Source organism: Canis lupus, chromosome 3 (genome assembly GCF_048164855.1).
Source record: "Canis lupus baileyi chromosome 3, mCanLup2.hap1, whole genome shotgun sequence".
NCBI classification, from domain to species: Eukaryota; Metazoa; Chordata; class Mammalia; order Carnivora; family Canidae; genus Canis; species Canis lupus.
Genome location: NC_132840.1, coordinates 49,774,869 through 49,914,365, shown reverse-complemented (window position 1 = coordinate 49,914,365; position 139,497 = coordinate 49,774,869). Strand labels below are relative to the sequence as shown.

At 42.1% G+C, this 139,497-nt stretch overlaps 3 protein-coding genes across 20 annotated transcripts; 1 reads left to right on the top strand and 2 right to left on the bottom strand.

The window, feature by feature from the left end:
- Positions 1-5,608: 5,608 nt before the first annotated feature.
- TRIM16 (tripartite motif containing 16) lies at positions 5,609-26,872 on the bottom strand. Its single transcript, XM_072821043.1, has 6 exons — positions 26,164-26,872; positions 19,635-19,730; positions 15,620-15,853; positions 13,266-13,431; positions 12,723-12,818; positions 5,609-8,337 (listed from the first exon to the last, which is right to left on the bottom strand). The coding sequence occupies exons 1-6, from the start codon at positions 26,785-26,787 to the stop codon at positions 7,754-7,756; spliced, it is 1,800 nt and encodes a 599-aa protein (XP_072677144.1). The 5' UTR covers positions 26,788-26,872; the 3' UTR covers positions 5,609-7,753.
- A 30,799-nt stretch (positions 26,873-57,671) lies between these two features.
- Positions 57,672-136,308, top strand: ZNF286A (zinc finger protein 286A). 9 transcript variants are annotated; one of them, XM_072821034.1, is made up of 8 exons: positions 57,672-57,826; positions 76,268-76,414; positions 90,031-90,271; positions 91,228-91,316; positions 95,181-95,295; positions 96,466-96,558; positions 104,187-105,441; positions 106,352-108,591. In XM_072821034.1, the coding sequence occupies exons 3-7, from the start codon at positions 90,232-90,234 to the stop codon at positions 105,416-105,418; spliced, it is 1,569 nt and encodes a 522-aa protein (XP_072677135.1). In that variant the 5' UTR covers positions 57,672-57,826; positions 76,268-76,414; positions 90,031-90,231; the 3' UTR covers positions 105,419-105,441; positions 106,352-108,591. The 9 variants fall into 9 exon arrangements, with proteins under 9 accessions (XP_072677135.1, XP_072677136.1, XP_072677139.1 ...); XM_072821035.1 differs by lacking the exon at positions 76,268-76,414 and having other exon boundaries at positions 57,708-57,826; XM_072821038.1 differs by lacking the exons at positions 57,672-57,826; positions 76,268-76,414; positions 106,352-108,591 and adding exons at positions 77,824-78,334; positions 135,939-136,308.
- On the bottom strand, positions 61,066-73,617 carry LOC140630571 (uncharacterized). 10 transcript variants are annotated; one of them, XM_072821025.1, is made up of 7 exons: positions 73,449-73,576; positions 72,257-72,496; positions 72,077-72,182; positions 69,864-69,955; positions 67,436-67,568; positions 66,843-66,938; positions 61,066-64,494 (listed from the first exon to the last, which is right to left on the bottom strand). In XM_072821025.1, exons 4-7 carry the CDS (start codon positions 69,894-69,896, stop codon positions 62,861-62,863), a joined length of 1,896 nt encoding a protein of 631 aa, XP_072677126.1. In that variant the 5' UTR covers positions 69,897-69,955; positions 72,077-72,182; positions 72,257-72,496; positions 73,449-73,576; the 3' UTR covers positions 61,066-62,860. The 10 variants fall into 10 exon arrangements, with proteins under 10 accessions (XP_072677126.1, XP_072677124.1, XP_072677127.1 ...); XM_072821023.1 differs by having other exon boundaries at positions 72,077-72,169; XM_072821026.1 differs by having other exon boundaries at positions 72,077-72,166.
- Positions 136,309-139,497: the final 3,189 nt, after the last annotated feature.

Sequence of the window (139,497 nt, the reverse complement as noted above, 5' to 3'; positions counted from 1 at the left end):
CCCCAGACCTGCTACAAACTGGAAGTAGCTTGGTTTTAAAGATCCAACTATATTAGGATTTTAATCTGTGAGGCTGATGAACATCGAGGACGTTTTAGGGGCACCTAGGTGGCTGAGGTTGAGCATCCACTTTCAGCTCAGGTTGTGATCCCAGGGTCCTGGGATTGAGCCCCACATTAAGCTCCCTGCCCAGTGGGAAATCTGCTTTTTCCTCTCCCTCTGCCTGCTGCTCCCCCGCTCGTTCTCTCTCTCTCTCTCTCTCTCATAAATAAATAAAATCTTTTTTTTTTAATCCACCCAACTCAGTGTTTATTCCATGCTGAAGGCCATCTGTGGCCCAGTGGCAGAGCACAAACCTGGGAGTCAGAAGGGACTGGCTGGAACCCCACAGCTGTTCCTTACTAGCTGTGTGATCTTGAACAAGCAACTCAAGCCTCTCTGAGTCCCCATTTTCTTATCTGCAGAAGACACATAATCCCCACCCTTGCAGGGTGTTGTTCTATGAGGACTAGATTAATTGAAGTAGGTAAGCATGGAAGTTACTTCTGCTGCCTCTCCATTCCACTCACCACCCTGACACAGATACACACACATACACACAAATGCACACACAGCATCTTACCTGGCGCACGCAGGGAAGATGAAGCCATTTAGGATCTGGTGTTCCTTTAGAAAGTGCTCTCGGTGGAGGGCAGGACAGGGTGACCAGATGGGATAAGCCAATGGTGGGGAACTGGTGCCAGTGTACCCAAAAAGGGAAGGCAGACAAGTAGGTCTCATCAGAGTTAAGACCCAAGAGAGGAAAACATTTCTCAATGGAAGTCTTTGGGGCTGAGAAGTACACCTGGAGATTTCTCGAATATCCAGGCTACCAACAGCCTGGAGCTTTCATGCTTTTTTTTTTTTTTAATGTTTATTTATTTATTTATTTGTGAGAGACACACTGAGAGAGAGGCAGAGACACAGGCAGAGGGAGAAACAGGCTCCATGCAGGGAGTCCGATGTGGGACTCGATCCCCAGACCCCAGGATCATGCCCTGGGCTGAAGGCAGCACTAAACCACTGAGCCACCCAGGTGTCCCAAGCCTGAAGGTTTGATGCCAGTCCCCTGGCTGTCCTTTCTGCCCTGTGTTATTCTGTTTTGTTCCCAATTCTGATTAAATCGTCTTCCCATACGGCCCCAATCTCTACTTCTTTTTTCCCACCCTCTCGTTCGGTTTGGAGAACCCCAGAAAGCACGGCTGCCCAGCTCCACCCAGCTCTGCTGCCCGTCTCTAACTTTGCACCTGAGGTTCTACTGTTCGTGTGCACAGCCACCTGCCCTGGCTCAGCCAGCAGGAAGTCAGGAAAGCCCTCAGGTGCCCAAGTAGTAGGCTGTGTGTGGGATGAAACCAGGCTGGGCTACAGCCAGTTACATGCCTCTGAACGATTCACTTGCCACTCTCGGCCTGCTCTTCCTCTGTAAAATGGAGATCATACCTCTGTCTGGCTCACAGTGAGTGTCAGGGTCAGATGAATGGATGTATTTGAAGGGCCCCGTATGGGGCACCTGGGTGGCTCAGTGGTTGAGCATCTGCCTTCCGCTCAGGTTGTGATCCAGGGGTCCTCCCTGCAGGGAGCCTACTTCTCCCTCTGCCTGTGTCTCTGCCTCTCTCTGTGTGTCTCTCATGAATAAATAAAAACTTTAATTTAAAAAAAAAAAAAACTGCTTATACTAAAGCTCACAGACACTTGTTACCAGTAGTTGAAGAGTGGAAAGGGTTAAGGAGAAGCGATAGATGTAAACCAGTTGTTCTCAAACATACTTGTGCTCCAGAATCCCCTTGAGGCCTTATTAAAACAGATTGCTAGGCCCAGCCCCCAGAATTCCGGATTCCTAAACCCAGCCTGGGAGCCCAGGAATTTACATTTCTATTAACCTTCTGGATGGTGCTGAGGCTGTTGGTGGGAAAACCACATTTTAGAAGCACCAATATAAGCTATGCTTGTGTTTCAAAATCTGTGAACAGAACTTCATTTTAAAAATAAACACAGGGGGATCCCCAGGTGGCTCAGCAGTTTAGAACCTGCCTTTGGCCCGGGGTATGATCCTGGGGTCAAGTCCCACGTCGAGCTCCCTGCATGGAGCCTGCATCTCCCTCTGCCTGTGTTTCTGCCTCTCTCTCTCTCTCTCTCTCTCTCTCTCTCATAAATAAATAAAATATTTTTAAAAATAATCTAAGCTTTTTGTGGCTCAATGGTTGAGCATCTGCCTTTGGCTCAGGTCATGATCCCGGGGTCCTGGGATGGAGTCCCACATCGGGCTCCCCGCAGGGAGTCTGCTTCTCCCTCTGCCTGTGTCTCTGCCTCTCTCTGTGCATCTCTGATGATAGATGATAGATAGATAGATAGATAGATAGATAGATAGATTCTTTTTAAAATAAAAATAAACTATGCTATAGTAGTTTTGCAATCTTTTTAAAAAGATTTATTTGTAAGTAATCTCTACATCCAATGTGGGGCTCGAACTCACAACCCAGACATCAAGAGTCCCTTGTTCTACCGACTGAGCCAGTCAGGCGACCCCGGTTTATAGTCTTTTAATGGGTTCTAGCTATACATTTGTCTTTGATGAACACATGATATGTTGGTTAAGGGTACCAAAGTGATCACTGGTGTTTTATGAATAAAGAAGGGCCAGGTTTTAGGGCTGGCTGCACTCTGAAAGACTCGTGGAGAGTCCGATGTTTTACAGATGGAGAAAACGAGGCCCCAGATGGTTGAGACAGCTAAATATCACTGGTAGAATGCCCAAGTTGAAGAAGAGAGTGACCAGTAATACATTCCAGTGGACAGAGGACGTAGTGGTCTGGGGCAATGGTGAACACTGACTTCCCTGAACTGGGACCAAGAAACCCTACAGTCCTAGTGGCTCATTCGAGGAACAGATCAAGGACAGCAGACATGGAGACAAAATGAGAAAAAGAATAAAAAGAGTCATCTCCATCTGACAGCCTTGCTCCTTACCCTGCCCACTGCAAGGATCCTGGCCCTGACCAGCACTGGCTGTGGCTACTGAGATCAGCACAGAGTTTGCTTGGCAAAAAGCAAAAAGAAAGCTGAATTGAAGAATTGGTGAGAACCATCAAATGGACAATACTGTCAAATGGAAACATGTGGCTGTTTAAGAGTAAGAAAAATTTCTAACAAGCAGACTCCATACCTTTTGGGTTATTGTTCCATTAAAGCAACTCATAGTACAGATAAGTTGGTCGCACAGACCAGGCCTCTTAGTCTTCCCCGAGAGAGCTGGACAAAACAGACCAGGAGCCCACCTGTGAGCAGAGTTCTGCTCCCAGGACTCTGGGCTGCTGGACACTTTGCCACAGCACCTGCTCACCCTCCCGACTGGCCCGGGGTCCTACCCATACTTCCAGCAGCCACAGCCAGAGCCCCAAGGTAGAGGCTAGCAACCAGACACGCGAAACCCATCACCCTGCCTTAACATCACTGCATAAAGCCTGGAGCATCCTGTGGGAAAATAAACATCAAACATCAACCTTGAAACTGCCTGAATGGAAGATGGGGCCAGGATGCAGGGAAGACGGCATGGGAGATATGGCTAGAACAGAAGAAAGGATGACAAGGGTTTTTACAGAAACTTCTGGAAGCACGTTATCATTTGAAAAGGCTGAGAACACTGAATCGTGATAGCTCAAAGCATCTCAGATAGATCAAGGGGTTCATTGAAGTTTGTAGTAGTTTAGTAGGATCTTTGGAAAATTATTTTTATATGAGTTTTTTATATATAAACACACACACTTTTCCTCCCAAGGAATCAGGGTCACTACATTAATTAATCTGGGGGGAAAGTCATTAATTTAGGGGAAAGGACTTTGACCTCAAATGCCTGATCACAGCTATCCTGACCCTCAGTCTTTGTTAGATGACCTGTTTGCCCTCTTCTTTTCCAGTACCTGGCCTCCCCTCTCCAGGGAGACTGGATTTACTCAAGTCTGTAGAATAAGCCAGAAATGAAGATAAAGACGAAGCATGTCCCAACAAAGACTGGACGACCAGTCACTCTACCATAGTGTGTGTCCTGCATGTATACATCAGATGTACATGACATAGTAGCCCCCCCTGCAAGGCCACCTACCCTACCACCAACGCATCGCATCGCGGATGCAGAGAGAGGGGAGTCGTGCTCAAATATGATGGATTTAGAAGCAAAAAATGTGCACACTACCATTTCTTCCATTTATATCTTTGGCTAATGGGGCTGGAGTTGTGAATCTTAAAATGAGGGCAGTTGGCTGTAAAGATTGAGAGCCATCAGATAGATGGTCAGTCAACAACACAATACAAAATTCAAGACAGCCCCCAAAAACGTTAAAGACAGTACATTAGACATGGAACTGAGGGATGTATTCCATACTGCCTTGTCTGATATTATCTTGAATAGATTTCTTTTTTTTAGCCTAAGATTTTTTTTTCTAAGATTTTATTTTTAAGTAATCTCTACACCCAACGTGGGGTTAAACTCACAACCCTGAGATCAAGTCATTTGCTCTACTGACTGAGCCAACCAGGTGCCCCTGGTTGGGATAAGAATAGTAGATTCCTATTTAGCTCTTCAGTTTCAATCATTTTCACTTCAACTTAAATCAAATTATTGGGGGGCACCTGGGTGGCTTAGTGCTTGAGCATCTGCCTTTGGCTCAGGTCATGATCCCAGGGTCCTGGGATCAAGTCCCACATCAGGCCCCCCAAAGGGAGCCTGCTTCTCCCTCTTCCAATGTCTCTGCCTCTCTCTGTGTGTCTCTCATGAATAAATAAATAAAATCTTTTTAAAATTTAAATAAATAAATAAATAAATACATAAACTAACTTCTTGGGGCGCCTGGGTGTCTCCATCGGATAAGCGTCCAAGTCTTGACTTCAGCTCAGGTCTTGATCTCATATGGTTGGTTGTAGGACGAAACCCTGCATCCAGCTCTGTGCTCAGCAGGAAGTTTGCTCCAGATTCTCTCTCTTCCTCTCCATCTACCCCTCCCACCCACTCTATGTCTCTCTCCCTCTCTAATTAATTAAAAAATAAATCAACTTCTTATGATCAAAAGATACAGCTAGTTATGTTTTGAGTCACTATATCTTAGTGCTTAGCATAATGGTTTGCCTGTTATAAAAGCCACGTATGTTGAGTCAATTTGATTTGAGGACAGTCACTCCAAAAACATGCTGAACCGGGTTAGAGAAATAAGGGCTACACACCTGAGCCAAAATTCATATCTCATCATTTCATCCCAAATCTTAGGAGAACATGGGAATTTACTCAGATTCCAAGACATTCCTGGAAAAGAATGCCATATGCATTTGAATTTCAAAAAGTTGAGACAAGAACGATTACGTAATGGCTAAAATTATATTCTGACTCTACAATCAAATGGTCTAGTAATGGAACAAAACAACCATGCACCAAAAGGAGTTCCTGATGAGTTCAGATTTGTTTTTTTTTCCAAACGCGTCTACACAATTGAAGAGGAAATAAATGTAGGTAAACACAGAAGGGTGACGCGTGCACACACACACACAGAGTTTGGGGGAAATGGCAGAGTATAAAATAGGCCTTGTTCTCATGTTTTATTCTTCTTTTAAATTTGTTCATTTTAGGCAATTCCAGTTTGGGGACCAAAAATAAGAAAAAAAGAAAAATGACCCTCAGTTGAAGCCATAACAGAAAGAAAGTAGATGTTTCTCTCAATTTTGCTTTGATCTTTTATATCAAGAAGGGAGGTGCTGACACTGAAACTGAACAAAAAGAGCTGGCAGAGAAATGAAGTTCAAGTCAGTTGAGGAGACACCCTAAAGTTTCCTTTCTAAGAGCTCAGGCACTCTGACCTAAATAAATTACATCTCACAACATGGACACTGTTTACCAATGTGACCAAAAGCTAGGCAGTAATAATATGCAAGAAATTAGGGGAAAAAAAAGAAATTAGGAAAAGTGGTAGAGGTTGGAGGACACATAAAACTCTTGGCTTTTAAAAACAAAAATAAGGTAGATTATGGAAATGACAGACTCATCAACTCGATGTTAACTCACAGCAGAATCTTAAAATGGTTTAATCAAGCAGTTGGCAAGCATTTAGAAAATAAAGCAGCCAGCACCAATAACCCACAGAGGCTCAATAAATACAAGGCAGGCCATATGATCTCATTTTCTCTTTTGAGAGCATTGTGAGACAAGTGGAGCAAGGAAACCCAGACGTGTCTTGATTACTGCCTTTGGAAAAAGTCCTTCCTGGTGTCTGGTGGATAAAGGGCTAAAAGTGAGTTTTAAAACTGGGCTGTATTAGTGTTTTACCAAAGTATAACTTACTGAATAACTAAACCCAAAATGTATGAACTGGGGGCTGCCAGATTCCATATCTGGCCCTACCCTGATCAATATGTATCAGCAAGAGGAACACTTCAGAAGAAATGTTTACCAACTCTGTAGGTGATACCAGGATAGGAAGGAGTGTTCATCTATTAGGCACAGCATCATGAATCAAAAGTGTCTCAGCAAGCAGCAGTGATGCAATGAAATTTTAAATTCAAGTAAAAAAAGATTAACTCAATAAAATTCAAATTTAAAAAAATACGATAAAAAATTCAAATCCTATAGTGTATAAATCCTTGGATATAAATACAGGATGGGGTCTCTGGAAACAAGACAAGTGACACAAAGAAATGTACTCTTGAAAAAGGACTATCAGACGGTTGAAGAGGAAGAGACTTGCTTTGATACACTTCATAGGAAAAGATCCAGAAGTTATGAAGGAAAGTGGGAAATGTAGTGTGAAAACAAGACTACTTCCCTGGAGGATATGATATGCATGAGAATTGTCTTCAAATATTTGAAGGACTGGCCTCTGAATGAGAGATCAGACAAGTCCACATCTCGAGGTGAGACTCTCCCCAGAGGTCACAGGGATGAAGACTTGGACTCTGTTAAGATATTTCTTATCATCTTCACTATCCAAGACTAGGATGAGCTGTTGTGTGAGGTAGTGAGGTCCCTGCTGCATGGCCCAGCCAGAAAGAGTGCGTACAAAGATGCCGAGTGTTTAAGATGCTTGATGTCCCCACCAAGGAGTTCTTCGTGTAGCTTATTTCCTTACACACAATACCCATGATCTAATAAGGAGGGCAGTAAGGTGTAGTGGTTAAAATCTCCACGTCAGCTTGCTCAGGTTCGAATCCCAGCTGTGCCAATTACTCACCGTGTGAGCACAATGACTGTGAGCAAGTTAACTAACCCCCCTCCCCGGACCACAGGGGCCCCCTCTGCAAAATGAGGATGATACGAGCCTCCTCCCCAAGGGGAGGCTGTGAAGGTGGAATCAATGGCCATGCAGCATCCAGAATAGTGTCTGTGGCGTAGGAAATGCAAAATAGAGTTTGCAACGGATTATGCATGATTGCTCTGCAATCTTTTTGATCATCTGAGGATTCCTGGTCACTGAGTCCAGGCACAGTGTGACATTCACCGGACCGAACAGGAGAATTTCACTAGAAGATGAGAAACAGGGTGTAGGTACCTAGGGAGTGCTATACAATAGGGAACAGCACAGCAGGGAGCAAAAGGGAAAAGCCAGGGACCTCCCTCCTGGTGCAGGGACTCCCGTGATTCCTAAAGCCAGCTACCACTGGCAGATGTTTCCATCTCCAAGTCACCCTTAAGATGCAAGCTGCCACCCCATCTTGGTGGTCAGCAAGAGTCGGGGGTCTAGGGAGCAGCCTCGACGGAAGTTGGCATGGGCTTCTCGGGCTCCTCCCCCAGATCCATGATCCGGATGGCATTTTCCTTCTTGGAAAGCCAGAAGGCAGGGTAGACTGGCTCTGAAAACCGGCACTCGAACTTGTGAATCAGAGTCATGGCATCAGGCTCCACACCATAGAAGGAGAGGATCCCTCCTGGAAAGTCGACATAGACCCCCAGCCTCCGGAAAGGGCTGGCTTTGAGCGGTGTTTCCGTGTCACTGTGCCAGGCTGTGAACTCCTTTCCGTTCCAGTGGAGGCTCCACGAGAAGTTGTTTCCAGAAATGCAACTGTTGCGTTCCTCCCCTTTCCGATCAATGCCTTTGCAGGTCAGGCCAACGTAGGTGCCCGCCCCGGAGATCTCTACCTCAAAATAGTACCTGCGTAGGTACAGGCTCTGTTGGGACAGCACCTGTCGCCAGTGCACAAACCTGCTGGGGAGGTCCGGGTAGGGATGCTCCCAGGGCGTGGTGTTGGTGACCTTGCGATTGTCCTCCTGCAGCCGCAGATACCTGTGTGCCGTGTCCGGGTCAAAGGAGATGTCACATGCATCTGAGGGGATGAAGAAGGGCAGGCAGGCAGGTCAGGAACTGGCCACTGCTTGGGACAGAACACTTCCAACCCAGCCCACCTCCCAAGTATGAATCAACATCCCTCTCCTCTTCTCTGTTTGCACAGGTCGATGCTCCCCGCAAAAAAGAGGTGGGCAAAAACCAGAGAACAGAGACCACAAGTCACTCTACCTCCTTCCTTCTGAAAGTTCAGATTGCTTGGCATTTACTGTGTTATCTGTGGAACTGAATCAAGAAATAAAATCTGGGACGCCTGGGTGGCTCAGTGGTTGAGCGTCTGCCTTTGGCTCAGATCATGATCCCAGGGTCTTGGGATCGAGTTCTGCATCGGGCTTCCTTCATGGAGCCTGCTTCTCCCTCTGCCTGTGTCTCTGCCTCAGAGTGTGTGTGTGTGTGTCTCTCTCATGAATAAATAAATAAAATCTTTTTTAAAAAAAGAAAGAAAAAAGAAAATCTGCTGGTCTAGTCATTTGTTCATTCAACGAGTATGTATTGAAAGCCATGCACTATTCACTATTCTCAGTGTCAGCAAGGGCTTGTGAAAACAGGCACTCACACATCCACACTTGAGTCTTTTTTTTTTTTTTTAATTTGACCAACATTTAGCTGGGTAAACTCTCAAACGTTCCCTGAAACATATTCTCTTCCTGATTCCAGAGAAAAAAAAAAGTAAAGGCACCTCCATGCACCCCGTTGCTCAAGTCACACTAAAGTTATTTTTGAAATTTCTTTCCCGTCATCCTCACCACCCGCTTCCCCCACACAGACAGCATCAACTCTGTAGATTCCTCTTCTGTCCAAACTACTGCTTCACCCCCAACCTAGTCCAGAATAGACTAGATTGCTGACCATGCTGCTCTGTCTTGAACCTCTTCCAGCACTTCTCTGCCACAAGGCCACGGAGCATGTTTCAGGGTGTAGGCTTAGGTATTTCATGTCATCCCAGCTTCAAGACCCCGATTGGTGCCTCTTGCCCATGGAATAAAGCAGTGATCCCTCCTCCCAGCCTGCACAGCCGTGCATGACTGGCCCTTGCCTGTGTCCCCAGCTTTGTCTCCTGCCCACTAGCCCTGGATTGCCATGCTCCAGGCACCCTGATCTCAGAAGCATGCAACCCTGAGCCCACTTCAGGGGTTTAGCACAGACCATTCCCTCTATGACATGATCATCGCCCTCACCTGGGCCTAGGTGATTCCTACAGATCCTTTCAAATTGTAGCTAAGGGTTCGTGTCCTCAAAGAGGCTCTCTGCGACTTTCCACCACTTTCTCTCAGAGCACTCTCGTTTCTCAAGCTTCATGGTACTCAACACAATGTGTATACTCCATTTATTTATGTGTTTTTTTCATGCTTATCTTCCTCCTAATCTCTACACTCCACATTTCACATAGGACTCTATCCCGGTGTTCTAGCTCAGAGAAGATGTTCAGAATATATTTTCCAAATGAACTAGCGCATTTGAGTCTATTTGAAATCTATTAATATAAAAAATTATTTGGATTAACGCAGAGTTTTCCAAATTCCTTTGTGTCTAGGTAAAGAAATTCTTTTTTTTTTTTTAATCTAAGAAGTTAAAAGGAAAAATGAAGGGGTGCCTGGGTGGCTCAGTTGGTTGAGTGTCCAACTCTTGATTTCGGCTCAGGTCATGATATCAGGGTTGTGAGATCAAGCCCTGTGTCATGATCTATGCTCAGCGTGGAGACTGCTTGAGATTCATTCTCTCTCTCTCTCTCTCTCCCTCTGCCTCTCCTCCAGTTCTCTCTCCCTCTCTCTTAAAAATAAATTTTAAAAAATTTTAAAAAGGAACAAGGAATGTGAACTGAGGACCTAGATTTATAGGTGCTCACTTTGGCAGCATATATATAAAATGGGAATGATACAGAAATTAGCAATGTCCAGGTGACATGCAAATTCATGAAGTGTTCCTTATTTTTGAAGACAGTCAAAGGTACAAAGTTCTAGTTAAATAAGTCCAGGGGATGTCATGTACAGCATGGTGACTATACTTAAAAATACCATATTGCATATTTGCAAGTTGCTAAGAGAGTAGATCTCAAAAGTCCTCATCATAAGAAAAAAGAAGTCGGTAACTACGTGAGGTGATGATTTTTTTTAAAGATTTTATGTATTTATTCATGAGAGACACAGAGGGAGAGAGGCAGAGACATAGGCAGAGAGATAAGCAGGCTCCCTGTGGTGAGCCCAGTGTGGGACTTGATCCCAGAACCCCAGGATCAGACCCTGAGCCAAAGGCAGATGCTCAACTGCTGAGCCACCCAGGAGTCCCCATGTGATAGATGCTAACCAAACTTATTGTGGTGATCATTTCACAATATATGCATATGTCAAATTATTATATTGTACACCTAAAACTAATAAAAGTCGTATGTCAATAATATCTCAAAAATGTGTTTTAAAAAGGCATCTTTTTTCAAAGATTTATTTATTTTAGAAAGAGAGAGAGTGAGCATGAGTGAGGGGAGGAGCAGAGGCAGAGAAATAGAAGCAGACTCCCTGCCGATTGGAGGACCCAATGTGGGGCTTAATCTCACAATCCTGAGAGATTATGACCTGAGCCAAAACCAAGAGTCAGACAGACACCCAACCAACTGAGCCACCCAGGCACCTGAAAAAAGGCATATTTTTTAAACTACCTGCAGCTCTGTGTTCCTAAAATAGCACCAGTAGCTCTGGTTCCCAATAGCACCAGCAGCAGACTTTTACTGACCAACTCCTTTGGCAATCCTTAACATCCAGGTATCGAACGATAACATTCTTCTCATCTAAGGACATCCAGAACTTCGTGGCAAGTAGGTGACTCAATGTCTTGGGACAAGAAAGTCAGAATGGGTCTGGAATATTCTGTTAGTGCCAGAAAGCAACGATACTTTTCAGGATTTCAAGGGCGGAATGCCAATACCTAAAGGAGAAAGAGTGGCAGGGCGCCTGGGTGGCTCCATCGGTTCTGAGCAGCTGACACTTGGTTTCAGCTCTAGTCATGATCTCAGGGTCCTGGGACAGGCCACACATAGGGCTCTACACTCAGCAAGGAGGCTGCTTGAGATTCTCTCTTTCCCTCTCCTTCAGCCCCTCATCTCACTCTAAAATAATCTCTCTCTAAAATAAATAAGTCTACTTAAAAAAAAAACAAAACAAAACGGTTGAAAGGAGAAAGAGTGGCTCCCACTTATCAAGTTGGCAGTTTGAGCCACACGACTTTGACAGGTTGAACAATCTGAGTCTATAAAAGGCTCAAAGTTCATAATGATACCCAAAGAGGAAAAGTTAATATTAGGTGTGAAAAAAAGACTTCTGTAATGGCAAAGAAGATAGGTTATAATAGGATACACTTCATATTTATCTTCATGTTAAGAATAAGGGCTGTTTGGTTTCTTTTTTGTTTGTTTGTTTGGTTTCTTGTACTAATTACATCTGTGTATAAAAATACAGATGTGCTTCTGTTGGGAAGCAGGAGAGAATAAATAAAGGAAACTGTGTAAGTAAAGAGGTCCTGAGAAAACGCAGAAGCTGTGGGCAAAAACAGAGACAGTCCTCGGAACCCAAGGCTCCATGTGATAACTGGAAAAAAAGGGGGTCTAACAGTCAACCAGTGGTCACCCCCAGGAAACAAGCAGTAGCAGGGTTCAACGGCATGTTTCAAAAAGATTAATTCACCAAATGTCATAAAAATGAGTCTCAACATTTTGAGTCTCAACAGTCCTGCCTCTCCTGGGACTTGCTAAGTACCGACCAGAAATACAGTGTTTTAAAAAATGCTAACAACAACAGCAACAAAAAACATGGGAACAGACCAGGTCAACACCACATCATGACAGGACAATGGGTTATGCAATTCCAGCTGAGCCAGACTTCAAAGGGAGTCATTTGGTAACTAGCCAGGATCTTCCAAAGTGCCAAGCTCACAAAAGACAAAGTAAAGGACAGGACCCAGACTGGGGGAGTCTAAGGAGGCAGGAAAACGTCTGTGACCCTAGATCGGACTATGGGTCAGAAAAAGGACATTAGTTGGAACGCCTGGTGAAACACTTGAATAATTCTACAGATTAGATAATAGCAGTGTAACAACATTCATTTCCTGGTTTTGGTCAATGCACTGCAGTTATACAGAGTGTTAATGTTTGGAGAAACTGGATGAAAGGTATGCAAGAATTCTTTGTCCTGTTTTTGTAAATCTGAAATTCCCTCCAAGATGAAAAGTAAAAATAAAAAGTTTTTTAATGTTCCATTTAGGAGTAGACCTGAGGTTGCAAGAATCTGAAACTTTCATGAAGGCCGATGCTCTTGCTCCAACAGAGCAAAACACTAACATCAAATAAGTGGTTAAGGGAAGCTGTTTGCAACTTACATTGGAGGAACTGTTGCCTGGTGCTGGGTTCAGGTTTTGAGGTCCAATACTTGCGCTCGATAACAGCAGACACGTGAGTGCTGATATTATATTCCTCTAGGAAATCAGAGAGTTATGAATGCACACCTGTCCAGGTGGTGAGAACCTAAGAAGCAGGACATCCCAGCCACTCTTCCCTTGGCTCCCCGGGAGAAAACAAAGAGCTGCACTCTAGTCGTGTCAGAGACAATCATGCTCAGTGGGTGATTTCTCTCATGGGTGTGAAGCAAAATATGCTGGAAAATGATCTCAGAATGGCTTAGATTTCACTTAAAAGTATAGGTGTTAGCAACCTCTGAAACTAGTCATAGAAATTTCACCCAGTTGCGGGATGTAACTAACTCAGCTTCTCTGGATCTCAATAATAAAATAAAACCATCATGGTAAGTGTCCATTAGCAACCCATCTGGCCAAAGGATGGCTTTGAAAATTCCCTGATTTGCCCTCCCTCACATTCTGAGGAAAACACATACCACAGCCCAGGACTCAGACAGCTTTCCTCACCTTCCTTGGAGAAATCCTGGAGCTTCTCCTTGTAGTTCTGCAGCAACTGGATTAAATGCACCGTGGAGTCTGTGATGACCCTGCGGATGCCCGAGAGCTTATCTTTGAGTCCTATGTAAACACTGGGGAAAGCACTGTCCTCCGTGTTCGTAAACTTGCAGTACTCCTGCAGGAAGGGGAACGTGGCAAACTTGCCTTCATTTCTGTATTTCTGAAACTGGTCTGCTCTCATTACATCACCTCCTGCATCTGCAAAATGGGTTGATGGTAATGTGCCCTTCACAAAGCAAGCATGCACAACATGTCTGGCTCAGGACCCAACAGCATAGCAAGCTATTTACGGTTTTTGGGGGGTTTTGGGGTTTTTTTGGGGGGGGAGATTGTGGTTGTTTTTCTTTAACTAGGAAATGGGCTTTTAAAAACCAAGAGAGACACACACAAAAAGAAAAAGAAAAAAAATAAGAATCAAGAGAGCTAGCTGCCTGGGAACAGCTCCAATGCACCTCCCAGACTACAGACCAAGAACAAAAACAAGGTGTGTGCCAACAGCCCAAATAGCAACAGTAGCATTCCTGCCTGCTACATTCATTCCTGAAGGACTTTTTTTCTTTCTTTTTTTAGAAAAATTTTTAGAGGTTTTATTTCTTTATTTGAGAAAGAGCGACAGAGAGAGAGAGAGAGAAAGACCGAGCTCAGGGGGAGGGGCAGAGGGAGAGGGAGAAGCAAGCCCCACCCCAGGGGCCCCACCCCCACCCCACCCCCACCCCACCCACATGGGGCTTGATCCCAGGACCCCAGGTTCCTGACTTGAGCCCAAGGCAGACACTTACCAGACTGAGCCACCCAAGCACCCCTGTTTTTCAGAATTTAAACACCAGCCATGGCTTATGGGAGGGGTGAGTGGAGGAGCAGGTGCAGCACTTGGAAGATCCAGGACCAAGTCCTCAGACAGGAATGCTGCCTCTGCCTTGTCCGTTCAATCCCATACACAGGCTCTCTCTAATTTTTGCACTGTGCTTTAGAATTTGAACAGTGCTTTCAGGTACATATTCATATTAAATTGCCTAAGCTTCAAATCAACTGGGTGATCAGGAAAGGCTGCTTTCAGATGCAACACAGTATCAAAATCCAAACTCAGCTGGAGCATTGCAGGCCCACTGGCTATAGCAGAAAACTTAGCAATAGAAACAGCTGCTTCTGTTGAGCCCCAGTGGCTCAGGGGTTTAGCGCTGCCTTCAGTGTGATCCTGGAGACCCAGGATCGAGTCCCCCATGGGGCTCCCTGCATGGAGCCTGCTTCTCCCTCTGCTTGTGTCTCTGCCTCTCTCTGTGTGTGTCTCTCATGAATAAGTAAAATCTTAAAAAAGAAAGAAAGAAAAAACAATTGTACCAAAATGGTTAGGTAGAGAAAGAGAAGAAAAAGGCCAACCCACAGGATAGATAGAAAGGTAAGCATTTTGGGGCACCTGGGTGGCTCAGTCGGTGAAGTGTCTGCCTTCGGCTCAAGGCTGTAATCCCAGGGTCCTGGGATTGAGCCCCAGGTCAGAGTCCTGGGATCGGGCCCTGGGTTAGGGTACTGGCTCGGGGCTGGGGGGCCTCCTTCTCCCACCCACACCTCTGGCTCATGCTCTCTCTTTCCCTCAAATAAATAATCTTTTAAAAAAATAATAAAGGAGGAAAGTTATTGACTCTGGCCTGATTGTCTGACAAATGAGGCATTTGAGACCTAGAGAGGTTAAGTGACTTAGTTAATAACCACGCAGCTATCTAGTGACACATCTGGGATGATGGAATTTATACCCAATCTCTGCAAGATTACGCGTCCTTCAGATGTGGCCCTAATGGCACGAGGCTTAGTGTATAAGGAATCGCCCTGTAATAAACGTCCCATCTCTGCTGAGCCTTACTAGCTCAACCAGCACATGCAGCCCTCTCTGAAGGGCAAGAGGTCTCCAGCCTCACCCCTGCCAGGTACACTGATCTCAGCTCATCACTTCCCCGCTGAAATCCTCCACCGGCGTAGGTGACTTGGAGCAGAGGAACAAAGTTCTCTCACAGCCAGATGCCTGCCTGGCCAGGCCAGCCTCACCTCCATCCCTAAGTGCTCAGCAACCCACGCCCCAGCCTTAGGAAAGCGCTTTATTCCCCCCAAATCAGCTGCGCTTTCTTAAACCCCTTTACCTGTGCATAGGCCGTTCTCTCCCCGCAGCTCCCCGTGCACCCCACTATCAAAGAGCAGTTCCATTCCCACATTCCCCACATCTGCCACAGGCCTAGCAGAGTAAGGGTGCTCCCCGGCACTGGCGGCCCGATGCCTCTGCCTCCGCCCCCCTCGCCTCCCCCCTGCCCTCGTACCTCCAGAAACAGGACAGTGTTGCTGATGGCAGCGATCCTCTCCAGCTCCTGCTGCCTCTTCTCCATCTGTGCGCCCCTGTGCTCCAGGTGAGTCTTGATGCCGTTGGCCTGGCTCAGAGCCGCTTGCTCCTTCTCCTCCAAGAAGAGCATCACGTCGGCCTGGGCCTTCCTCATGGCAGCAAGCAGTTCCCCAAACTGTTCCTCGGCCACCACCTTCACCTCTGACACGGACATCTGGGGAGGGAGGGGCAGTGAAGAACATGCTAGCAAGGCGTTCACTCTTCTTGAAGCTCAGCACACAGGGCCCTAAACCCGAGAAACCCGTAAGGTAGGGAGTGATTTTCTATTGTAAAAGGAAGGTTTTATTCGCCTATGAACCCTGGGGTGCTGGAAAAAGCGGATTTGCCCTCCAGGGTAATTCGCCATCATCAACCTTGTCTCTCAGACTTCTTCTTTATTTTTAAAGATTTTGTTTATTTATTCAGGAGAGACGCAGAGACACAGGCAGAGGGAGAAGCAGGTTCCCTGTGGGGAGCCCGATGTGGGACTGGAGCCCAGGTCCCCTGGATCACGACCTGAGCCGAAGGCAGATACTCAACCCCTGAGCCACCCAGGTGTCCCATCATCTCTCAGTCATTCGATGATCTCTGAGAACCCTGCCAGCTCTGACAGTCTGGGGTTACCATTCAAGTATCCAAAATCATTTCTCCTACCAGGGCAATGCATGTATTCAGTATACTTGATGGTTATATTTCTTGAAGGGAAATTGATCATTTAGCTTCTCTGAACAAATCAGGAGCATGAATTCGCTTTCTCTGCGTTTCATGGCATCATGAGTCCATCGAACTGAATACACATGGAAGCTCACGGTTTCTGTACCAGGCACAAAATGTTTAGGGTGTGGGTAGGTGGCCTTGGCACCTGAGCACGGCAATACGAGCATACCCCGGGCAGGAGGAAGGGGGTGTCCAAATAAAATACAAAGCGACCGTGTGATAAACACTAAGGGTTTGCATGATGGCATGTAGGCATGTGCATGTGTACTTTCTACCCTTTCACAGGATGAACATCCTTTAGAAATGCCTTCAGTCATCATCATATTTATAACATCAGGCCAAGTGTAAATGCTTTCCTCTGTCCTTTGCTAGTTCTTAAGGACCGGTGCTAACAGCTCCCTCGGATACTGTCCAGTTTAAACTTCATCCAACTGTCTTAGACACACTTTCCTTTGCTCATATTCTCCTCACCTCATTCCACAGCCCACAGTGTGTTCTCTACCTGCCTCAATCTACCCGCACCATCATCCCCACCCACACCAATCCCATCTGAGGGCAATCAGAGCAACCCCTCCAGGGCTGTTTTTCTGTTCCCCCTCCTGAGAGTAAGGGCCATCCCTGGTTTTGGGAGCCCAAACAACAGATAGCTCGCAGGCTGAGGCTGCTAGGGCAGCTCTGTCCCCTGGCAGGAAGGATGGGGAGGGGAAGAGGAGAATTAGAAGGGCCTGGAAAGGGAAGGACTCAGAAAGGTTGGCACTCTGGGCCCAAGGGCATGTGGAAGCCTCAAGGTCTGGAGGGAGATGGGAAGAAATGATGCCACCAGGCAGGAGGAGCTCTGCTTGGCTGGGGACTCTGCTTGGCCAGGACTCAGGAATACAAGCCCACAAGTGAGCCTAGGGGTGGCCCAGTCTTTGATCTGCTGGGAAAGGAAGGAAGGGGAAGGGAAGCAAGGGCATCTCTACTGGGGGCAGGGAGATGGGTAGAGCCTCTCTACATTGTGATTTTCATGCCAACTGCCCCATCACTTCGTGGTTTCCTCAAGGCTGGGGCAGCTGAACAGAATTAGAAACAAATGAGCCTGTAATAGGGACTAAGTAGGAAGGCAGATGGGAGATCTTCTCCAAATTCCTCAAGCCCAGACATAGAAGAGCTTGTAGAGAAGAGCAGCTGTCGTGTATGTGCCCAACGTTAAATTTCTCATCCCTGAAGCACCAATTTCAAAAGGCATCCATCTGGAATAAACATATTGCCAGCTGTGGGACACAGCTAAGAGCAGCACAACCAGATAAGGAATCGGGCCACCCCCACCCATGAAGCTTCCTCTTTCAGAAAGCCCTGAAATCTAGACAACTGACCCCTTGAGTGACCCTGCTTCTTCCCAAGCCTGAATTCCTGCTCTTATGCTTTAAATAAGCCAACTAAGAGTGAACCCATGAAACCCTCGACACCCGCCTTCAACTCCAGGAAAGGCAGATCCCAGGTCTGTACCTCTCCCTCCCTCTCTTTTCCTGTGACCTTGAAGTAGGGCAGTGTGGCCCTCAGGCAGCGTTCTGTGCCTTCCAGGACCTTTGAGTAATAAACTTTGTTCTCCAAATCGCCCTGACAGTTTCTTGCTGACATGAGTCTGGCAATCACAAATTTCTCATGGAAGCACCACACCATGAAGCTGAGAAGTATGAATCTTAAAGAATCCACATCCCTCTCCTCCACCAAGGCCCTCCTGAGGAAGAAAGCTTGGACTGAAGTTGGAGGATTGACTCTTCTGCTGTCAAATGTGACCTCTCCTTCCTAAACCATTTTACGGAGAAATACTTCTTCCTTGCATGTAAATGGAATGTGCAAAGGATTCTATTTACCACCAAAATAATGACAAGTAAAGACCAAAGAGAGGAGGGGCCACAAGCATATCAAAGTATCGAAGTTTATGGTTTAGAGAGATGGAGGTTGGTACACGTGCCTCTAAATGTCCTGAGTTTCTTAGGTTGAGGGAACAACAATTCCAGGTTCCTGTTCCATCAATCTGGGGGCCCCAGACCAGTCTTGTTACCTCTTGGTGCATACATGTCCCTTGTACATGTTGGCCATTGTGATAACTACCTCCCCAAGTTACCACACAATTATGGGAAGAGCTGAGTAGGAATGGAAGTGTCTGAAAAATAAAGGGCTAGAAAAAAAAGGCAAGATGCTCATGTGGTTCTCTAGATTATCTTGAGCCTGGAAATCAACAATATCTGAAGATTTATAAGACTTTAAAGGGACAATTCTTTTTCTTATTTTCATAAGATGATGTGAGTGCAAAAGAGGTATTGATCTTTCACAGCCAGTTAGTTGTAAACACCGAGAAGGAGAAAATTAAATTAAAATGGATACATGCATCAGACGTGGATGGATGGATGGAAGGATGGATGGATAGTTGGATCGAATCATTCATGGAATGCAAAGATGCTGCTACTGAGTCACTACGATAGCTTAGGTGTTTTGCATTCTTTTCTGAGTGATGGTTTGGCTTTCCACTAATGAGAAGTATTTGTGGAACTGTTTGGGTGTACTTAGAGTTTATATGGAAACTGGCCATAAACCAGAGAGACTAAAAGCAAGCAGCCTGGCACACAATTGGCCTTATTAAGTTACCATCCACTAAGCAAGCAGTTCTCCACACCTTTTTCTGGTTTCCAGCACACAGGACTGGTGACACTGCCATGCAAAACACCCTCCTATCATAGGAGAAGCCCTGAGTCTGTCTGATTCTCAGACTTCTAGCTAGATATCCTCTCCACTCCCCGACACACACCTTTTTACTCATCAAAAAAGGATAAGCAAGTGTAAAAACAAGAATGCTGTTATAATAGGATTAATCTTGCTCCTACAATGTTTTTTTTTTTTTAACATTTAATTTCTTTGCGAGAGACGCAGAGAGAGAGGCAGAGACACAGGCAGAGGGAGAAGCAGGCTCCCTGCGGGGATCCTGATATGGGACTCCATTCCAGGACCCCAGGATCATGACCTGAGCCAAAGGCAGACTCTCAACTGCTAAGCCACCCAGGTGTCCCTCCTACGCTGTATCTGTAAACAGAAATCACTTGCCAATTTTGAACCTTAAACTAATTTCATAGCAAAAGCCCATGGACCAGGAGGGTAGGCCTGCAACCCCGTGTCCCAAAAGGCCAGATGGGCCTGACTGAGCCTACAGCAGCAGCCAGGTGTGCTGACACATGGCAGGTGACCCAGAACAGCCTTACCAAAACAGATTTGTGATTTGCTTGGAGCCTGGCGATGGCATTCTCATTCAACCTGAGTTTCCGTTCCAGTTCTAACTGGGTCTCCCGGAGCTCAGCCTAAGAAGAGAGAAAAACGGTGTTGAGGAGTGTACATAGAATGTCCCTAGGAGCCATGGGGCTATCCACCCTTCTTGCATGGTAAGGAGAATAAGGAGTATTTGACCTTGGGAGCTGCCTCAGAAGCCAGCCTGGGGGGCCTCAAAGGGACATGAAAGGTCAGCTGTGTGGGGATCCCTGGGTGGCTGAGTGGTTTAGTGCCTGCCTTTGGCCCAGGTGTGATCCTGGAGTCCCGGGATCGAGTCTCACGTCGGGCTCCCTGCGTGGAGCCTGCTCCTCCCTCTGCCTGTATCTCTGCCTCTCTCTCTCTCTCATGAATAAATAAATAAAATCTTTAAAAAAAAAAAAAAAAAGGTCAGCTGTGTGCAGCGCCTCCTGGGGCTGAACTCAACACGAATAGGCCAAAAATGCCTCGAGCACATACATTGTGCTGCGCTGGTCTGATGACTTCCAGAATTTAGCTGGATGACCTCCTATTACCCTGACCACACCCCCATTAGCTAAGTACCACTGACCCCATTTCACAGATGATAACAACCAGCGTCACACGGTTCATCAGTAGAGTCCAGCCCAGCCCCTCTGCCCCCAGAATAACCTAACAAGGAGTATGAGCCGGAGCCAAGGGTGGGGACCCTACCTTTTGTTTTCTTTTTTTTTTTTTAAAGATTTTATTTGTTTATTCATGAGAGACACAGAGAGAGAGGCAGAGACACAGGCAGAGGGAGAAGCAGGCTCCCTGCGAGGAGCCTTATGCCAGACTCGATCCCTGGACCCTGGGATCATGCCCTGAGCTAAAGTCAGACACTCAACCTCAGAGCCACCCAGGCATCCCGACCCCAGCTTTTCTACGTAGCAGCTGATCCTCTGGAAAAATCTTCTTAACATCTCCAGACATCCATTTCTTCACCTGCGAAATGGGGATAACTAAATTGGGATAACTCCCAACACATGGGGGTTTTGTAAAGACTTAGTGAGATAGCATGTGTTAATGCGAATGTGTTCTAGCAGCTGGCACGCTGTATGTGCTCCCCAAATGCCATCATGGGTGCACTTCTTCTTGACCATTGCTACCATGGCCACTTTCCATCACACACTCATCACTCCTGAAGGGGGGCAGAGCCAGCCCTCCTGGCCTAGGCCAGTGCCTGCCTGAGAACCTCGGGTCTGCCTCTCTGACCCCACTGCCTGCTTCATTCTCCCCTCCCAAGACTCCCTAAGCACTTTCTGCCAAGAAGTGTGCCAAGGCATGATACCCAAACCTTTGCAGCCTTCGAAGGCCTTACAAGGGCGAGTCAGCAAAAAAAGAAAAGAATAGCTTTAAAGGCTTTCAATAGGTTATGTCAGCACTGGAAGCTGTGCCATTTGCACCCTAAGGAAACTCAGAAGGCAAAATGGGTCTCTGCTTTTTCCCACCGAAGCCTGGCAGAAGTGCCCCGCCCCCAACTCTCCACCATCCAGAGGCCTCCCCTCACTCTGCAGAAGGCAGATAACTTCCTTATTTTGTTTTGCTGGGGATCTGGGATGCTGACTTGGAGCTGGGGGAGCTTTGTGACCCCTCACCCCTGCCCCCGACACCTGTTTAGGTATGGGGGAAGGGTCTGGCCTATTTGGTGGTAGTCTTTATTACACAGTGACCTGTTCCAGGGAAGGGGGAAACACAAAGTGCTTGTTTAACGGTAGTGAGCACACTCTGAACACAACCAAACAATGGGCGTCGGCAGCCCCAGCATGATCCAGAGCCACAGGGAGACTCCCAGAGAGGAACCAGGGAGAGGGCTCTCTCCCCTGCCTGCAGATTGCCATAAAAGGAGAAAAGGACTCCTAAGTCCCTATAGGGGACCTCTCTAAGTGAGTCACCCCAAGCAAGGGAAGGCACTCGGGATTGCCACAAAGGTGGAGTCACTTTGGGAGACCTGTATCTCCAGTTATTCCTGTTCTGAGAAAAGGACAGGCTGCCTCGGGCTCTGGCTTTAGGGTTTACCAAGATGTCAGCCATCCACCCACTCTGGGGCCAGGGTGGACCTTACGCAGAAGTTGGATGGTGGTGCCCATGAGTGCAGACAGCCCTATATTGATGAGCATGGGGGTCCTGTCTACTTCTTTTTTTTTTTTTTTAAGATTTTATTTATTTATTCATGAGAGAGAGAGAGAGAGAGAGAAAGAGAGGCAGAGACACAGGCAGAGGGAGAACCAGGGTCCACACAGGGAGCCCGATGTGGGACTCGATCCCAGGTCTCCAGGATCACAACCTGGGCTGAACGCAGCGCTAAACCGCTAAGCCACCTGGGCTGCCCCGGGTCCTACCTACTTCAATGAGGTAATGACAAATGTGGTGTAAAAGGTATAGTATTTGGGGTGTGAAGGCCTATCAGATCTCTGTCAAATCATTTCTCTTCTCCTCTGGTGCAGGGCCACGGGAATGGGTTAACAGAGTTGTTCTTGCTTCTACCTACAGGGGAAAGTAGCACCCAGAGCTTGGGGGTCAGACATGGGATTAGAGATGCAGAGAGGACTAACGGAAGAATAAGAAGAGGAAATTGCAGCTGGTCCAGGTTCCTCTGTATTTCCAGCCACACGAGCAGGCGGCCCTGCTGGACAGTTTGTGTGTAGGTAGCACCAGAGCTCCACCTGGCCTGGTTCCATTCCTCAGACAATTGGCCAGAACCTACCATATGCCAGTCCAGTCAAGTAGGACACCCTCCCTGCTCCTGAAAGGCATACAGCCTGGTAGAATGTTTAAGGAAAAAAAAAAAAAAAAAAAAAAAGTTATGTAACACTGAGCCCAAGGCATCCCTCAGAATTTCTAGAAGAAATTCTTTTCCTGAGTGCCCTCCACCCTGTGTGTGTTTTGGCTGCCATCAAACAGGCTATTTATGATGCTGGTTAACTGCTCCCCCGAGAAGCATGACTACTTGTACCTTACAGAAACTTGCCTCCTGCTCTACATGGAGTCACTTCCAGTTCCTGAACTTTCTGGAACCAATGCTGAGGCGCAATGTGATGTGGCCTGTCCCTAGTAGACCCATGATCTGAGGCAGATCTTCCCACCTCCAAGAACCCAGTCCTGACCTCACTCCCGCTGACAACTCCATCTTGGAAAATGGAGCGGTTCTGTGGCCTCAGCCCTTTGGTACTTGAGAGGAGCCACAGAACATGCCTTGGCTTCCTCATTAGAGTCCAAGCTCTAATGGACAGACAGTGCAGCCTGTCGATGGGAAGCAATCCATGATGCTTGATAAGCTTGAGGAAGAATAGGAAAGACCCACATACATTTCCTGAGTCAGAACAGGAACATGGCCAAAGGATCCAAGTTTTAATAGGCACGCATGCATGAATGCACGTACACAGCAAGGCCGGCTGAACTTGAAAGCAAAGGGGCCTTAGGAAGCTGGCCTGGAGCGGCCATCAGTCCCATTCAGGAAGACTTGAGGTGTGGGGGGTATTTCTGGAAGCCCAGCAGGATAGAAGATCAAAGATCAAAGAACAAAGAATACCCACCTCCAAAATCCAGAATTTTTGCCCATTGGCATAGTTAGAGACCAGGGGAGCTTCAGCAGGGGCTCACTTGGTTCACCTGCAGATCTGGCCATGCAGGTTCTCAGCTACTTTTGTCCTCGTGGCTGACCCTGCCATTTATACTTTCCTACAAAAACACGCCTGCTTGAATAATTAGCCCTTAACACCATCCAAAGTGACCTTCTGCAAGCTGCTCCAGCAGGCTGGGCCTAGCTGAAGGGGATACGAGGCTTCTGGAGCCTTCATTATGTCTCTAGTAAAGCTTTCAAAATAATCCTGGTGGCATTTGCAGTCTCATCAAGCCACTGTGTCTTCGGGGCTGGTCTCTTGGCCTCCTTACAAGAAATCTTTTGGTTCCTAAGACTTGGCAGAGCCATCTAGAGTGTGGCTGTACTTATGAAGTAAACTTGCTCTCTGAGCCGAAAACAAGGACACAAGATAGAAAAGACGAGAGCTCTTATGCAGACCAGAAAGGTAGAGGTTTTGAACTGGGGTCCTCACCAAAAATCTGGGGTATGAGGCTATTGGGTTGTACATGTAGCCGTGATGGCTTTTCAACACCAAAAATTGCCCTGGAGCCCTTTACCCAGTTCTTATTTTACCTTACACAGCCCTCCCCTAGGTTGCCTGAATTTGGGATTCTGTATATGCTCTACTGCACTCTTCCCTAACTCTGTGATGCACCAGTTGGTTGACACTGTGTTTAAAATTCATATTGCATCTCTACTGGTTCAGACACAAAATTTCTGAAAGGAAACAGAAGAAAGCAGAGATAGTAGTGTTTGCCTGAGGAAGGAGGTAGGGGGGGATCCAGGATGAGAGGGAGACCTTTTCCTGATATAATCTATTACAACGCTTGGTGGAGATGGCCTTTCAACATGTATATGCATCACTTCTTCCAGTTAAATATAGTAACATTCAGATATTATACCCAAAAAGAACAGCAGTTTACTTTGTCTTAATATCTCTGCTCTGTGTGTGGCAGAATTTTGGTACAAAAAAAAAAAAAAAAAAAAAAAGCAAGGTTATAATATTGTGATCTTGGGGTCTTCTACTCATGTTCCCATGTAGGGTGGCTTTCCAAAAGCATCCTCTCCTCACTCCATGACTTAGTTATCTGTATGCGTTTGACAAAATGTGAAGATAAAAAGAATTGCCACCCTGTAGAGTTATCTGAGGACTGAATGAGAAAATCCACCTTTGGCACACAGCAATGCTCCATGAAGCCCATTTTGCTCAACCATCTGTTGATACAGAGCATCTCCGTGGTTAAAGAAAAGCATTACACAGAACCTCGTCCTGGTTATGAGAGGCAGTGTACTGCTTTCCTGACAGGACATTCCCTGACTCCAGAAAAAATGAAAGCAATTGGCAAGTGGCTTCCTGAGCTGGGAATGGTGACTCACTGGCATCTGGAGCTTTCCAGAACAATTCCCACTAACACCAGATAAAATTCTATGCCTGAGAAAAGACATGGAGGAGGGGCCCTGGCAAGTAAAGTGCCCTTCCCAGAAAGCCCTTCCCCTTGCTGCCCAGGAACATTGGACCAAGGAGTTGTCCGGGGTCTCCCGCCCTGTGCTGTGCAAACAGGGAGCTGCCAGCGGTATGAATGTAAGGAATGTGGGAGAAAAGTCAACTACACTACTCCCACTAAGAAAGAAAATAAAGTACTCATGGAAACTCCAAGTATGGGGATCCCTGGGGGGCTCAGCCGTTTAGCACCTGCCTTTGGCCCAGGCTGTGATCCTGGAGTCCTGGGATCGGGTCCCATATCGGGCTCCCGGCATGCAGCCTGCTTCTCCCTCTGCCTCTCTCTCTCTCTCTCTCTCTCTCATGAATAAATAAATAAAATCTTTTTTTAATAAAAAAAAAAAAAAGGAAAGTCCAAGTATGAGAAACAAGGAATACAAAGTAGCTAAATTGGGGCACCTGGGTGGCTCCCCTAGTTAAGCATCTGCTTTCTGCTGGGGTTATGATCCCCAGGTCCTGGGATCGAGCCTGGCATTGGGCTCCCTGCTCTGTGAGGACCCTGCTTCTCCCTCGCCCTCTGGCTGTTGCTCTGCCTGCTTGTTCGTTTTCTCTCTCTCTCTCTATCTCTCTGTCAAATAAATAAGTAAAATCTTAAAAAAAAAAAAAAAAAAAAGGTAGCTAAATCCATTCCCAAGAACTTCTCCATGTTTTCAGCTTTAGGGTAAAGAAAAACTGGTTGTTCTAGAAAACATCCTATCTGATGGGAATTAAATTACAGGCTGTGAGCATGGTGTTTCTTGGTCCCTCCTGGTACCTCTATCTGATGAGGAATTTCTATTTTCCCTAAGTTAAGCCCTCCTTGACATGGTACTTGGGGGTAAGTTTCCAATTCTATGCTACCTTAGTGGTTTTCAAGCTCTCAGATTTCACACCAGGTTATCTCTAGAGGAGCACTTTCTACTGGTCTCCCATTTAGGGTAAAGGGGAAAAGAAAAGAGATATTAAAAGTTAAAAAAAAAAAAAGACTTTTTTTTCTCTTGAATTTCTGCCAAGGTTTCGTTTCACAATTGCCACACAGATCCAGCCAGAAGGAGACGTCACTGCCCTAAGCCCCACAAGTCCTGCACCCCACACCCAAACACACATCCGTCACCGAAGGCTGAGTGAGAGACAGGTAAGCAGCAAGCATGAGGGAGAGAGAGACACACACACAGAGACAGTCCAGGAGCAGCAGGTCGGAGATGGGAGTAGAGTGACCTACTTCAGTTTCCAAAGTCAAGTGCAATAGATATTTACCCTGGAGGAACAGCCAAGCGCTAGGGCTGGAGCCCTTGTCAGGACCCAGGAGCACAGAAGCCAAGCCGGCAGCCCCGGGGGCGGTGGCCCAGCCTCTCCCTGCGCCCACCACCTCCCCACCACCCCCTCCTGGATGGACCCCAGCACTCGCCTCCTTGTCCCTGCGGGCGGCATCCAAGGAGACCCAGGCGTGGCCCTTGTGCTCCTCCTGGCCACACTCCTGGCAGATGCACTGCGCATCGGGGCGGCAGAAGGCCACCAGTGGGCTGCGGTGGGCAGGGCAGGTGCGCAGGTCCCGGTCCTTCACGGGCTCGGTCAGCTGGTGGCTGTGCAGCTTGCTGTTCTCCTGGTGAGGCCGCAGGTGCTCCTCGCAATAATTCACCATGCAGGTCAGGCAGGACTTGACGGCCTTCACCCTGCCCGTCCCCAGGCAGAAGTCACACAGGACCTCCACCTCCCCTTCGCTGGCAGGACTCCCCTCTGTCTCCCCCTGGGGGCTCCCCGGGGAGCCCAGGTCCTCTTCTTCTGCCGGGCTGCCCGACCCAGAGTCTGAGCTGACGGTGGCCAGAGAGTGAGCGGTGATCCCGGGCAGTGGCCCTGGAGCCATCAGCTCCAGCTCAGCCATTTGGAAGACTCTGGCGCTGAAACTGCCCTTCCTCTGCCCCTCGGCCCTGGGTCTTGTACAGCCCAAGTCCACCGAGAAAACCACGCCTATAGGATTGCAGCTGTCACTGGAGTTTAACTGTTTCCGCCCTCCCGGAGGAAGCTCAGTCATCACTTTGCCCGAGGCTTGGACGGCCGCCAGCTGCAGTGATGACGAGGCAGCTAGGTTGTTCAGGCTGAGGACGGCAGCTCAGAAGTCTCTCCATGGGCTCCGGCCCCTCCTAGGCCTAGCCCCGAAACTTCTCTTCTTGTGTGAATCATTTGCTCCCCATAGGCTCAGCCACAGACCACATGTGTCTATGGTCGCTCTGGAAAGAATTAGAGATTCCTGAGCTCTGCTGTGAAAAGCCTACATTGCTTTATGAGACTGGCCAGGCAAAATTTTTGTTTGTATTTTTTCAAGTGATCTAAAGTGTCAGGACTTCAACGATAGGACAGCCCTTTATCCCGTCCCATCTCATAGAACTGGACATGAGGCACCTAAGAAAGGAATGTAGGTCCCTGACCCTGACCTTGCCCATACTGCCTTCTCGCAAATGGGTATTCGGGGAGTCAGGGAAGAATGTGTCTCCTTCCACAAAAAGCTCCATTCAGACAGCTCTCCCAGCTACATGTCCCACCCCAAGGTTCCTAGAAAGAGGAATGTAGCAAGAAACAGTCCCTTTGTCCACCTAATAAGATGTTCCTGGGCATGGTGTATGAGTTTCCTTATGCTGCCATCATGAAACACCACAGACTGGTTTATAGAAACAACAGAAGGGGCACTTGGGTGGCTCAGAGGTTGAACATCTGCCTTAGGCTCAGGGCATGATCCCACAGTCCTGGGATAAAGTCCTGCATCAGGCTCCCCTGCAGGGAGCCTGCTTTTCCCTTTGCTATCTCTCTGTGTCTCTAACGAATAAATAAATAAAATATTTAAATAAATAAATAAATAAATACCCTGTCTCCAAATACAATCATATTATGAGGTCCTGGGGTTTAGGAGTTCAACATATGAATTTGGGAGAGAAAGACAGAATTCAGCCCATAACACATGGCCAAAGGATGAGACAGGAAGCATCCAGCTCCTTAAAAGAAAGGAGCTCCCAGGGATCACCACTGGATAGGGATACACAGTGTACTTAGTATCTGCCACATGGGCACCAAGGCACCCAGGATGATTCCAGGGTGCCTGGACCCCAACATCTGTATCTTGGAGGAGAGGTTCTACAGCTTCCCCCCCAAAAAAATTTCTTTAGATATACTCAAGGGGATTTGGAAAGCTTATGAAACAGGGAAAGAATGGGGAAGGGGACTCTGGTGCAGTCCATCCCTGGGATCTGGGGTTGAGGTGGCTCCATGGCTCTCCACCCCCAGGGTGAGCTCTGTAGGATCTCGGTTAAACCAGACAAACCAAGGAACATTTCTTGTCACTGACCAGGATGTGCCAAAAATTCAAGAAATCCAGAGGCTGCTTGGAGTTGGAAGGCATTAAGGTTGCAAAAATCTATGGAGGTTCCTCAGAAAGTTAAAAATAGAACTACCCTATGACCCAGCAATTGCCCTACTAGGTATTTACCAAAGGATACAAACACAGTGATTCAAAGGGGCGCCTGCACCCCCAATGTTTATAGCAGCAATGCCCACAATAGCCAAACTATGGAAAGAGCCCATCTGTCAATGGACAGATGAATGGATAAAGAAGATGTGGTGTATATATACATATATATACATGTATATATAACAGAATACTACTAAGCCATCAAAAAAATAAAATCTTACCATTTGCAACAACGTGAATGGAACTAGAGGGTATTACGCTAAGCAAAATAAGTCAATCAGAGACAAATATATGATTTCACTCATATGTGGAATTTGAGAAACAAAACAAAGGATCATAGGGGAAGGGAGGGAAAAACAAAATAGGATGAAATCAGAGAGGGAGACAAGCCATAAAAGAGTCTCAACTGTAGGAAACAAACTGAGGGTCACTGGAGGGGAAGGGGATAGGGGGATCGGGTAACTGAGTGATGGGCATGAAGGAGGGCACGTGATGTAATGAGCACCGGGTGTTACATAAGACTGATGAATCACTAAACTCTACCTTTGAAACTAACAGTAGATTCTATGAGAATTAATTGATTTTAAATAAATTTTTTTAAAGTGGGGGAAAAAAGATTGTAAAAATCTGTTTCAGCTGTAGCCCTGAATATATTTTCAGCATGCATAGGATATTCATATCATAATTGCCTAAAAGCAGTCCTTTCCAGCAATGTAAAGTTCCTAAGTGTCCCTGTCCTGACCACTGTTGTCCACTGGTGAAGATCCCACCAGAAGAGGTTTCCCTGATTTAATTTCATCGTTCTCAGATCTCCACCCAGGAGGGAAAGGAGCTGACTTCTGCAGGCCGTCACTGCTCTCAGGGCTTTCTCCAATTATAGCAGACGGGGCTGCTTCTCTTTCCACCTGTTTGTTGGAATGACCTGCTGCTGAAGCAGAGCTGGTCCACCCACAGGCACAGAGCCTGTGATCTCTCTAGGGAGGAGGAAGAAAAGTGGCTGCTCTGCTCTACAGGCCCCAGAGCCTCAGCGGCTGATGAGCGGCTGTTGAAGCAGCCTGGTGTCCACCTGGCCTCTCTCATTCATTCCTTCATCTCATTCCCACTCTCCTTTCACAAATTATTTCCCTGCCTGCCCCTCCTCTATTGCCAGTCCTATAGGGCAGCTTGGGGGCATATTCAGACCTTCTCTGGGTCTGCACTGGGGAGCCTAAGCTAGTAGGTGGTCTGCAGCAGCAGCAGCAGCAGCAGCAGCATGGAAAATAGGAAATCTGGATTTCAGTCCCCGCCTGGCCTGAGAAAATCTCTTGTCCCCATAAAACCTGAGTTTCCTCACCCATAAAATGAGCATGTCAGGGGGCACCTTGGGGGCTCAGTGGTTGAGCGTCTGCCTTTGGCTTAGGGTGTGATCCCGGGGTCCTGGGATCGAGTCCCACATCGGGCTCCCCGCAGGAAGCCAGCTTCTCCCTCTGCCTGTGTCTCTGCCTCTCTCTCTCTCTCTCTCTCTCTCTCTCTCTCTGTGTGTGTGTGTGTGTGTGTGTGTCATGAATAAATAAATAAAACCTTAAAAAAAAATCAGCCTGAGTCAGGGCTGGCAAATAAATTCCTGGCTTGGCTCTCTGGAGCATTGTGCTATCTCTGACTTCACATCTGAGCTTACTGGGAGAGTGGAGATTGTCTGGAGGCCCACATCTAGCCCTCTGGGGACCACAGAATTCATCACAGCTTCTAAATTCTTCCACTGCCAGGTCTTGAAGCAGAGCCTTCCAGGTGATGACTTCCAGGAGAGCCCTGAGCTCTGACCCTGCTTCCAGGGAATGTAATGCATCTCATCGGGCCAAGTGGTAGTTTGGTATTCCTTTCCAGAATTAAGGGAGGTGTCCCTACCCAGAATTTTGAGGGCTCGAATTCTAAGAATCCACGTGGCATGTGATTTGTAGGTAAGCGGGTAATTATTAATCAATCATCCAAGTGACCTTGTGACAATCCCACAAACTGGCAAATTCCCTAAAAAGTATATAAACAATAAATGCCAGCAGATTCCCTCTGATGTGAGGAACAAAGGCAGAAGGAAATGTAGATAAAATGAAATATCCTTATAACCTGCAGCCCATTGACAAATACTTGAGGCAGAGGGAGTGTAATGTTCCTCCAGGAAACTCCCTGCCATCTTAGTATTAATGCCTTGCTAGAGGGAAAAGCAACTTTAGCTTGATAACAGTCAGGCCTCCAGGATCCTGAGTCTTCCTTAGCATATAAAAGTCCTTTTGGAAACCTCCCTTTGTCCTTCTGTCCCTCAGCTCCAAAGTATACAATCCGCCACCCCTCACAGCCCCAGTGCAGCTTTTTCTGTCCACAGGTCCTGTTCTCATGTTTTAATAAAACCACCTTTTCGCACTAAGGACTTCTCAAGAATTCTTTCCTAGCCGTAGTTCCCAAACCCCAACACTCCAAACCACATCACCTCGTTTGTGGGTTCGAAGTCATCATCTCCAAGAATCTGGAACAATTCAAGAGGTTTCTTAACCTAAAGACTCTATATGGCAGTTTCTGGCTAAAGAAACTCCTCAAGCTTTTCTAAGCAAACAGCCTCATCCCGTCTGTCTCTTCAAAAATTTCACCAGATTTTTTTCATTTGTGTCTCTGCTGAGCCACGCAAGAGCTGTGATTCACAAATGTAGGTAATATCTGTCTGTGAGCCTGCAGAAATTAAGAAAAATCAGCCCATCAGACTGAGAAAATGAGAATAATATAATAAAATTGCTACAAATCTGAATTTGATTGATTTTAAGGGATAATACTTTATTGAGACTGTGTCCTGTGCCCTTTTCTGGAAGTCAACATCTCATCTTTTATGAAACTGGGGATAATAGTGGGGGTAGAAATTATCACTTTGCCGTTTTTCTGCCAAAATCCCAGAGTCTGAGAATCATGGAACTGGAAGCATAGATTGTTCTTCCAGAAACCAGCCTAGACTTTTCCTGGTTCACCTGGGGTTGTGGGCTTAATGGAATTTCTGGCTTGGGATCGTTCTCAGCAAAGAGGTCCCCATTTCTCCTTTTCTCCTAAGATCAGAAGACAGTCTCTTGGGTTGTTTTGGTGGTGAGTTACTGCTGGCAAAACAGGAGAACAAACAGAAGGGGAAAACAGAGCTTAGGGACTAGAAGGATCATTGCACTTAGTTTCAGAGCATGATGGTTGTAAGCAGCCCCCACCTCGGCACTCCCAGCCTCCTATCTCTTTGTGAGGGGGTAGTGACTGGTCCCGCTCCCCGCCCCCCACTCCAGGAAGGAGGGGGTACCTCAAGCCTTCCCTTCACAAACAGCCTGAAGGGCTCTTGCTGTTGGCAGGAGAAAACCGGCCCAGCGTCAGCTTCAACTTAACTTTAGCTACAGACATCCTCCAATTGTTGAGGAGCATGAATTTCCTCTGCCCTTTGAGGCTCTCTAGCCAGGCTAAGACTCAAATTGACATGAGACCGACTAACAGGAGAAGATCAAATTTACTTTTGTACAAACAGGGAATCTACGCAGACTTGGAAATTCCAAAGACAGGCAAAATGAGGTCTCTGTGTCGTTCTGAACTAAGGAGAAGGGGGTAGGCGACTCTGGCTTCAAAGGGCAAAAATGTAAATCACAAGACAATGAACAACAGTTAGTTAATATTTGGTAAATAAATGTTTGCTGGATCACTGGGGAACAATGGGACATAGAGGACTTTGGTCACACAAGCCTTCTTAGGATCCTGCCTGTCCATGGTACCTAGTTCACACCATCCTGTAGCTCTCCAGGGTGATAGTTCTCCTTCTGGAGCAGGTCCTCTGTCTGAATTCTTTTAGGCAGTTGTGGGGGAGGTAAAGAGCTTTTCCTGAATCTGCTAGTGTTTTATTGCTGTTGAACTCAAAACAATTTCCATGCCAAAGTGGCTGTTCTTGAGGAGGCCTGCCCTGGCCCCCTCCACGGTGAAGGAAGTGCAGTAAGGTTATTTCCTCCCTAAGCCGCAGAAGGGCTAATACTGGGTTGCTCCCAGGCTCCCTCTTGTTTGCCAGTGAGGTGTGGCTGTGATACACCTTGACCATCTCTTCTCAAACAACCCAGGCTTTCAAGGCCAGGGTCAGCAGCTGGTTTACCCAGAGACCACATCTTAGGGAATCTTCAGCACTCTGGAAATGGAGAGCTGAGGAATTTGACCACACTCTCCAGTTTTGTTTGATTGCTGTTTGTTTTATTTTTTTATTTAATTTTATTTATTTATTCATGAGAGACACAGAGAGAGAGGCAGAGACACTGGCAGAGGGAGAAGCAGGCTCCCCACAGGGAGCCCAACGTGAGACCCGATCCCAGGACCCCGGGACCATGACCTGAGCCAAAGGCAGATGCCCAACCACTAAGCCACCCAGGAGTCCCTGTTTTGTTTTGTTTGAGAGAGAGTGTGTGTGTATGCACACGTGCTGGCAGAAAGGAGAGGGAATGAGGGCACACAGGCAGAGAGAATTTTAAGCTGGCTCCACCATCAGGGCAGAGTTCAATCCCATGACCCTGAGATCATGACCTGAGCCAAAATCAAGACTCAGATGCTTAACCTACTGAGCCACCCAGGCTCCCCTCTCCAGCTCTTAATAGATTACAGAGCCTTATGTGGTACATAGTTAGCATATTTGTTCAACCACATTCTATTGAATCTCCATATCAACCTCCATAAAAACAAACCTAAAGCACTTACACAAATTAAATTCTTGTTATCTTTATGTGTTAGATCTAAAAATGGCAAAATAACCTACAGGTAACAAATGAGATAAATCTTTTAAAACAGGTAACAAACATTCTCCCTTCCCCTGGGGATGGAATAGGGGTTCCCAGTTTGGCTCATGCCAGAGGCCCTGAAGTCAGTTGTTGTTTTTGGTTACTGCTTGCTTTCTGGAAGTTAGACAGCTGTCCAGGCCTGAGTCAAAATGGGCTATTTGCTGGGATGCCACACATTCCAGGAAGCCATATTTACCTTCATAAAATTATCTTGGGCCAGCCTAGGCTGGCCAGGGTGTGATCACCACCAGCGTGCTGAGAGAAGCAGCAGCTCAATAAAGCTAATGGGCAGGGCAGGTGGGCGGGCAGGCAGGGAGCAGCCAGGAGATGTGCAGCTTGCAGGGCCAGGGTCAGGGACCTTTTCAGTTTACTAGCAAGGTGGAGACCTTCTGAGTTGGAAGGAACCTTAGAGAATCATCCCCTCCATGCTCCTCCTTCCTAACATTTATGAATAAGGAGACTCATATCCAGAGAGAACATGAGGGTTTGATGTCAGATAAGCAGAAAGGATGGAAGGATGGTAATGTAGGAGCCTCAGCATCCTGACTAGATACATGATGACCATGAAGCAGAGTGAGGAGTGGGCTGCACAGGCCGCTGTTGTGATGGGAAGCGATTGTAAGATGTGGGAAAGAAGCCAAAGCATTGCTCACAGCCTGTGAGGGTATGCTTGTCGGTGTGTATAGTTCTGGACGTGCTGGTTCTGATCAAAGCAGAACTTGAAGATTACCAAAACCCAGAAACTTCCAGGGAACTGGCCAGTCAGCCCAAAGGTGGATGCATACTTGCCAAGAGATGAGAAGAACAAAAGTGAGCATATGGGGGTGCATGGGTGGTACAATCAATTGGGCATCCAACTCTTGGTTTCGACTCAGGTCGTGATCTCAGGATCCTGAGATTAAGTTAAGCTCCACATGGGGCTCCCTATTCAGTGGGGAGCCTGCTTGGGATTCTCTCTCCCTCTCACTCAGCTCTTTCCCCTTGTGCTCTCTCTATCTCTCTGTCTCTCTGTCTCTCTGTCTCTCTGTTTCTCTCTCTCTCTCAAATATTTTGAATATTTATCCATGAGAGACACAGAGAGAGAGAGATGGAGACAGGCAGAGGGAGAAGCAGGCTCCCTGAGAGGAGCCTGATGCGGGACACGATCCCAGGACCCTGGGATCAGGATCTGACCAAAGGCAGATGCTCACCCACTGAGTCACCCAGGTGCCCTAAAATAAATAAATCTTAAAAAAAAAAAAAAAAGTGATTATCTGGGCTGCCAAGAGTCCGGGACTTGGTGGAAGCCACTGTGTAGTAAAGGGAAGGAAACATTCTCCCTCTACCCTCAAGGTCTTCCGGCTGGACCAGGCATTACATTTACATGAGACGGAGTAATAGAGGAAAAATATCAAAGTTTTATCATATGCACAGAGAGACCCAATAAAGAAATTGAGACATAAAGAAATTGATGAGGGAGTAGAAGGCAAGCTGAGGACAAAGCACCAACTGACACCCCACAACTCCTGCCCCCATCCCCCAGGTAAGATGTGAGTAACATCTCTAGGTACCCCTGGCTGCCCTAAAGCTAAGGGAAGGAAAAACAAATGGTTAGTTTATAGAGATCACAGTTCTCTAAGACTTGAGTCTCCCTCAGTTTACAAATGCCTCAGTGATTTTCAAGGAAAAAACATTCTTATCATAATCTAAACTTCCAGAAGGAAATGTAGATAAAATTAAATGCCCTTATAACTTGCAGCCCATTGACAGACTCCCTAGGCAGGCAGAGGATATAATGCAAGGTTCCTCCAGGAAGCTCCCAACTGTCTTGGTTAATGCTTTACTAGAGGGGGAAACTACCTTAATTTGACAATGGCAAGGCCTCCAGACTTTATGAGTCTTCTTTAGCTTATGAGAGTTCTTTTGAAAACCTCCTTTTTTCCTTACCCCCAACTCCCAAGTGTATAATCAGCCACCCCTTTCACAACCCTGGGGCAGCAGCTCTTTCTGCCCACAGGTCCAGTCCCTGTGTTTTAATAAAATCACCTTTTTGCACTAAAGATGTCTCGAGAATTCTTTCTTGGTCATCTATCTGCTCTGGACCCCACCTACATTTCAAAACTACATCAAAATGACTGAGGTGGGCAGTTTTTATATTTTTTAGACACAGACAATAAATCTGTGAGGAGGGACACCTGTGTGGCTCAGCAGTTGAGGATCTGCCTTTCTGCTCAGGGAGTGATCCTGTGGTCCCTGGATGGAGTCCCACATCATTGGGATCCCCGCAGGGAGCCTGCTTCTCCCTCTGCCTGAGTCTCTGCCTCTCTCTGTGTCTCTCATGAATAAATACATAAAATCTTTAAAAATAAATAAATAAATCTGTGAGGAAGTGACAGGACCAAGAAAAACTTAACTTTGGGAGCTTCAATGAGTGAGGAATTTTAAACAGAATTTGGGCTGGAGCGGTCCAATCAGTACAAAGTAACAAAGGTTGTTTCTATGGCCTTTCCAGCCCTAAAGCTCCCACCTAAGGGGATGAGGATGTCTCTTTACCTCCTGGTACAGGGAGGGCACCTTTCACACAGGAGATGTATTCCTACTTTCAGGGGGACAGGGGAGGGTCTGAGATTCCTTCTTATATAGGGTGTCTCTTCGGTAACTTTCACTTCAAATAATCAATATGTCAAAGTGGCAATTTTGAGGGGCAGCCTGCCCTTGGCCCCTACATTTGTCTATGGAGAGAACCAGGCCTTGTGTCATGGGGAAGCACTGCCAGGCCAGACACAGACAGGGAAGAAGGGGTTTCCCAAGCAGAATGGGAGAAATGGGGACTCTGCAAGAAGCCTGAGCTGCCAAAAGCTCCAGAACCTTCCTTCATCAGCTCAAGCAGAGAGTCTTAAAGTGAACCATGAGTGGGCATGGGCAACGCAAATAGGACATTCAAAGCAATTCAGAAAATGTACAGCCCTGAGCTGGCTGATGCATCTCTGCATGTGGGCTTTGATGAAGCTCAAAGGCATATACTATTGATAACACTCATATTAATATCAGTGCTAAGGGCTTGACATACAAAATATGGGCTAATCTTCACAATGACTCACAGGGAGAGATGCTATTACTATTTTTATTTAGTAGATAAGGAAACTAACCAATACATTTAAGCTAATTGGGCTTAAGTCACTTGCCCAAAGAGCTGGGTTCTGAACCAGCTGGGATTTGAACCCAATGGGCTGACTCAGAGCCTGTGATGCTAAGGGAACACATCTACAATTTATCTGAGAATGTGCATTTTGTTAACTCTCCCCCAGCAATCCTAGAATCAGCTCCTTTTATTTATCTATTATTATTATTATTTTAAATAAGAAGTAAGGACTACTAAAAAAAAAAAAAAAAAAAAAAGAAGTAAGTACTACTGACCTACATCCCTGAACAAAGAAAGGAAAAAAAAAAAAAAAAACATTTTTCTTTTCTAGGGCCAAAACCTGCCCCTCCCTCCAAAGATCTTTGTGGCCAGGGTCAGAGGACAATGGTTTGGTTTCTCTTTTAAACAATATGCACACTGGGGATGCCTGGGTGGTTCAGTAGTTGAGCATCTGCCTTTGGCTCAGGTCGTGATCCCCGGGGGTCCTGGGATTGAGTCCCGCATCGAGCTCCCTGCAGGGAACCTGCTTCTCCCTCTGTGTGCATCTCTGCCTCTCTCTCAGTGTCTCTCATGAATAAGTAAATAAAATCTTAAAAAAAAAAATATCAGAGCTGTTACCTCTGTAAGAGTAAAACAATCACTGTCTTGCCAAGAATATTTTAGTAGGAAGGAAACAAGCTTATTAAATGGAAGACTTGAGTGTTTTTGTTATGGGAGGAATCCAGATAGAGTCTGACAGAGAATCTGGAGTTAGAAGTGGCAGATGGTAAGTCTCTATCACTCTGGCCTAGCACTGACCAGCTCTGACCCTAACCTCTCTGAGCCTGTTTCCTCATCCATCAAACGCAGATGCAGTATCTGCTCCTACTCACTTACATTTTGTGAAGAAATTATAAGAGAAGCCATCATATAAAGGCAAGTAGATTAGTAAACTAATAATATGTGGTCACAAATACACACCAGGTATGTGATGAGCTGAAGACTTCTTCAAAGGTGTTTTCTCAAGCTCTGAGACAAGAAACAGGCCAAGGATGACCTTCTGTAGACAGAGAGGGTTAGGGATCCCTGGAAAAAGGAAGATGAAATATAGCTTTCTTAACATTTTAGGCCGCCAGCCATTTTGTGATCCATGCCTGACTAGCACTACTGGCTCAAACACATTTTCTGTGGAACTTCCTGGAAAATGCTAAAATTTGAGAAAAATAGGCCTCAGTAGTTAATGATTTTAAGGGAATAGAAAAGTGTGAGAACAAACAGACACTACCGGGCCAGGAAATAGTCTAACCATATCAGAGATAATTAATTGGTGGTAAGACCCAACCCCAGTTCTGTTTCAAAAGTAAAGATTTGGGCAGCCCAGGTAGCTCAGCGGTTTAGTGCTGCCTTCAGCCCAGGGCATGATCTTGAAGACCCAAGATCGAGTCCCATGTCAAGCTCCCTGCATGGAGCCTGCTTCTCCCTCTACCTGTGTCTCTGCCTCATTCTCTCTCTCTCTCTCTCTCTCTGTTTCTCATGAATAAATAAAGAAAATCTTTAAAAAAAAAAAAAAAAAAGTAAAGACTCCCCTGAAGCACATTCTTCAATCATTTTGCAGGATTTAAACTCTCCTGAGCTCTCAAACACACTAACTGGAGCCAAAGAATTGATGGTGCCCGCCCTTGCTGGCAGTCTACTAGAACCTGGACTCTGTCAACTCAGGATGCCTTTTGCCCGAATTCTAGATTGAACTCTCCTCTGCCAAAGGCCCCCTCCACCCTCCATGAATATCCATGCACCCTTAGCTTAAAACTCCCTAGTTTTGTTATAGTGGGAGACACTGCTTTGGGAAACATCCTGGTATTCCCCTTCTTGTTACAAGTAAAACCCTTCCTTTTCATGCCCTTTGACTTGGTTGTGTCTTTTGGCTCCACTCTCACCAAAATGTGAGTCTAGCTTCAGGTTACAAAATTTGGCAACCCAGATGGGATCTCCCACCTAACCCATGGAGAGTCCCCAGCTCCTATGAGGGGATGCAGTGGGCAGCGGGAGGTTACTGGGCCAACTGGTCTGTGTTGCTGGGGAGCCTGGGAGAAGGGCATTAAGAGAATCCCTCTTGGTACCTGATGCATTGGTTGATACAACTGAATGCATTCAGCGACTGCTTAGGACATTGGAATCAGAGAATTTTTTCAGAAAGGTCAGTGGCAATTACCCCACAAATCACTTTCTGGCTTTGCCCCTATTTCAAGGGGGGGACAAAAGGAGGCGCTTGAGATCTGGTCTGGATGGGAAGCCTGAAGGATCCTAAGACATCTCTGTGTTCCTGAGTCCCGGGTCTCATCAGGGATACTTGATCCTGGATACCTGATCCTGGAGGCCTCAATGAGATAAATCTCAGGTTTCTGGAGATGATAGAGAGGCACAAGTGTGGTGCATCCAGAAAACAGTGAGTGTGTACTTTTAAATATTCAGTCTTAAGAGTTTACTTACCAATTCTCCAGAGAAGGGAATTTTCAGTTGGCTAAGAATAGCCAAATCAATGGATCCACCAACACTTATTAGAGACCTCTTGGCAGATGATGGCAAATCCTTAACAGATACCCAAGGTCAGGGGAAAGGTTTTCTAAAAAGGAAGAAAGGTCCCTTTGGTAAATGGTCTGGTGGACTGAAGGCTCTTTGGAGTTGAGCCTACAAATCCCCAGTGGAAGGAGGGGACAGTGTCCTGGATCACCGGAAGCATGCACCCTGTACAGGTTCATGTGATCTGGGATAATCCCTGGTAAATTAAAGTTTGTTTGTTGGCTTAATTAAAATAGGTGTGTCTTTTGGAGTTATCAACACATCAAACATAATTTAGGTAATCAACCTTTTTTCTTCCTGAATAAAATTCATGTTGTATCTGTTGCATTTTGTCACCAAAAATGACTTAAAATAATGGCTGATTTTGTCTGTCTTATGAAGTTTCCACAGGTAATGGTGTGGGAAACAAAGAAAAAAGATAAATTAAATTTCCTTACTACTTACAGCCCATTGACAAGTCCCTGAAACAGGCAAATTGACCTTCCTTTACAAACTCAACTGCTTCAAGGTTAATACTTTGCTGAGGGCAAAGGGCACTCTTAGCTTAACATTATCCCAATCCCACAGGATCCTGTAAGTCTACTTTAACATATAAAAATTCCTTTGGTGGGGTGCCTGGGTGGCTCAGCCTGTTAAGCATCTGACTTTGGCTCAGGTAATGATCTCGGAGTCCTGGGATCGAGCCCCTCATCAGCCTCCTTGCTCAGGGTAGAGTCTGCATCTCTCTCTCTCTTTTTCCCTCTGCCCCTTCCCCTAGTTGTGCTCTTTCTCTCTCTCTCTCTCTCTCTCTCTCTACATCTCAAATAAATAAGTAAAATTCTTTAAAAATTTCTTTTGAAACTTACTTTTTCTCTGCCCCCCAAGATGTATGTTGGCAATCATCCCTCAAGCATATGGCCCACTAACATACATCTAAAGGGTCTCATGACTATTTACTAGACAGTAATAAATGACCTTTTCCTAACAATAACTAGCTCTCTCCTCAAGGTCCTGGAAATTTTGCGTCCAAAATTCCTTAGAGGGATCCCTGGGTGGCGCAGCGGTTTGGCGCCTGCCTTTGGCCCAGGGCGCGATCCTGGAGACCCAGGATCGAATCCCACGTCAGGCTCCCGGTGCATGGAGCCTGCTTCTCCCTCTGCCTGTGTCTCTGCCTCTCTCTCTCTCTCTCTCTGTGACTATCCTAAATAAATAAATAAAATATTTAAAAAAAAAAAAAAATTCCTTAGAGACTTATGTTTCCCTAACTCCCTCCAAACTTGAAAGTATATAAGTAGTCACCCATGACAACCCCAGTGTAGCTCTTTCTACCCATGGGTCCTGTCCCCAGGCTTTAATAAAATCACCTTTTTGCACTGAAGATATCTCAGTGATGTCACCTGGGGAAGATTGCCAGGTACACTTTACAGTTTTGCTCATCCTCAAGGATGTAAATACCTCCCAGCTTTCATAGATATTTTCACTGCAGGGATAGAAGTTTTTTCCTGAAGAGGTGAAAAAGCAAATGAAGTCATCAAAGGGTTCCTTAACGAGGTGATTCTTACTTTGGGTCTTCCCTTAACAAAACAAAATGATAATGGGCCAGGATTTTTTTTTTTTAAATAAGCATGGGATATGGCCCAGGCTCTATGGATAAAATGGAAGCTACATGCTTCCTGGAGGCCACATCATTCCCAAGAGGCTGGAAGATATAATAGAACTTTAAAGAAAACTTTAAACTTTCAAAAAACTCAGGAAAACTGGTTGAGGCTGTTACCCATGGCTTTAACCAGTATCAGGGCAGCCCCGAAGAGAAGGCTTGCACTATACCTATTTGAACTGACATGTGGAAAACCTTTTCCAGACACGTCAGGGAACCAGAACTTGCCCAGATATTGAGACTAACAAAAGTTAGCCACTTTTGTGCCTGCCCTCAACAAATATGCAAATATGAGACTCCCTTCGTCAAGTGAAATTAAACCCCATCCCTATGACCCAGGTGACTGGGTTTACTTGCAGACCTAGAAATTAAGATCAGCTGAGGCTCAGCTTCAGCCCTCTGGGCAGGACCCCACTTGGTGCTATTAACCACTCACTTTTCTCTCAAGCGACAAGATGTGGCTCCCTGGATTCATCACGCTCAGGTAAAGAGTTCTGCAAAACCAGACATTCTTAAAGCGTATTCATGTGAGGCATTAATGAACCTGTAGTTCTTGTTTAAGAGGCAGTAATCGTCATATAAGTACAACTTTGCTCAGATGTTCGGATGTGTGCTGTCAAGCTGTGAAAGTACTGGAGATAATCTTTTTGTTGCCAACGGTACCACCTATAACCTTCCTCTGTCTCCTGGGGACCAATATACTCTGTCTATACATTAACCTGCTAGTTAATGTCTCTGCTAGGTTGTAACAGCTCCACATAAATCACATAATCCAACAGGGATGTAAAAAGTTGCAGGCAAAACCTTCTGACCCCATAACTTACCAACGCAGCCGCAAGAGAGTCTCACTCCTCTAACCAACAACACTGTCTCCTGACAGCAGGAAGTAGCTACAGAAGAATGACCTCCGCCCATGACCCCTCAAAAATGAGGAGTCATATATCTCAAGGGGGTGGGGAGTTGTAGGCAGATAGGGTTTGGGGATTCCCAGAAAAAGGAAGACAAGACATGGCTTTCTTAAGCCTAAGAGAATAACATTGCTCCCACTGACCTCTCGAGAATGTATTCCCACTCCCACTCCGGACTTATCTATGCAGCTCCTGGATCTGTGTCAGGTTTGAAACCTTACCCTGCCTGGTACCCATCCTGACATTCATACTGACCTGTTGGTTTTGTTTCCCTCATTTGAGAGTAGGATCATTTGTAACTTCATCTTTGAAATATAGTATGGCTTCATCTAGGGGATCCAGGAAGGAGAGTGCCCCATAGACTAGAAAGACATGCCTGGGGAGTGGGCTTACAAACCTGGGTAAGGTCACATCTGGTTGAGCCATGCAACACATACCCTCCAGGATTATATGAGTGCACTGAGGATTACAAATCCGAGTCATGGAGACTTTAGTTCCTCTACCACTATTCATTCCCCAAAGGGAACTCATGTTTTGACTTCAATGACCAGTATATAAAGAAGCATAGGGATGCCTGGGTGGCTCAGTGCTTGAGCACCTGTCTTGGATGCAGGTCATGATCCCAGGGTCTTGGAATCGAATCCTGCATTGGGCTCCCCACAAGGAGCCTGCTTCTCCCTCAGCCTCTGTCTCTGCCTCTCTCTCTCATAAATAAATAAATAAATAAATAAATAAATAAATAAATAAATAAATAAATAAAATCTTAAAAAAAAAAAAAAGAGGCATAGGTAGTTGGGTAGTATTCTAAGTCATCTACCCAACATGGCTTGTTTGCTTCTGGCAAGTTGTTCTGTTTGCTCTCCTAAGATTCTGCCAAAAAAATTCACTCAAAGCCAGTTTTTCATTATGAAATGGCACGAGGAAAGGATCACAGTATATTATGTCTCTAGAGGAAGATTATAAAATGGACTGTACACCATAAGCCTAATTATGTCTGGAAGAATAACCTTGAAGTGCGTGTGCGTATAAGCAGGTGTACAGCAGGAAGTGAGCTTTATGAAATTACTGCCAGCAGTGACCTTTTCATGCTTTCTCATATTTTCCAAATTTCAAACTAACAACTCATCATTGACATAAAAATGATACCTTTAAAAAAAAACATAAATCTGTCTGTTGGCATGTCTCCCATGGCAATTCAGTGATCATGTTCACAGGCAGAGCCGCCTGGGATTTGAGAGTCAGAAGACGGGTTTGCATTCCTGCACAGCCCTCAATTAGTCACTGACATGTCATTTGCCTTATCAGCCCCAAGTCTCTTCACCTATAAAAGTAGCAGTACTTGCTTTGTGTAACTTTCAGGGTTACTATAAGAGGCTAGATTCTAGAACAAGATAATGCATCAGAAAACTAGATCATGAATGGATAATTTTTGAAGGACATCAAGTTCTCTGGGTTGCCTTCATTCCTGTGGACATTACTTTTCAGTCTGCTTATTTTGCTCCGCTCCTATTACCTGGCTACTAACGTGAGAAGTCCTTGGAGGTCTTAACCCAAGATCTCCTTCTTTTCACAACCTCTTTACTCTCCCTAGATGATTCATCTCTAAGACTTCAGGTTCCACTGGTAAAAATGACTCACAAGTTGGTGTGTCCAGCCCAGACTTAAAATAGGAGATCTTATATGAAATTTGAGAACTTGACTTTCTTATAGCCACCTCGAACCTGACGCATCCAAAATTCAACTTATGACCTTTCCAGATCCCACCACAACAAAGTTGGCCCTCTTGCTGGTTCTTTTCTCTGAGATTTCTACCAGCACACAACCAGATGTACAAACAGAAACCTGGGTAACATCCCTAACTCTTCCCTTTCCCTCACCCCCCCATAACCGCTTCATCACCATTCTACATCCCAAATATCTCAAGAACTTTTACCCTTCACATTTTGCACTGCCATCACTGTAGTCCAAACTGACATTGTCTCCAACTTCATTATGACGAGCCTCCAAACTAGGATTCCTGTATCTATTTGTTCTTCTATCTAGTCCATTCTCCACACTGAACCCAGAGAAAGATTTTTAAAAAATCAACTGCATTGGGGTACCTGGGTGACTCAGTCCCTTAATCTGATTTTTAACCTCATTTTTAAAAATTACTATAGATTAGTTTTACTTGTTCTAGAATTCCATATAAATGAAAATATATAGTAGGTATTCCTTCGTGTCTAGCTTATTATTCATTCAGCAAAACAATAAGATTTATCCATGTTCTGGTGCGTCAGTAGCTTGTTCACTTTTATTGCTGGGTACTATGTCATTCTATGACTATAGACTACAGTGTGTCTCAGGCTGATGAGCATTTAGGTTGTTTCCAGGTTTTGGCTTTTTGGTATTATCTTTTTCCTATCCTTTTAACAACCTACCTAGGTCTTAATATTTAAAATGAATCTCTAGGGGCACCTGGCTGGCTCAATTGGTGGAAAATGCAACTCTTGATCTTGGGGTTGTATGTTTGAGCCCCATGTTGGGTGTAGAGATTACTTAAAAATAAAATCTTGGGGGTGCCTGGGTGGCTCAGTCGGTTAAGTGTCTGTCTTTGGCTCAAGTCATGATCCCAGGATCCTGGGATAGAGCCCCATGTTGGGCTTCCTGCGCAGCAGGGAGTTTGCTTCTCCCCCTCTCTCTGCTCCTCCCATCCACCCCCCCCAACATGCTCTTTCTCTCTAATAAATAAAATCTTTAATAAAATAAAATCTTAAAATAAATAAATATAAAATGCACCCCTTGTTAGGCATTACATAAGTGAGTATTATTTTTTAATCCAATTAAATGATCTCTGCCTTTGGGCAATGAGGAGGAGGGAGGTGAGGTGAGGCAAGCAGTGGAGAAGAAAGCTAATGGATTTCATTAATGGGATAAGTATAACAAGCATAAAGTATTTGTAAGGACTTGCCTTCATCTTCCAAAAACTGGATGCCTGCCATGAACCCAGTGGTTCTAAAAGTATGGTCTAGACACCTGGGTCCAGGGAGACCTTTTCAAGAAGTGTGGGAGGTCAATATTATTTTCATTTTGGGGCACCTGAGTGTTCAATTAGCTAAGCATCTGACTCTTGATTTTGGGTCAGGTCATGATTTCAGGGTCATAGGGTCAAGCCCTGCAGTAGACTCCTAGCTCAGCCAGTTGTCTGCACCTCCCTCTCCCTTGGCCCTTCCCCCTGCTCATGGTTTCTCTCTCTCTCTCTCAAATAAATGAATAAATCTTTTAAAAAAATATTTTCATGTTATTACTAGGATGTTATTTGCATTTTTCATTGTGTTGACATTTGCAATGATGGTGCAGAAGCAACAGTGTACTAGCAGTCACTGTACTCTTCCTGGCGACGCACACAGAAATTTAAGAAAATCAGTTCGTTTGAGTATATCTGATGAAACTGCGAAAATTAATTTTATTAAAATCTTAACCCTTGAGTACTCGGCTTTATAATATCCTCTAAGTGACAAAATGGAAACTATGCATAAGGCACTTCTGATGGTTTTCTAGGAAAAATGTAGTCATGTAATTGCATGAAATGCAGAAGTAGATTCTCTTTTTTTAAGACTTTATTCATGAGAGACAGAGAGAGGGGGGCAGAGACACAGGCAGAGGGAGAAGCAGGCTTCCCGCAGGGAGCCTGATGGAGGACTCGATCCCAGGACCCCAAGATCACAACCTGAGCCAAAGGCAGATGCTCAACCACTGAGCCACCCAGGTGCCCCGGAAGTAGGTTCTTTTTGAGGGAGCCTAGATGGCTCAGGCGGTTAAGCATCTGGTTTCAGCTCAGGTTATGATCTCAGGATCCTGGGACGAAGCCCTGCATCAGTGTCCATGCTCAGCCAGCAATCCGCTGGAGATTCTCTCTCTCCCTCCCTCTCCCTCTCCCTGCTGCTCGTGTTCTCTCTTTCAAATAAATAAATAAATAAAATATCATAATTAGACTAGGGTTATGGGGTTTTGGAAGGAAAATCACAGAGGTAAAGTGCCATTCTCGCTGCATCATATCAACAGCACATACAATCAACAGGACTTATCCTGTTGTCAATCTTGATTACCTAGTTGGAATGGTGTTGGACAGGTTTCTCCACAACACCATTTGTTGAATGGTCTCCTTCTTAACTGAAATGTTTAGTCCATTTACATTTAATGTATTATTAATATGGTTGAGTTAAACTCTACCTTCTTACTATTTGTTTTTCCTTTGTCCCTTCTACTTTTTCTTGTTTCTACTTTTCTGCCATTCTTTGAACTAATTCAATATTTTTTAGCATTCAATCTTGTTTACTCTCTTCGCTTCTTAGTTACATTTCTTGTTATTATATTTTTAGTAGTTGCTGTAGGGTTAACAATATGCATCCTTAATAGATCACGGTCTCTTTAGAACCTCTTTCCTCTTCATGCTTGACGCTCCATGTAAAATATTCCACATTTCCTACTTCATTTCACACTCTACACACTTCACACCTGACTCTTCACATTTCACAAATGTATAATGCAGCAAATATTTCATTTACTCCTACTTTGTCATTTGTGCAATTGTTGTTATATCTCTTACCTCTACATTTGTGATAAACCCCTACCTCACAGTGTTACCATTTATAAACAGTTTTTTAAAGAAAATGGTCTTTTATATTTACCCACTTGTTTTTATCATTTCTTCCTGTAGTTCCACTTGGTATCATCTCTCACAAGGCCAAAGAATATCTATTATTTTTCATTGTATAGTTTGTTTAGCAACAAATTCTCTCAGCTTTTATCTGAAAATATATTTATTTTATCCTTATTTCAAAGAATATTATGTTTAAGTAGGTTCTATGCCCAAAATGGAGCTCAAACTCACAACGCAGAGATCAAGAGTCATATGCTCCATTGACTGAACCAGCCAAGCACCCCCTTAAAGAGTATTTTTATTGGATATAGAATTCTAGAGTGGCATTGCTTTTCCAGAACTTTAAAATATTTTACTATTTTCCTCTGGCCTCCATAACCTCTGGTGAGAAGGGAATGGGTCTTTCTTTCCCTTGTTCCTGAATATATTTTTTCCTCTGGCTACTACAAAGGTATTTTTCTTTATCTTTGGTTTTCAGAGGTTTGATTATAATGTACTGAGGGATAGATAGATAGATAGATAGATAGATAGATAGATAGATAGATAGATCTTACTGGCTTTACTGAGCTTCTTTGACCTGTAAGTTGGTGTTTTTCAGCAAATTTGGGGAGTTTTCAGTCATTATTTCTTCAAAAGCTTTTTTCTGTCCCAATTTCACTTTCTTCTCCTCCTAGGACTTCAAGTACACGTATATTAGATCATTTGACATTGTTCTCCATGTCTCTGAGGCCCTGTTCAATGTTAATCCATTTTCTATGCTTTCTCAAATTAATTGGTCTCTGAGGTTACTGGTTCTTTTGTCATCTCTAATCTGCTGCTAAGCTCTTCCACTACATTTTAAATTTTCCATTATTTTTCTTTTCAATTCTAAAGTTTTTGTCTGATTCTTTTTAATAGTGTTTATTTCTCAGCCAAGGTTCTCCCCATGCTTACTTACTAAGGTCATATTTTTCTTTAACTTTCAAACACATTCTTTAATTGTAAGACATATTTGCAATAGTTGCTTCAAATGGCTCATCTGCTAAGCCCAATATCTGGACAACCTCAGGTCTGGTTTTCTTATTTATTTCATAAGTTATGTCTAGTTTTCTATTGATTTCTTTTCACAATTTCTTTGTCTATTAATTTGTTTTAATTAAACACTAGATCTTATGAATAGTTTGGTGTAAAAAGGTAATTCTGTTACCTTCCTCTGAAGAGTTTCCAAGTTCTCTTTACTAAAACATAAGTAAGTCTCTAAACACTGGCCTCCCTTGTCATGGTTTGTTTTCAGGCTTTGATAGGGGGAGTCCAAAGAAGGTTTTGTTTTAGTGTATGGTTCTTACTCCTAAGGTGTGGCCTTTCTGCTGAGATAGTTGGATGCCAGGGGTGTTAATAAGGAGTTAACTTCCACTCTGCTCTGTTAGAGCCAGAATTCTAATGTCCAAGTGAGTAAGGGACAGGCAGGGCTAGGTAGGGAGAGATAGGTAGGGAGCCATGGAATTAGGCTCACAAAACAAAGTTCCAAAAAATGCTGAGATGTAAGGAAACCAGGGATAAGGAAACAAACCAGACCACCTTGCCGTAGGTGTGGATGGAAACGATATTTTTTATGACAGTCGCCTGTGATCAAAAAAGAATAACCAGACCCAAAAGGAAAAGGAAGCCATTAAAGATGGTATCACCAGTCCTTACTCAAACCAGGACATCACAAAAATAAGGCCATGAGCTTCCTGGTCAGTTTTAAATACAAGACTATTGGTGGGGGCCTACGCTGGCAATCCTGTCAGGACCCCTCTCACTCCTGAGAGCTTTCTCTGTATCCTCACTTAACGAACTCCTATCACTTTATTCACTCTCCTTTGTCTGTGAAATTCATTTTTCGACTCCATGAGACAAGAACCTAGCTCTCCTGCTTTACAAGAACTATAGTATTATTTGACTTCTAGTATCTCTGTTCCATCCTCAACTCCATAGTAGCTCCAATCTTGTAAACCTTGTATGATCCCACCCAGTTCATGTCAGCTTACCTCCCAGCCTCAGAGTTGCAGGGGATCTGTCTATGTACTGCTGCAGCCCTCTCTTTACACATCTCCCTCCTCTCTGTACCTCACCTCCCCCACCCTGTTCTTAGCTGCTTCAGATGCTCTGGATCCTGATTTCTGCCTCCTCAGCTTAGTAGGACCACTGTGCTCTGCTTGACTCCAACTCTCTTTGTCATAGTTGGAAAATTGTTCCTACACAGAAAAATCAGGTGATCATGGGGTTCACCTTATGAGTTTTTCCTTCTGTCATGTATTAGTAGTTTATTGCTGCCTGTCATACATTGCCTAAAAATACTTATCTCTTATGTTTTGTCAAGTTTTATAGATGTTTATGCTGGGCATGGCAGGCTTGTCTGGTACTGGTTAGCCCATTGTGGCTGGAAACAGAAGTTCAAAAGTTTTATAAAATATAATTCTGATTGTGTTATTCCTGTGGTAAAAATTCTTCCATAGCTCGACCACTCTGAAGATAAAGATCCAAATTTTCAAATGGTTTGCTGGATCTTGTATGATCTGAGCCCCACCTGCACTCCAGTGTCATCCCTCCTTCTTCCTTACCTTCATTTCTTCTTTAGCTTCTGGCTTTCTTCCAATCTCTTGCCATGTTTTCTCCTACCATTCAGTTTTTGTACCTCATAGTATACTGCCTAACATTTCCCCATCCTCTTCATTAGCTATAAAACTATAATAAATAAAACACTGTGAAATTGGCACAAGATTCACTAGAACAGAATCCAAAGACATACCCAAGTGTGTATGCATTTTAATACACTGAGAAAAGAAGCAGATTATATACTAATGGTTATTAGTTTGATTGGCTATTTGAGAAAATACAGTTTTCTCCCTAACTCATCCCTTGATTAAAGACAAACTTCAGATAAAGCATTAATAAGCAAAATGTATAAAATGCTACTTCAAACTGATAAGAAGAATACAACCCAATATAAAAATGAGAAAAGGAAATGAGTGGGCAATTCATGGACTGATAAACATGAAAATATAGATAAGTATATGAAATGATGACTCACTAAGAATGCAGTATAATAAAATATAAGTTAAAGTAATAAAATATTGATAGTATCCAATGTAGGAAAGAGTATGGGGAAATAGGTATTCCCTTACACTATGAGAATACAGATTAGTACTGCCAATTCATCAAGATTCTAAATGTACATACACTGACCCAGCTCTCACATTTCCAGGAATCTATCTTACAGAAATAACAGCAAGACCACAAAATTGCTTGTGTCAGCAAAAAATTGGAAAGAACCCAAATGCCCATCCATAAGAATATATATAAATAAATTACAGTACATAAATTACCAGAACAGTATACATCCATTAAAAAAATGAGATAGCTCTAGATTATTTATGTCCACAGTAGAATGCTGAGAATTAAAAGTGAGTTGCAAAACAAAAGTAATAGTACAATACTAGTTATACGTGTGTGTATATACACACGTACATAAGAATCTGGTGATGTCTGCATCAAATTTAGTTCTAAAGGGTAGGAATTGAAGGGGAACAGAAGAACCTCATTTTTTTAGTTTATATACTTCTATATTATTGTCCTATATTATTTGGATCTATTGTGAAAAAATTACTTTTGTAATTTAAAGACAATTTGTGTGTGTGTGTGTGTGTGTGTGTGTGTGTGTGTCAATGCACATTGAGATTACATAGACTATTCCAATGGACTATGCTCCGGGTGAACTCTAAAATCTCAGCAGCAGGCATCATGACTGCCACCTGGTGGTCACACAAGCCATGATAAGTTGCCTATCAGCGTTCTTCAACATCAGCACTATTGACATTTGGGGTCAGAAAAATGGGGGTGGGGTGGGTTAGGGTAGGAGGCTGTCCTGGATATTGTAGGATGTTTAGTAGCACCCTTTGCCTTTATCTTCTAGAGGCAAGTGACACCGTCTCCCCAAGTTGTGACAACTGAAGTTCTCCAGATTGGTAATTCTCCTCCCAGGGGACTGAGCAAAAATCACTCTGGTTGAGAACCCCTGATCTAAGAGAATGGGAGTCTTGTGAATGCACCGTAAACATACAAAATGTGCTCATTCATTCATGCACAAAAATATCACAGTGGACAAGGTATCTTTACAAGATAGGTTTCTAATGTCAGTTGGAACTAGTGATCTCTTACCCATAGTTGCTCTCACACAGAATTCCTTTCACAGCTCTGCGATATTCTGAGGCTTAAATTCACTAGCAAGAAAAGCTATTCTTATCCAGTGAATCCCTAACTGCCTCAGGCAAATGCTGGCACATGTGTCCCAAGCCCCACTCTCAGTGCTTGCTTCGGCAGCACGTATACCAAGCCCCACTCTCAGACATAGGGCAGAAATTCACAGCACCCTATGTTGTGGCTTTGGCACAGTGCTCGTCAGGAAGTGCCACAAAACAGTAAGCCAGTCCCCTCCTGTCCCTCACTCAGCCCACTGGTTTACCCCCTGTGATAATACCCCTGTGCCCACTGCAGCCACAGTATCACTGCCCTTTAGTCTACAGGTCACTAAGAAATATTACAGGGCTTAAAAAAAAATTAAAAGTCTGTGGAAATTCAGCTCTGCTCTCCCCCACCTTCAAATAACCCTCCAGAAACAAAAACATAAAACAAATAGGGCCTGGGCATATTATTTAATCTCTCCAGATTTCTATCTCCTTATTTATGAAACAAAAGGCCTACACCAGATATTTTAAGTTCCCTTTCAGTTCTAAAATCTATGATTAGGGATGCCTGGGTGGCTCAGGGGTTGAGCTTCTGCCTTTGGCTCACGGTGTGATCCTGGAGTCCTGGGATCAAGTACTATATCGGGCTCCCTACATGGAGCCTGTTTCTCTCTCTTCCTGTGTCTCTGCCTCTCTCTGTGTCTCTCATGAATAAATAAAATCTTTTTAAAAAATAACTATTTGGCAATTAACCAAAAATATTTTTTAAAAATAATAAAATAAAATAAAATCTATGATTAGAAACGACTGGAAACGATCCACCAAAGGCTTTGCTGTTCCTGTTGCAACATAAGTATTTTCTCCAGTAAAGATTATTCTGTGTAAAATTAAGCTGGTGTTACTGGGAGTTTTTTTATTTAAATTCCAGGGTCCTATAAGAACTGTAATTGCTGAATAAGCATAGAGTTCCAAGCCACAGCGCCACAATATGTTTATTGCATTTCTAGGGCTTTGTTGTTTTCTCCACTGTACATTATATGGTATCAATAATATATGAATTGTATTCCCACTTTCCTAATATTTATATATTCATATTTATTACATGCATAATATGTACACGATCTGATGCTGGTTAAGATTAACCAAAACAGAAGGCTTTGCTGTATTTATATGTACTCTCTAGGGTTAATCTGCATATGTAGAGTAAAAACTCAGTGAGGACAGGTCCCCTCAAATTTACAGCAGTCATAAGGTCTCGTTTCAGTGTGAATTGTCAGATGAAGAGTAAGGATGAAGGTAAGACCGGAGGCTTTGGCACATCTGCTGTGTTCACATTCTTCTCTCTGGTGTGTGTTGGAGTGTGTGTAGGAGTGAGGAGTAAGATGTGTGTCACCATCAAGGGTCTTCCACTTTTAAGATATTCAGAGAGTTTCACTCAAGTATGGATTATTTCATATCAAATTAGTTTCCAGTGATTACTGAAGGCTCTTCCATACTTGTTGCATTATATATGGCTTCTTTCTAGCAGAAGTTTTTTGTTTCTGAGGGTTTTTTTTTTTAAGATTTTATGTATTTATCCATGAGAGACACATAGAGAGAGAGGCAGAGACATAGGTACAGGGAGAGGCAGGCTCCCAGTAGGGAGCCTGATGCGGGTCTCGATCCCAAGACTTCGGGATCATAATCTGAGCCCAAGGCAGACGTTCAATCACTGAGCCACCCAGGTACCTGTTTTGTTGTTTTGTTTTGTTTTGTTTTGTTTTGTTTTGTTTTAGAGAGAGAAAAGAGAGAGCAGGAGCAGGGGTAGGAGGGCAGAAGGAGAGAGAGAAATTTAAGCAGGCTGCACATGCAGCTCAGAGCCTGATTCCGGGCTTAATCTCACAACCCCAAGATCATGGCCTGACCTGAAATCAAGGCTTAACTGAGTGAATCATCCAGGTGCGCCCCTAATGTCATTTTATTTTAAGTTCTACTATAGTTAACATACAGTGTTATATTAGTTTCAGGTGTTTGCAGTCTTTTTCAAACATGGACATTCTATTTTTAATTTTTTTAACATATTTTTAAAGGTTTTATTTATTTATTCATGAGAGAGACACAGAGAGAGAGAGAGGCAGAGACACAGGCAGAGGCAGAAGCAGGCTCCATGCAGGGAGCCCGACGTGGGACTCGATCCTGGGACCCCAGGATCATGTCCTGGGCCGAAGGCAGGCGCTAAACCGCCGAGCCACCCAGGGATCCCTCAAACATGGACATTCTCCAGAAGAGACACTCCCCAGAAATCTTTCCACTACTATTTTGAGGCTGTCCTCTATGTAACTCCAAGGGGTACTAATCACATAGACTCTGGTGCTAATGTCACTTGGAATCCTTGAAAAGTGGTTCTGCTAACAGGATCGGTTGAAAGTTAGAGAACAGGGGCAGCCCGGTGGCTCAGCGGTTTAGCGCCACCTTCAGCCCAGGGCATGATCCTGGAGACTCAGGAACGAGTCTCACGTCGGGCTCCCTGCATGGAGCCTGCTTCTCCCTCTGCCTGTGTCTCTGCCTCTCTCTCTCTCTCTCTCTGTGTGTCTCTATGAATGAATAAATAAAATCTTAAAAAAAAGAAAGAAAGAAAGAAAGAAAGAAAGAAAGAAAGAAAGAAAGAAAGAAAGAAAGAAAGAAAGAAAGTTAGAGAACAGAAGATGGAGACGCCTGGGTGGCCTAGCAGTTGAGCATCTGCCTTTGGCTCAGGGTGTGATCCTGAGATCAAGTCCCACATCAGGCTGTGTCTCTCATTAATAAATAAATAAAATATTTTATAAAAAATTAAAAAAAAAAGAAAACAGAAGATCTTTGAGAGTTTGGGTTATGGAGACACTCAGGAAAATTTCAAGGTATTCGAAATGCCTATGAAACGTTACCCTTGTTTTCCTCATTGTAAGTAAATGGAATTGACAGAATGTGACTAACACCTATTTTTCTGATAAAATAGAAAAACCTCCCTATTGGTGTGTTGGAGTCCTCCTGTACCAAACACAAGAACCAATCATGCCCATTTCTTCCCAACTCAGTGCTGTTGGTAGCCTGAAATTCGGCATGATGGGATTATTTACACCACAGAAAATGGCTAATACTACAAATCAGGTCTCTTCCTTCTCCTCCTCCCGAAAACTAGTTGTTGAAAATTTACCAGCATACCACTGGGTGCACCAAGTTCCACATGTGCCTCTCCATGAGAGAGGCTGCATCTCTGCAATGAAGAATGTGTAAAATCAAGTTTCCCCGGCTTATATGTGGAATCTAATAAAACAAAACAAACAAGAAATCAGAAAAAGACTCACAGATACGGAGAACAGTCTGGTAGTTACCAGAGGGTAGGGGGATAGAAGGATGGGCAAAATAGACAAAGAAAATTACTTTCAGTTATAAAATAAATAAGTCAGGGAAATGAAAAGTACATCTTTGGGAATACAGTCAATAGTATTATAATAGTATGGTGACAAATGGTAACTACACTTACCATGGTGAGCATTCCATAATATATATAATTACCCAATCACTATGTTGTATACCTGACACTAATATGTTAACTATCTTCCAATTTTATTATAAGAATAAATTTTTTAAAAATATTTTATTCTCTAACAGAGAAAGAGCACGAGCAGGAGAGTGGCAGAGGCAGAGGGAAAAGCAGACTCCCTGCTGGGCAGGAAGCCCAATGTGAGACTTGATCCCAGGACCCTGGGATCATGACCTGAGCTGAAGGCAGACACTTAACTGAGCCACCCAGGTGCCCCCAAAAATTTTTTTAGAGATTCCCTACCTTAAAATCCTCTTTTTAAATGGGAATTACACTTGATTTGTTATTTTCCTAAAAATTATCAGGAAGTTTGAGCCCCAGTGTCTAAATAAGGTGAAAGAAAATTGTCATTGATATTATCTTAGCTTGCAATTTCTGTCCTCTGTGAACAGTAAGAAATGAAAACACTCTTCCCCTCAGCCTAGCCCCGACCCTCATAGTTGCCTGGCCTACCCACTGAGATTCTCTTGTCACAAGCAGGTATTCAATTTTATGTTCACACGACCAAGGGAGCAACACAAGCCTTGGGGGAAGGTATCGGTGACTTTTAGTTGGGGCGGGGGGGGGGGGGGAGACGACTTAACAATATGTGTTTAAAATATGGGTATCATTTGACCAAGAAATTCCACTTCTGGAGCATGTGGGTGGCTCAGTCAGTTAAGTACTTGACTCTTGATTTCAGTTCAGGTCATGATCTTGGTTCAAGTCATGATCTCAGAGTCATAAGGTAGAGCTCCATACTCAGTGCAGAATCTGCTTGGGATCTTCTCTCTCCCTCTCCTTCTGCCCTTCAGCCCATTCTCATGCTCTCTCTCTAAATAAATAAAATCTTAAAAAAAAAAAAAGATACAACCAGACATATTGCAAAGGTGTACAAAGGTGCCAGTTAATACTCCAAAAGCAGGGATGCATGGGTTGCTCAGTGGTTAAGCATCTGCCTTCAGCTCAGGATATGATCCCAGGGTCCCAGGATGGAATCCCACATCAGGCTTCCTGCAGGGGGCCTGCTTCTCCCTTTACCTAGGTCTCTGCCTCTCTCTCTCTGTTTCTCATGAATAAATAAAATCTTTTTTAAAAAATACTCCAAAAACAAACCTCAACCAATGAGGAATGGAAGTTGGTGAATAAATACCCAGATTCCTGGACTCTTCTTAGGGAGCCTGAGATGTAATCTATACAGTCTCTCAGGGGGTCCACAGAAGCACTGAGCCTCAGTGGTCACTTGCTCATTAACTGCCCTTTATTGACTTTCCCTCCTCCCTGTTTCACTTCCCTATTCCCTCACCATGCTTCTTAGGATCGCCTCCAAATCAACTACTTGCCTCCCAACTTTTGTGTGAGTCAACTTTGGGAGAAGTCCATGCTAATACTGTGTGAGTTTAAACCCAAACCGCTAAGTTATTCATGGATCCTCATGTTGACTTATCCTTCTCCTTACCGCACACACAGGAAAAAAAATAAGGAAACAAAATGAGGGCCATTTTTAAAAAATATTTATTTATTTATTTTAAAGAGAGAGCGTGTGCACAGGAAAGGAGGAGCAGAGGGAGAGAATCCTTCCAGCAGACTCCCCTGCTGAGCACATAGCCCCATGTGGGGCTCCATTGATGATCCATGAGATCATGACCTGAGCCAAAACCCAAGAGTCAGTTGCTCAACCGGCTGAGCCACCCACAGCCCCAGAGGGCCACTTTTTAAAACAATAATTAACAGTCACTGTTAATTGCAAACTGTTCTGTAAAGTTACTTCCTCAACTGCCAAGCGTTTTTCTGAAGTTAGACATTTAATAATTAGTCTTGTAGTTCTAGTTCGTGGTGAGCACTTTTCCTTTTTTTTTTTTTTAATGATAGTCACACAGAGAGAGAGGCAGAGACACAGCCAGAGGGAGAAGCAGGCTCCATGCACCAGGAGCCCGATGTGGGACTCGATTCCGGGTCTCCAGGATTGCGCCCTAGGCCAAAGGCAGGCGCTAAATCGCTGCGCCACGCAGGGATCCCCCACTTTTCCTTTTAAAACTGATTCCTTAAGTCTACTTCAAGGTTTCTACTAGAAAATTCATAGTGGTCATTTCATAATAATTCATAATAAGTCATTTCATGTCTTTCAAGTGTTGTGCCCGAGATTGTGAATCCGAGAAACCACCAAAGAGCCGACACCGATGCAAACACGAGGGTTTATTTACGGGCTCGAGCCTGGGTCCAAGTATACGCGACACAGCGGAGCAGGGACTTGGACCCCGAGACTAAGAGGCTTAGCAACTTTATAGGGGCCAGTGGCCAATGGGATATGCAGAAAGTTGCACAGTCATGCTGGTCCACTCGCAGGTGGCGGGTTGAATTACATTTTACCCTAAAGCATCCATTTGAACTGGCCTATCACTGAGCCGATTTCCGATTAGGGTGTGCCCTGGGCTTGACTACAGTGGGGCAGTGCCCTAAGCAGGTCGGCACAAGGCGGGTACAGCACAAAATGGAGTCAGTCCTGCTCTGCTTGTCCAGGGGGTAGGGGATTTTTGTTAAATTTCCTGGATCCCACACAAGGAGAAATAGGATTGTGAGGGAAGCTCCAAAATAAAAACTTGGAGACGTCAATTCACATTAAAGATTAAAACACTTGAAAATTATTTTGCACACCGAAAATATCTGAAAACGTTGTCCTGCCCTACTATGTAATATTCTTATTGTCATGGCCAACATGCACATGAGAAAATGCTCTGCATCACTTGCCATCAGGGAAATACAAATCAAAACCACAATGAGATCCCACCTCACACCAGTGAGAATGGGGAAAATTAACAAGGCAGGAAACCACAAATGTTGGGGAGGATGCGGATTCTGCACTGTTGGTGGGAATGTGAACTGGTGCAGCCACTCTGGAAAACTGAGTGGAGGTTCCTCAAAGAGTCAAAAAAAGACCTGCCCTACGACCCAGCAATTGCACTGCTGGGGATTTACCCCAAAGATACAGATGCCATGAAACGCCGGGACACCTGCACCTCGATGTTTCTAGCAGCAATGTCCACAATAGCCAAACTGTGGAAGGAGCCTCGGTGTCCATCGAAAGATGAGTGGATAAAGAAGATGTGGTTTATGTGTACAATGGAATATTCCTCAGCCATTAGAAACGACAAATACCCCCCATTTGCTTCAACGTGGATGGAACTGGAGGGTATTATGCTGAGTGAAGTAAGTCAATCGGAGAAGGACAAACATTGTATGTTCTCATTCATTTGGGGAATATAAATAATAGTGAAAGGGAATAGAGGGGAAGGGAGAAGAAATGGGTGGGAAATATCAGAAAGGGAGACAGAACAGAAAGACTCCTAACTCTGGGAAATGAACTAGGGGTGGTGGAAGGGGAGGAGGGCGGGGGGTGGGGGTGACTGGGTGACGGGCACTGAGGGGGGCACTTGACGGGATGAGCACTGGGTATTATTCTGTATGTTGGCAAATTGAACACCAATAAAAAATAAATTTATTATTAAAAAATATTTTTATTGTCATTAAAAGAATCAGCCTAAATATTTCTCCCCAAAAGGGGGGGGGGACAAAAAAAGTTACCATCTTTATTCTTTGAGAAGTTAAATGCCTTGGTGAGAGGGATGAAATAAAATCTTTGCACTTCGCACTACGGCAAGGTTGGAGAAGTGCATCCACATGGGGGGGGGGGGGGTCGCTGCGCCGCGGTCCGAGCCCCCAGGCCGGCACCCGCCCGGCCGCGCAGCCTCTCCCGGAGCGACCCCGCTGAGCGCGTGGCTGGACCGGCTTGCCCCGCTGGGGGGCTCTGGACGTGGCGGCAGAGGCAGGACGCGGGGCCACGCGGGAATCGGTTCTGCCCCAGGGTCGATGACGGGGGCCCACCCTGGGGTTCGCGGAGCAAGTGCCTGCAAAGATCCAAACGCACACGCGGGAACAAACGGCTCCACACCCCTTGGCCAGGAAAGCAATGCGCCTGCGCAGATGGGACTCTTTCAGTGCGCGACGTGTCTCCCTAGCCAATCAGCAGCTGTGACGCTCCCTCGCCCCGCCCCTACCCGCCGAGTCCGCGTCTGGTCTCCATGACAACCCTGAGTGTCCCCGGCCTCCCAAGCTTAAGCCGGCCTCAAAGAGCAGCTGCCGAAAGACCGAAGGCAGGAGGAACGTGACTGACTAGCTTCTGTGTCTTTATCATCGAAGCAGGTAGGGCTGTCGGAAGGGGAAAAAGCTTTCCCGTCCCCACCTTATTCATGAACAAGAGATCACAGGGAGGAAGGCTGGGCTCCGGGAGCAGGAACAGGATCCCGGTGAACTAAGTGAATGTGAGCATCCCCTAGAAGAAAAGCCAGAGGACACACTGCAAAAGTGAAAAATATGGGAGCCCAGGACGCCTGGGTGGTTTAATGGTTGAGTGTCTGCCTTCGGCTCAGGGTGTGATCCTGGGGTCTGGGGATCGAGTCCCCCATGGGGCTCCCGGCGAGGAGCCGCCTCCTCCCTCTGTGTGTCTGCCTTCGCTGTGTCTCTCGTGAATAAATAAATAACATTTAAAAAAAAAGAAAAGAAAAAGAAAAGAAAAGAAAAGAAAAGAAAAGAAAAGAAAAGAAATATGGGCACCTGGCTGGCTCCATCGGAAGAGCGTGGGACTCTTGGTCAGCGTGAGTTTGAGCCCCACTTTGGGTGGGAGATTAGAAAAATAAATAGCCTTTAAAAATATGTTTAAAAAATTTTAAAGGTGAAAAATAACCAGTGGCACCTCTTTTGGAGCCCGAGAGGAAAGTGACTGCCCTCTACATGGATCATCTTCGCAGGAAGATTCCCTAGACTCTTCTGTGATTTTCAAGCCTCCTCTATTGGAGACCTTTCCTCTCATCGTAAGCAGGTGGTAATAACATAAATCCACACAACAGTGGGTTAGGAATAATTTTGAAGTATCACAGGAGTCACGTGCCACACCCTTAAAATGACAAGAAAAAAAAGGACACAAGTCTCAGGAATTTTCTCTTTCTTTTCCTAATTTCCTCAGACTCCTTTATAGCCTCTTGAATTTACCCCCACAGAGAAGCCTCTGAATCCCTTCTCATGGGTGCTTATTCCTATGTCAGTCATCAAGTACAAAGGAAGGGGAGAGGGCATGACTTTGCCCTCTTCAGGAAGAACAGTCAGCCACTGTCCTCTGCTCCTACAAGAGTGGGCTTGTCACAGTCATGAATCTTAATTACCACATAGGAGCTGTCAAAAACAACAGACTCTCTAAAAGGGACTGGTAAGGGCAGCCCAGGTAGCTCAGCGGTTTAGCACCGCCTTCAGCCCAGGGCCTGATCCTCGAGACAGGGGATTGAGTCCCACATCTCGGGTTCCGTGCATGGAGCCTGCTTCTCCCTCTGCCTGTGTCTCTGCCTCCCTCTCTCTCTCCCTCTCCCGCTCCGTGTGTGTGTGTGTGTGTGTGTGTGTGTGTCTCATGAATAAATAAGATCTTTTAAAAAAAAATAAAAGGGACTGGTAAATAAATTTGGGCTGTCCTATCCAAGGAAAACCACTCTGACTTTCCTGTAAGCCATTTAGTACCTTCTTACACTTACAGCAGTTGCTATGTAGGCACCATAATCTGGATTATATTCGAGAAGGCACCTGTGTTTTGTGATAGACATAGAGAGAGAGAGGCAGAGACACAGGCAGAGGGAGAAGCAGGCTCCATGCAGGGAGCCCGACGTGGGACTCAATCGCAGGACTCCAGCATCGCGCCCTGGGCCAAAGGCAGGCGCTAAACCGCTGCGCCACCCAGGGATCCGAGAAAGCACCTGTTAATTCAGAACTCTTTCCTTTGGAGCCTACACAGGAACAAATCTCAGATAATACTGTCCCATCCAATGAGGCTCCCTTTGGATGGTGTCTTTTTTTTAATGATGAAGTTTTTTTTTTTTAAGATTTTATTTATTTATGAGAGAGAGAGAGAAGCAGAGACACAGGCAGAGGGAGAAGCAGGCCCATGCAGAGAGCCTGGCGTGGGACTCGATCCCGGGTCTCCAAGATCACGCCCTGGGCTGAAGGCGGCGCTAAACTGCTGAGCCACCAGGGCTGCCCTGGATGGTGTCTTAATGGAAGAGTGCTCTAACTCAGAGCTCTGCCTCTCAGCCAATACAGAAGCCATCTACTCTTGCCATATTGTCTTCCCCAAGGATGCCAGAGTGTATAACACAGAGAAAAGCAAGTTCTGACACCTGTAGTTCCGTCAGTCACTGGCTTCCACCATCCCTAGCAAGTGGTTCCAACATGCCCTGGTGATTGGCATGCTCAGCAACCTTCCTCAACACTTAGCTCAGGGCCACACATACATACGCACATGTGCAGAGAGGCAGTATAACAAAGAGGTTAAGAACAAGCACTCTTGAGCTGGACTACCAGACTTTAAATCTCAGCTCAACACTGTTTCCAGGTTGGCCAGTCACTTTGCCTTTCTGAGTCATCACTGCTTCCTCTATACAAGTGGGGTAAGAGGAACCTATCTAAGAGATTGGTTCTGGAAATCAGTTCCCTGAGACTGTTGGGAGAAATGAATGAACTGATGCATACAAAGGTGGCTGAACAGGGTCTAGCACGTAATAAATCTTTACTACAAGTATTAGCTGGTATTGTCTGGGAGATCTTCTTAAAGGGGCTTGGGGAGAGCTAAAATACAAGTAAAGGAAAAACAAATGGCACTTTGTACACTGAATCTGTCTTGACTTATGCTTATAAAAGGAAAAGAATATCAATGTCATGCCTACCTCTTGAGTTCCATTTCTAGGAGGACAGAAACCAGGTAGCTTTCTTTTCTTACATTTACTAAAGAAGAGAATTAAACTAGGTCTGCCTTACAAGCTGAGGCAACAGATTCCTAAGATTACCAGATTCCTAAGGCCAGTTTTATTTTGGGAAATGGATTTTTATTTTTTTTTTTTACCTAGATTAACCAGAGGTGTTTCTCAGTTCTCCATGTTGCTGTATCATAGCAACCTTTCTACTAGGGTGGATTGGCTTATCTTCTGATATAATCGTCTCTGGCCAATTGAGGAAAACCATTTGTGGAGAGGGATAGAGTAGTACATGAATGTATTGGCTGTGCCTCTCAATTCCTTAGAGTCACAAAATTACCTTCTGTAGTGAGGCCATAAGGTAAAAATAGAGTATTATCAATATTGTGCTTATAAATCTCTGCATTGCTCATAAGATGCAGTTATGTAGCTTTGTGTAAAACTCTGACAACACATGCTATTATGTGTTCATATGCATAAATGTATAAACAACAGAATGTTATACATATATGTAAAATATGATTTTACAGTATTTCTAATTTCACTAATTTACTTACCTGTTGGGCTTTTTTGGAGGAGGGTCTTGGTGCATATGGTTGAATTCTTATTAAGTAAAATGTAAGTATGATGTGATTTTTTTCCCAAAAATGCTTATCTCAAGCTGCTATATTTTCTATGTATGACTTTGGCAAAACATCCAGAAATCATCTAATGTACAATGTGTATCAAAGGTACCACAGGGATGGCTTTTCGTGGAAAACACCCATATGAATTTTTAAAACTGTGTGTAAGTATTATTTTGTTTAAAATCAACAAGGGGCACCTGAATGGCTCAGTGGTTAAGCATCTGCCTTTGGCTCAGGTCGTGATCCTGGGGTCCTGGGATTGAGTCCCACACTGGGTTCCCTTTGGGGAGCCTGCTTCTCCCTCTGCCTCTCTCTGTGTGTCTCTCATGAATAAATAAAATCTTTTTAAAAAATCAAATCAACAACAAAAGACCGAACAAGATAGTTACATTTCTCATGGTGAGAATTGTTAAAGTTGGAGATAAAGCCAGACATTAAGATTGAACTAAAAATGTTTTATAGGCACATATGAGGAATATAATGAGTGCCCAAGGTTTTCAGAGAAGGAGATTATTTCCAACTGTGGTTACCAGGGAGAAGGTGAGACTTTAAGTTGGGTCCTAAAGGAGATTAACTTGCAAATTGAAAAGATAATGTGACAATTACACATTATTGATTTTAAAAAACACTAAAAAGTATTAATACCCCCTCAGAAAAGGCAGAAAGCCCTGCTTTAATCAACAAAGATCTCTTCCCACTATCCTGAAATCAAGCCTGAGATCACCATATAATGTGCTCAGCACAATAGTGAAAATTATCCAAGCATCTTGGAGGAAGTTGAGATGTAACATGTATATTAATTTTCCCTTCACTCAACACAAGTAAGTCAATCACTTTTAACCACATAAATTAGTTTTAGCCATAATAAATTTGTTCTATATTGGGTTATCATAAATGAGACCTCTGAAGGAGGGGGCAAATGTTTTTCCACAACCCAAACTAGCTGGCTCCAGGAAAGAAAAGTTTTCAGAAGGACCTGGCTATGCCTAAGATGTTAACAAACATTATCTGAAGAGCTCTGATTCTAATAGCAGTCACTGTTATGGAGGACTCTTTTTTTATTCTTGCCTTCAATTTCTAAAAGTTACTAAAATGTTCATGTATTTCAATAATTATTTCCAGATGTCACCATTTCTTCAGGATATTTTGTCTTAAAATTTTCAGAACAAAATTTTTTTTCTCTATCTTCAGTTGTGCTCTTCAGCTCTGAAACTCAAGCCCTGTTGAACATCAAGCTGTAGCTAACACTGTGTAAGCACTTTAAATAGAAGAGACAGATAGGAAAGTCAGTAGGAAGGGAGAGTTCAAAGTAGCCCTTTTAGTGAGGATAGTATTGCTAGGGGGTAGGAATGATTATATATTAAGGCAAAGATTTATAGAAAGGTGGTATTCGAATATATGACCAACCATGAGTCTATTAACTTGGATAGGGCAGTATTCCAATCAGTACGAGGAGGGGAAGTGAGCTCAATTTTGAACAACTGGAATTGCTTTGCATGTTGGAACAGCCTATTCCTGAGGTCAGGAAAAAAAAAATCACTTCATGGTGACATTAGTCATTTTAGGGTACAGCGGAAAAATATATATATACACACACAGAGAGAAAGATTGATGGTTGGTCTCTTGGGCTGTTCCAGCTTTCAGATCAGTATTTCTTCACATGTATTTATGGTAATCTGGCAGCTACTTCTTTGCAGAAAACAGGAGGAGAGCATTCTCAGCCCTCCAAAAAAAAAAAAAAAAAGATCACAATTATAATAACCCATGAAAATAGGATTCTTTGGTATTTAACAAAGTAAAGAGTCTAAATGACCACACATTCAGAGTGATTCTCCCCCGTGGAGTCTCTGATGCCTAATGAGGGCTGAACTACACCGGAAAGCTCTGCCACACTCATTACACTCACAGGGTTTCTCTCCAGTGTGAATCCTCTGATGCTGAGTAAGATGGGCGCTTCTACTGAAGGCTTTCCCACACTGGTGGCAATCAAACGGTTTCTCCCCAGTATGAATCTTCTGATGTTGCGTCAGGGATGAACTCTGGCTGAATGCTTTCCCGCAATCTTTACAGGTGTAAGGTTTCTCTCCAGTGTGGATTTTTGTGTGTTTTATGAGAGTTGAGCTCTGGCTGAAAGCTTTACCACATTCTCTACACTTGTAAGGTTTTTCCCCAGTATGAGTTCTCTGATGTCGAATAAGGGCTGATCGATCACTAAAGGCTTTCCCACAGTTGTTACAGGTATAAGGTTTCTCTCCAGTGTGAGTTCTCTGATGTTGATAGAGATGTGAGCTCTGACTAAAGACCTTGCCACATTCACTGCATTCATAGGGTTTCTCTCCAGTGTGAATAAATTGATGGACAATAAGAGAAGAGTTGTGACTGAAGGCTTTCCCACATTCACTGCATTCGTAGGGCTTCTCTCCAGTGTGAATAAACTGATGTTCAATACGGGATGAATTGTGACTGAAGGCTTTACCACATTCATTACATTCATAAGGTTTCTCACCAGTATGAATTCGCTGATGTTGAATAAAGTGTGTTATCTGAATAAAAGCCTTCCCACACTCATTACATTCATGGGGTTTCTCTCCAGTATGGATTCTCTGGTGTTGACTAAGAGAGACATTATGATTAAAGGCTTTCCCACATTCCTTGCATTCATATGGTTTCTCTCCAGTATGAATTCTCTGATGTACTATTAGGGCTGAATAATTACCAAAAGTTTTTCTACATTCACTGCATTCATAAGGTTTCTCTCCATGTTGGGTTCTCTGATGTTGAATAAATGGTGCATTCTGAATTAAGGCTCTTTCATGCACATTATATTCCTTCCCACCATGAACACTCTGATGATGTTTGGTGGTAAGTTGTGAGTTCCACTTATACCCTTTCCTATCTTCATAAGATTTCTCTCCAATATTAGTTTTCTGATGTTCATGGTGGTGTATACCATAACCAAAGGTCTTCTCATACTGATTACATTCCAAATTTTTTTCTCCATTATGAGCTCTACAATGTTGAGCATAAATTGAGCGATCACTGAATAGTTTACCACATTCATTACACTGAAGAGCTTTCTCATAAGTGCTATCTTTCTGATGTCTTATCAATTTTGAATTCTGTTTAAAACTCTTTCCCTGAGCATCAGACATATAAGGTCTCTCTTCCTTATGATGTCTTGATTGTATAACAATGTCTGACTTCAGACTAACATGTCTACCAGATTCAATACATTTCGGGGTACTATTGGCTATAGAAGTTCTTTTCTGGCAGATAACTGTTGCTTCTTTCCAGAGTCTATCCTGAGCATTCTCTTTAATCTCTGTAGATCCCTGGGCTTCTTTCAAACCAGAAGTCCTTGCATCAGCCCCTGTGCTTCTCTCCATACTTATCCCTTGGTATGATTCTTTTTCAGAAAATACCTCCTTTGGGTTTGACTTTCTGGTCTCCAAATCTGGAGGGGAAAAGTAAAAATGTTCCCTGTACTAGAAGAAGGAAATGGCTAAAGCAGGAATGAGATAATAAAATTGCACAAATACTATTAGTCACAAATATAAATCAAGTAGTCAACAAATAATTTATTGAACACCTACTGTGGGCTAGGCACTGTGTTATGTGATAGTATTCAATGATAAATAAAACAGATATAGTACCTCCTTTGAGATACTATAAGAGAGATTTACAGTCTATTGGGGAAGATAAATATGATCGCTACTGTATGTAGGAATAATAGCTGCCCCTCGTTTTTGAACCACTGGAATCTTTCCTTGCTTTTGATACCACCACCACCAGCAGTCCCCTGTGCTCCTTGTCTTGAGTTCACTCCAGCTAGGGTCATCCTTCAATGCCTACATCTTCCATTCCCACTGGCACAGTTCTCTAGTAACTCTCCTTGATGATGCCTGAGGTTGCTGTCGGATTCAATAAGATCATTAACCATATTTTCCTTTGCTACTACCCTGTGTGTTACTATTTACCAGAGATTTCCTTCAGCTTTCACTTTTTTTCTCCTGTCTCTGGGCCTCCCAAAATAACCGTCCCCCCCCCCCAAATATACACACCATCAAAGACCCTCTTTAGAGGGTCAAAGTTCAGGAGAATGCAGGAATTTTAGGAGGATCAGAGGATTAGGCTTACCACTAATACTAGTTCAGCTTTCTTATGGGTAAACTACACATGATAGACATTTTAACGGTTGTAAAGTTGGGACTTTGTCATCGGGGATCTTGTAAGTAGTCTTTCAGCCTTATTAAGAGTAAGACAAACAGCACATGTGTTTTGCAAGCTGGACTATTTTCAAAGTAATCTTAGTATGTGCCTGTGACAACCTTATATAATATAGGAAAATAAAAATTAAAAGACAGCAATAGAAGTTAAGCAGAGGAGAGAAACAGTGGCAGGGGGACTAATCCATTATCAGGTTAGCCGAAAAGAAGGAACAATTTATAAATCTCCACAGACACTCTTCAGGTCTTTACTTGACCTCTCTACCATATATCACTATGAGCACTATGAGGAGGGACCCTTCAAGTGCTCTTTTCTGTTGGGTTCTATGACAACAATCTGACCTGGTTTCCTTCTACTCTGGCCACCCTTTCTTAATATCTTTTTTGGATTCTCTTTCCTTCATTTATATTGATAAAATTTGTATAACATACCTCTACTGCCATAATCTATTATTAAAAATTATTACTATTTTGTTATCTTGACACCATTTTCCCCCATGTGGTTTTTTAAAATTACACAAGTGATATAGATATAGACAGATAAATACAGCTAGTGGATACTTAAATGTGTATGTTCATTGGGCTTCTAGGTTCTCTTGCAATTCTTTTCATGCTCTATTTCTCTATTTTCATATCTTATGCACTCCCATGACTTCATTACCATCTATTCTCAGATGATTCTAAAATCTGTACCACCAGTTATGATCTCTTTCCTTCACGAAGACCCATTTGACATCTCCTCCTTATATTCATCTACCTTCCAGACACCCTACTTAGACCGGAGTTTCTCAACTGCAGTGCTACTGACATTTTGGCAAGACAAGTCTTTGTGTGAGGGGCCGTCTTGTACATGGCAGAATGTTTAGCAACATCTTTGGCCTCCACCCACTCAATGCCCATAGCACCCTCCCAGTCTTCAGACATGTCCCATGGGGCCAAATCACCTCTGTTTGAGAATCACTGGTTTACATCTGCTATAGACTCTTCAAACAATTTAGAATAACCAGAACTCCTCTTTCACCACCACCTCCTTCCCGCAAACTTGCTATTTCTCCTGTGTTTTCCATCTCAGGGAAGAGAACTTCCATCTACCTACATAGCCAACCCAGAAACTCAGAAATTATCTTTGTTTCTCCCTTACCTCCCACATACAGTCAATAAATTCTATCAATTTTACAACCTTAAAATTGGATGTAAAATCACATTCCTTAAACTTACATTCAAATTCTTCCATTCTCTTCATACTTTTTACGTAGGGAAAAACTAGGTACAACAAAGACAAAGTAATGAAGGCGAGGCCCCAGCTACTAGAGAGGAAAAGGGAATGACCTCATAAAATGCCAGAGTGAAGTACAACAGTGATCTCTGGATCAAATGTCAGGCTTCTAACTTTGAGAAGGAAGTATCCTTCCTTGAGTCTGGGAAGAAGTAGAGTTAGGCTCACAAGACTCTGATATGTCCGAATGAAGATGAGACTTAGAGGGGGCCTCAACATTTTCTACAGGAGGATTTGGGATTTGGGAAGGAACCCCTAACTCATATTTCAAAAGATGTTGTCTGCCTGGTTCTCACTTACATATGCAGCTGCTTCTTAGCAATTCTGCCTTCTGCATCCATGGATTTACTGCTTGTTCCAACTGGGAGATGATATCAGGTTTAGAAAATGGAAAGCCTACTCAAGTGAAAGAAACAGAATGTGATTGTCAGTTTCAAAGACAAAGGGCCACCCCATTTTCAGTCCCACTCTTGTGCTTTCAAGAGCAGAAAACAAGGTAATTGTCAAAAGCAATTAAACATATTCTACAAAAGTAGGGTAAGAAACAGTCTAAGGATCTGCTCTAGATTCTGTAGGAAAATGTTAACCATACCCTCCTTCCCCCTTCCTTCCTTCCTGCTGCAGGGTGAGGGATGAGGGGCAGGGGGAGGGAGAGGAGCAGAGGAAGAGGGAAAAGCAGAGTCCCTGCTGCACAGAACCTGACTCAGGGCTCAATTCCATGACCCTGAGATCATGACCTGAGCAGAAATCAAGAGTCAGATGCTTGACTGACTGAGCCACCTAGGCACTCCCCACAAAGCCTCCTTTCTGATCATCCCTTAATAGGAACATGGGAATCTTTAGGAAGCAATGGCATCCCAAAATGCCTACCTGAGGTAAGGACCCAACCTTACCCAAGGAGATCAGGTTCCTATAGTTCTCCAGCATTACATCCCTGTACAAGTCTCTCTGAGCAGGGTCCAGTTCTCTCCATTCTTCCTCAGTGAAGTTCACAGCCACATCCTTGAATGACAAGCCCTGAAATACCTGCATGTGATTTAGACATAAGAGTTGAATAAGGCAAATTAGGGGAGATTCATGAAATGTAGAGGAAATGGAACCAATCATGTTCATAGTGTCAAAGGCATATTGACTCATACGTTAAAAAGTCTTAAAATATGTATACCCTTTTGACATATCAATTTCTTATCTAGAAATCAATGTAATAAAATTAACAGAGACATGAATAGAGTTATCAACAGATTCTTATCTATTTACAATTTACAATAGCAAGAAAGTTCTAGATAACCTAAATGTTTGAGGAGAGTGGTGGAAGCTACTAACTGCTCACTAAAGCACACTCCCCTCCTCACTTTTCTAGGTAGACAAACATTTCCCAATCTCCTTTGCAGTTAGATGTGGCCAAGAGACCGCAAGCAGAAGTAAGGCGCACCATTTCCAGGCCTGACTCACATACATTCTGCTACTATTTTCCCCTTGTGGCTGGGACATGGAGATAACCCCGAACATGAGTTTGGGAGCTATGTGGTAGAGATATTAGAGCTTCAGATAGTTCAAGACCCTGAATGGCCATGCTATCAACCTGCTGACCCACTCATGGTTATGAGGACAAGAAATGAACTTCTATTATGTTGGGGCCATTATGCATTTTGGGTCTCTCCATTACACCAGTCACAAGTTAGCCAATCCTAATTAATTCAGAAACTAGCACCCTGAAATAGAAGATATCCCAACAAACAGCTAAAATATACAGGGGCATTGGCTTGATATTCAGGCAGCAAGCTTCAAAGACATGGGTAGTTAAGGCTGGAATGATGTAGACTCTTGATCAACACTGGCAAAGTGATTAGTAACTGGGAAGGAAGACCAAAAATTCACTCAGCCTGCAGCTCTGGGGGAATAAGGTAGAAAGAGCCAGAATGCTGGCTTATGCAGGATGCTTCTGGCTCTATTTGGCAAAGAAAAAAAGAGTTGAGCTCAAGAAGGAATTTATCAATTTTCAAGCTAAAATAAAAGGGAATACACAGTCCAGAAATCTGGGGTTTCACATGGTCGGAAAAGCACAGTTTCTAGATCTCACACAATAGAAAGTAAGTCTTAAAAAGGCTTTAAACAATAAAGGCCCATTAAAACTTCTCAACTAAACAAAGTGACTTAGCTCTACAAAAAAAGATCAAGTTAAGGATACGGCATTCCAATCCAAGTTTATTATTTGGCAAACCTTAAGGTCATCTTCATTAAGAAAGAGACATGGTAAATAAGAAACTAAGAAATATACCAAACTTGAGATTTTTATCTAGGGAAGAATCTTGTGTGTGATTATTGGTACATTGCAGACAGATCAGAAGCTTCTTAAGTTTTTACAGGACAATATATCCATGATTTCAATTGTACTTTGTACTTCCTTTTTTCTTGTCTCAGTGGGAGCAGTATCTTTCCTCAATTCTAAGCCATTTAAGTCACTGAGTTCCCAAATCCTTCTTCTCAAAAATCTACTTATCTGATGTGCCTTGGTGGCTCAGTCAGTTAAGCCACCAGCTCTTGATTTTGGCTCAGGTCATGATCTCAGGGTCCTGAGATTGAGCTCCATGTTGGGCTCCTGCTCAGGATTTTCTCTCCCTCTTCCTCTGCCCCTCACCCTGCTCTCTCTCTCAAATAAGTAAATAAAGAAAATCTTTTTAAAAAAATTTCTACTCATCCTTCAGGGCCCACTTCAAGTCTCACTGCTTCTATTAGCTTGGGGCTCCTTAAAAAGGGCTTAAAAATGCTGGCTGAAAAAAAAATGCTGGCTGAATGAAGACAGCCTTCTCAAATCTCTCTCAGCCAGACACTCTTGCTCACTCTCTTCTGAAATCATACAACATTTTCCCTAAAGCACTTTATTAAGTAGGCCATCAGTAAATGTGCTGATTTGTGCCACCCAGATTTGTGTATGGGTCTTTTTTCCCCATGGAGAACATTCTAAGCAGATGGATACAAAAGATATTTCATGTGCCTTTGCTGATGTAAGCCTAATGCCTCAAGTGGACAAAGGGAAGCCTGACTCTCTGCCAACCATGCTCACAGTCCTCCCCCTCCCTCTGTCCTCTATTGTCAACTGATGGACAGACTGCCGAGCCTCCACCATCTTCACTACTACTTCCACACAATAAGGAACACTAGTCGCCAGGTTGGTGGTGGTTCATCCCAACCTCTTGATCCTATCTTTTGAAACAGCTGTTTTCTAATAGGACTGATAAGCTTCATGCAATGAGACATAAATTTATTCACTTCAGAAATTAAAATGAGATTTTAGGGGCAAGAGGTAAATCCCCAACTCACCTGGGACTTCGCTGTCTGGAAAAGAGCAGCCATGTTCTCCTCCTCAAGATATCTATCCTTTTGGAAAAGGGCAGACTCCCTAAATGGCAGAACTAGAAGGCAAGAGTAATAAAGCAATCCAGTTTATTGATATGTGTCTCAGACCTATTATGTTAGAAATAGCCACTTAGGACAAAAAGAGCCTCTGCCCTTGGCTGTCATATGGTCCGACACCTATGCAATGAGGCTTCCAACATAACCTCAGATACCGTTAGGGTTGGCTAGAAGCTTCCAGACTTCCTGCCTCAACTCCTTTTTTCACTAATGGAGAAACTTTCCAACTCCATAGAACGAGAAAAAGTTGCCACAGAGGTAAAGGACAATAGTACCCATCCTAGCAGTTTAGGGCACAGGAAGCATCAGCCACCAGATCCTGAGTACTCCAGGCCCCCACTAAGTCTGCATCCATTCTAGGTTCGCTCCACTGCACATGTGATCCATTAAATTGTAGCCTGTCATCTCATGCTCCCCTGTATCCTAAGCACCCTAGTGGCAGTACGCCCAAAGCGCTGAAAATGAATTCATGATCCCCCTAACTCCTTTGTCTGACTCCATGCCCATCGACCAATCCTCTCTCTCAATTTCCTTTCCCATTTTGATTTTTTGCCTCCTGGGGAAAAAAAAAAAAACTGATAATATTAACTTTGAGCACTTCTTTGAGTGTATCTCTAGGTGGTAGGATTATATGCCGTTTATTTTATTCTATATATAATTGTTTTCCTAATATTCTATAGTTCATTATTTCTTTAACTCTCACTCTCCCCAACCACCAAAAAGCCAGACTTAAACCCCATTTTAGGGGGTGCCTGGGTGGTTCAATCAGTTAACTCTTTGATTTAGGTTCAGATCATGATCTTGGGAATCATGAGATTGAGCCTCCCCACACCCCTAGGGAAGCTCCCTGCTCAGCAAGGAGTCTGCTGGAGATTCTCTCTCTCTCCTTTACCCTCCCTGTGCTGTCTCTCATTCTCTAATAAATAAATAAATCTTTTTTTTTTAAAGCCCCTTGTGGATTTGTCTTGGGAAGAAGTAGGAATTTCAAGCCCGTACTGTAACAGTACAGAGTTTCATGATTTAAAAACCAAATCTGTGCCTCCTACAATGCTTTCTCATTAGAACACCTGCCCCAGGGCTGCCTGCCTGGTCTTAAATCCTAGCTCTACATGGCTTTAGGAGAAGTTTCTTCTGTGCTTCAGCTTCCTCATTGGAGAAATGGGAATAACAATGGTACCCACCTTGAAGCATTGTTCAGTAGTGTATATAAAGGGCCCAAATCAGTACCTGATAGAGTAAGCATTCAGTAAAGGTAATGTATCAGTTAATTCTCACTCTATTTTCTGCATAGCACCACTAACCAAAATTTTATAGGATTTTCTATCCTTTGTTTTATAAAATAAAAGGTATTATCAATGTATATGGTCGACCATACTCCAAGCCCCTACTTCCCCACAAGATGCCTGTCCCCTCCCTGCACTGAATTCTGACCCCATGAAGGGTGGGGTAGAGACAGGAACTCATAAGTTTCAGGACCTTGGAAAATCAAAGGGGCCAAGAGCAGGATGTCTGGGAAAACCAAAGAGACTACAGCTAGACCATGGAAGCCCCTTCTAATCTGGCCTATCCTTCTGTATCTCAAGAGAGAATACTTCTTAAGAGAGACTAGAAGGATGTCGGGGGCAGTTCTCAATCCTACCAGAATTGGGCAGTGGACAGTGCAGGTGCACCCAGATCTGCGCTTGACCTCTCCCATGTGCTAGAATGCCAAATCAAATCATCTGCTTCGGGATCCCTGGGTGGCGCAGCGGTTTGGCGCCTGCCTTTGGCCCAGGGCGCGATCCTGGAGACCCGGGATTGAATCCCACGTCGGGCTCCCGGCACGGAGCCTGCTTCTCCCTCTGTCTGTGTCTCTGCCCCCCCCCCCCCCCGTGTGACTATCATAAATAAATAAAAATTTATAAAATAAAAAACAAAAACAAAAACAAAAAATCATCTGCTTCTCCATGCCCATTTCCTTTTCTCTATCCAAGGAGTCTGACTTGTCCCCCTCTTCCATCCTTTGGAGAGGAATCTGGTAAAATAGAGTATGGAAGGGTGATAAGATGTTTTACTTTTTGGAGCTTCAAGTAAAAAGGGAATGATATTAGTAAAATTACTACTATTTATTGAGTACTCACAATGTATCAGATGCTTTCCATAAATCACTTGTTACAAATGAGGAAATTGATGGTTTGCCCAAGGTCTCAGAGCAGCCCACACATACAAGGCTGCTGTAAAGAAAAACTAAAATGAGACTGTGTGCACACTGTAGGTGCCCAGCTAACAGCAGAAACCTCTCTCTCATGTGTGTTTCTTACCTCTGTTCTGGAGTTTGTGGCCCTGATCCTCCATCACCACAGACTTTGCAGCATTTGGGTAAAACAACTTCACCCAAATCCTCCATGTCTCTTCCTGGGGATTACCAGCATTCTCCCAGAAACTCTAGCAAGACATTCTGGGTTGAATTCTTCTTTTTCATTGTATTCTTTCTTTCATTGTCTGAGACCCCATTCATAACAGTAATCAGGGAGTCTAAAGCAGTATATTTGGAGCTAAAACTAAAGTCAACAAGGTCAGCAGTCACTCTTGGTTCAGGCAGCCCTATTCACAGGGGAATCTCAATATAACCTTTCCCCCAGGCCCTGCAGAGACAGACACCCAGGAACACAGATAATCACAGACAACAGGTAAGATATTGTCACCATGCTTGAAGGATATGCAAGAGCAGGCGATGGTGGCAAGTGCCCCGCTGGGAATGAAGGTATCTGGATTCTCATTTCTATGTACCAGATGGCTAGATGACCCGGAACAAGTAACTTTCCTCCCTGGGTGTCAGTTGCTTTTTATGTACAAATGGGGAGGTGGATACCTACTATTCCCAACTGCTACTACTGATTGAGCCCTTACCTAGTGCCCCGCACTGTCAACTGTTTGACATCAAATTTCCATTTAATCCACACAATCACCACTTAAGATAGGAACAATAAACTTCACTTCACAGATAAGGAGCAGGAGACGCCAAGTTCAGTAACTTGCCTACGGTTGCATCACCCAGCAATAACGGCTTTCTCGATAAGTAGACAAATGGTAGACAAATGGATCTCTTACATCCACGCCCTCCCGCATCAACACTGTTGGAGTCTATGCAATGGTTCCATCATGCTTTGGGTTGCAAGGACACAAGGGGAGGCACGCGATGGTCTCTGACCTGGGAGCACTGAGGGCCTTGGGCCCTACCTGCCTCACCTTCCAGCCAAGCGCTCCAGGCTGTGCGAGCTCTCAGCCCGTTTCCGAGCAAAGGACCTGGACATGGCTCAGACTTAAACACACGTACACACCATCATCACTTACACACAAACCCCAGAGCTGAGGGCAAGGTCAAGGTGGCCAAGCCCTGACAGCAACCCAGCTCCAGCCGAAGGGATTACGGTCAGGTCAGCGGGCCCAGGGAGAACCCCCATGGGATGCGGCGAGACCCCCAAGCCTCGCAACCCCCTGCTGGACACACACCCCTGTCCAACGTCTGCTCCTCCCCGGTCCACACACTGAGCTGGTCACTGCACTGGAAGACCCCAAGTGCGGGTTCGCAGCGAGCGGAGGGCGTCCACACAAAGGAGCCGGAAGCGGAAGTGCGCACCGAGGCTCCTGGGAAATGTAGTCCAGTCGGCCCGGTGCCTGGGTTCGGAAAAGCCCGGCAAGGATGCGTTGAAGCTCGGCGCTAACCTCCCAGACTCTCCCGCCTGCCCTGCGCTCAGCGACAAGCCCTCGCGTGGCCCTAAGAAGAGAGGTTGACGTTGGCAGCCCAGCGACGGTGGACAGGAACCATTGCGGGCGTTTACTGAAGCCTCAGGGACTGCCTAGTGTTTGGGGTCAGGTGGGAGTATCGTCAGTCTGGGGAGCAGAGGGCTCCCCCCGTGGGCTAGTCCCTTTGGTCACTACAGAATAAGCGGAGCCGCAGCGCTGCTTCAGAGACCCAGCACAGCAGCCCCACGCTTGAGGTTCCGCATCTTTCCAGGGGTCCTGGCGGATGCCCTGTGCTCTCGCATTCTGGGGTAGGGCTTCAGTGGCTCCCACGTTCATGCACCCTCAGCCCAGAGCACCGGTCCTGTGGCCGCCTTTCGGGTTCTTGTCCCCCGGGGTACGCGGAGAGGTGCAAGGAACCCTCCCGAACGACGAACATACCTACTGTATCACTGTTCTTACTACCATGATGTTCACAGGTCTCCGCCCAGAAAAGTGCTGCATTGTTCCTTTTATTTCCTGTTTGCTAGACACTTCCATATGCGTGACAGTCCTCCAGATCCCTTGATGATTAATTTTACATGTATCTAGATTCAGTTAATTTAGCCTTTTGGGGGTACCTTCTACAGCCAACTCTCCGTGATGGGCGCATCCATAATGCACTTCTACTTGGTTCTACTTGCTTCTATTGCGACAAGACCTAAGACAGTTGAGTTGTTGGTGTCTTTTTCTTGTTTTTTTTTTTTTTTAAGAGTTTAGTTATTTATTCATGAGAGAGACACACACAGAGGCAGAGACATAGGCAGAGGGAGAAGCAGGCTCCCTGCAGGGAACGCAATGAGGGACTCGATTCCAGGACCCTGGGATCACAACCTGAGCCCAAGGCTGACACTCAACACTGAGCCACCCAGGTGCCCCTATTGGTGTCTGCTTTATTGTTTCCAAAAGCATGAGGTGTTCAGAGGGTGCATACTCCAACTTCTAGGACAAACCCCCAGGCTTACCACCACCTCTACTACCCACCCCAGCCCCCAGGAAGAGAACCTCTATATAAATCCAACCTATCTAGTCTTCATACCTGTGCCGTGGATCCTGCCTTTCCAAGTACTTTTCTACCCAGAATACTGGACATCTATAAAAATGCTACTGTGAAGAAAGTAAAACCTCAACCTTAAGATGCTTGTGCTGGGATTTCAGAAGGAATGCTGAGGCCTCTACAGTTTTGGATTCAGTAGGGAAATCCCATGGAACACTCTACCAGCTGGATTCCCCCATTGCCACACTACCCACTCCCCAAATCCCAAAGCTCCCTAATGGTTTATTTTAAATGTGTAAGGTGGGGATCCCTGGGTGGCTCAGCGATTTGGCACCTGCCTTCGGCCCAGGGCATGATCCTGGAGTCCCGGGATCAAGTTCTGCATTGGGCTTCCTGCATGGAGCCTGCTTCTCCCTCTGCCTGTGTCTCTGCCTCTCTCTATCTGTGTCTCTCATGAATAAATAAGTAAATCTTTTAAATAAATAAATAAATAAGGTGATAGATGCAACAGAAACAGCAAATTGTTGATAGTTATTGACATTGGGTCATAAAGGAGGGTTCATTATGCTATTGCCTCAACTTTTGTATGTTTGAAGTTTCCATAAAGTAAATTTTAAGAATACAATTTAAGTTACAAAATATGGCAGATTAGATCATCTATCTCCTTGCTCAGAATTTTTGGTTGGCTTCTCATTTCAGAATAAAATGTGAAGTTCATTAAGCGTTCTTGTAATCAGTGTAGTACAACACAACCACCATTTTAAGAGAGTGAAATAGAACAGAAATGAAGAAAAAACTAGAGTGCATTACTTTTTTTAAACGATTTTATTTATTCATGAGAGACACAGAGAGATATACAGGGGCATAGGTAGAGGGAGAAATAGACTCCCCACAGGGAGTCCCACACAGGATTCAATCCCAGGACCCCAGGATCATGGCTTGAGCCAAAGGCAGATGCTCAACCATTGAGTCACGCAGGTGTCCCTAGAGGGCATTACATGTAATAATACTATGTCTTGTTTCAATGCATTTTTCTTTCTGTTCTGTGAGTGTGCATATTTGGTTATGACGTAGGGTGTGTGTGTGTGTTTGTGTGTGTGTTTTTTCTGTGGGTCAGATCAAAGAAGTTTGAAAATTATTGCTCTAGTGATCCAATCTCCAACCTCATATCATTCTTCCTTACCCCTTACCACTACTTTACCCTCCACACCCATCCTTAATCCACTCCAGCCTCCTGGCTGTTCATCAACATGCCAAACTCTATCCCCAAATATCCACATAGCTCTCACTCACCTTTTTCAAATCCTGTTTGAACATCATCTTTAACACCAGTGTCTTCCCTCACAAAATAGGGGAGCCCTATTATACCATTCATGATCCTCCTTATCCACCTTTAAAATTTCTTAATGATATTTATCTCTGCTTGATATATGTTTATCTGTTTACTGTCTTCCTCTCTCTACTCCAAATGTAAGCTCTTCTGTTTTGACCAATGTTGTATTTCAAATGAACATTTATAAATGTTTGTATTGTCCTGTGCATTCTTTATTAGGCCAACTCCTAGGTCTTTTGTTGAGCTTATGACTGGAATCTTACATCATTTGTCCTTCTACCATGTGAGGACACAGCAAGAAGTCCACAGTCTGCAAGAACTCGACCACATTGGCTCCCTGATCATGAACTTCCAGCCTCCAGAACTGTGAGAAATTAATTTCTGTTGTCCATTAGTGACCATTGTATTCTGTTATAGCCAAATAGAAAAAGGGAATATTTTTAGAGTAAACAAGTTAATGTATATAAAACAACCAGCATGGTGTCCTGGGTACATGGAAGGCAGCCATTCATAATTTCTTCCTCTCCTATACAGGAAATAAGTAAACCATAAGCTATTACGCTTCATTTATTTCTTCTAGGTGGATTCCTTTTTTTTTTAGTACTGGCCATAATGAGGCTCCTTCAACATTTGAGCAGCCCATGAATGTTTTCCAGGGGAACCAGAGCAGGAACAGAAGAACAAAGTGGACTCCAAAGTCTAGCTTATGCCTGTGTAGCTACTAGAGCCTTATTGCATACTTCCAGAAATGCCTGAGGTGACCTTGTAAGGAGGAGAGCATGAACAGAAGGCAAGAGCAGCAATTTGAGATTATCAATTGTAACATGGTATATTGTATCTTCAGACTGGGAAGATCTAACTTTTTAGTAGATTTTAATATTTGTATTACATGCACACATAGGTGTATTATAGATGCATAAATTTGAATCATGATCCCTTTATTCTGCATAGTCATTAATTAGCTCCCCCCAAATAAATGTATAATGTGTTAGACAGTGAATTTTGTAGAGCAAAGACTTATTTAAATGACAGAACACCGGGATCCCTGGGTGGCGCAGCGGTTTGGCGCCTGCCTTTGGCCCAGGGCACGATCCCGGAGACCCGGGATCGAATCCCACATCGGGTTCCCGGTGCATGGAGCCTGCTTCTCCCTCTGCCTGTGTCTCTGCCTCTCTCTCTCTCTCTCTGTGACTATCATAAATAAATAAAAATAAAAAAAAAATGACAGAACACCTGGGGCACCTGGGTGGCTCAGCTGGTGGCTCAGGTCATGATCCGGGGTCCTGGGATCAAGCCCTGCTTTGGGCTCCCTGCACTGTGGGGAGTCTGCTTCTCCCTCTCCTTCTGTGGCTCCCCCCACTCATGCTCTCTCTCTCAAATAAATAAATTTATATAAATAAATATATTAATGAATAAATAAATAGGGGTGCCTGGATGGCTCAGTGGTTGAGCCTATGCCTTCGGTTCAAGTCGTGATCCCGGGGTCCTGGGATAGAGTCCCGCATCAGGCTCCCTAGGGAGCCTGCTTCTCCCTCTGCCTGTGTCTCTGCCTCTCTCTGTGTGTCTCTCATGAATAAATAAATAAATAAATAAATATCTTTAAAAATAATAATAATTTTAAAATAAATAAATGACAGAACCCCTGACTTCCACAAATTTTTGTTAGTAAAATGAATCCTTTTTTATTTATTTTATTTTTTTAAAGATTTTATTTATTTATTTATGAGAGACACAGATTGAGAGAGAGGCAGAGACACAGGCAGAGGGAGAAGCAGGTTCCGTGCAGGGAGCCTGACGTGCGACTCAATCCCCGGTCTTCAGGATCACACCCTGGGCTGAAGGCAGGCGCTAAACCCCTGAGCCACCCGGGATGCCCTGAATCCTTTTTTAAAACTTAAAATATAAATATTTCACATGCAAAAAGGATACATAATGCTTAAAATGATAGTAAAACATGCCCATGTATCTACTACCAGCTTAAGACATATTAAGAATGGTATATCACTTTCTATTACAGTTGGTGTAGAGTAATATTATTGAATTAATCATTAATAAACCACTGAATCTAGAAACTTGGCTGAACTTTATTTTTTATGGCTTTAATAATTTGTTGATTTTTTTTTAAGATCTTATTTATTTATTCATAAGAGACACAGAGAGAGAGGCAGAGACATAGGCAGAGAAAGAAGCAGTCTCCCTGCGGGAAGCCCGATGCAGGACTCCATCACAGGACCCTGGGATCAGGACCTGAGCCAAAGGCAAACGCTCAACCACTGAGCCACCCAGGTGCCCTGATTTGTTGATTCTTTTAAGTTTTCTCTGTAGATATTCATATTCTATTATATCATCAGCAAATAAATAAAATACATGTGAGTTCATTTCATATGAACTCATTTAATCTTCACCTATATAGCTCATTTCATCTTCACAACCACCAATGAAGTAGGTATTATCCTCACTATACAAAAGGAGAACTGATAAAAAGATGCTAAGGAATGTGCCTGGGGATATGTAAACATGCAGCAGAGCCTAGATTTTAAATTTAAAACGTAGTAATTGTGGTTCTAGGGTCTGTAATCTTAACTTCTATGTATATAAGTAATTGCCATTCAAATTTTGTCTCTTCCAACATCCCAAACAGCCCCCTCCTCTTTTTTTCCCCTACTCCTATATTGGACAGTATTGTATTTCCTCTTTTACTATATTCAACATCAACATTGATAACATTCTTGTCTCATTCACAGTCTGCAAGGGAATACTCCTAAACACCTCTGTTAAACTCACATTTGCTCTAGGCTTTCAGAATATAGATTTTTATCAAGTTAAGAAAGCTTATCTGAATTTTTAACCTAATCATTATTAATAGATATTGAACTTTACCAACTGACATTTCTGTTTCTGTTGATTTAATCATTTTATTTTTATCCTTTAGAGTCCACTAATGTAGCAAATTTCATAGCTAGATTTTCTGTTGTTAAAATCTATATGATCATGGTACCATTTAAATTCAGCTATCTAATATTCTATTTAGGATTTTTGCACCTGTATCTAAAAGTGGAATTAGATTATACTTTTCTTATTCCACATAGCATCCTTATCTATTTTAAGAACTAAGGTTACAAAAAAAAAAAAAAAGAACTAAGGTTACACAGAATTAGTAAAACAAATGTGGCAGCCCCATCTCTTTTTATTTTCCTGTTTTTAGAGTATCTTAAAAAAAAACGTTTTATTTATTTGACAGAGAGAAAAAGAGAGGACAAGCAGGGGGGGAGCAGCAGAGGGAGAGGGAGAAGCATCCCCACTGAGCAGGGAGACCAACATGGAACCCAAGATCCCAGGACCTTGGGATCATGACCTGATCATGATCATGACCTGGCTTAACCAATGAGCCACCCAGGCACTCCCTGTTTTTAAACTATCTTATATAAGATAGAGAAGATTTGTTTTTTGAAAGTTTGGTAGAATTTGGAATGTGGTCTCTTATTTAAATTTCTTTTATGGTAGAGTTTTCAATTTAATTTTTTTAAATTTATTTATTTATGATAGTCACACAGAGAGAGAGAGGCAGAGACATAGGCAGAGGGAGAAGCAGGCTCCATGCACCGGGAGCCGGACGTGGGACTTGATCCCAGGTCTCCAGGATCGCGCCCTGGGCCAAAGGCAGGCGCTAAATTACTGCGCCACCCAGGGATCCCTCAATTTAATTTTGTGCTGATTTTTTTTCATTTTATATTTTCCTAAATTTATCTACTTTATCTATGTTTTAAGTAATCAGCCCTGTTTAATAATCTCTACTATATCTCTATTTTTTTCTGCTTATTTCATTGTCTACTTTCTTTTTTAGATTCATCACTCTAACTGGAGGTTTGTGTAACTTATTAATCCATTCATTGAAACATCTTTCGTTTTGATAATTGTTTTGGGGTACACTACTTCATTGACTTTAATTCTTTATTATTTCTATATTTCTTATTTCTTTTGCTTAATCTGTTATTTCCTTTAGCTCCTTGAATGGACTCCTTAGCCCACTTGTTTCCAATTTTTCTAAAATGTGTTTAAAATTATGTGTATTTCCTTAAGGATACAGAGGACTTGAAATATACCTAATCTGAATTGAGAGGTCTCTCAGTGTACAATACACATAGATTTTAATGACTCAGCATAAAAATATAAAGCGTCTTATTAATGAATCTGTTATTGATTAAAAATTAAATATATTGGATGTATTGGGTTAAATAAATATATTCACTTAATGCATTTCACCTCTTAAAAAACTTAAAAATCTCTACTAGAACATTTTCAATTACATATGTGGCTTACATTATATTTAAATGATTTATAATATATGTAGTGACATAGATGTGTGATATAATTTTAAACTCATTGAGGCATCGTCTGTATTTGAGCCTATAGTCAATTCTTTCTGAATACTGCCTGTATGCTAGAAAAGAATGCATATCTCTTTGTTGCATGTCAAGTTGCATGTAAATCTATTATCTTGGGCTTCTTAATCCTGTTATTAAAACTTCTATAGGGGATCCCTGGGTGGCTCAGCGGTTTAGCGCCTGCCTTTGGCCTGGGGCATGATCCTGGAGTCCTGGGATCGAGTCCCACATCGGGCTCCCTGCATGGAGCCTACTTCTCCCTCTGCCTGTGTCTCTGCTTCTCTCTCTCTGTGTGTCTCTCATGAATAAATAAATAAAATCTTCAAAAAAAAAAAAAAAACTTCTATAGTCCTCTTTTCTCTTGTCTACTTGATGTATCAATTTCTCAGGGGTTATGTAAAACTTTCCTACTACAATTATTGATTTATCTATCAGTCATTCTATCTACTTTATCTTTCATTTCTTTTATAAGTATATAAAGGGTCTAGAGAAGAGGATATGTAAACTTATTTCTCCCTGATCCTTCCTACTAAGTTCATTATAAATGCTAGAACTAACAGACAAGAACTCTGACAGGTGGAAAGAGGAAAGTGGACTGAGTAGAGAGACAGACCCCAGGACTAGCATGGTGGCAGGGCAAGTCACAATCCAAACCTAGCAGCAGGAGGTGTCCCAGATAGGCTCACTGCCCCCCACCCCAACATAGAGAATGAATACAGGCCCTACCTATAAAACCAGGGGAACCTGGTAGCCCTGGATGGAAGACTTAACTGGAAGCCCCACTGACCATAAGAAGCCATGGAAAGTATTCTCCCTCCCTATGAGTCTGACTCTCATCCCCTATCCAGAACACCAGGTAGATGGGCAGCATCTGACAAGTGGGGGAGATCTTCCACAATCGCCCAGCCAGGGAGCCTCTTTGTCCCTTAAACCTGAAACTTCCCTCCCCACTCAGAGCTAAGATAGCAGGGAAATGTCACTAACAAGAAATGGCTGACAAAGGGTATCCCACCACTACAATTATCCTGATTGAGAAGCTTCTTTATCCCCCCCCCCCCCCAAGCCTGAGACCCCTCTCACACACAAAGAGAAACCAAGCTCTAGATGGCACAATCTGGGGGTGATGACCACAATAATCAGCTAGCCCAGGAAGTGCTCTCTGTCCCAGCCATACCTGGGAATCTCCACCTCCCCACTGCAGAACATATCCACATTCACATCTAGAGACACCAGGTGGTTGGGTAGAACTACCATGTGAATGGCACCATATAGAGGGCCCCACCCAGGAAGCACTTTTCTTTCCCGTGGGCTGGAGACATTCCCCCACCTTAGCCCAGCCTGAGGGAGGCTCTTCCCACCCACTCAAGCAGGATCTGCAGGGACTAGTGGGAATCCCAGAAGTACCAGATAAACCAAGCAGACCAAAATAGTACCACAAGGTCTCTGAAAACTAAATTCTCATTGAAATCACAACCTAAAAAGTAGGCCAAGACCTGTATGCTACACCTAAACAGGGTGACAGTGGTCTAAAATAGAAGGTATAAATAGAACCTGCAATCTCCTAACATAACAGACAAAATATCCAGGAATCAATCCAAAATTACCTGTCATTCTAAGAACCAGGAAAATCACAACCTGAAGGATAAAAGGCAGCTGACAATGCCAACACTGAGAAGAATCAGATGTTTGAATCATCTGACAAGGATTTAAAGCATCTATCATTTGAAAAAATATTTTAGTAAGAACTTACAAATCTCTCAAAACAAATTTAAAAATGGGAAATCTTAGCAAAGAAAAAGAAGTTGTAAAGAAACAAACATTATAAAACGGGGATCCCTGGGTGGCTCAGCGGTTTAGCGCCCGCCTTCAGCCCACGGCATGATCCTGGGGTCCCGGGATCAAGTCCCACATCAGGCTCCCCACATGGAGCCTGCTTCTCCCTCTGCCTGTTTCTCTGCCTCTCTCTCTCTCTCTCTTTGTGTCACTCATGAATAAATAAATAAAATCTTTAAAAAAAATAAAACTAAAAAATATAAATACTGAAGTAAAAAACTCACTGGGTAGACTCAATGGTAGAGTGGTGACGACAGATAGTAGAATCAGTGAACTTGAGTACAGATCTATAGAATTTACTCAATCTGAAAAAGAGAAAAATAGACAGAAAAAAAAAAAAAAAGAACAGAGCCTCAGGAACCTGTTGGGACAATGACAAAACATTCAGCATTCTTAACATCAGAGTCCCAAAAGGAGAGGAAAAAGAGAGTGGAGTTAAAGAGTATTCAAAGAAGTCATGGCAGACAAGTTCTAAAACTTGGTGAAAGACATAAATTTACAGATTTGAAATCCCAAATAAATAAACCTAAGGAAATCCCTAACAAGACACATCATAATTAAAATTGCGCACACTAAAGGCAAAGGAAAAATCTTGAAAGCAGCAGAGAAATGTCATATTACTTGTAGAGGCACACCAATTTGAATGACAGCAGGTTTTTCATTTGAAATCATGAAGGCCAGAAGAAAATAGCACATTTTCAAGTGCTGTCAATTTTTTAAAATTTTTATTTATTTATTTATTTACTTACTTACTTACTTATTTATTTATGATGGACACAGAGAGAAAGAGAGGCAGAGACACAGGAGGAGGGAGAAGCAGGCTCCATGCCGGGAGCCCAGCGTGGGACTCGATCCCGGGACTCGATCCCGGGACTCCAGGATCGCGTCCTGGGCCAAAGGCAGGCGCTAAACCGCTGAGCCACCCAGGGACCCCCAAGTGCTGTCAATTTGAAGGGGAAGAATTGCCAACCATGAATAGAATATCCAAAGAAGATATCTTTCAGGAATGGAGAGGCAATCCAGACATTCTCAGATGAGTGGTAACTAAAAGAATTTGTCTCTTACCAGACCTACCCTTAAAGAATGGCTAAGAGAGGGATCCCTGGGTGGCTCAGCGATTTAGTGCCTGCCTTTGGCCCAGGGCATGATCCTGGAGTCCCGAGATCGAGTCCCACGTCAGGCTCCCTGCATGAAGCCTGCTTCTCTCTCTGCCTGTGTCTCTGCCTCTCTCTCTCTCTCTCTCTCTGTGTCTCTCATGAATAAAAAAATAAAATCTTAAAAAAAAAAAAGAATGGCTAAGAGAAATTCTAACCAAAAAAAAAAAAAAAAATTATATGTCAAGGACTCATAGAGCATTATAAAAGAAAGAACAACGGATAAAGCAGAAACATAGGCAAATACTATGGATTATACTTCTCTTCATGAGTTTTACAAGTATATAGGTCCCTATTTTGTCCATTAGGATGTTTTTATCTTAAATCTAATTCTATTATTAATATTTTAATATTTTATCTGGGTATTCTTTTAGTTCATTTTTGCCTGGTATGTCCCTTGCCATCATTTTGTTTTTAATTTTTCTTTGTTGCTTAGTTTTTTGTATATTTTGTAAAGAACATATTGCTACATCTTGAGGTTTGTGTTAGGTTTTTTTTTTAAGATTTTATTTATTTCAGAAAGAACATGGCAGGGGAGGGCTGAGGGAGAGGGAGCAGCAGGCTCTCTGAGAGCAGGACCCTGGAATCATGATCTGAGCCAAAGGCAAATGCTTAACCAACTGAGACACCCAGGTGCCCCAGTTTTTTGTTTTTAATTCAAACAGAAATTCTCTTCCTTTTGATGGATGGGTTTGACTCATTTACATTTTTTGTAACAAATTATGTAACAGGTCTTATTTTGTGTTTTCCCTTGACCATACTTTATTGTTATTTCTTGTTTTCTTCTTGCCTGGATTTCCATTGAATAATCAGTTCTTTTGTTCTGGTTTGAATGATATACATCTACTCTTACTTGTACCTAACTTATTAAAACTCCTACCTAAGTTTCATTACCCCTCCCATCCATTTATCAAGTTTGTGAATATCTATATCCTTCCTCTAATCAAGACAAGTAACTTAGTTACCTCATTTGTGCATTTCTACTTCCAAACCTCATCCCCAATGGTATTAAAACTTTAGTGGAATTGTTTTTAACATGTAGTTGGTGTCACCCTGTTTCACTGCCTGTGCTCCTTGAAGATGATAACAAACTTTTTACTATTTTTGCCCTTACTTTCTTTATATCCTAAAGCATCTTCCTGAATTTTTTTCCTTCTTGCTGAAATAGTTCCTCCAAGAAAATTTCCAAGGTCTTGTATGCATAAGAGTATCCTTGTTTTGACTTTTTTACATGATACTTACTTTTTTTAAAAAAGATTTTATTTATTTATTTATTTATTTATTTATTTATTTATTTATTCATAAGAGACAAGAGACATGGAGACACAGGCAGAGGGAGAAGCAGGCTCCCTGCAAGGAGCCTGATGCAGGACTCAAACTCAGGACCCCAGGTTCAGGTCCTGAATTAAAGGCAGACACTCAACCACTGAGCCACCCAGGCATCCCTACATGATACTTGAAATATAAAATTCTAGATTCAAAGTTTTATCTTTTATTATTTGAAAATATCATTATACTTTCTTCTGTAGTCATTACTACTATTGAACAGTCAGATTTATTCATTCAATTATTACTTATTAAAGAGACGGGGGCAAGATGGCAAAAGAGTAGGGTCCCCAAGTCACCTGTCCCCACCAAATTACCTAGATAACCTTCAAATCATCCTGAAAATCTACGAATTTGGCCTGAGATTTAAAGAGAAAACAGCTGGAATGCTACAGTGAGAATTATTACTTATTAAAGGGCCACAAAATGCCAGGCACTGTTTTTGACACTGGAGATTTAGATTTGAACTTTGCTTTGTGGTGATCTGTTTTGTCTCTGGAAGGTTTTTAAATTTCTTCTTTGTTATTTATTGTGAAAGAGATCATCAAGAGTGACTAACTGCCAGGGTGGCTCAGCAGTTTAGTGCCTGCCTTCTGCCCAGGGTGTGATCCCAGGGTCCCAGGATCAAATCCCACTTCAGGCTCCCTGCATGGATTCTGCTTCTCCATCTGCCTGTGTCTCTCCCTCTCTCTCTGTATCACCTATGAATAAATAAATAAAATCTTAAAAAAAAAAAGAGTGACTGCCAGTTGACCTGTGAGCTAGACCCACACAATGGGAAGCCCCTTACCCTCTCTCCTACCCTTGGAAATGTATGTGCTGCCCAGCATTTCCAAAGTAGGGGTAATTTGGGAGATGCAGCTTTGAGAGAGTAATGTGTTATTGAGACTATGTGGACTGAATATGTCACTGTACTCAGTTAAAGCCTCTAGAGAAACTTTAAAGATCTTGGTAGCTGGGTGCAGAGATCAACTTGTCTTATAGCCACTTAAGAGAACCTGGTAGGGGCATCTGGATGGCTCAGTCAGTTGGGTGTCTGCCTTCAGCTCAGGTCATGATCTCAGGGTCCTGGGACTGAGACTCACATCAGGGGCTCCCAGCTCAGGGGGTAGTTGGCTTCTCCCTCTCCCTCTGTCATTCAACACTTCCCACCCCTCCTTGTGCTTTCTGGCTCTCTCTATCTCTCTGTCAAATAAATAAATAAATAAAATCTTTAAAAAGAGAGACAGGGAGAGAACTTGGTACATAAGTTCCCTTATTAAAACTACTGCCTACCAACCTAGAATAGTCTGTCTTTTTCTTTAAGTCTCTCCTTGCCTTCCATGGATAAGGGCCAGTTTCAAAGTTCACCTAGGGAACTCCCACGGTTGCAAATGAATATTTATGTGGTTAGATTTTATTATAATATGTGGTATCTTTGTTTTTTAAGATTTTATTTATTTGTTCATGAGAGACAGAGAGGGGGGGTGGGCACAGACACAGGCAGAGGGAGAAGCAGGCTCCACGCAGGGAGCCCAACGTGGGACTCCATCCCAGGTCTCCAGGATCACACCTTGGACTGAAGGTAGCACTGAACCACTGAGCCACCCAGGCTGCCCTAATATGTGGTATCTTTTCATATTTTTCCCATTTGACTTTCTAGGAGCACTTTCGATTTAAGTTCTTTAGCTTCCATTTCTCCATAATTCTTGATTATTATTCCTTTTTTTAAATTTTTATTTATTTATTTATGATAGTCACAGAGAGAGAGAGAGGCAGAGACACAGGCAGAGGGAGAAGTAGGCTCCATGCACCGGGAGCCCGACGTGGGATTCGATCCCGGGTCTCCAGGATCGCGCCCTGGGCCAAAGGCAGGCACCAAACCACTGCGCCACCCAGGGATCCCTATTATTCCTTAAAATATTTTATCTGCTTATTCTTTCTTTCCTTCTAGGACTCTCATTTTATAAACAACTAGTCAGTCTCCACGTTGCTTAACATTTCTTTCATATTTTTCAGCTTTTATCCCTTTCTGATATCTTATGGAAGAGTAGACTCCAGCTTTAAAATTCAGTCTGGTTTCACACATTCTGCTACTCAATAAAATAATATTTCATTTCAAAAAAAAATAATATTTCATTTCAATCATTTATTTTTCACACATGGTTTTGTTTTATGAAAAGTTCTTGCTAAATATTTCTGTCCTCCTTTATCTCTTTTAGGCTAGCTTTTAAAAAATCCATATATTTTATCCTAAACAGTCCTCTAATTCTGCTTTATCTGTTATAGGCTGTTCAGTTTATTTTCTTTTTATAGCAATAGAATTCTTCAGATATTTTTTTTCCCCTGCAAGCCCATACTCTCTAGGCTCAGGTTATGAGCTGGTAATACAGGAAGTGAAGGGAACCAAGCCCTGGAATGTTTCCTATTCTTCTTCAACTCACCAGGAAGGGCTCAAGCTATAGATCATACATTTGTTTGTGGAAACAGCAAGTGGTACTTAGGGGGATTTGAGTTATTTTAAAAGCAGAGAATCTATGGCATTAAAATTTGGGCAAAGACCACTCCCCATTTACCACTCTCTTCCTACCAGATGATCTTATCCCTCAGAGAACCTCTCTATCTCTACCTCTTTTTTTTTTTTTTTACAGTTATCACCTGGCTCAGTGTGCGTGTGCGTGTGTGTGTGTGTGTATGTGTCAGGATGGGAAAAAACTAAATAAAACCCTTTGAGGTAGATATGCTTGCCTCTATTAATATCCACTCTTCTCCCAGCCCAGCTCTAGGGCTATCCTGTACAATGATGAAGGAGTGGGCAAATGTGGGAGTAGATGGAAAAGAATACAAGAAAACACCAAAAAGCACCCACACTCCCTATAGCTTCTCCCTGCAGTCTTCTTGTAGCATATGTCTTCCATTTGTGCTGCCATTCCCTCCCCACCTACACACACACACACACACACACACACACACACAGGACCAAGTGTAGTCATCTATCTTCTAGAGGATTTCCAATCATTTTTTCAATAGTTTCTCAATCCAACAGACTTGCCACTTCCAAGGGATATTCAGGTTGGGTTCTGAGGAAGGAGCTAGCCATTTATGTTAGCATGCTGTATTAGTAATCTTTTCTTTGCATGGCAATATTACTATACTTAACGGCTCAAAACAGCATACACTTATTATCACACAATATCTGCAAGGGAGGTCTGAGCACAACTTAGCTGGGTCCTCTATAGCTAGCTATTAAGGTGTCAGCCAGGACTGGGTTCTCATGTGAAGATTCTTACCAGCAAGGATCCACTTCCAAGCACCAGGGGGTTGTTGACAGGGTTTAGGTTCTTGCTGGCTATTGGCTGAAGACTACCTAAAGTTCCATGTCATGTAGTCCCCCAACATCAACCCTTGCTTTATCAGAGCCAGCAATGAGTCTCCTACCAACAATTAGAATCATGCCATCATGTCACCTTTGTTGTGTTCAATTGTTTAACAATGAGCCATAGGTCTTACACTCAAGAGGGGATTCCACAAGACTGTGAATAATGGGAGCTACATCAAGATAATGGGAGCCAGAGAAGGGGTGCCTTCTTATGGGGACTAAAAATCATCTTACCCCAAAGTTTTTGAAAGTCATTTCAAAAGTTTTAAGCAATAAAGTAACATTATATTCCTGCTTTAGAATGATCACTGGCCAGAAAGTGTGGAGAACAGATGGGTGGGAAAGAAAACTTGAGTTAGGGAAATCACTTAGGGGACCGCGAGGGTAACCCTAGTGAAATGGTTGTGGCCAGAAAATAAGGTAATGCCAGTGGGTACAAAGATGGACCAATTGGACAGTTGTTTAAAAATATAACAGGGGATCCCTGGGTGGCTCAGCGGTTTAGCGCCTGCCTTCGGCCCAGGGCGTAATCCTGGAGTCCGGGGATCGAGTCCCACGTCGGGCTTCCTGCATGGAGCCTGCTTCTCCCTCTGCCCGTGTCTCTGCCTCTAGCTCTCTCTCTCTCTCTCTCTCTGTCTCTCATGAATAAATAAATAAAATCTTAAAAAAAATAAAAATATAGCAAATAGGACTTGGAGATAAATAGTGAAAAAGAAAAGTTGAGGATATTCAGGTTCTGGCTTTTGCAAATGAGTTTGCAGACAGTGAAAATCATTCACTGAGAAGAGTTAGGGCAGTTTGGATGTTTTAGAGTTTGGGGCGGGTGGGTTCGTGCAAGACCATAACTAGAGACTAACTATGCTCCGTTGAGCCAACAGCCTCTTTTGATAAATTTAGATTAATTTTTATGGCTGCAAAGAATCTGCTGCTCCAATCTGCTGAAACTGGCTGAGTCTTTTCAACTCATCTATCTCACACGGGTTAATTTTCAGTATTAGAAAGCGGTGTATGGATGGATGCACGAGCATCGGTTTGGGTACACGTCCCGCTGCTCCCAAAAATACACCTTTCAGGTTGTTTGAAGGCAAAGGATGAGTTTGGGGAGGACAGAAAGATGGGAAAAGCCATATACTCTAATAGATCTTATAGTTGAATCATTAGGGTCGAACTCCTCAGCAACGCTAAGCACGGAGCTGCAGTCCCACGAGTAGACAAAGCGCGGGTACCAGCACCGACCCGACTCCGTGCCTCTGGGGTTCGCGCTCTCCCTTGGGTGAATCCGACACCCGCGATGCGGCCCGATACTCTCGCGAGAGGGAAGGAGCCCACAGCTCCTTCGATTCTCCCAACCGCGCCACGTGTGCTCCCACCTGCGGAGAAACGGAGTCTGGCAACGCCCAGGGGCTTCTGGGATTCGTAGTTCCGGGCCTGGCGGAGGCCTGCCAGCCTTGCCCCTCTCCTTCTTACGCATGCGCGACTCCGAGCTGGCCCAAGAAGTTCGTAGCCTTTGTCAGGCCCGGGATGGGAGGTGAGTTGGCCGTTCCCATGGCGCTCTTCTCCGCTCAGACTAGATGGTGGCCCCCTGGGGCGTCAGGTCGTGCCGAGTCGGGGCTGGAGTGCGCGTTTGTGGAAGGGGCCTCGAGGGCGGACCACGAGCACCATCTCTTTGCGCCCCGGCCCGAATCTGTCTCGCGGCTGCCGCCTCCCCGGGACGCGGGTGCGAGCGCGGTGCGGGCGGCGGCGCGACGGGCGGGGCGCGGGGCCGGCGCGGGGCTTCGGGGGAGAGCCCGAGCGCAGCGGGGTTTGTGTGCGCGCCGGGTACCTGGCTGGTCCCTTGCAGCCGCTCGGTGCCCCCAGGGACAGCTGCAAGCGGCAGGGACAGGCACCTGGCACCGAGCCTCAGGGATGCTGTCCCCGGGTTTTCAGGTTCCAGCCTCGTAGCACCGCGCCAGGCTCGAGAGTGAAGAAGGAACCCGACCGCACCTGATTGAAGCCTCCCAGCAGAGCCCCCGGAGGGAAGGCAGGACGGAGGACGACGAGGCCGCGGGAGCTTCTCACCATTCCGCTCGGACAAGTCTGAACTGGGGAGGGGGGAGATCAGAATATTCAGAACCGGGAGCAGGGGTGATGATGGAGACCGACGTGGCCGACATGCCCGAGAAGACAGGTAAGAGTTGCTCAAGTGTTGAACTTGTGCGAAATTCTTTCCTCTTGGAGGGAAATCAGTTGCCTCACAGGAGGTGGCTCTTGGCGGAGAGTGCTGTCCGTCTCCTTTGTCTGGGGGACCGAAGGGCTCTTTGAGAGAGAGAGCATGAAGGGCTTGGTGTGGGATCCACCCCGCTTGCCTCTCCAGCTGGGCGCACAATAGACCCTTCAAAGCCACCCCTCAGATGCGAGCGGAATGTTAGCTTCTAAGGCGTGAGCGTAGCCTTGATTACTTTTTCTCACACGTTCTTCCTCCCAGATGATTATACCATCCTAGCCTCCAAACGTGAGTCTGAGAATTTAGCTTTTTGGTTGGCAAAAAAAAAAAAAAAAAAAAAATCTGCACCTTTTACGCCACTTTGCGCAACAACCATATGATTTCAACAAATACTTTTTTGTGTTATATAGGAGGAAATAGGCCCAGAAATCGGTGGCTGACTTCCAGTTCTACTAGAGCAGTCTTTGTTGAAGTTTGGTCTGTGACCTCCTACATCAGAATTACCTTCCTGGGCGCCTGTTAGATTTCTAGATTGCACCGCAGACTCAATGATAATTATTTGTAGGTGGGATAGAGCAGTCTTCTTTTAAATAGCTTGGAGGGTGATTTTTGAAAACTCTTGAGCCTGTTTTTCTGGTGTGTACATTAAGAGCAGGGAGAGTTCAGTATTTCTCAGGGAGAAAACTTGGTTTGATTTCTAGATCAGAGAGTGCCATCTTCCAGAATGTCTTATAACTATAGCAACTGAGTGAATATAAGTCCTGAGTAGCAATACTTCTGGACATTCTCCACGATCCTGGATCTTGGATTGTTTGAGGACTCCCTTTCATTAATGTTTGTAGGTGGACGCGATTTGAGACTTGTAAATATTAGTCACTAGATGGATCTAGGCCCCATCATTACTGCTTTTTTGCTCTTAGCTCTGTCTTCCCAGGATTCTCCCTTTTCCCAAGAACAGAGCACAGAAGAGGGAGAAGTGGCATCTCTGCGCCTCACGGCTAGATCCCAGGTAAGTGTGAGTCTCTACTGATTATTGAAAATACCCCCTTATTTCTCGGGGTACAGATGCACTCCTTTGTTTGTTTGTTTTTGCCTTGTTTGTTTTTTAAAGATTTTATTTATTTATACATGAGAGACACAGAGAGGCAGAGACACAGGCAGAGGGAGAAGCAGGCTCCCTGTGAGGAACCTGGTGAAAGACTCAATCCCAGGACCCCGGGATCACAACCTGAGTCAAAGGGAGATATTCAACCACTGAGCCACCCAGGCGCCCCACACTCCGTTGCTTTTGATGTCGAGTTTCTTTGTCCACTAGAGCCCATTTAGAGAGTTCCAGTTCTAAGAGACTACTTGGTTATCTGATGGACTCAGTAGAAAATGTCTTCTACTTACCCATAGTACCTTCTGCGCCTAGGATTTATTGTCATTCAGTAGAAAGCATTGCCCTTCTTTGAACTTCTACGCTTATTTCTCTGCTTGAATAACATAGGAGACTGTTTTAAAAGAAAATGTGGTACATACCTATTAAAATAGGTGTTTGTCTAGGGGAGACAACAGACATGTGACTGTTAAAATAGAAATTTAAGAAAGCGCATTAAATGCTGGAGTGAATTAATGAAAAGCACTCAAATAGTTCAAAAAGTGCTAGAAAGGGAAAGCCTATGAAAGGTTTAATTTAAAGAGTAAGAATCCAGCCCTCCAAGATGATGAATGCTGAAGTATTTTAGAGGTGAAGATTAAGTCTGCAGCTTATTTTCCAATCCTCCTCTCCCCAAGAGAATATATCAAGAACTGTTGAATTTGAGTGGTGGTTGTTCTATATGGGTGAATAGTGTGTTAGTCTCTCAACTTTTTGTGTATTTGAAAATTGTTATTAAAACAAATTGGGGGCAGCCCAGGTGGCTCAGCGGTTTAGCTCCACCTTCAGCTCAGTTCTTGATCCTGAAGACCCAGGATCGAATTCCACATCGGGCTCCCTGCATGGAGCCTGCTTCTCCGCCTGTGTCTCTGCCTCTCTCTCGCATGCTCTGTGTCTCTCGTGAATAAATAAACAAAATCTTAAAAAAAATAGAATTATTAAAAAAAAAAAGTTGGGTAGAAGAGAACTCTCCATAATGTGTGTGGCATACCTCAATTAGCCTTTCTTTTTGCTGCTGTAATGCAGAGCGTAAAAAGTAGACATAGCACATTGGTACTGTTTGAAAAGTGACTTCTCAGGATCCTTTTTAAAGTTTTTTATTTATTTAAGCAATCTCCACACCCACCATGGGGCTCAAACTCACGACCCCAACATCAAGAATCTTGCGCACTCTTCTTACTAAGCCAGCCAGGCACTCCTTCTCAGGATCCTTATATACTTGCTTATTTTCATTGGTTTCTAAACTACCTTACATGAGTATTAGAGACTGTCTTAGTCAAGAAGTTTTAAGTTGCAGCTCATGAAAATTCACACTGGCTTAAGCAGAAAGAGTTATTGACTAATGTAAGTGAAAAATCCAGGTGTCCCTAGAAATAAAACCCAGACAGCTATATTAGAACCTATTCTCTCTATTTCATGGACTTTTTTTTTTCTCTCATTAGATTTTGCACTCAAGCAGGCTTTTTGCCCTTGTGCATGTTCTTAATAAATTTTGGCATACATCTTCCCATGTTGAAGACCGGGGAAAAAATACATCTCTCCTAGTCATTCCAGCCCAAGTCCTGGAATTAACTCTTTGACGGCCATTAGGCGCATTCTGGTACCACTATTGGCCAAATATGGTGGTAATTCTCTAATTAATTGGTTCAATCTAGGGAATTTACCTGCACACACTCCTACAAACACACATCCCACCCATAAGTCAGATGGCATTAGTACTACCTGAACTCTACTAACAGTAGCCAAGTGTAGCAGCCAGAGGAAAATCAAGGTATAAATACTGGAGGAAGGGTGAACGCTTTCTACATTTCAGCATTTTGAAAATGGATTTAAGACTGCTGGGGCGCCTGGATGGCTCAGCGATTGAGCATCTGCCTTTTGCTCAGGGTGTGATCCCCAGTCTGGGGATTGAGTCCCACATCCGGGCGCCCTGTGAGGAGCCTGCTTCTCCCTCTGCCTATGTCTCTGCCTCTCTCTCTCTCTCTCTGTCTCTCATGAATAAATAAATATAATCTTAAAAAAAAAAAAAAAGACTGTCATAGCTTTGGGGTAGATTAAACCTTTTATAGAAATTTAAAAACTGTCTTTGGTAATGCATTAGTGCATTAGATTTTGTTTGATGGTAACAACTATCTTTCTAATAGGAATTTGCCTGGGCTTTTTTTCTTTTTTTCATTTAGCTTTATCTTATTAGATTTTTTAGGATATTAAAGTTTTAAAACAGGGGACACGTGGGTGGGTCAGCGGTTGAGCGTGATGATCTCGGATGATCATGATCTCGGATTCCTGGGGTTTGAGCCCTGCATTTTGCTCCTTGCATGAAGCCTGCTTCTCCCTCTGCCTGTGTCTCTGCCCCCCTCTCTCTGTGTGTGTCTCTCATGAATAAATGAATAAAATCTTAAAAAATAAATAAATAAAACTTGCTCACTATAACTAGGTGAATAGCACAGACATACATAAAGAGAAAGATAATATTACTTACCTCCCCAAATTCAGTCCTCCACCTCTCCCTACTGAGGATAACAGTTTGTTGTATATCTCTATCCACTTCCCTCTCACCCCCAACTTTGGGATTTTTGTTTAAGTGTCCTTTCTGTAAATAGGATGTGGCAAAAAAAAAAAACAAAAAAACAAAAAACAAAAACACAACAACAACAACAAAAACAACTCAACCAAAAAAACACCTTTTTATAAGATAAATTATTTAATTCACAGTAATTGTATGTTTCAAGTTTTTCTTGCCATGTGATTTTTATAGTTCTGTTTATTATGCTTTCTTTATATCTTCTTTTGTTTTCTGGCTTTTGTACAATAGTTCATTTTTTTCTTTTAGTGGTTTGGAAATTAATTCCTATTGAGTGTCATTTTTGCAGGTTGTAGGATCGAGGTCATTTTTTTCCTCATAATATCTTTTCTACTTAGTGACTACTTTATGATTTTTATAATTTATTTTCCAAGGATGATTCTTACTTTTTGATTCTTGTTACATAAATCTCAGATTATTTCCACTTTGGGCATTTTATTTTGAAATTATTTAGACTTAAAGAAATGTTGTAAATAGTAAAAAGATTTTTCACGTACTCTCCATTTTAGATCCTCTAAAAGTTAACATTTATCTTATTATAATTTATTATAGCTTTTATATATTTTGTGTTATATAAACTTAATACTATGTTTACACATGAATGTTTAAAAGTTGTATCCGTACCTTCAATTAATTTGCTCCTGTCCAGTTTAATGCTTTTTACTTTGAATTCCGTGTTTAACTGGATTTGGTACTTCCTGCCTGTCTTTTCATTCCATGACTTCTTCATTTGCAAGTTCTGTATTTCAATTCATCTTCTGATTGGTTAAATCAACTCACAGGGAGAATTATACAAACATGCCTTTTTCCTCTGCCCACATTGTTTACTGTGCCAAACTACATTATTGACTCTTTGGTTCGTGTTTTAACTCTTTATTCCCCTGAAAAATGATAGTCTCAATGGAGAAGCACCATAGTCTTACTTTTTTCAGTTCTCATGCTGACTTCAGGACAGTATGCCTGGCACATAATTGGCACCCAGTGACTTCATAGAGTATTCCAAATCCAAATACATTAGAATGCTTGTCATTTATCAGTCATTTCCCATCCGAGGTATATGTCTTATGCATCTACTCTAGGGGCAGCAGAAACTAGGGGGGTGAAATTGAGTCTGTTGAGAGATGGTGAACAAAAGTATGTTTGTGTCTTAGGCACCAGTGACATTCAAGGATGTGGCCATGGACTTTACCCCAGAGGAGTGGGGGAAGCTGGACCCTGCACAAAGGGAGGTGATGCTGGAGAACTATAGGAACCTGGTTTCACTTTGTAAGGATGGGTTCTCCTTATGACTCTGGAATCTACTTACGGGGACATCATTACTTTATTGGAAGTGAAATAGCTTAAAAACCTTCACATTCGCATTCAGAAATCATAACATATTGATCCCTTTGGGCCCAGAGAAAATCTGTTTCTGCCCTAGGTTCTTGGTAAAATGTCTATGCTTGTTTTGTATCAAAATTCTTTGGATTCAAATGATAGAAACCTAATTCACACTGACAGGATAAAAATTTTGATTTAGGCAATCATGTGTATTGACAGAAATTTCCTTTATTTATTTTTTAATCATGTGGCTTGGCTTTTCCCTGTATTAGCCTTATTCTTAGGATCTCCCCATGTGGCAGAGATGGCCATTGGCAGCTCTAAGGTTACACGATTATTCCAGTTAGAGTGCTTTCTGGCCATGTGGATTTTGTGCTCACCTTTGTGTCAGGGGTGTGTGCGTGTGTGCTCACATGTATGGTTTCATAGGGCAGTGGAAGGAACAATGTTAACTTCTCCCAGTGATATTTACACATGAACATTTATAAATTATATTCGTATCCTTAATTTGTTACTGTCATTTGCCTTGAATTAATTTTGTGCTTATGTAATCAATTCCCTAAGAAAGTGGATTCTGGTACCTAAAGAAGGAAGAAAGGGTAAAACCATTAGAAGACAAAAACTAGTCACCACAGTCATAATTTTTTGGTGCTGCCACTGAGGGCCCCACTTTTTCTGTTTCTTCTTATGCTAAGGACTCACCTGCAGTGTCTCCCTGGAACTTCCTTGATAGAGAAATAAAGAGAAATTCTCTCTCTCTCTCTTTTAAAGTAAGATCTACACTCAGTGTGAGATTTGAACTCATGACCCTGAGGTTGAGTCACATGCTTCGTGGACCCAGCCAGCCAGGTGCCCTGGGATATTCTCTTCCTTTCTGACAGACAAAAACACTTGCCTTTACCAATGCATGTAAGCTCCTTAACCAGACCCAGGCTCTTGCTGCAGGTATTTTAAGCTTCATTCAGAGACCCATCCTCCCTTATTCTTGATCTTCCTATAATATCCTATCTTTGTAGAACACAGATTTGGGTCTCTGCTGTAGAAAGATCATTGTGCCCATCACAAATAGTTTAAGTCCTTTCTTTTTGTTATTGTTCTCTTTTTTTAAATGAGCAGGGCTTCCAGTCTCCAAACCTGACAACTACAATTTGGAGAATGGAAAAGAACCGTTGATGCTTGAGAGGAAAACCCCCAAAAGCAGCTATTCAGGTGAGTCAGATGCGTGGGAGTGTTCAGAAATAATAGCCCCCACAGGACAGTGAAAAGATGGTACTTTTCAGTGCTTAACACAGAATGTTAGAAATGCTTTTGTGCTTTTATTTGTTTAAAGGTCTTAGTTTACATGATATAGCATTTTAAATAACATAAAATTTGAGAAAAAAAAGTAACACATACGTATTCACTGTCAAAATTAAACATGTGCTAATATTTTGTTTATTTTGCCTGTGTTTCTTTCCTTTGTTTTGCAATATAAAATAAAAATATCATAACTGTGCAGTTTATTTATTCATGAGAGACACAGAGAGGCAGAGACATAGGTAGAGGAAGAAGCAGGCTCCCTGCGGGGAGCCCAATGTGGGACTTAATCCCAGGACCCCAGGATCATGACCTGAGCAGAAGGCAGATGCTCAACCATGGAGCCACCCAGACGTCCCATAACTGTACAGTTCTGTGAATTTTCACAAATGAACACATTCATGTAACTAGTGCCCAGATCAGGAAGCAACCTTACCAGCCTACCAGTACTCTTGTCACTTCATTCCTTCCAAGGGTAACCTTATCCTAACTTCTATCACCATAGATTAGTTTTGACTGTTCTTGAACTTCATATAAACAGAACCATACTGTATGTTCTAATGTCTGGCTTTCTTCACTAAACATTACTGTGTCATTACATGTCATTGCATGTAGTTGTTCATTCTCTTTGTTGTACAGTGTTTCATTATGTCAGTATACCACCTTATCCATCTCTTGAGTTCGGTATCTGGGCGGTTTCCAGTTTGGGGCTATATTAATAGTGCTGCTATGTATATTCTTTCATATGTTTTCTGGCAAACATACAGGCATACCTTGGAGATAGTGTGGGTTTGGTTTCAGACCACCAGAGTAAAGTAAGTACTGCAAAAAAGGAAGTCAAATGAATTTTTTGGTTTCCCGTTGTACAGAAAAGTTATTTTTATACTATGCTGTAGCTTATCAAATATATAATAACCATAATGTCTAAACAAAACCAATGTACCTACCTTAATTAAAACATATTGTTAAAAAAATGCTAACTGTCGGGGTGCCTGGGTGGCTCAGTCAGTTAAGTGTCTGACTCTTGATTTCGGCTCAGGTCATGATCACAGTCATGAGATCGAGCTCCATGTCAGGCTCCAAGCCCTAAGCTCAGCTTGGAGCCTGCTTAAGATTCTCTCTCTCCCTCTGCCCCACCACCACTGTCTCTTGTGCACACTCTCTCTAAAAAAAAAATGTTAACTGTCATCTGAGCTTTCAGCAAGTCATAACCACTGATCACAGGTCACCATAATAAATATAATGATAATGAAAACGTTTAAAATATTGCAAGTATGTGACACAGACACAAAGTGAGCAAATCCTTAGGAAAATGGAGTAGGTAAACTTGCTTGATGCAGGTTTGCTACAAACTTTCAATTTGTAAAACAAAAAACACAGTATCTGCAAAGCATAGTAAAGAACAGAATAAAAGCAAGGTGTGCCTGGATATGCATTTCTGTTGGATAATACGCAGGTAGAATTGTTGGATCCTGGGGTAGATGCATGTTTACTTTTGGTAGATATTGCCAGACTTCCAAAGTCATTGTCCTGAGTTACAATTATACTCCCACTAGCAGAGTATGTGATTATGGGAGTGGCTCCATAATATTGTCTGATTGCTCCATTGAAGCCATTCTTATAGGTGTGTATCTTTTTAAGAAATAAAAAATGTTGGGGCACCCAGGTGGCTCAGTTGATTAAGTGTGACTCTTGATTTCAGTTCAGGTCATGATCTTAGGGTCGTGGGATCAAGCCCCATGTTGGGCTCTGCAGTCAGTGCAGAGTATGCTTGAGATTCTCTCCTCCCTCTGCTTGGGTTGGGGTAAATCATTGTAATGTGTGTGTATACACACATACATATATGCATGTCAAAGAACAGTAACGTATGTATAGTATTAGGTTATACTTTTTATTTTGTAATGCAATTTTTTTTTTCAATTTCACATTGTAGGGACACGTGGGTGGCTCAGTCGACTAAACATATGCCTTTGGCTTGGGTCATGATCCCAGAGATCAAGCCCGAGTCCTGCTCCCTGCTCAGCAGGCAGCCTGCATCTCCCTCTCCCTGTGCTGCACTGAAGTCTATGTTTATAGACTTTGATTTGTAACACTATCTCTGGTAAACCCTGGTCCTATATATACTTTGGTCTGTTTTTAGGCTTTCTGCTTTGTCGTCTATGCTGCAATAACACATTGTTTTAAGTATTATATTTTATAGTATGTATATCTCTAAAAGGAAATCTTGCTTTAATATTCTGCTTTTTACAGTCTTCTTGTTCTTTGGAATACTGGGTTTTAAAATCCCTCCTGTGATTATAGATATATCTGTTTCCTCTTGTAGGCTTCTCAGTTTTTGTCAGTTTGACTATTCACCACCCTTCCACCCCTTTTTTGTGGGAGATACTGCCATTTTCTGAATGATCTAGAACTCTTCATACACGAGGCATTGATTCCTTGTCAGACATTTTTTTCTAGTTTTTGCTCTTCAGTTTTGCTGTGCTCATTAATGTACAAATTTAATGCATTACAATCTTCTACATTTTTTGATTTTTGATTAGTACTTAGGAAGCTCTCCCTCCAAGATTAAAAAAATATTTGCTTTAGTTCTCTTCTTTATATTTGTCCTTTCATTTTTTAAAAATCCTTAATCCATTTGGAATGGCTGCTTCTCTGGTTGTATCTTCTTAGCTTTCTTTTCTGAACAATTGAATATATGAATCGTTTAAGGCTTGGTTTTAATCTCTCATCTCTATATATACTTGGAATCGTAAACTTGAGTGTCTACATGGAAAAGCAGGTAAGATACTTGAGCGAAGCAACCAGGGTAAGCAGGATGGACTGTAAACTAGAAGAACACATGCCTTTAATGAAAGGAGTAGCCATTACTCCGTTAGCTCTAGCTCTAGAGCTGGCACAGTTTTTTATGTAAAGGGCTAGACAGTAAATAACTTAGGCTTTGTAAGACATACGGCCTCTGTTGCAACTACTCAGTCTTCCATGGTAGTGTGGAAAACAATCATAGACGGATCATAAATGAATGGGTATGGTTGTGTTCCAATAAAACTTTATTTAAAAAAAATAGCAAGCTGGGGACACCTGGGTGGCTCAGTGGTTAAGCATCTGCCTTTGGCTCAGGGCATGATCCCAGAGTTCCGAGATCAAGTCCCACATCAGGCTTCCTGCATGGAGCCTGCTTTTCCCTCTGCCTGTGTCTTTGCCTCTCTGTGTGTTTCTCATGAATAAATAAATAAAATATTAAATAAAAAAAATAGCAAGCTGTAGTTGCCTAATCTTTGGTCCAATTGGTTGTTGTCATTCAGTATGCTTCTAGCTTTTTTCAAGAGAAACCCAAAATTTGAATTTCTTTGTGAAATCTCCCCATTTTTAAATGTTGTCACTAATCTCAAAAATTTGTATAAATAGTGTGGGCCAAACAAAACAAGCCTGAGGGTCAGATTTGCCCCACTGGTCACCTGTTTGCAGCCTCTGCTTTCTCCTACAACCAAATGGCCATCTCTACCTAGATGGATCCCAAATTTTTATTTCCAGCTGAGATATCTCCTTCAGCCTCCTGTTATAAACATGTGTGTAACTATTTGATGTCTCCATGTGCTTGTGTTAAAGATACCTCAATACAGCATGTTTAAAACTGATTGCCTGGGGGTTTCTGGGTGGCTGTTAATTAACTCTATAACTCTTGATTCCTGTTCAGGTCATGATTTCACGGTTGTGAGTTCCTACCCAGTGTGGAACCTGCTCAGGATTCTCCCTCTCTGCCTCCCTCCAACTCACATGTGTTCTCCCTCTCTCTCTTTAAAACTGAAGGGATGCCTGGGTGGCTCAGTTGGTTGAGCATCTGCCTTCATGGCATGATCCTAGCCTGAGGATTGACTCCCGCATCAGGCTCCCTGAAAGGAGCCTGCTTCTACCTCTGTCTACATCTCTGCTTCTCTTTTATGTCTCTCATAAATAAATAAATAATCAATCAATCAATCTTTAAAACAAAAAACATGCCAATATATAGTTGGAAAAGAGAGAAGTATTTTATAGCTTTTTCAGGGAAGTTTGGTTGTTGTGATACTAACCAAAACTGGGCAAGTGTTAGTTTTTGTTTTTTTTAAGATTTATTGATTTATTTTAGAGAGAGAACATGCATGCCTGTGAGCAAGGGGAGGGGCAGAGAGAGAGAATCCTCAAATAGACTCCCCACCGAGTACACAGCCCAATTTGGGGTTAAATCCTAGGACTCTGAGATCATAACCTTAACCAAAATCTAGAGTTGGACACTTAACCAATTGAGCCACGCAGGTACTCTTGGTTAAGTGTTATTAGTGATAGATATAATGTGGTATCTGAAACCAGATCCATGAATTTTTCATACTCTTGTTAAAATCTATTGATCTTTTGGAAAATACTGGTTCACCAAGTTGTGCAGATCTTGTAAGTATTGACACATTATTATATGCAGTATTTTTTAAGTCACAACTTTTTTTTTTAAATTTTTTTTTAAGTTTTTATTTATTTATGATAGTCACAGAGAGAGAGAGACAGAGACAGAGACACAGGCAGAGGGAGAAGCAGGCTCCATGCACCGGGAGCTTGATGTGGGATTCGATCCCGGGTCTCCAGGATCGTGCCCTGGGCCAAAGGCAGGCGCCAAACCGCTGCGCCACCCAGGGATCCCTAAGTCACAACTTTTAATATCATCACCGATCTTATTTGGAAAATCTGTAAGGATGAAGAAGCTCAAGCTCTTAAGGGCAAATACAGGTTTTCCAAAATCCTAATTTCTGCCCCAAAACTGAAATTTTATTGGATACTGTTGATTATGTTGATCACTTTCCTTGAAGTGACAGGCTCACTTTGTTCATTTTTTGAGAAGATATCTTTCAGACACTCAACTTGTATAACGTATTTTATCTGTCATTCTTCCAAGTAAAAATTGTAGTCCATGGAAAAAGCAGCTAATTCAGCTCAAATTATTTTTTTTAAGATTTATTTATTTATTCATAAGACACACACAGAAAGAGGCAGAGACATAGGCAGAGGGAGAAGCAGGCTCCTCACAGAGAGCCCGATATGGGACTCGAGCCCGGATCCCAGGATCAGGCCTTGAGCCAAAGGCAGACGCTCAACCACTGAGACATCCAGGAGTCCCAAGCTCAAAGGATTTCATAAGTGGTTTTCTTCAAGACAACCATCATTCTTTGATTATGAACAGAATTGCTTTATAAATATTTCCTATTTCATTAATTTAGAATTTTAAAAAGTCAAGGCTTGAAATTAATAAAAATGTTTCATTTTTAAATGAAACTGGCTTTTTTTTACCCCCTTAACTGAGAGTACATGGCAGGGAGGACTACCACTGCTAGTAAGTTTGTTGTTATTGTCCTGCTTTGTGCTAAGTCATAAGCAGTTTTACATGATTACTTTTGTAACAGTGTAAATGATAAGACAATGAAAGAGGTAAATAACTTTTAAACATTAAATTGAAAATAGTTTTGAACTTCTGGCTTCCCAGGGGTTTATGGACTGTACTTTGAGATTTCTGCCTCTGCCAGTTGTACATCAAATCATTAGCACTTGTGCTGTGTCAGATTTTTTAGTGGTTTATACTCCTTTAAAGCTTATTAAGGTAGGTGTTGTCATTATTCCTTATGAAGTAGGTACTGTTTTTGCCCATCTTCACATGTAGTGAAAGTGAAATAGAGGTTAAATAACTTGTCCCAGGTCACACAGCTGATAAGTGGCAGAGCTGGGATTATATTCATGCATTCTGATTCCATAGTTCATGCTCTCTCTCACCTTGGGTTTTTTTGTTCATATCATTCCCTCTGTGTGAAATGCTCACCTCCATGCTTTTGTACCGATTACCTGCAACACTCACCTGAACTCCAACCCTACTTTCATTTCAGCTCAGTGATTTTACTTCCTCAGAGAAGTCACCCCTCATCTCCCTAGATTTCCATCTTACATTTTTTCATAGTGTCATTTGCCTTTTATTTCTCAATACTTAATTACTACAGGTGCATTTTTATATCCATTTGTGAATATTAGACTGAATTCTCTCTCCACTCGTGCATGTGTTTTTCCCCAGTGCCTAGCACAGATCCTAGCATATGGTAGATATTCAGTGGATAGCTGTTGAATAAATGAATAGAAGAGTAGCTTCGTGAAGGAATTGAATTCATTTGGCTGTATAGAATGAGGGACAGATCTAACTTAATTTTCTTCTAAATGTGTAATCAGTTGTCAGCACCATTTGTTGGAAAACAAATTATCTTTTGTTGACTGAAATATCACCTTTGTATTATTTTAATTGTGTATGCTCTATTTAATTTCTGAAGTTGCTCTTCTGTTTCATTGATCTGTCCATTCCTTTTTTTTTTAAAGATTTATTTTTATTTATTTATTTATTTATGAGAGAGAGAGAGAGAGAGGCAGAGACACAGGCAGAGGGAGAAGCAGGCTTCATGCCGGGAGCCTGACGCGAGACTCGATCCTGGGACTCCAGGATCGCGCCCTGGGCCAAAGGCAGGTGCAAAACCGCTGAGCCACCCAGGGATCCCCGATCTGTCCATTCCTTTGATCCACCATACTCTTTAAATTATTTTAGCTTCATAAAGTAGTTACATATTAGATATAAAAATTTAATATATTAGATATATTTAGAGAGGTCTAGCTTCCATCCCTGCCCTCTCTATTCTGATACTTCCCCTGTTTTTATTAATACGTTTTTAAATGAGTATTTCATTAGTCCATGCTTTATTTTTGAAAATATAACCAAATATGTACATATATTTGTATCTCCCCCTCCCCATTTTTTTCTACATAAATAGTTTCAAACTATACACACTTGCAGCTTGCTGGTTTTTTTAAAAAATTATTTAATGTATCATGGAGATAACTTCATACTATATATAGAGATCTTTCTGATTTTTTTTAAAGTTGCATAAGACTCCATTTTATGTCTACATCATTGTATATTTAATCAGTTACCTATAACTACCAGACTTTAGCTATCTCAGTGTTATATAATTTCATATATTTGCCATTATATCCTTGGGAGATCATAGAAGATTTTTTATTAGAGATGTATTGTAAAAACATTGTTAGGGAAGATTAAACTGGAAGTGGAATGCATACTTGGACATGAGTAGGATTGGATGACTGGAAACCTAGAAATCATAACTGTCCTCTACACTAAAGTGATAACCAAATATTTAATACAGCAGTAAGTATTCAATTTGTTTCTACCCTCTTCTGATCTAGTGTTCATTTCCTGCTCATCCAGTGATCTATTGCTTCATCTGCATCTCTCCTTGTGTATTACATCTGGTCTTCTTTCCTCTCTTGACTATCCTGAATGAGGTCCACTCATTTTTTCCACATATATTGTGCATTTGTTTCCTTCCATTTGCTTCCCTTTGAAAATCATCTTACAAAGTCAAATCCACTTAATCCTTAAAAGCATGCTTTATATCTTCATTAGCTATTACAGAACAGTCATTTGTTGACCACTGAAAGCAAAGGAAATTTGCATGTCCAATTTCTTTCAGACCTGGAATCTAAACCTGAGGGCAAAGATTCAACATCAGTGCCAGATACTTCTAAAGAAGAATCATGCCAGACTGCAATAATAGACAGACTGACAAGAAATAGTGTCTATGACTCCAACTTGGAAACAACTCTTGAATGTGAAAATTGGTTAGAGAGTCAGCAAGGGAATCAGGAAAGACACTTGAGGGAAATGCTCACCCATGTAAATTCACTCCCTGAAGAAAGAGATCATGAGCGTGATATATATTGGAAAAACTTTAGTCAGAAAACTGTTCTTCTCACTCAAGACAGATCTCCCAAAGGACCCTATGCCTTTCATACACTTGAAAAAAGGTTGAAACAGAAATCAAACTTAATGAAAAAGCAAAGAACCTGTAAAGAGAAAAAACCTCATAAATGTAATGATTGTGGTGAACTCTTCACTTACCATTCAGTGCTTATTCGACACCAGAGAGTCCATACTGGAGAGAAGCCCTATAGCTGCAGTGAATGTGGGAAATCTTTTAGCCACAGAGCTAATTTAACTAAACATCAGAGAACTCATACTAGAATTCTCTTTGAATGCAGTGAATGCAAGAAAGCCTTCACAGAAAGCTCATCCCTTGCAATACATCAGCGAATTCACATTGGAGAGAGACCTTATGAATGCAATGAATGTGGAAAAGGTTTTAATCGAAGTACACATCTTGTGCAGCATCAGTTGATTCATACTGGAGTGAAGCCTTATGAATGTAATGAATGTGATAAAGCTTTCATTCATTCATCAGCTCTCATTAAACATCAAAGAACTCATACTGGAGAGAAACCCTATAAATGTCAGGAATGCGGGAAGGCCTTCAGCCATTGCTCATCCCTTACTAAACATCAGAGAGTTCATACTGGAGAAAAGCCATATGAATGTAGTGAATGTGGAAAAACCTTTAGTCAGAGCACACATCTTGTTCAGCATCAGAGAATTCATACTGGAGAGAAACCCTATGAGTGTAATGAATGTGGGAAAACCTTCAGCCGGAGCTCAAATTTTGCTAAACATCAAAGAATTCATATTGGAAAGAAACCATACAAATGTAATGAATGTGGAAAAGCCTTCATTCATTCATCAGCTCTTATTCAACACCAGAGAACTCATACTGGAGAGAAGCCGTACAGATGTGATGAATGTGGGAAAAGCTTTAAGTGCAGTTCATCCCTCATCAGACATCAAAGAATTCATACTGAAGAGCAACTCTGAAAAATTACTGAATGTGAAGAAATGTAAGTTGACTTTATCACTGTGTTAAATACCTGAATTTTTTATGGAATACCCGTAAAATGCTGCTCAAGGACCAATCCTGTATATGTCTACTTTTATTTGCATAGCACATAGTTTTGAGCCATAGAAAGAATGCTCCTTATATATCCACTGATTTGATTATTATGAAAGCTGGTGAGAGATCTCAAATTTTGCTCCCCATCCCTCACCCACCATCACTACCAAGTACCCTTTCATGGAAATTCAAGAAATCCTTGGGAATGGGCAGCAGTATTATATTTGTGAAATTTTATTCCTCCCTCTGTCACATGAAAGCCCTGTTATAGCTTTTCATTCTGTAAGAAAAATCTTATTTGTGAAGTTAGGCAGAGGACGCCTATCTTTATCATCAGGAAGACAGAGTTGTTCCTCTTTGGATCCAAAGTAGAGCTCCAGATGGACAGGAAGTGTCATTTTTCCAGAGGTTTTTTTTCTTTTACATTAGCTATAAAATGTAAAGGTTAAGAGTTGAAATATGCTTTGGGTTCCCTGCTTCCCCAAAGGCTCCTGTCTAATTTGATGAACATAAATAGAATGTATTGCAGGTTCTAAGTTATGTTCCCATGGATTATGTTGGTCATAAGTTTAGATAATTGTTAGCCCTCTGCTATGTAGAGTTTCATTTTCTGCTTCCTTGGAATTGCCCTGAAGTTGAGAGTGGGTCAAAGTCTTAACTGTAGTTTTCAATTAAATGCCTCTTTTCTTATCCTTGGCATTGAATGAGTCTTTGGTTTTTTCCATAAAGTATTAGGGAGATTTCATTTCTTTACATTATCCTGCTTTCTGTAAACTATGCTTTGTCTCTTTGAGAGAAAGTCCCTAGGATGTTGAGGGTCTGAAAAGTTGATAAGTTCAATGTGTTGTTATATTTAGGGTCCCAGTCAAGAAGGAGAACTGAAGCAACTGTGAGACACAAGGACAAACCTTCATGTCAAATATGGAGAATAGTTCACAGGACAGTGACTCACTGGAGGATAAGCAGCTTCCCTCCATGAAGAAGAGGTTGCCATGCCATTTCTCTGGCTTTCATGTCTAACCACATTTTCTGTTGTTATTGTTCTCTCTATATGTTTGTTGGTCTTTCCCAGAGCCCTAAAGAAGGTAGAAAAGGCATGAAACCTCAATGATAAATTGACATAAGTTACATGGGTGACCAAAAATCAGTGGTGGTATTGGAAACATGAAAGCAAACGTTCAAATAAATACCTAACAAAACACTATACAAATGTCATTTTTATTGTTATTCTATTTTATGAAGAGTGTAGAAAAGTTAGAAGGAAAATAGTTATAGAGCTCTAATTTTTCTCCTAAATTCTATCCTTTATGAACATTCAGCAATCAGTCCATACTCTTGCCTTCTCTCCATTATCCCTGTTATTTCTTATAATTCCTTCTGTAAGCCTTAGTTGTATTATTGAGGAGAAGTAGAGGAATAGAGTTTAAAGAAGTGGCAGTAGAGGGCAAGATCATTAAGAATAAATGGATTAAATCCAGCCATGGTGGAAATCAAAGAAAATGATAGGAAATGGGGCTGAAAGGACTGGGAAGAGGTTTTGGAAGGAACAAAAAACATGTTGGAGGTGGAGGTGGGTGGGTAGGCTCAGGGTCTAAGAGGTCAGGGTAGGAGGCTGACAGGAACAAGGGAAAGGCACTCGTTCTCGTCACCTTAATACTCCATATTCATGCTCAAAGATAGGAACTGACAGACTGGCCACCACCCACAACCAAGTCCAGGCTTCTGACTGTTTCTCTAAATAATGTTTAGTTAAGTCTTAACCAAACTCATTCATTTACATTTGTTTGTGGTACAATGGCCGTGTCCAGTAGATGCAGCAAAGATTGTATGTCCCCAAAAGCCTAGAATGCTTGATGTTTCTCTATATGCCAAACACTTGAGTGAAAATAAATTCATCATTTGGGGGCCAAAATTGGACTTGCAAAATAAGATCCACTTGGCCTTTTCAAAGCCGAGTTTGAATTTTGCCAACCTCACTTAGCATTTATGTGATCTAACTACTTGCCGTCTCTAAGTCTCAGAGTCTTTATCTATAAGATGGGAATAAATCATCCCTTTCTCATAAGGTTGTGAGGATTAAATAAGACAATGCATATGAAAGACCTCACACACAGTAAATTATATAGAGAGCCTCTATATGTATATGTGTGTATATATATATATATATATATATATATATATATATATATATGCATATATGTGTACTTTAATGGAATATCAATCCATTTGGGGTGCTACGACAAAATAACTCAGAGTGAGTGACTGCGTGGCTTATAAACAACATTTTCACAGTTCTGGAGACCAACGAGTCAAAGATCAAAGCCTCAGCAGATTCAGTGTCTGCTGAGGGCCTGCTCCCTGGTTCAGGGAGATGAATGATCTCCCTGATAAGATAAGATGACTGCCGCCATCTTATGTCTTTGCATAGTGAAAGGGTAAAGGGGCTCTAGGGCCTCCTTTATAAGGGCAACTAGCCCTATTCCTGAGAATTCTGCTCTCATGACCCATTCAGCCTCTAAAGGCCCTGCCTCCTAATACCATCACTCTGGTGATTCGATTTCAAGATAAATTTGGGGAGATACAAACTCAGTCTGCAATAAGTGGCTAAGTATCAATCAAATAGAAATTACTTAAGAATGAATGTATCTTCTACAGCTTTTGTTTACCGTTCAAGAACTGTCAGCATCCAACTGTCTAGCGCATCATAGAAAAGGGGCTTCTCCTGCTCTTGCTTCTCTCTGGTGCTGCTCCATACACAGCCTCCTTGAGACCTTGGGGAATCTGCTTTTCTCCCTTCTTAGTACCACTTAACCAGGAACTATCTGATAGTTTCAGAGACTCAAGTTACTAATCTAATTGCAGTTTAAGTAGTGTTATGAGACGCGGTCTAAGTTAGTTTCACTGGGAACTCTGGCCTTTACATTTCATTATTTGTTTTGTTTGTGTTTGATGTTTAGTATGGCTGTACTCCAACATGAATCTTGGAAGTTTTAATGTTCTGCTTTTCAAATGTTTTTGGTTACCTACAAACTAAATTTGACTGCTCTTATTGGTCCACTGTCAATAAAGATGTTGTTTATATATTCATTGTCAGAAATTTTGTAAACGACTTCTAAAGTTTCCTGATTTAAACATTTTTTAAAGATTTTATTCATATATTTATGAGAGACAGAGGCAGATACTTAGGCAGAGGGGAGCCTGATATGGGACTTGATGCCAGGACCCCAGAATCACAACCTGAGCCAAAGGCAGACACTCAACCACTGAGCCACCCAGGTTCTCCAAATTCAAGCATATCTTAAGAGGCAAAGATAAACCAACTATAAACTATTTCCATATCATTCAGGGAACCAATCACATTTCTAGTTGTTCATCTGGGCTTCACAACTTCTGAAGACATGGGTTTGGGAATTTCCTCCACAGCCCATGTCTCTGTAAGAAAGTTAAAGAGTAGAAGAAGGTTGTTTCTACCAAATGGTGTTGAGTCTTCAGGTCAAGTGAAGGCATCACTCATTTAAGAGGGGGTAATGGGGAAAAAAGGCACCACTTATTTAGCAGGGGTAACTAAAAAGTACAATTGCAACTAGGTAAGATCAGGTCGACTGATTTAGTGTAAATTTTAAATTACATCTGGCTTTTGGGAGGAAAATGTTACATCACCCAAAGTATTAAAACAGTATGCTGTATAAGAACACAAAACAGTATTCAAATTGGTAAACAATTGACTAGTTTAATTGTCTGTTAAAAGTTTCTAACAACTTTATTTTCCTAGATGAGTTTTCACTTTTTATCACAACAAGACTCAAGTTGGAAGCTCTTTATCCACACTTTCTCTCTTTCCTTACCTAATTCTTTTTAAGTCCCAATGGGGCAGTCTTGGAATCCAGAACCACAAGCTGTCCCTCACCCTAGCTTTTTTTGGCAATGGGGAAGGGTGTGCCCTTATGGTAATATATATAATATGTTATCTATGGATTACCTTGTAGTTCTAATTGATGCCCTCAAAAAAAAAAATCAGATGTTGTCATTGAATTGTTCTTTATATATTTTTTACAATGTAACTTGTTATTTTTTAATCTGTTAGTCCATAAACCAGATAATCTGCCCTTAGATTGAGTTGACTATACATAAAACGTGCATAATTCACTCTCTTCCCTACTCCCTGCCCCATTCACCCATAAACATTACTATAGTGTCAGAAAAGTTCACTTGTCTGAGGAATCAAAGGAGTGAAACCAGAGACCCCAGCATTGCTTGATCAAGGGCTGTTTATCTCCATTTCTGTTCTATTTTTTTCTATATGGGCTATATTCTTATAGCATTTCCAAGTTAGTGTGGTTCTAAGCATTTACAATCCCAAGGAGAATATTTCTAAGTAGTCCAGCAAAATCCTCAAGGCTATTTCTCAGCTTTGCTTGAAATCATGCTGATCAATCACTGAACCTTTTACTGCTCTGAATTGGGATCCTGTCATTGACCATGCCTGAGTCCCTGTAAAACCCTGAGTAGGGGCAGGTGAAGCCCATCCCACTCAAACAACTCACATTGCAATGAGGAAGGGCTGCTTCCTTAAAAAAAAATCCAAAGATGCTGAGAGGGGAAAACAAACATGTCAAATGCAATTGAATAGCAAACTTTAGCATGAATAAGTCTATACAGTCTACTGCTCCCAATCTGTCTCCCCAAAAGAATTGTTTTCCAAAGATGACTGACACACTGTTAGAAAAAGGCCTAAATCTAAGAAAACACAACATTGACTTCATAGGATTTCAGTGAGGGTTGCATATGTGAAAATGCTTTGTAAGCTATAAACATGTTGCAGAGTCATATTATTAGGATGATAATTATATATAATAAGCATGTACTTCTCATCAGAATGCCAATTCTGAGTGGTAACTTGTGCCATCATGGCAGGGAGTCTTTGCTCAATAGTTATATTCCCAAGGTGATACAGAGCAGCCCCATCTTAAGTGTTCCTTTTGCCATAGCAAAAACATGGCTATTTTATGTAAAGTTGACTCAATTCCCACTCTTACGACCCACGCATCTTATATTGTAGTGATTTAAACTTCCTGGATTATCAAGGACTTTAATTTGTGAAAACAAACCCATTTAAAGCAAGCTTAGGGGATCCCAGGGTGGCTCAGCGGTTTGGCACCTGCCTTTGGCCCAGGGCATGATCCTGGAGACCCAAGATTGAGTCCCGCATCAGGCTCCCAGCATATAGCCTGCTTCTCCCTCTGCCTGTTTCTCTGCCTGCCTCTCTCTCTCTCTTTCATAAATGAATAAATTTTTTAAAATCTTAAAAAAAAAAAAAAAAGCAAGCTTAAACCAAAGGGCTACCATAATTTTAAAGAGTTTAAGAGTTAGACATGGCTTCATATATGACTGCATTCAGGTGTTCAAAGGTGTCATCAGATCTGGTTCTGGCTATCTTAGCTCTTTTTCTCCAGATTGGTTTTATTCCTAGACAGGCAGAATGGCAGAGATGGCCACTGCAGCTTTTGACTTGAGTTACCCTGACAGCTAATTGATTCAAAAGACTATTTATTGTCTGCGGTTCCATTAAAAGTTGCAGGGTAGATTCTGATTGAATGGCTTGGATCACATACCCATCGAGCTAATCACTATGGCTAGGGGTTTCCCACAAGAATTGTTACCAGAGGGGGAGAAGGGAAAGTGTACTGAGCAGAAAAAACAAACAAACAAAAAAACCCCAGCTATCTCAGGATCTAGGCCTCCGCAGTCCAGAACAGAGATTTAACTTACTAATAGAGTACAGAATGAGGGCTGAGGATCTCTGGGTGGCTCAGTGGTTTAGTGTCTGCCTTAGGCCCAGGGCATGATCCTGGAGTCCTGGGATCCAGTCCCACATCAGGCTCCCTGCATGGAGCCTGCTTCTTCCTCTGCCTGTGTTTCTGTCTCTCTCTCTCTGTGTGTCTCTCATGAATGAATGAATGAATGAATAAATAAATAAATAAATATCTTTACAAATAATAATAATGAGGGCTTTCTGCCTTCTATAGCCCTGCAAGGAGGAAGATCAAGAAAATAAGTAGTTTAAACATGGATTACCCGACTTGTTTGTCCCTCTCCATGAATTGAGGTTTCCCTCAGATTAATGGCAACTCAGAAGGGTTGACAAACTTAGCTTTTAATTTCCAGGGATCTTACTTCAAAGGACCTCATGTGCATGTGGACATAAACACCAAGATAGATTTTTAATGCTCATATGGAAAAGGGCAGATTTTTTTTTTTTTTTTATGATAGTCACACAGAGAGAGAGAGAGGCAGAGACACAGACAGAGGGAGAAGCAGGCTCCATGCACCGGGAACCTGACGTGGGATTTGATCCCGGGTCTCCAGGATTGCACCCTGGGCCAAAGGCAGGCGCTAAACCGCTGCGCCACCCAGGGATCCCGGAAAAGGGCAGATTTAAGTGGATTTTAGCACCCTGGTTTCTAAGTCTTTAATTATATCTCCTTTTACATTTAGAGCCATGTATGTGTAACAACTTAGCATGAGTCCCATTCAGTCATATGTGATGGTCATAATTGATGGAGAGGGAAATCATTTTTTTAAAGATTTTATTTATTCATGAGAGACACACAGAGACACAGAGACACAGGCAGAAGGAGAAGCAGGCTCCCTGGAGCCTGATGTGGAACTCGATCCCAGGACCCCAGGATCACAACCTGAGCCAAAGGCAACCCCTAAGCCACCCAGGCACCCTGGAGAGGGAAATATCCTGAGGTTTACTTGATGGTGGGGGAGTCTGACTACAGCTACTCCCAGATACCCTAAAGTAGTAGGAGTGCTAAGAAGAGGAAGGTTGTATGTGATATGGTCCACCTGAATTGAGATCAGAGAAAGGTCTCCTATATTTTCTCCATCATGTAATTGGATTGTGAGTTTAGCAAACCATGACTATATCGTTATCTGTTTTGGCCTTCTCCCTACAACATCAATTCTTGATGATTGCCTGTGTGACCTATTTGTTTTGGGCTGGCAAGAACCTTCTCCTCATCATAATCTGATGAAGTGGCCACCATCTCAAACACTGCTTTTGCCATGCTAGAAGGAGAGGAGGAATGTAAAGGGTCTTGCACTGATGCACTTCATTTCCACTCACAATTTTATTCCCCCAAGCATGTCATGTGTCCCTATCCAACCTCAAGTGAGGACCAGGAATAATCATCTCCTTTGCAGCTCTTTGCAGGAAAGGAAACTTGCTCTCCTGCTCTCCACACATTGTAGAACTAGAAGGTGGTATAGCAACCCTGCATTTTTTAGGCCTTCCTCATCACCCCTCATATATAAACACCTTCTCCAAGCCTCTGACTATACCACTTCTTCCCCCCTCTTTGCTACCATCACGTCCTGACTCCCTGCTCACTTCTCCATACTCATTGAGCCTTTTGGTCTCCTATTTTTTGCAATTCCTCTCAATATCTACACCCAGGATTATTCAGCAAGTACTTCTGAGTGACTACACTATGTTCTGGGCACTATGTGTTAGGTATGTGCTAGGTGCCAAGGGATAAAATTGAGTCAGATGCAGACTCTGCTCTTAGAGACTTAGCCAAGTCAATAAGCAATCACAATACGGTGTGATAAGAGCTGTTATACAGGTGAATAAGAGACCATAGAAGTAAAAGGACACCCAACCCAGCCTTTCTTGGTCAGAGAAGTTAGCATCCAAAACACCAGGAAGATGCCATCATAGCTGAGTCCCCAAAAAAGGGAATTACATGGTGAAGAAGATAGGTGGGAAGGGGTGATATTGTAGACAGACGAAGCCATGTCGGAGGTGGAGGGTGATGTATTTCAGGAACTATGTTTGGTTTAGCTAATTATGCCTAGAGCTTAGAGAATAAAAGCAACACTGATAACTGAGGATGTAACGATCTCAGATCTTGAAGGGTCTTGTAAGTTAATCTGGAGTTAATTCTGGAAAGTATGGATATGGAAGGGAGGGATCAAAAATTTATTGACCTCATTAATGAGGGAACTACCAGGTTAATAAGGCTGATTCAAAGATGGTTACCAGAGATTGTGTATATATAGTCAATGAGGGAAAACATGTTGGGATTAGCTTGCTAAACTAGATACAAACCTGGCTAATGTCCTACAGGGCGATAAAACCACAAACTTTGGAGCTTTCTTTTCTACCAAACATAAATCATTTGCGATTTATCACAGTTTTTTGGTTTTTAACCAAAAAAAAAAAAAAAAAAAAAAGGCTCCAGAGTTTGGCCCTACTGAATATTAAATAGTAAGTTAAACAAAGTTATATTCCCCCAAAGTGTCAGATAACCTTTAAGTGGACTTTTAAATTAAAGTTCCAATTTGATGTTCAAAGTATATGGAATTGAACACCAATGTTGAATTTTTCATAATCTTAAACATGTGGAAGTAATGTAACTGAGCAGATAAGGAAAACTAGAAGTTTAGATCAACTAAGCCCTCTATGAGAAGGCAAACCCAAGTATTACATTATGATTTATGATAATAAATATATATATTTAAACTTTGTCCTCATTTCTGGCAGAGTTCCTAAAACCCTTGACATTTCCTAAGTGATAAGACTGGTGATTTTCTGTGGTGTTAATGAGATGACTTTTGGACATTACCTAAGGATGGGGGCTAGATGCTAGGAGAAATATCCTTGTGGTTAGGGACTTGAAACTGTCAGCCCCACCTCCCTGACCTTGGGGGAAGCGGACAATGGCTAGAGACAACTGGCCATTGAATCAGTCATCAATGGCCAAAAATCTAAGCAATCAAGACTATGTTAGCAAAGCCTCCATAAAAACTCAAACCCAGGTTGGTGACAATGTGGAGTTTTGGGGAAAGTGGTGTGCCTGCAGGGGAAGAAGGGAGGCTCTATGCTCCTTCCCTACCCCTTGCCCTCTACATCTCTTCCATTTGGCAGTACTTGAGTTATATCCTTCTATAATAAACTGGTGACCTAATAAGTGAAATGTCTCTGAGTTCTGTGAGCTGCTCTAGCAAATTAGTTGAACCCAAGGGTGGGTCCATGGAACCTCCAGTCTATGGTGAATTAGTCTGAAGCACAGGTGACAACCTGGATTTATGACTGGCAACTGGAGTGGGGGGCAGTCTTATAGGACTGAGCCCTTAGCCTCTGGAATCTGAGGCTATCTCCAGGTAATTGCATCAGAATTAAGTTAAATAAGAGAACACCCACCTGGTGTCTGAGAATTTCTTGGATATATATGGAAAAATCCCATATATATGGGATTGGTGATCAGAAACATGCTAAATCTTACAAAATAGAGAATGCATGCCTACAGTATATTCTAAATTAACAAAACTTAGGAAGAAACTTATGGCTCTTTTTAAACCAAAATCATCAAGCCAGTCTTATTTGTTTACAGAACCACCTTGATTATGGGCACTTGGGTTCTTATGTAAAAATCTCTCTATACTAGTGTTTCTATGAGAAGTTTTATTTTTGTTTTCCCAAAAAGGCTACATTCAGAGAATTAGAAGTTAGTCTCTTAGAGTCCTAGAGTTTCCTTATATTAATTTTTAAAACTCCTACTACTCTCTATAAATTAATCAGAACTCCTTTACCTTAAGTTTTTATAACCTAATTTATTAATCCCTTCCAATTGTAGAGAAATATGTGAAAAACATACAGTAAGATAAAGGTCAGTGTGTCTCATTTACAGATATAGATACACAGATAGATTTCAGCTTCATTTCACCAACATTAATCACAAGTCAGAAGCTTACCTGTGCAGGTCTCATAGGACTGGTCTCCTTTTTGGTGGATAGGAGACATTTTCTGGAGTTGTATGAAGTCACATAAAAACAAAGCAGAGTTTCTGTCTTCTCCCACACATCAGAGAATAGATTCATCCCCCATCACCTGCCCAAGAGATCTGATCTGAGGAATTTTCTAAAGCAGAAAAAAAACCTAGGGGTATAATGGAAGATTTATATAATGCTGTCAAAAGTTCACTGTGGAAAAGTCCTAGGAACATGAAGACTTGTCAAAAAGGTAGCTAGATAACAAGAGGTATCGTCTGATGTCAAGTTGACTTTTTTTTTTTTTTACAAAATAATTCAAACAGGAAAAGCAGCTTCAGATCGAAGTTTATTTTACTACAGAGCTTTCAGGAAAGAGTCCACATATGAACGCACATGAAATGAAGATCACAAAGAATTCTGATTTAATCATCCATATGAAAAATTACTCCAGAAAGATAGTTTTATTTTAATTAATGTTAAAGAACCACAGACCATAACTAACATTTTATTTTATTTTATTTTATTTTTAACATTTTATTTTATATAAAAACATTTGCACTATAGAGAAATGTGACAGTTAATTTTATGTGTCAACTTTCTGGGCCATGGGGTGTCCAGACTTTTGGTCAAACATTATTCTGGGTGTGTCTGAGAGGATATTTCTGGATGAGATGAATACTTGAATCTTCAGAGTGAGTAAAGGAGACTTGAATCTAGAGTGAGTAAAGGAGACTGCCCTCTCTAAAGTAGATGGGCTCCATTCTATCCATTGAAGATGTGAACTGAATAAAAAAGCTGAGTAGGAGGGAACTCCTTCTGCCTGACTGTTGAGCCAGAACATTGGTCTTTTCTGGCCTTCAAACTTGGACAGAAATATCAGCTCTCCCAGGTCTCAAGCCTGCCAATTTTCAGATGGGAACTTAAACCATTGGCTCTCCTGGTTCTTAAGCATTCAGACCCAGACTGGGACTCTAGCTTGCCAATTATAGATCTTGGGACTTTTCAGCTTCCATAGTTGTATGAGCCAATTTTTAAAATAATCAATGAATGGACTTCCTTCTCTCTCTCTATTCCTTTTTTAAAAATAGATTTTTAAATAATTTCTACACCCATCATGGGGCTCAAACTCACAACCTGGAGATCAAGAGTCACATGCTCTACTGACTGAGCCATCTAGGTGCCCATTTCTCTGCATTCTCACTGGAGCTATTTCACATCCTGTTGGCTCTGCTTCTCTGGAGAACCCTAATATAGAAACTGCACAGATGACATAGATTTTTTTTCTATGTATAAAGTAAGAAAACAGTTGATTTATAAGAAAACAGTGAAGAAAATGGATAAAAATTTAATAAATGTGGAAAACTTCTCTGGGACTCCAGAACCCTAGCCTAGAAGCAACTGTAGGCTATCTCAGAATGCAGCATATTATTCACAATCATCTAGTAGGTACATCCATATAAAAACAAGTTTCCTGGGGCAGCCCGGGTGGCTCAGCAGTTTAGCACTGCCTTCAGCCCAGGGCGTGATCCTGGAAACCTGGGATCGAGTCCCCACGTCGGGCTCCCTGCATGGAGCCTGCTTCTCCCTCTGCCTGTGTCTGTCTCTCCCTCTCTCTATCATGAATAAAAAAATAAAATCTTAAAAGAAAAAAAAAGTTTCCTCCAACCCCACAGAAGCCAGTAGCATTGCCTGAAATGAATAAAATGGGGTAGCCTGTGTGACAAAAGAAGACAGTAAGTTCAATTTGGGACAGGTTCAGTTTGAGGTGTTTAGATGGGCCCTGGGCAGGTTAGGTAATCTCTCTGTACTACTTCGTCTGAAAAATGGGATAATAACATAAATACTTGATAGGTCATTGTGAAAATTCAATGAATTAGTGTGTGCAAACTATAACTGTGCAGTGCATAATAAATTCTACACATGTTAATCATTATGATGTGTCGGGAAGCCTGGGTGGCAGTGGTTGAGCGTCTGCCTTCCGCTCAGGGCATGATCCCAGGATCACTTCTGGGATCCAGTACTGCACCGGGCTTGCCCCACAAGGAGCCTGCTTCTCCCTCTGCCTGTGTCTCTGCCTCTCTCTGTGTCTCTCATGAATAAATAAAATCTTTTTAAAAAATCATTATGATGGGTCTAGAACTCTAGTTTGAACTATAGATAGCAATACAGCAGTTGTCTACATGTTAATGACTACTGATGATATGCAAGGAACAGAGCAAAAGAGAACGCCAGGAGGAGTGGATCCAAAAGAGGACACGAGCTACCAGGGAGGCAGATGGAGAACCTGCAGCCCCCAGGCTGGAAAACAGTCTAGAGAGAGACTGCCTTCTCCTGCTTAAGGGGAGCAGCTTCAAAGAACCTGAATGTCCCCAACTTAACCAAGGGGCTGGAAAATACTTTTCTAAGTATTGAGAACAGAACTGCTGCAGCGCCAGCAGGAATACGTGGCCCAACAGCCAAGAAAGGAAGTCCCATGTTAGAGCACGGGATGCAGACAGGGCTTTCACTCCAGGATCTACAGGAAGGACGAGCTAAGGTCTGGCCACCATGTGCCACCACTGCCAGGGATCAAAGGCTTTACCTACGTTACAAAGGCTCTTGAAGTCTGTGTTGGTTTCCTCGGCGCCTGCCACCTTCAGGGACATCCGACGCCACACGCGCTGGGAGCCCAGAGGGCCAGAAGCGCCTCACCGACGCCGGAAGTAGAACCAAGCCCCGCGCGCAGGCGGGAGCGCGGTACTGCGCACGCGCACTGGGCACCCCTAGCCCCCCCCCCCCCCCCGCAGCCAGCGCCATTGTGACGAAAGTGGCGCCAAGTTCTGTGGATCCCGTTGGTTCCCTGGGAGCCGGATTGCCGTTTCCCGCCACCCTGCCTCTCCTGGGGCTGGACAAGCCTCTTGCCCTGGATTGGCCGGCCACTGACCAGCGGGGCCGAGGCGCTAGAGCGGAAGTATAGGTGACTACCGTCGGGAGCACCCGGAGCTCGGCGACTTCAAGGCTGGGGTGGGAGCCTAGTACCCAGAAGGCCTTGCGGGTCAGCCCCTGTGTGTATGGACGTTCACCCCCAGGTACCCGGGGCCCCCCTAGACCCAGAAGGAGGAGGAGGCTGATAGGGGAATCTCGTGGGGTCCCCTAAAGTGCAGAGGGCGGTGCGAGTGGTTGCCCTTCGAGTGTCCCATGTCCAGACATGTGCTACCTAACAGGTGGTATTCTCTCTGGCGCGAATCAAGTCACCTTTCTTTTCTTTTCTTTCTTTCTTTCTCTTTCTTTCTTTCTTTCTTTCTTTCTTTCTTTCTTTCTTTCTTTCTTTCTTTCTTTCTCTCTCTCTCTTTTCCTTCCTTCCTTCCTTCCTTCCTTCCTTCCTTCCTTCCTTCCTTCCTTCCTTCCTTCCATTTTATTTATTTATTCATGAGAGACACAAAGAGAGAGAGGCAGAGACACAGGCAGAGGGAGAAGCAGGCTCCAGGCAGGGAGCCCGACGTGGGACTGGATCCCGGGTCTCCAGGATCACACCATGAGCTGAAGGCGGCGCTAAACCGCCGAGCCCCGCCCCGGGCTGCCCCTCGAGTCACTTTTCTATAAACTCATTTTAATGCAGAGTCAGGCTTCAGATAATCCCTTTTAGTTTAGCTTTTTTTTTTTTTTTTAAGTTTTTATTCATGAGAGAGAGACATAGGCAGAAAGAGAAGCAGGCTCCCTCTGAGGAGTCCGATGTGAGACTCGATTCCAGGTCCTCCGGATTACGACCTGAGTGGAAGGCAGAGGCTCAACCGGTGAGCCACCAACATGTCCCCAGACAATCGCCTTTAAATCTCTGTACCTGGGCATATTTATGATTGCATATATTGGGTGTTGCTGCATTGGGCTGTGGCCATGAAGATGACACAAGGAATAATCTCTTGTATTTTAGATAGCAATTCAGGTTTATGCATCACCTGATCTTGGTCATCTTGTTTTGTGAGATCAAGACTTATAAAGTTACAACACCCTAAAATATCCTGGGAAAAGAATCTGACACAGGAGCAAGAAGTAGCTGGTCATTTAGCTGGTGATTGGCAGAGGACTCTTCCCGTTAAGAGGGAGAAAGAAAAACAGAATCATTTGCCCGGTTTAAAATAAGTTAACCAAAACTGAAGGAAGTTAGTTGCCCAAATCCCTTTACCAGGCATCAGCACACACATTCAAGTCACTGACTGAATCACTGAGTCAAAAGCATAAGGCTTTAAACATATAAGTATTTACCACCAAATTGTCTTTACAGTTGTTATACCCTTATATGTTTTCTTTTTCTTTACTATTTGTCTAGACTCACCAGCCATATTTTTTCCTTTTTTTTTTTTAAGATTTTATTCATGAGAGACACAGAGAGAGGCAGAGACATAGGCAGAGGGAGTAGCAGGCTCCCTGTGGGCAGCTCCATGCTGGACTTGATCCCAGGATCCTGCTGGGGATCACAATCTGAACCAAAGGCAGATGTTCAACCACTGAGCACCCAGGTACCCCCTCACTGGCAATACTTCCCCACATCCTGTCACATCTGGTATTGTTAGAACTTTTTATTATATCACTTTCTTAAATTAATGAATGAAATTGGTTAATGAAATTGATTTTTCACTGATGATTGCTGATACTACCTTTTCATGTTTATTGAGCATTGCATTTCCTGTTGTGAAATTTTGTATTTTTTTGCCCACTTTTCTTTAATCATTGTATTTTATACAAGATAAAAATAAAATATAAATCAGTTTTCAATTGAAACAAAACCACAGGCTTCACAGGTAAATCTAAAGACTTCTTTGATCACCACCCTTAATATAATTTCCTTATCTTCCTCTGTGGAACTACTGTTGTCACTAGAGTATATATTTTTAGAATTTTCCAAAATAGTTTCACAGCCTGAACCTTAGCACCGAGAAAAGACAACTAGAAATTAGCCTTATGATATGCAGTAGGAAGTACACAGCATCATCTAAGAATTCTGGCTAAAAACTTGATCCTAAATATAATTAGGCCTCTCTAGATTCAATTAGCAGTTTACAGGAAATCCTGGAGGATAACAGCACAATGTAAACAGTAGGAAAAAAAAATAAATAAATAAAAAAATAAACAGTAGGAAAAAGCAAAATTAGCCATATCAGAATGTGAGATATTCTTTTTTTTTTTTTTAAGATTTATTTATTTAATCATGAGAGACAGAGAGGCAGAGACACAGGCAGAGGGAGAAGCAGGCTCCCTGCAGGGAGCCCAATGTGGGACTCCATCCTGGATCCTGAGATCACACCCTGAGCTGAAGGCCCACGCTCAACCATTGAGTCACCCATGTGTCCCATAATGTGGGATATTCTACAGTAAAATGACACTCTCTCCAATAAATGATTGTCAAGGAGGGAAAAAAAGAAGAGATGATTACAGAATAAATGAGGCTTAAGAGACATAAAAAAATGAAACTCTGTGTGAACCTGGTTTGGATTTAAATAACCAACTGTAAAAGATAGCTTTGAGATAATCAGGAAGAGATATTAAAACACTAATTAAGAGAATTAGGAGTTGTTGATTTTGTTAGATGTGATAATGGCATGGTAATTACATTGAAGTTTTTACATCTTTATAATTTAAAGATTCATTCTCAAGTATTTACAAGTGATACAATGTCTTATAAAAGTAATGGGAAAAGGATAAATAAAACAAAATTGGCAAAATGTTATTGATGATGGGTACATGGAGGTTCATTTGATTATTCATTCAACTCTTGTATATCATTAAAATTTTCTATAACAAAGTATAAAAAATACTTTTACATATACTTACTCCAAAAACACATAATATTGCATATTGCATATAGATATATTTTTATAAAACAGTATTATACTGTGTCTAATTTGCAACTTTTTTATTTTCAAAAAACAAATTAAAAAAATTTTTTTAAGTAGGCTCCAAGATGAAGAGTCGCTTGTGTCACTGACTGAGCCAGACAGGAGTCTCTTAACTTGTTTTTTATTTTTAATATATTTTTGAGAATCACCCATGTCAACACATTTAATTTTAACATTTCTTTAGGTACAGTATGGTGTTTCACTATATGACTACACCATACTTTTATTTATTCATTCTCCTATTGACATACATTTAGTTTGTTTCCATTTTTAGCCTAGTACAAACAAACTAGCCTAGCCTAGTACAGTGAACACAGGATAGTGTTTCTACAGAGGTAGAAATGCAAATTAAAAGGATATACTAATAAATAAATAAATAAATGGATATACTTATGTTTGGTTTTAATAAATATTGCCAAATTTCTTGTAAAGTGACTATAACCAATTTACAAAGTAAATAGCTACCTACTCCCTTTCTAAAAAAGTAAAAAAAATAAATCTGAGGTTACCAGACTTTGTAATTTTACCAGGTGATGATATCTTGTTTTAATTTTCATTATTGAATGTATTTTCAGACATTTATGGTTTTATTTCCTATTATGAGTTAGGATAGTTAAAAATAGCTCTTTTCCTTACTTCCCCTAAAATATAAAATGGTAGCTATAGATACCACTATCAACCAGCCAAAAAAAATTAAGAGTGGCAATGGTAATATGATATATCATAGAATTAAAGACATTATAGGCATATCTTGGAGATATGGGATGCTAAGTTTCAGACAACTTCAATAAAATGAATGTTCCAATTAAGTGAATCCAATTAATTTTTTGGTTTTTGAATACATACAAATTTATGCTTACACTATAGTCTATTAAGTGTGCAATAGCATTATGTCTAAAAAAGCAATGCAAATAGCCATCATCTAAGCTGTCAGCAAGTCCCTATCATTTTGCTGGTGGAGGGTCTTGCCTCAGTGCTGATGGCTGCTGACAAGTCAGGGTGGAGGTTGCTGAAGATTGGAGTGGCGAGGCAATTTCTTAAAATAAGACAACAATGAATTTGACAATATGGGTTGACTCTTCCTTTCACAATTTCATTTTGACATATAATACTATTTGATAGCATTTTACCCACTGTAGAACTTCTATCAGAAGTGGAATGGGGCACCTAGGTGGCTCACTCACCATCTGCCTTCAGCTCGGTCCTGGGATCAAGCTCTGCAACAGGCTCCCTTCTCAGTGAGGGGCCTGCTTCATGCTCTCCCTCTGCTGCTCCCTCCTTGTGCTCTCTCTCTCTATTAAATAAATAGGGGATCCCTGGGTGGCTCAGCAGTTTAGCGCCTGCCTTTGGTCCAGGGCGCATTCCTGGAGTCCCGGGATCAAGTCCCACGTCGGGCTTCCGGCATGGAGCCTGCTTCTCCCTCCTCCTGTGTCTCTGCCTCTCTCTCTCTCTTTCTCTCTCTATGTCTATCATAAATAAATAAATCTTTTAAAAAATCAAATAAATAAATAAATAAATAAATAAATAAATAAATAAATAAATAAAATCTTAAAAAAAAAAAAGTGGACTCAATAAAATCTTAAAAAAAAAAAAAAAGTGGACTCAATCATCTCCACCCTGCCACTGCTTTACCAGCTAAGTTCATGTAATATTCTAAATCTTTTGGTGTCCTCTCAACAATTTTCACAGCATCTTCATCAGGATATATTCCACCTCAGGAAACCACTTTCTTTGTTTATCCATAGGAAGCAAAGCCACTTCTCATCTGTTAAAGTTTTATCATGATCTCAGGGTTGTGAGATCAAGCCCTGAGTTGGCTTCCACACTGAGTCTAGAGCCTGCTTAAGATTCTCTCTCCCTCTGCCCCCCTCTTGCTCTCACTCTTGCTCACTCTCTTTCTCAAAATAAAATAAAATAAAATAATTTTATCATGAGATTGCAACAATTCACTGACATGTTTAGGCTCTACTTCTAATTCTAGTTCTCTTGCTGTTTCTACCACATCTTAAGTTACTTCCCCCACTGAAGCCCCTCAAAGTCATCCATATGGGTTGGAATCAACTTCTTCCAAACTCCTGTTCTTGTTGATATTTTGACCTCTTCCCATAAATGATGAATGTTCTTAATGGAATCTAGAATGGTGAATCTTTTCCAGAAGGTTTCCAATTTACTTTGCCCAGATCCATCAGAGCAATCACTATCTATAGCAGCTATAATCTTATAAAAGGTGAAATTACTCCTTGATCCATGGGCTGCAGAATGGATGTTGTGTTAGCAGGCCTGGAAACAACATAAATCTCACTGTACATCTCCATCAGAACTCGGGTGACCAGATGCATTGTCAGTGAGCAGTAATATTTTGAAAGATATCTTTTTTTCTGAGCAGTAGGTCTTCAACAGTGGGCTTAAAATATTCATTCAATAAACTATGTTGTGTGAATGTGACTAGATCACCCTTTTTTTTTAGATCACCCTTCTTTTAAATGATTGTATATTGCATCATGTTTGTACCATAATTTATTCATCTATTCCCCTTTTGATGGCAGACTTCCTTGCTTTTACATACCATGCTACAGCAAAAATTCTTCCACAAATATTTTACAAACTTGTATTAATGTGATATAGATCATAAGATTTTTCACATTAAAGATTTTGATAGATTCTTCAAAATTGCCTTTTGGAAGATTCTCATCGATAGTGATTAAGAATGAAAATAGCAATTAACAGTACGTGTAAATATCAACATTAAATGCTGTCAAGCTTTATCATTTTTGCCAGGCATATATTAATAAGAAAAAGTATCACATTGTGGGATTTATTTTTGGGGATCAATGACGTAAAGATCTATTTTTCCAAGTGAGTAGCCAAATGCCTGTGCAATATTTTCTCAAAGAGTTATGTTTTCCTCAGTTATCTAAAATGCTGCCCTTATTATAAACCAAATTGATAAGATACCAGAAACATATTCTACTAGATACCTGCTAGTGCTTTAAATCTCTATTAATCAGGACAGTATGATCCTGGTGCACAAATGTATAAATAAATGAGTCAAACAGAATAAAGAATAAAGAAATAGTACCAGGTACATAGGTTTCTGATATTTTTCTTTTTTGAATGTTTCTGGACTATTCTAGCATACTGGCTTTACTAGAACTTTAGGTAACCCCCATCCAAGTACTAACCAGGCCCAACCCTGCTTAGCTTCCCAGATCAGACGAGATCGGGCACGTTCAGGGTGGTATGGCCATAGACACTAGAACTTTATAATCAACTTATCAAGTTTTAGAAAATATGCCATTATAATTGGAATTATATTGGAATTATATTATTTTAATCTATAGATTAATTTGGAGATGATTGATATACATTAAGTCTGCCCATTTGGAAACATGGTATGGGTTTCCATTTTTCAAGTTTTAATGTCCTTTTTTTTCCAATTAAAAGGTCTCATATTTTTTACTGAACCAACCTACTGGTGTAGAAGCTTAGTAACAGAAAAATCATTTCCCTGATAAAACAAGTCTAAGTAAGGATGTTTACAGTGATAGTACAGGAGCACATGACCTTCATGCAACATAAATATGCGTGCCTTCTTATATGCCATTCTTTTAGACCCAAGTTGGTTCTTCTCTAGTGCCTCCTCTTGGAATTGTATCTGATTTTATCACCAGTTTTCATCTGAATCCACTGTGGAATGGGACCATCCTGCTTTTATTCCTTGGCTGGGAATCACTTGATCGTAAAAGCCATGTGAGAAAACATGACAAGGAACAGTCAACCATACTTACCATGATGGCAGAGAAAAGGAAAGAGAGCTCAAGTTTTTAATGTCCTTTTTAAAAAGTATTGTAACTTTCTACCTATAAATCTTAAGATTTTTGCTATGTTTTAGTATAGTCTTTGTACCTGTAGAAATTGGATCTTTCTAAAAGTTCATTTTGAGAATGGCTATTGATATTATAAATCACTAATTTTATATATATGTCCTACTGCTTTCCTGGGTCCCAGGAGTAGTCATTGCTATTGGGCTGCCACTACATCTAGGCCTATTCAGGCAGAGCTATAAAGTAGCTATATTTTTTAGTTTTTTAAATTCCAGTATAATTAACACACTGTACTATATTAGTTTCAGGTGTACAATATAGTGACTCAACAAGTCTATTCATTACTAAGTGCTCATCAAGATAAATGTCCTCCTAATTCCCTTCACCTGTTTGACCTCTCCTCTGGTAACCACCATTATGTTCTCTCTAATTTAGAGTCTGGTGTTTTTGTCTTTTTTTTCTTTGTTTTGTTTCCTAAATTCCTCAGATGAGTGGAATTATATGGTATTTGTCTTTTGCCAACTGACTTATTTCACTTAGCATAATGGTCTCTAGATACAGCCTGTTACTAATAACAAGATTTCATTCTTGTATGGCTGAATAATATTCCATTGTATATATGTACCACATATTTATCCATTCATCTGTTGATGGGACACGGGTTGCCTCCATAATTTGGCTATTGTAAATAATACTACAGTAAACCTAAGAGTGTATATATCTTTTCAAATTAGTGTTTTCATTTTTTTCAGTAAGTACCTAGCAGTGGAATTACTGGATCATATGGTAATTCTGTTTTTAATTTTTTGAGGAACTTCCATAATGTTTTCCGCAGTGGCCACACGAGTTTGCATTCCTACCAACAGTGCAAGAGAGTTCCTTTTTCTCCACATCCTCACCAACCCTTGTTGTTTCTTGTGATTTTGATTTTAGCCATTTTGACAGGTTTGAGGTGATACCTCATTGTGGTTTTGATTTGCATTTCCCTGATGATTAGTGATGTTGAACATTTTTTCATGTGTCTATTGGCCATTTGAATGTCTTTTTTGGAGAAATGTCTGCTCATGTCTTCTGCCCATTTTTAGTAGGGTTATGTGGGTTTTTTGGGTGTTGTTATCAGTTCTTTATATATTTTGGATACTAACTCCTTATTAGACACATCATTTGCAAATATCTTCTCCCATTCAGTAGATTTTCTTTTGGTTTTGTCAATTATTTCCTTTGCTATGCAGAAGCTTTTTATTTTGATGTAGTCTTAATAGTTTAGTTTTGGTTTTGTTTCCCTTACCTTAGGAGATCTATCTTTAAAAATGTTACTATGGCTGATGTCAGAGAAATTATTGCCTATGCTGTCTTCTAGGATTTTTATGATTTCAGGTCTCACATTTAAGTCTTTAATCCTTTTTTAGTTTGTTTTTGTATATGGTGAAAGAAAGAGGTCCAGTTTCATTCTTTTGCACTAGCTGTCCAGTTTCCCCAACACTATTTGGTGAAGGCTCTTTTTCCCATTGCATATTCTTGCCTCCTTTGTCAAAGATGAATTGGCCATATTTTTGTGGGTTTACTCCTGGGCTTCCTACTCTGTTCCATTGTTCTATGTGTCTATTTTTGTGCCAACTGTTTTGATCACTACAGTTTTGTAGTATATCTTGAAATCTGGGATTGTGACACTTCCAGTTTTGTTCTTTTTTGAGATTGCCATTCAGGATCTTTTGTGGTTCCATACATATTTTAGGATGATTTGTTGTAGTTCTGTGAAAAATGCTGTTGGTATTTTGGTAGGGATTGCATGAGTCTGTAGATTGCTATGGGGATAGTATGGACATTTTAACAATATTTGTTCTCCCTCTCCATGAGCATGAAATATCCTTCCATTTCTTTGTGTGATCTTTATTTATTTTAAGATTTCATTTATTTATTCATTCACGAGAGACACAGATTGAGAGAGGCAGAGACACAGGCAGAAGGAGAAGCAGGCTCCATGCAAGGAGCCCGACATGGGACTGGATTCCGGGTCCCTGGGATCACACCCTGGACGGAAGGCGGTGCTAAACCGCTGAGCCACCTGGGCTGCCCTGTTTGTGTGATCTTTAATTTCCTCAATCAATGTTTCATAGTTTTCGGAGTACAGGTCTTTAACCTCCTTGGTTAAGTTTATCCCTAGATTTTGTGTGTGTGTGTGGTATAACTGAAAATGGGATTTTCTTAATTTCTCTTTCTGCTACTTCATTATTGGTGCAAAAAGTACAATGGATTTCTGTATATAGATTTTGTATCCTACAATTTTACTAAACTCATTTATCAGTTCTAATAATTTTTTGGTGGAATCTTTAGGGTTTTCTATATATAGTATACCATCTACAAATAGTGAAAGTTTTACTTCTTCTTTACCAATTTGGATACCTTTTATTTCTTCTTGTCTGATTTCTGTGACTAGGGCTTCTAGGACCATATTGAATAAAAGTGATAAGAGTGGACATCCTTGTCTTATTCCTGATCTTAGGGGAAATGCTCTATTTTTCACCAATGAGATGATGTTAGCTGTGGGTATTTTATACATGGCTTTGTTATGTTGAAGTATGTTTCCTCCAAACCTACTTTTTGAGGGATTTCATCATAAACAAACCTACTTTTTGTTTGTACTTGGTCAAATGCTTTTTCTGCATTTATCGAAATGATCATGTGGTTTTTATCCTTTCTCTTGCTGATGTGATGCATTCCACTGATTGATTTGTGAATACTGAACCACCTTTGCATCCTTAAATCCCAGTTGATCGTGGTGAATGATTTTTTAAATGTATTATTGGATTTAGTTTACTAATATTCTGTTGAGGATTTTTGCATCAGACATATCAGCATGAAGTTCTTTTTGCAATGTCTTTTCTGGTTTTAGTATCAGGGTAATGCTGGCCTCAAAATATGGATTTGGAAGTTTTCCTTCCTCTTCTATTTTTTTGAAATACTTTGGGAACAATAAGTATTAACTCATCTGTAAATGCTTGGTACAATTCACCTGTGAAGCCATTGGTCCTGGTCTTTTGGTTGTTGGGAGTTTTAAAATTACTGATTCAATTTCATTACTGATAGTTCAAATTTTCTATTCCTGATTCATTTTAGAAGGTTATATGTTTTTAGGAATTTCTCTCTTCTAGGGTGTCAAATTTGCTGGCATATAGTTTTTCATAATATGCTCTTATAACCATTTATATTTCTGTTTTGGTTATTTCTCCACTTTCATTTCTGATTTTGTTTGAGTACCTCTCCCCCTTTTTTGATGAGTCTGGCTAAACATTTTTCAATTTTGTTGATATTTTCAAAGAACCAGCTCCTGGTTTCAAAGATCCATTCTATTGTTCTTTTAGTTACTATTTTATTTCTTTCTGTTCTAATCTTTATTAATTTCCTTCTTTCTACTGGTTTTGGGTTTTGTTTGTTCTTCTGTTTCTAATTCCTTTAATCTATAATGCTAGGTTGTTTATGTGAGATGCTTCATGCTTTTTTATTTTTTAAAAGATTTTATTTATTTATTCATGAGAGACACAGAGAGACATAGGCAGAGGGAGAAGCAGGCTCCCTGTACAGAACCTGGTGTAGGACTCGATCCCAGAACCCTAGGATCATGACCTGAGCTAAAGGCAGACTCTGAACCATTGAGCCACCCAGGCACCCCTGCTTCTTGCTTCTTAATGTAGGCCTGTATTGCTATAAATTTCTGTCTTAGCACAGTTTTTGCTGCATCTTAAAGATTTTGGACCATTGTATTTTCATTTTCATTTGTGTCTGTGTATTTTTTATTTACTCTTTGATTTCTTGGTTGGCCCTTTATTGTACAGTACCATGTTATTTAACCTCCATATGTTTATGTTCTTTCTAGATTTTTTTCTTGTGGTTTATTTCTAGTTTCACAGCATTATGGTCGGAAAACATGCATGGTATGACTTCAGTCTTTTTTACTTGTTGAGACATGTCTTGTGACCTAACATGATCTATTCTGGAGAATGTTCCATGTAAACTTGAAAAGAATGTGTATTCTGCTGTGTCATTCAAAGCTGTTGTTTCCTTTTGATTTTGATTTTGTTTTTTTTTTTTTAAGATTTTATTATTTATTTATTCATGAGAGACAGAGAGAGAGAGAGAGAGAGAGAGAGAGGAAGAGATACAGGCAGAGGGAGAAACAAGCTCCATGCAGGGAACCTGACATGGAGGTCGATCCCAGGTCTCCAGGATCATGCCCTGGGCCAAAGGCGGTGCTAAACCACTGAGCCACCCAGGCTGCCCTGTTTGTCTTTTATGAAAGTTTTTGTTTTAAAGTCTATTTTGTCCAATATAAATATTACTACTGTGGCTTTCTTTTCACATTCATTTGCACAATAAATCCTTTTCCATCCCTTTGCTTTCAATCTGCATGTGGCATTAAGCCTGAAAAGAATCTCTTGTAGGTAGCATGTAGCTAGGTCTGTTTTTTTTAATCCACTCTGTCATCCTGTGTCTTTTGATTGAAGCATTTAGTTCATTTACATTCAAAGTATTTATTGATAGGTATGTACATTTTATTACTTGTTACAGTTTTTTTCTGCAGTTCTCTGTTCCTTTCTTCTCTCATGGTTTGCTGGCTTTCATTTGTGAAATAGATTCCTTTCTTTTTATTTTTTGCGTATCTATTACCACTTTTTGATTTGTGGTTACCATTAGATTTATATATAACGTCTTATGCACATAGCAGTGTATATTAAATTGATGGTCATTTAAGTTTGATCTATACAATTGATTTATATAATATTAAAGTAGAAGAAAAATTAATTGGTGTACTGTTTAGAGATACATATACATTTGGTTAAACTATAAAACTATAAAGAAAAGCGAGGAAAAATTTAACAAAACATTTAGGACAGGTTTTACTTCTGCAAGGATAAAATCCAGGGAGGACACATGGGTGATTTTCAATGTACTGATAATGTTTTATTTTTTTTAAGCTAGGTAGGCATACACTGTTGTTCAATTTATAGTGGTTTTTTATAGACATTCTTCTGTGTCTTATATATTTAACAAAATTTTAAACTAGTGAAGGAAGAAACTTATACTTTTCAATTTCAAATCATAAGCCAGTGACTAAATGTTACTTGAAGGGAGATTTTTATTCAGATTATAAACATTTATGCTAATCATGAAAAGCTTCTGAGAATGATGTAGGCTGTCTTTAAAAATAACAAGTTTTACTCCTTGGAGCAGTTTAGGTGGAGATTAGGTGACTACTTGCTGAGGATATTCAAATACCTTCTTAGAAATGGGACTAAATGACTTGTATGCTCCCTTCCAAATGAGGGATTTTCTGTTTGCATGAATCTCCCTATTGATACTATATGTATTTTTCTTCCCAATAAGCTATGTAATGGATAGTATTGTATTGTTATAATATACTTGATGTTTAGGAATCAATGGCATTCAGGAATGTGGCCATTGGGAAGGACAGAAGTTAATGGACCCTACACCAGGGAATCTATACCTAGAAATCAGGAACCTTGTCTCTCTGGGTAAGAATAGTTTCTTTTCTGTGACTCTTCATCTTTCTCCTGGACCAAATGGAGCTTAGGGTCCTGGGCTTTGTGATTTCTTATGGATCCTTTATGGAATAATTCTACCCCCCATTTCCAAGTAAAAACTCTGTTCTTCATAGAGTGAAAAATTTAGATTTTCAGTGGCTTACCTTGAAAGTCATACCTGAGAATAATCTCAAGACTTAGGACTATCTCTACTAAAATCTCTTGTAGGATATTTCCATTCTGCCCTTTTGGGGAGTAGGGGGGGTTGACCTATATTCATTCTGTGACACAGTGTATTTCACTGTGTTCACTAGGGAACATAGTACTCCCCAGATACTTTTGTAATGAAATGGAACTCCTTATACTGGCCACACCTTCCAAAAGATTGATGACCTCACTGAATTCTGGAATGCCTTTTTGTTACCAACATGGTCAAGTCCCATTTCCTTTTTTCCTGAACAAGGCTTGCAGTTTCCAAACCAGACATGATTTTCTAGTTGGAGGTAGGAAAAGAACCTTGGATGGTGGTGAGACAGATTTCAAGAAGCCTCTATCCAGGTAAAAAGATGAGAACCAGGATGTTAAGGTTCATTGCAAGTGACACCCTCACTTAGTGTTTAAAAAATCGTCTTTTGGAGAAAAAAAAATATTTTTATTATTTTTTTATTTTTTGAAAAAAAAAATTTAAGTTAACTCTTGTCATAGCTGTTTCACAGGGAGAGGATCCATCTTTTGATCTTCAATATTCTTTACTTGTCTGTATCTCATTTCATCCCATGCTGCTTTTTCTGGGTCTTTTATTCCTAGGAGAAACCTCAGTCTGATCCTATTCTGGCTATACTTTCCTTTCTGTATTCATACATGCATATAAATTTGGTGGGGTTTTTAAAAAATCTTTTTCTATTTGATGTGACTTTTCTAGTTATTTTTTGAATTTTTCTTTTAGGGGTGCCTAAATCAGTTAAATGTCTGATTTATCTGACATCAGACAATGGCTCAATCAGTTAAATGTCTACCTTTAGCTTAAGTCATAATCCCAGGGTCCTGGGATTGAGCCCCATGTCAGACTCCCTGCTTAGCAGAGTCTACTTTCTGCTAACCCTCTGTCCTCTGCCCACTAGTGCATGCTCTATCTCAAATAAATAAAATCTTTTTAAAAAATAAAAACTTTTGGGGGATCCCTGGGTGGCTCAGCGGTTTCACGCCTGCCTTTGGCCCAGGGCGCAATCCTGGAGTCCCGGGATTGGGTCTTGCGTCGGGCTCCCGGCATGGAGCCTGCTTCTCCCTCTGCCTGTGTCTCTGCCTCTCTCTCTCTCTCTCTCTCTCTCTCTCTCTCTCATAAATAAATAAAAATAAATTAAAAAAAATAAAACCTTTTTAGTGTCAGGCTTCATAAGCTTATAATTTGTATCTACATTTCTGGATGTTGAGCTCCTATTCATCGTCCTGGCGTGTATTTTAATTTTTCCTTGCAACTGTTCTAAAACTCCTCTGTCTTAAAAGTCATGACTTTTCAACCAAGAGCCATTGAGCTTTACTCCTTCAAGTTTTTACCAACCTTGACTACTGTGTTTCATTTTCCCTTCTCTTTTTAATTACTTTTATCTGATTATACAAATGCAAATAATTTTTTTAAAGATTTTATTTATTCATGAGAGACACAGAGTGAGGCAGAGACATAGGCAGAGAGAGAAGCAGGCTCCATACAGGGAGCCCAATGTGGGACTCCATCCTGGATCCCAGGATCACTCCCTGGGCCAAAGGTATATGCTCAACCACTGAGCCACCCAGGTGTCCCCACAAATAAATTTTTTAAAAATATTTATTATTTATTTATTTTTTATTTACTTATTTATTTATGATAGACATAGAGAGAGAGAGAGGCAGAGACGCAGGCAGAGGGAGAAGCAGGCTCCATGCCAGGAGCCTGACGTGGGACTCGATCCTGGGACTCCAGGATCATGCCCTGGGTCAAAGGCAGGCACTAAACTGCTGAGCCACCCAGGGATCCCCAATAAAATTTTTTTAAAGATTTTATTTATTTATTCATGAGAGACACACAGAGAGAGAGGCAGAGACACAGGCAGAGGGAGAAGCAGACTCCATGCAGGGAGCCTGACATGGGACTGATCCCAGGTCTCCAGGATCACACCCCAGGTTGCAGGTGGCGCTAAACCGCTGCGCCACGGGGGCTGCCCCCCACAAATAAATTTTTAACTCATTGAAAAATCCTCAGCTCAGCAATAACTACTTTGATAATATATAGTGTATATATTTTTGTACTTTTTTTCTATGCACAAAAGCATGGATGATACATATCTTATATACAGAGATATAGGAATAAATTTCTATTTAATAAAAGGTGATATAAAGTATGGGAGCACACCTTTAATTTTTGAAATTTGTAGGTTTTTTTCACTTTATATAACACAATTTCGTGAGTGACTAAATATTTTTCTATTTTTTTAAGTCATTACAATTTCATACATACTATAATTTAGTTCTCCAGTTGTTGGATATTTACATTATATATGCATTCTTGAAACACTTTACTAGTCTTGCTCATTTCCTCCTTTTAAGTGTTTTTCCTTTCTATTTTTTCCTCTTCCCAGCCCTTTCTTACATGTGGCTCCCAAGCCCACTGGCCACTCACTCTGTCCTAATAATAGTATTAATAAATATTCAGATAGCATTTTTTTTTAGAGAGAGAGAGAGAGAATGTGCATGGTAGGGAGGGGAGAGGCAAAGGGATAGGGAGGGAAAGAATCTTAAGCAGGTCCACATGGAGCCTGATATGGGGTTCAATCTCATGACCCTGAGATCATGACTGAAGATGAAATCAAGAGTAGTATGCTTAACCCTCTGAGCCACCCAGGCTCCCCCAGATAGCATTTTATATACTATTAACTATTTTAATTCTCATAGCAACTCTCTTACAGCATGTCATTTTATTGACAAAAAAAAAAAAATTGTGCCACAAAAGATTTAACTTGCCAGATAAAGCCAGAGATAAGATTTAAACACAGATAATAGATAATTTGGACCTAGAGTTCATACTTGTAACAGCCACATCACACTGCCTTCCTAAAGACATCTATCTAAGCTCATCTATTCAGTGAGTTTTAATTGGCCTTTCTGTGTTGAGGACACCAGAGTCCAGTTCTTTTCTCTTTGCCTCAATGACACTCTCTATTAAGCACCTCCATTTCATTTCTCACTATTCCTTCAAACTCAAAATATTTAAACATGGTTTTATTAAACATATCCTCTTCCTTTCATTTGTTCTCCTTCCTTCCCAGAGAAAGAAAGCAGGAGACACATGGCTTCAACCTCAGTTTCCCCTTTTGTCAGAGGTAACACTTTTGTTTCATTCCTCAAAGCTAGAGGAAACCATGGCACTCTTTTTTTAAAAGATTTTATCTACTTTTTTTGACACAGAGCACAAGCAGGGGAAGCAGCAGGCAGAGGGACAGGAGGAAGCAGGCTCCCCATTGAGCGAGGAGCCAGCTGCAGGCTGGAGCCAGATGTGGGGCTCTATCCCAGGATCCCAGGATGACGACCTGAGGCAAAGGCAGACGCTCAGCCACTGAGCCACGAGGTGCCCCCTATGGCAGCTTTTACCTCATTCCATTCTTGCCTGAATTTACTCTGTTCATTAACCTCTTTGTATTTTCCTTAACCATGTTTCTTGGATTCCGCCTTACTTTTATCTCTAGGCTTTCCTTTTTTTTTTTCTTGCCTACCTTATTGCATCAGCTCTTTATGGGTCTCACTCTCACTGGTTGTGGTGCTGCCTTACTCCAGTCTGGCACACATCACATCATATTGTTTCCTTGCCCAGGAATTGTCCTTGCCTAATTTTAAAGGCCCTTCTACTGTAATCTGTATTAGTTTTCTCTATTCACTTGTATCTTTAAAAAAAAAAAAAGATTATATTTATTTATTCATGAGAGGCACAGAGAGAGAGAGAGAGAGAGGCAGAGACACAGGCAGAGGGAGAAGCAGGCTCCATGGAGGGAGCCCGACTCAGTCCCAGGTCTCCAGGATCATGCCCTGGGCCGCAGGCAGCGCTAAACCGCTGAGCTGCCCAGGCCCTGTATCTTTTATCTCAAGTGCCTCACTCTCCAAATTTTCTCATACTTTCCTTGAAGTTTCTACATCCCGAGCCGCTGGTCAGTTCTTCCTTCTCCTACTAGAAATGGGGGCCTTCATAGCATCCAGACTGTGGAGTAAGAGGTGCTTCACCAAATACTCATTTGGAAGGTGTAAGTTGGTTTATACCCCTAGCCCCTGTTCTTTCAGCCATTTCTTTCCCATAATATATCATTAACTTATACTTTCAGCTTCTGCTGCTGCTTTGTCTTCACTGCCTTCATTTACTGCTTTTGCACAAGCCCTTCCCTCAGACTGCTTTCTCAGAATGCTCATTTTTCTTCAAACTTTTTCTATCTCTACTGCTACTCATATTAAGTGCCAAGCAGGAACATATTTCCAGGCATTTTGTTCCTTCTGCCTGCAGCACTCTTTCCCACCAATATATTCTTGTTGGCTTCCTCACTTCCTCTGGGTCTCTGCTTCAGGGTTACCTTCTCAGGCCTCCCCTGATGATTTTGTTTAAAATTGCCAACTCTTAAGCCTCCCCACCACTCCATATTCTCTTCTCCTTCTTTATTTTTCTCCATAGTGCTTATCACCTTCTGCCATACTAGATATATTCTTGTTTGTACATTTGTTTTTGAACTCCCTTCACTAGAATGTAAGCTCATGAGAGCAAGATCTTTATTCATTTTGTTCATTGACCTATCCCTAACACTTAGATACTGTCTGGCATATAGTGGGCACTCAATAAACAAATATTTGGTGAACGAATGAATCCTTTTAATGATCTCTCCTGTTAGGGGATGAGAGAAATGCTAGTCTTTCCCATCTTCTTTTTTTTAACCCGTATGTAGCTCTTCCATCTTTTTTGTTTTTCTCTCTTCTGTCATTTTCTTTATGACTCATATGTAGCCCTTCATGATGACAAATTTTTCCTGTAATCAAATACACACATATATATGTACATAAATATTCACATGTGGGGACAATGGTCATTGTTTTAAAGAAATGGAATTATATTTTATATACCTTCATATATTGCTTTTATCTTATTTTTTAAACCTTAAAATATCTAGTATAATATTTAGGTCTTTTAAAAATATTTTGTGGCTATATTATATTCCATGTGTAGGTGGATGTGGGAGAAAAGCTAATAAAATAAAAATTCATTGTGATGTTTCTATGCTTTAAACAGATGATTGGAAGTCATTTTAATAATAACTGTGTAGTAGAAAGCTGATCCTTTTCATTTTCATGATCATATTTACACTACAGCAGTTAACTTTCCCCTTTGCATTGGAAATAATCTGCTTTTTCCATCTCTTTCAGGCTGGAAGATCAACCCCCAAACTAAGCAACCTGTTCCTACAACAGATACTTGTGAAGAAGAAACTTGCTAGGGGACCATAATAGGAAGATTCATTAAAAATGACCCATGGAACTCTATTTTAAGAGAATCGCAGAAAAGAGATAACAGATAATTGAGACAAAATAGTTGAGAAAATTTAGGGATGCTGGGTGGCTCAGCAGGTGAGCCTCTGCCTTCTGCCCAGGGTGTGATCTTGGGGTCAGGGGGTCAAGTCCCCCACTGGGCTCCCTGTATGGAGCCTGCTTCTCCCTCTGCCTTTGTCTCTGCCTCTCTCTGTGTCTCTAATGAATGAATGAATGAATGAATAAATAAATAAATAAATAAATAAATGTTTTAAAAATAGTTGAGAAAATTTAAATGGAAGAATAATCACCCATGGAAAAAAATACTCTCACTGGAGAAAGTTACTTCTTGTTGAAGTCTATTCTCTCTCAGGAACAGAGAATTCTTTTTTTTTTTTAAAGACTTTTTTTTTTTTTTTTATGTTAGTCACACAGAGAGAGAGAGAGAGAGAGAGGCAGAGACACAGGCAGAGGGAGAAGCAGGCTCCATGCACCGGGATCCTGACGTGGGATTCGATACCCGGTCTCCAGGATCGCGCCCTGGGCCAAAGGCAGGCGCTAAACCGCTGCGCCACCCAGGGATCCCAGGAACAGAGAATTGTTACAGAAGATAGTCATCACAAAAGCGATCTATGTGGACAAAGTTGTAAAGAAAACTCTAAGCTAATTATTCAATCAGGAATCTACTTGGGCAAGACAATTTTCAAGACTACTAAAGGTAGCAGAGATACGGAACAGGCCTAGACTTAAAATAGATAATTAATGGTAAAGAGGAATCTTAAAAATATAATACATGTGGAATTAGTTTTAGGTTATCACTTACTCAACACCAGAGAATGCATACTAAAGAGAAACCATATGAATGTGATAAAAGTGGGAAAGTTGTCAGTCAACCAGCATACCTTAATCAATATAAGAAAACCCTATAAATGTAATGAATGTGGGGAAACCGTCACTGTTTCTTCAACAGTAATTGCATATCAGCAAATTCATGCTGAAAACAACCCTTATCAGTACACTGCGGAAAAGCCTTCAGCTGATGTGCATACCTTACCCAACATCTGAGAATTGATAATGGAGAGAAACCTTATATACCTCATGAATGTGTTAAAGCCTTCAGTCAAACCTCAAAACTTATCAAGCATCAAAGAATTCACATTGGAGAGAAGCCCTACAAAAGTAGTGATTGTGGAAAAACTTTCAATAATAATTCATACCTTACTGTGCATGTGGACCCATTCTGAAGAAAGGCCATTATAAATGTAGTGAATGTGGGAAAGCATTCAGGAGTATCCCAGATTTTACAATACATCAGAGAATTCATACTGGAGAGAAACCCAATAGATGTAACAATGTGGGAAAGTCTTCAGGAGTAACTCAAACCTTGCTCTGCATGTTAGAGTGCACACTGGAGAGAAACTCTATGAATGTAATGAATATGGTAAGTCATTTTGTTGTACAGAAAACTTAATAGAACATCAGAGAATCCATACAAAGGAGAAGCCATATAAATGTAATGAATGTGGGAGAGCCTTTAGAAATAAATCAAGACTTACTGTACGTCAAAGAATTCATACTAGAGAAAAACCATATAAATGCAGTGGATGTGGAAACGCTTTCTTGTATTCCTCATCTCATATTATTCATAATCAAATTCATACAGAAGAGAAACCATAAGGCTAAAATGAATGCAAGGAATCATTCAGGCTGGAAACGCTTTCTTGTATTCCTCATCTCTTATTATTCATAATCAAATTCATACAGAAGAGAAACCATAAGGCTAAAATGAATGCAAGGAATCATTCAGGCTAAAATCATACCTAATTTTTCACCACAGAATTTGTACTGGGAGAAACCATACACACCAATGTACTGAATGTAAGAAAGCATTCACTCAAATGGTAAGTCTCACAGAACATGCGAAAGTTCACACTGGATTGAAACCATGTAAATGCACCTATTGTGGGAAATCTTTCAGGAGTAATTGTACATCAGAAGACCCATAATGAAGAAAAACCATAAATATAATGAATGTAGGAAATCTCTCACTAACATGTCTCAGCTCAGTCTGCATAAATTATCTCATACCAGTGAGAAACCTTACAAATGTAATAAATGTGATAGTCTTCCCTGCTAATTCAGGCCTCAATGCCCATCAAATAATACAAATGCAGGGATCCCTGGGTGGCGCACCAGTTTGGCGCCTGCCTTTGGCCCAGGGCGCGATCCTGGAGACCTGGGATCGAATCCCACGTCGGGCTCCCGGTGCATGGAGCCTGCTTCTCCCTCTGCCTGTGTCTCTGCCTCTCTCTCTCTCTCTCTCTGTGACTATCATAAATAAATAAAAATTTAAAAAAAATAATACAAATGCAGGAGAAACCACTTATATGTAATGACTATGGGAAGTGCATTCAGCCAAATGATATAGAATATCAGAGAATTCAAACAAGAGACACCCCACAAATGTGATGAATGTGGAAAGGCCTTCAGAAGAGGTTCTTACCTTGCTGTGCATTTGAGAATACAGTGAAGAGAAGGAATATCAGGAAAGTTTTATCAGTGTATTACAGCTTATGTTTGTTGGAGAGTTCATATCAGTGAGAAGCCATATGCATGAAAGGAATGTGGGAACACCTTCAGGAGTAATTCTGACTTTACATTATAGAGTACATACTAGAGGAAAATCTTATAAATGAATGTGAAAAAGCTTTCAGATGTAGCTCAAGCCTTACCATATATCAGCAAACATAGCAAAGAGTATGAATGTAAAGAATACAAGATGTCATACAATGTCCGTTCCCAGAGAATACATGCTAACATATATTCTGTACATTTAATTACCATGGGAAGGTAAATCTTCAGTAATTATTTACAACTCATATTCATCAAAAAAAAAATTCTGGAGATGGGGCACCTGGGTGGCTCAGTGGTTGAGCATCAGCCTTTGGCTCAGGTCATGATCCTGGGGTCCTGGGGTCAAGTCCCATATAGGGAGCCTGCCTCTCCCTCTGCCTATGTCTCTGCTTCTCTCTCTGTATCTCTCATAAATAAAATCTTTTTTAAAAATTCTGGAGAGTGAAACTTACAACTATAACAAAGATGGGAAATTAATTATATATCCAGTTTTATGGCTTACCAGAAATTTTAGAGTTAATAGATTAACCAGGGATCCCTGGGTGGCACAGTGGTTTAGCACCTGCCTTTGGCCCAGGGAGCGATCCTGGAGACCCTGGATCGAATCCCACGTCAGGCTCCCGGTGCATGGAACCTGCTTCTCCCTCTGCCTGTGTCTCTGCCTCTCTCTCTCTCACTGTGTGCCTATCATAAAAAAAAAAAAAAGAATTAAAAAAAATGCATTAACCATAATTGACATGGGATTTTTTTCCTAATATCATTCTTTAGATTTTCACTGAATACCAAAAATGTTTCGGAAATCAATTTTTTAGTACAACAAATG

Bases quoted from the DNA above. Each gene is read 5' to 3' on its own strand.
- TRIM16 (XM_072821043.1), bottom strand. From the start codon at position 26,787: ATGACTGAGCTTCCTCCGGGAGGGCGGAAACAGTTAAACTCCAGTGAC. The intron at 13,432-15,619 runs GTACGAGGGCAG...CCCTTCCTGCAG, and splicing joins ACACTGTCCTGTTTCTGGAG to GAGTACTGCAAGTTTACGAA. The intron at 8,338-12,722 runs GTAAGTTGCAAA...TCATCCCCTCAG, and splicing joins CAGGCAACAGTTCCTCCAAT to ATGCATGTGACATCTCCTTT.
- LOC140630571 (XM_072821025.1), bottom strand. From the start codon at position 69,896: ATGGCTGCTCTTTTCCAGACAGCGAAGTCCCAG. The intron at 67,569-69,863 runs GTGAGTTGGGGA...AATCACATGCAG, and splicing joins TCCAGACAGCGAAGTCCCAG to GTATTTCAGGGCTTGTCATT. The intron at 64,495-66,842 runs GTAAGTGAGAAC...TTTCCCCTCCAG, and splicing joins GCTAAGAAGCAGCTGCATAT to ATTTGGAGACCAGAAAGTCA.
- ZNF286A (XM_072821038.1), top strand. From the start codon at position 90,232: ATGATGGAGACCGACGTGGCCGACATGCCCGAGAAGACAG. The intron at 91,317-95,180 runs GTAAGTGTGAGT...TTTGTGTCTTAG, and splicing joins GCCTCACGGCTAGATCCCAG to GCACCAGTGACATTCAAGGA. The intron at 95,296-96,465 runs GTAAGGATGGGT...TTAAATGAGCAG, and splicing joins TAGGAACCTGGTTTCACTTT to GGCTTCCAGTCTCCAAACCT.